Below are 140267 nucleotides of genomic sequence, written 5' to 3'. Positions count from 1 at the left end.
CCTTGCCTTCCACCTTCTTGGAGATCTTGTTTCGGTGCTGTGAATGCCAAGCTAGCTGGCCGGGAAGCTTGGAGAGTAGACGCCTGTGCCACTGTCTCTGACTTCACGTGAATTATGATCCAGATTTTAGTCGTCAGGCTTGTATGGCCAGCATTTTTAACCACTAAGCCATCTCCTCAACCCCCAAAGACCACATCTTTTTTTAAGTATATTTTATTTATTTATTTATTTAAGAGAAGGAAAGAGGGAGAGAGAGAATAGGCCCACCAGGGTTTCCAGCCATTGCAAACGAACTCCAGACGCGTGCACCACCTTGTGCATGTGGCTAATGTGGGTCCTGAGGAATCAAACTGAGGTCCTTTGGCTTTGCAGGGAAGTGCTTTAACCACTAAGCCATCTCTTCAGCCCAAGACTACATCTTTACGGAGGAAAAAAAAAGTTAATCCACTTTTCCCTCTAACCCACACATACACATACACATTTTTTAGCATCTTGCTTTACATGGGCACTGGGGAACTGAACCCCAGACCATCAGGCTTTGCAAACAACCTTCATTCTTCAAACTTCAACCACTAAGTAATCTCCCCAGCCCTCATATATCCTTTTGTTAAAAAAATTTTTTGGTTCTTTGAGACAGGGTCTCACACAGTAGCTGTGATGGTTTAGACCAAGGTAGCCCAGGCTGACCTTGACTCTCAGAAATCTTCCTGCCTCAGTTTCCCAAGGGCTGTGATTACAGGTATAAGCCATCATACCCCAGAAATGTAATGTGCTACATAGCAAATTCAAGAGCAGCCTGGGCTACATGAGACCCTGTTCCAGCCCCCAAAAAATAAAAACTATTTTTTGAGGCAAGCCCAATAGATTGGCCATGTATGTGTGTGTGTGTGTGTGTGTATGTGGTTTAGAGAGAGCAAGAAAGAGAGAGAGAAAAAAAAAAAAACGGCACACAAGGTCTCCAGCCACTGCAATTGAACTCCAGATGCGTATATCACCTTTTACGTAAGTGTAACTTTGCATACTTGTATCACTCTGTGTGTCTGATTTACATGAGACCTGAAGAGTCGAACATGAGTCCTTAGGCTTTGCAGGCAAGTTCCTTAACTGCTAAGCCATCCCTCCATCCCCCCCCAAAAAAAATCCCTTTTTATATGTTAGAATACCATTTGTACAACCTGAGCCTCCAGGTCTAGGACACCCTGGGAGGTGGGAACAGGAGTGCTGGACAAGGCCCACGAATGAAAGGAAGGGGACAGGGGACAGGTGAAGAGGGCGTGGCAGGGCCAGGAGTTTAATGGGTGTCATACAGCTTAAATTCATCCAAATGTTAGCCCCATAAATGTTAAAAAAAAAAAAAAAAACATTTTCACCTTTTTATTGGAGACTTGTTCACATCCATTAAAGGGCACAGTCGGTAAATGTTCAGCTGGATGGATTTTCACAAACTAAACACATCTGTGTATTTAGCACCCAGCATAGGAAACAGAACCCAATTCAAACTCCTTAGATGTCCTTCTCCTGCCACCTCCTTACCTCGGGGACCATTTGTCCTGCTCTCTAAAGTATGAATGGGTGGCCCGGCGTGGCAGCTAACGCCTTTAATCCCAGCACTTGGGAGGCAGAGGTAGGAGGATCACTGTTGAGTTCGAGGCCATCCTGAGACTCCATAGTGAATTCCAGGTCAGCTGGGCTAGAGTGAGACCCGACCTCGAAAACACAAAAATAAATAAATAAGGCACCAGGGGACGTACGCAGTCAGTGTTCTAAGTGCAGCTTCTTGGGCTCCGCATTACGCTTGGGAAATTGGCCCGTGTTCTGTGCAGTCACACTTTGCTCATTCTCGTCTCTATGCAGCATTTGGTTCTGGAAACGTGTCACAATTTTATCTGTCCTTTCTACTTTCATGACTGCACTTACGGTATTTTGGAAGTGTCTTTTGGTGACCATATGTACACATTTCTTTTTTCTTTTGGGGGGAGTTTCAAGGTAGGGTCTCGCTCTAGCCCAGGCTTCCTCCTACCTCTGCCTCCCGAGTGCTGGGATTAAAGATATGCGCCACCGTGCCCAGCTTATGTGTAGACATTTCTGTTGACGATACATAATACATGCGTACCCCTGGGAGCGGGACTGCTGGCTGGTGGGGGGCTGTGCGCATGACCAGCTGTAGAACAGAGGCCAGCTGCCCAAAACAGTTGTTCCGATTTCCACTGCCACCAGCTGCGTGTGAGGAGTCTGGTTGTTTTACATCGTATCGGCACTTAGTATTATCTATCCTTTTCATTTTAGCTATTGTAGTAGGTGTGTTGTGGTACCTTGTTCTGGTCTTATGCTTTATATTTTAGTTATTTATTCATGTATCTGAGAGAGAGAGAGGGAAAGCCAGATAGAGAATGGGCACACCAGGACCCCTAGCCACTGCAAGTGAACTCCAGACTCATGTACCGCCTCGTGCATCTGGCTTATGTGGGTGCTGGGGAGTCGAATCTGGATGCTTTTGCTTTGCTGGCAAGTGCCTTAACCTCTAAGCCATCTCTCCAGCCCTCATTCTGGTTTCAATTGGCATTTGCCTAATGATGAATGAAGTGGGGTAGTTTTTTTCACATGCTACCGATGACTTGAGGATCCTGTTTTATAAATTGCCTGCCTAATCAAGCCTTTTGCCCATTTCCCCATTGAACGATCTACCTCTTTCTTATTGATTTGTAAAACTTTTTTTTTTTTTTGTTTTGTTTTGTTTTCCAAGGTAGGGTCTTACTCTAGCCCAGACTGACCTGGAATTCACCCTGTAGTCTCAGGTGAACTTGTTCTACCTGCCTCGGCCTCCCAAGTAGCTGAGATTATAGGCATGCGCTGTCACGTTGTATTGAGTAGTGTTAGATTTGAATGTACTCAGATTTTTTTTTTTTTTTGAGGTAGGGTCCCACTCTAGCTCAGGCTGACCTGGAATTCACTGTGTAGTCTCAGGGTGGCCTCGAACTCCTTCCACCTCTGCCTCCCAAGTGCTGGGATTAAAGGCATGTGCCACCACATCCGGCTGTAAAACCTCTGTGTTTTTTGGATATGAGTCCCTTACAGATATTTTCTTCCACTTGCCTTTCTTCCTCTTAATGGTATGATCAGTATGGTACAATGTATCAATTTCCAAAAACAGTTTAAATTGGCACCCAGAATCACACACACATAGCATATATATATATATATATATATATGTCATAAGAGGATATAGATACATACATACATATGTATATATCCTCCTAGGGTTAGGCGCAAAGGAGAAGGAAAGAAACTGGGGTGTGGCTCAGGGGTGAAGCATGTATTCAGGTGCCCTGAGGCCCTAGGTTCCATTCCGTCCGAGGACAAATGTGACAGAGGTGAATGAAACTGTTATTTCGTGGATACCTTCCAAGCTCTGTGAGCTCTGCCTGGGAGGAACAATCTTTTAAAAATTTATTTATTTTTGTTTACTTATGAGAAAGTGAGAGAGAGAGAGAGGCTGAGAATGGGTACGCCAGGGCCTCCTGCCACTACAACTGAACTACAGATGCCTGGGTCACTTTATGCATCTAGGTGGGCACTGAGGAATCAAACCTCGGCCAGTAGGCTTTACAAGCAAGTACCTTTAACCACTGAGCCTTCTCTCCAGCCCCATGGGAGGAACTCTCTAGAACTCTGCCCACCTGAACACTTGGACCCGCACACATTGCTCCCAAATCTGAGGGGCAAGTCAACACTGAGTAGCGAGCACCCCATTTGGAATGGAATCTCACCACTGAGGGCGTCACGCATCAAGACCGCACCAGAGCTTGGGCAGGGTGAAACCACGTGCACATGTGCGCCCGTGAGGGTGCTGGCGCAGTGACGCTCGGTAACCTGAGCACTCGTGACTTTCACAAGGGCCAGGCCAGGACCAGAGAAAGAGTTTAGCCAAGGCTACAGTGGCAGCCGGGGCCACTCACTCCAGGAGAAGAAAGCGGCTCTCGGTAAGTGGCAGGAACAACTAGACAGGCTGCAGCATGATGGCACGACGCAATTCAAGCCAGTGAGAGCTTAGGAAGGCCATGTGTGGCACGGGGCCAAGCTGAACTCTGCCTCATTTTCTCCCTCCTTTAGAGGCGCTCTGGTAAAGGATGCCTAAGGAGAGGAAGAGGAGGGTGGCCCCACAGCTGTCATCTCCTGTGCATGGTGGGGTCCCGAAGGCCCCCGGATGGAGTAGAAGGCAGATAAGAGAGGTTTCGCTCCCAAAGCCTCACCTGCCCTGGCGTTTCACTTGCAGCTCTGGGACCTGTTCAGTGTCCCACAAACCCAGCCCTGCGGGGACACAGACTCAGCCTCCCACTCCTGGGAACTCAGGGCTCTGGGTCACTGGTCCACGCCAGGAGAGTGACTTGACATCTGTCAGGGGTTGTGGGCAGAAACAGCCTGGCTAAAGGGGACATTTCAGGGGTTCCTAGGCACAGCCATTACCAGAACAGTCCCTCAAATACCTCCTGGTCCCCTACTGCACCCACTCCTGCCAGACCAGGTGCGATCACAGACTACACACACACGCATATACACGCACGCACTCACGCATGCACACTCATGCCCTTGGTATGACCCCAGACTCAGCCCCAGCTTCCGTCACCCACCCGGCAGGTGCAGCGACGTCGCATGCCGCCCCCACCCAGTCCCCCATGTCTTGCGCCCCTGCGCGCTCAGGGTCGGGTCGGTGCCAGCCCCGGCTGATGTCCCCCGGCTGTTTGCGCAGCTAAGTGGCATCTGTGTACCCAGCGCGGTGCGCGGCCGGCGCTTATCTCCGCAAACACTGTGGGATCCGGCAGGTCGGCCCGCCAGCCCCAGGCCTCCATTAGGCTCCCGGAACCGGAACCGCTGCTTATCGGGCCATCGCTGATAAGGACCTCAGGAGCTGCCACTCCCAGCTCCCTGCCCCTTCCAGTCACCACCCGCCCCCGATCCGAGAAGTGACAGGGTCGCTGTCAGAAGCCCCAAGCCTAGGGAAGTCAGGTCCTTCCTGCACCTTCCAGCTGCTGCCCATGGTCCACCCCTCCCTGCCTGTCCTCGTGGCCCCAGTGACCAGGGCCAGCTGACCCTTCAGCGCCTGTCTGCCTTCCGCACACCCGGATTCCAGCCACCGGGTAGAAGCTGGAGGCTCCCCGGGAATTCTTAAACTCAGTCACCAGGGCAGCTGCTACTCCTGTCGAACTTGACTGAGGCCTAGTGGTGTGCAGACCAACCCCACTGTTTGCCTGGCCAGGTGAGGTCTGGGACCCACTTGGAAAGAAGGAACGCCCTAGGAGTCAAAGCTGGCCAGTTAGCAGGTGGCAGTTTGAACCTGCCTCTCTCCGTAGGCAAGCACCAGCCGTGAAGGCGCTTGCCTACAAAGCCTAGGGACCAGAGTTCGATTCCCCGGTACCCACGTAAAGCCAGGTGCACAAGGGGACACATGCGTCTGGAGTTTGTTTGCAGTGGCTACAGGATCTGATGCACCCATTCTCTCTCTTTCTCACTCCATCTCTGCCTCTTTCTCTCTCTCAAATAAATAAAATAAAATAAGCCAGTGGGTTGGTGTGCCTGCTCATCACAAATGGGGGAACTGAGGCACAGATCTCCGGCTGCCAGTGCCGCCACGGGCCCTTCCATGCACTCCATCTTGGTGTCAGACACACAACTGCCCCCACCAGGTTACAGAAATTGATTATTTCTAAGTCTAGACCAGAGCCTGGCGGCTCATTAAATCTCAGTTTTGCTCTTAATTAAATTGTGTCTGATAGTAAGAGGTGGTAGAAACTGCCATGACTTTGTTTCCCTTTCAAACATGTAGAAAACTTCTATGACTCCTAAAAAAAAAAAGTGAAGGAAGGCCTTTCTAAATATAATCACAATTAAATATATACATATATATATATATATATATATTTTTTTTTTTTTGAGGTAGGGTCTCTTTCTAGCCAGGCTGACCTGGAATTCACTACGTAGACTTAGGGTGGCCTTGAACTCATGGCGATCCTCCTACCTCTGCCTCCCGAGTGCTGGGATTAATGGCCTGCCCCACCACGCCCAGTTTAAAAATAATTTTTAAAAATCTGAGCCCGGTATGGTGGCACACGCCTTTAATCCCAGCACTCAGGAGGCAGAGGTAGGAGGATCGCCATGAGTTCAAGGCCACCCTGAGACTACATAGTGAATTCCAGGTCAACCTGAGCTAGAGTGGGACCCTACCTCAAAAAAAAAAAAAAAATCTGAGTACATTCAAATCTAACACTACTCAACACAACGTGACAGCGCATGCCTATAATCTCAGCTACTCGGGAGGCCGAGGCAGGTAGAACAAGTTCAGGTTCCACCTGGACAGCTTAGTGACAGTGACCCTGCCCTGGCCACAGCAAGCTGCTCACAAATGCTGCTCAGGAGACCATAACAGGACTGTGCATGAGGCTGGTCGGGAGTTACATGCCCTTCCACTTGCCCTGTAACCCAGGGTTTCCATTTCTATGGAGGCTAAGCCGTGGGTGTTTCCAGAGATATGCACAAGAAGCAGGGCAAGGGCTAGAGAGGTGGCTTAGCGGTTAAGGCACTTGTCTGTGAAGCCTAAGGACCCAGGTTTGACTCCCCAGGACCCACACAAGCCAGCTACACAAGGTGACACACGCATCTGGAGTTTCTTTGCAGCGGCTAGAGGAGGTCCTGGCCTGCCCATTCTCTCTCCATCTGCCTCTTCCTTTCTCTCTCTCACTCTCGCTTTCTCTGTCCCTCTCGCTCACTCTCTTTCAAATAAATAAAATTTAAAAAAAAAAGAAAAGGAAAAGAAGAAGAAAGGGCTGGAGGGATGGCTTAGTGGTGTAAGGCATTTGCCTACAAAGCTAAAGGACCCAGGTTCGATTCCCCCAAGACCCACGTTAGCCAGATGCACAAGGGGGCACACATGTCTGGAGTTCGTTTGGAGTGGCTGGAGACCCTGGTGTGCCCATTCTCTCTCTCTCTCCCCCACTTTCTCTGTCAAATAAATAAATAAATAATAAAGAAATAAACATTTAAAAAAAAATAAAAAAAAAGGGCTGGAGAGATGGCTTAGCGGTTAAGCGCTTGCCTGTGAAGCCTAAGGACCCCGGTTCGAGGCTCGCTTCCCCAGGTCCCTCGTTACCCAGATGCACAAGGGGGCGCACGCATCTAGAGTTCGTTTGCAGTGGCTGGAAGCCCTGGCACGCCCATTCTCTCTCTCTCCCTCTACCTGTCTTTCTCTCTGTGTCTGTAGCTCTCAAATAAATAAATTAATTAATTAATTAAAAAAAATAATAATAATAATAAAAAGAAGAAGAAAGAAAGAAAGGTGAGTCAACCTCAACCTGCCTGATCTCCTCCAGCAGGTGAGGGTCTGGCCAGATCAGAGCTGAAGCTCAGGTCCCCAACAAAGCGGCGGGCGGCCAGCACGTTCCTCAGCCTGTGACTGGGCCCCTCCTCTGCAGGTCAGCACAGTCATGGGTGATGGTGGACCCAGAGCCAAATCTATATTGTCAATATTGCCAGATAGGGTAGCGCTCTCCCTCCTGCCCTCATTTATTTTTTTTTATTTTTTAAAATTTTTTTGTCTTATGTTTGTTTATTTTCAAGTGACAGACAGAGAAAGAGGCAGAGAGAGAGAGAAATGGGCACACCAAGGCCTCCAGCCACTGCAAATGAACTCCAGACGCGTGCGCCCCCTTGTGCATCTGGCTAACGTGGGTCCTGGGGAATCGAGCCTTGAACCAGGGTCCTTACGCTTCACAGGCAAGCGCTTAACCGCTAAGCCATCTCTCCAGTCCATGCCCTCATTTATTAATTGCACCAGAACCTCCTGAGAAAAGTGTGTCTTAATTACTCCTCGTGGCTGTAATGAACGTCTCTGAGGCCCTGAGGGCCACACTTCACTGGGAGCAGCACCTCAGCTCTCCTGCTCTGCCTTTCCCAGCCTGGTATTAGGGGGCAGGGGTGGGCCCTGGCCCACTTTCTAACCCAGCCCAGGCTTCAGCTGCAAAGGGCATCTTCATGGGGAGGTTCGAAGGTCTGCAGCAGGCACAGAATGGCTTGCTCAGATTGGGAGTTCCAGGCCCTCAGTCCTTATTGAACAACTGGCCTGGGCCGATGCAGCAGGGAAGCACAGTGGCAGCTGCTGCGGCTCCTCCAGCCACACTTGCTGGACCCAGCCCGTGTGGCCCTCCTTGTCCCAGACCCTGCCACAAGACAGAGGGCCTTCCCAGAGCCCGTCACCTACCAGGGAAGGCAGTAGTCACACACAAGCAAACAGTTCAATTCTTTTTGTATTTGTTTGTTTGTTTGTTTGTTTTTTGAGGTAGGGTCTCCCTCTAGTCCAGGCTGACCTGGAATTCACTATGGAGTCTCAGGGTGGCCTCGAACTCACAGCAATCCTCCTACCTCTGTTTCCCAAGTGCTGGGATTAAAGGTGTGTGCCACCATGCCCGGCTATTTTTTCTATTTTTATTATAAAATATATTATCTGGATCCAGGTGTGGTGGCACACGCCTTTAATACCATCACTCTGAAGGCTGAGGTAGGAGGATTGTCATGAGTTGGAGGCTAACCTGGGGTTACAGTGACAGGTTAGCCTGAGCTTAAAAAAAAGTGTTACCTCAACAAATGGGGAAAAAAAACAAAATTCAACACCCCATTTGTCATAAATTCTTAGTGTGATTTTATTTTATTTTATTTTATTTTATTTTATTTTATTTTATTTTATTTATTGTTTTTTGAGGTAGAGTCTCACTCTAGCCCAGACTGATATGGAATTTACTATGTAGTCTGAGGCTGGCCTCAAACTCACAGTGATCCTCCTACCTCTGCCTCCTGAGTGCTGGGATTAAAGGCATGCGCCACCACTCCTGGTTCCTGGTGTTTTGTTTTGTTTTTTTTTGTTTTTGTTTTTGTTTTTTCGAGGTAGGGTCTCACTCTAGCCCAGGCTGACCAGGAATTCACTATAGAGTCTCAGGGTGGCCTCGAACTCACAGCAATCCTCCTACCTCTGCCTCCTGAGTGCTAGGATTAAAGGCGTGCGCCACCACGCCCAGCTTCCTGGTGTGTTGTTAGAAAGAATTCTTAACTTGAAAAGCTGCGGTGAAGGTTAGTTTTGGTTGTCACCTTCACCGGCTGAGGGACACCTCGAGCGTAGCCCCCAGAGTGTCAATGACGTTGTCTCCAAAGGCTGGCCGCGGAGCTGAGTGGGAAGACTGTCCTGGGTGTGGCGGCCGCTCCCGTGGCTGGGAGACAGGGCGTGGGAAGCAGAGGAAATGGGAAAGCCCCTCCCTGTCAGCCACAGGCTTTGCCTTCGGAAGTTTGCTTCCACCTTGCCCTTAGGCATCAGATTCTAGACGCTGTGGCCTTGGCACTCGGAGATTCATCCAGGTGGCTCTCTGGGTACCTCAGGCCTCTGTCTGGGATGGAGATGGCATTGCCAGTCTCCGGTTTCTTGCTCTGAGCCTCATTTCCAGGCTCCCTGGCTCTCCAGCACCCAGTGCACATCATGCAGCAGCTTCTGATCGTGCGAGCCAACCTCACATGTCCATATGCACACACACACATGCACCCTATGAGCTCTGTTCTCCGGAGTGCCCTAGCACAGACATGGCGACAGAGATCGCAGTCCATCGTGGCAGGTAGGGCAGGACAGAGCAGTCCACATCATGGTGGCCAGGAAAACTTCTTTTTTTCTTTTGGGGGGGAGAAACTACCATACTGTTTCCTCAGCAGGTATACCATATTACACTCTCAGAAGCAAAACACAAGGATTGAATTTTTCTATCTCCTTGCCAAAAGTTATTTTCTAGCATATATATATATATATATATATATATATATATATATATATATATATATACATATATATAAGTTAGGGGATGGAGGGATGGCTTAGCAGTTAAGGCATTTGCCTGCAAAGCCAAAGGATCCCGGTTTGATTCCCCAGGACCCAAGTAAGCCAGATGCACAAGGGGGAGCATGCGTCTGGAGTTCCCTTGCAATGGCTGAAGGGGCCCTGGCACACCCATTCTGTGTGTGTATGTGTGTGTCTGTCTGTCTCTTACCCTCTCTCAAATAAATAAATAGAATATATATATTTAGACGTGGTGGCACACACCTTTAGTATCAGCACTTGGGAGGCAGAGGTAGATCATCTTGAATTTGAGGTCACTCTAAGACTACAAAGTGAATTCCAGGTCAGCCTGGAATAGAGTGAGACCTTATCTCAAATATGTATATACACAAGGAGAGAGAGAGAAAGAATGGTTGTGCAAGGGTCTCTAGCTACTACCAATGAACTCCAGATGCATGTACCACTTTGTGTATCTGGCTTTGGGTTGGTACTGAGGAATCAAACCCAGTTCATTAGGCATTTCAGGCAAGCACCTAAACCATTGAGCCATTTCTCTACCACCACCCCCCCCACCCTTTTTCTAAGAAAGAATTTCACATAGCCCAGACTGTTCTCAAACTCACTATGTCTCCAAGATCGGCCTTGAACTCCTGGTCCTTCTGAGCTTCTGAGTACTGGGCTTACAGGCATGTAGTACTGCACCCAGCTTGGATTAATAGTAGCTATGGTGATTTGAATGTAAAATGCAGCTCTCCCCCCCCCATGTGTTTGTGATGAAGCGTCATATTTGATACCAGCAGGTGGAGCCTTTAGGAGGTGGAGACTTGCAGGAGGAGATATGTCACTGAAGGCAGACCTTGGGATGCCGATGATGATGATGATTTTGGGTTTTTGAAGTAGGATGTTGCTGTAGCCCAGGCTGACCTGGAATTCACTATATAATGTAAAGGTGGCCTTGAACTCATGGTGGTCCTCCTACCCTCTGCTGGGATTAAAAGCATATACCACTCCCAGCTCGACTTTGGGATTTTATAATCTGCCCCACTTAGACAGTGCACGGTGGCTCATGCTTGCTGCTTTCTCCCAGCTGATGTGACAAGATGTGATGCAGGCTGTCTGCTTTGCCATGCTTTCCTGCCACGAGGTAGCGTCCCCTCCAGCCTGTAAGCTGGAATAACCCCTGTCCTTCCATAAACTGCTTCTGGTCAGGTGTTCATCCCAACGAGAAGACAACCGCTGCAGTAGTCATACATGCAGGATGGCTTTGATTCTCACTGCTAGAGTTGATTTTTGTTGTTGTTGTTTTTGTTTCTTGAGGTGGGGTCTCACTCTAGCCCAGGCTGACCTCTTTGTAGTCTCACTATGTAGTCTCGATCTAGCCTCAAACTCACAGCAACCCTCCTACCTCAGCCTCTCAGGCGCTGGGATTAAAGGTGTGCACCACCATGATCAACTAAATTTGATTTTTTTAAAAAAATTTTGTGGGCTGGAGAGATGGCTTAGCGGTTAAGCGCTTGCCTGTGAAGCCTAAGGACCCCGGTTCGAGGCTCGGTTCCCCAGGTCCCACGTTAGCCAGATGCACAAGGGGGCGCACGTGTCTGGAGTTCATTTGCAAAGGCTGGAAGTCCTGGCATGCCCATTCTCTCTCTCTCCCTCTATCTGTCTTTCTCTCTGTGTCTGTCTCTCTGAAATAAATAAATAAATAAATTTAAAAAAAACTTGTGGTCTGGAGAGATGGCTTAGTGGTTAAGCACTTGCCTGTGAAGCCTAAGGATCCCGGTTCAAGGCTCGATTCCCCAGGACCCATGTTAGCCAGATGCACAAGGGGGCACACACATCTGGAGTTCATTTGCAGTGGCTGGAAACCCTGGCGCACCCATTCTCTCTCTCCCCCTCTTTCTCTCTCTGTCACTCTCAAATAAATAAATAAAAATAAACAAAAATTAAAAAAAAAGAAAAGTAGCTTCTATGGCACATGCCTTTAATCCCAGCACTGTGAAGGCTAAAATCAGAGAATTGCCGTGAGTTTGAGGCCAGCCTGGGCTACAGAGTGAGTTCCAAGTCAGTCTAGGCTGGAGTGAGACTCTGCCTTAAAAAAAGGGGGGGGGGAATTGAAGGGAGGGAGGGAGGCAGACAGGCAAGCAACTTCCAAAGACTAAAGAGAGGCCTGGGAGATGGCTCATTGGTTAAAGGTGCTTGCTTGCAAAACCTACTGGCCTGGGTTCAATTCCCAACCACCTACATAAATGCAGACAAGCATTTGATTATGGCAGGAAGAGACTGGTGCAACTATACACACACACACACACACACACACACACACACACACACACGTGCAAATAAATAAGATGGTTGCACATGAATTCGAGGCCAATAGAGACTGCAGAATGAATGCCAAGTCAGCCTGGGCTAGAGCAAAACTCTACCTCAAAATAAATAAATAAATAAGACTGGCAAGCATTAGGAGTATCTATGCATTTTAACTTAGAAATTCAGCTTCTGCAGGTGGGATGAGAAGGCTGTGGTTCAAAGCTGTTTCTGTGCAAGTCCGACAAGGGGAGTTTGGATTCTCAACACCCACATAAAGCTAGAAGTAAAGTGGCCCGCACGCCTACAGCAATGGGAGGTGAAGTCAGGAGAACTTCAAAGTTCAAGGGCCAGAAAGTCTGCCCTTCCCAGCAGCAAAAATAACAAGAGTTTCTATCTCCAAAAAGGTGGCCGGAGGGCTGGAGAGATGGCTCAGTGGTTAAGGAACTTGTCTGCAAAGTCTAAAGAGCCAGGTTCAATTCCCCATAAAGCCAATGTACAAGGGGGTGCATACAACTGGAGTTATTTGCAGTGGCTAGAGGCCATGGCATGCCCATTCTCTCTCTCTACCTGCCTCTCTCTTTCTTTCTCTTAAATAAATAAACAAAATCGTTTTTAAAATGTGGCAGGTTCTTAATGTTCATACCCATATGTTAATGCTACTCTCATTTTTGGTTAGAGAACCTTCTCTTTTCAGATGGCAGTGACCTTGGGATGACTCAGAAGGCATCATGGTGCTGGAAAGAAGTGACAGAGGAGTGCTCAGCACTGCAATATCTCTATCACACCTCCCAAGGCTCGGGGTCCATTGCAGAAGAGGTGGCGGAAAGAATGTAAGAGCCAAGGGAAGGGTAGGACTCCGTACAACGTGCTCCCTCCAGACACAAAATGGCCTGAATATCCATGACCTCACACTACCTGACACTACCTACACAAGACCATCATAATAGGAAGAAAAGACCATGACATCAAAATAAAAGAGAAACTGATTGAGAGGGGGAGGGGATATGATGGAGAGTGGAGTTTCAAAGGGGAAAGTGGGGGAAGGGAGGGCATTACCATGGTTTATTGTCTACAATTATGGAAGTTGTCAATAAAAAAATGAATTAGGGCTGGAGAGATGGTTTAGCTGTTAAATGCTTGCCTGTGAAGCCTAAAGACTCTGGTTCAAGGCTCGATTCCCCAGGACCCACGTTAGCCAGATGCACAAGGGGGCGCATGCGTCTGGAGTTTGTTTGCAGTGGCTGGAAGTCCTGGCGTGCCCATTCTCTCTCTCTCTCTCTCTTTGCCTCTTTCTCTCTCTGTCTGTCGCTCTCAAATAAATAAATTTTAAAAATAAACAAAAAAAATTTTTTAATGAATTAATAAAAAAATTTTAAGTTTTAAGCATAAATGTAAATGGGAAATTAAGGTAAAAGATGAAATTTCTTTAAAAAAAAAAGGTGGCAGAAAGGCTGACAAGATGGCTTAGTGGTTAAAGGTGCTTGCTTACAAAATTTGATGACTCAGATTCAGCTCCAAGAGTTCGAGGCCATCCTGAGACAACATAGTGAACTCCAGGTCAGCCTGAGCCTGAGACCCTACCTCAAAAAACAAAAAAAAAAAAAAAAAAAAAGTAAAAGAAAAAGAAATAAAGTGGTTTCAGGCTGGAGAGATTGCATAGTGGTTAAGGTAGTTGCCTTCAAAGCCTAAGAACCAAGATTCTATTCCTCAGGACCCACGTAAGCCAGATGCACAGGGGGCACATGCATGTGGAGTTCGTTTGCAGGGGCTGGAGGTCCTGGAGTGCCTGTTCTCTCTGTGTCTTCCTACCTCTCTCCCTCCCTCTCTCAAATAAATAAATAAAGCATTAAAAAAGAATGAAAGAAAGTGAGTCAGGTATGGTGACACACACCTTTAATTCCAGCACTTGGAAGGCAGAGGTAGGAGGATTGCTGTAAACTCAAGGCCAGCCTGGAACTACATGGTGAATTCCAGGTCAGCCTGGGCTATAGTGAGACTCTGCCTTGAAGAAACAAAAAAGATCAAGCTGGGCAGGGTGACACACACCTTTAATCCCATCACTTGGGAGGCAGCGGTAGGAGGATCACCGTAAGCTCAAGGCCATCCTGACACTACATAGTGAATTCCAGGTCAGCCTAGACTAAAGTGAGACCCTGCCTTGAAAAAAAGAAGAGAAGAGAAAGTGGATTCATGCTATTGGTGTTTGATAACAAAATCAGAAGCCTGCCAGCTCAGGTTCAATTCCCTAGTACCCAAATAAAGTCAGATGTACAAAGTGGCGCTTCCCTCTAGAGTTCCTTTGCAGTGGCAAGAGGGCATTGTACACCCATATTCTCATTCTCTCTCTCTCTCTCTCTCTCTCTCTCTCTCTCTCTCTCTCTCTCTCTCTCCTTGCAAATAAATAAATATAAAAAAGTACTATGAAGCTGGGCGTGGTGGTGTATGCCTTTAATTTCAGCACTCAGAAGGCAGAGGTAGGAGGATCGCCATGAATTCAAGGCCACCCTGAGACTACATACTGAACTCCAGGTCAGTCTGGGTTAAAGAGAGACCTTACCTAAAAAAAAAAAAAAAAAAGACTATAGAAGACAGGAATGGTTTCCCACATGTGCAATCCTAGTACTTACTTTTGAGATGGAAGTCTGGGGATAAGAAAAAGACAGCTCAGGGCTGGAAAGATGGCTTAGCTTGCCTATGAAGTGCTTGCCTTTGAAGCCTAAGGACCCCGGCTCAAGGCTCAATTCCCCAGGACCCACGTGAGCCAGATGCACAAGGGGGCACATGCATCTGGAGTTTGTTTGCAGTGGCTGGAGGCCCTGGGGCACTCTTTCTCTCTCTTTCTCTCTCTCTCTCTCTCTCTCCCCCCCTTTCTCTCTCTGTCTGTCACTTTCAAATAAATTAATAAAAATAAATAAACACAAAAAATTAAAGAAAAAGACAGCTCAGCTACATAGTGAGTTTGAGACCAGCCTAGGCTAAATGAGAACCTGTCTCAAAGATGAAAGAAAAAAAAAGTGTAGAAGGGAAGCTGAGACAGGAGGGTTGCTGGGAATCCCAGGCCAGCCTGGGCTACATAGTGAGCTCCAACTGCAGAATGGGACACTGTCCCCCCCACAAAAAAAATGAAATAAAAACAGTGTAGAAGGCCACAGACCAAATGCAAAATGAAACTGTACTAACAGATTGTCTCTTTATTTGAGAACCAGAGAGAGAGAGGGAGGGAGAGGAAGAATGGGCATGCTAGGGCTTCTAGCTACTGCAAACGAACTCCAGACACATGTGCCATCTTGTGCATCTGGCTTTACATGGGTATGGGGAACGAAACCTGGGTCCTTAGCTTTGCCATAAAGCACATTAACTGCTAAACCATCTCTCCAGCCCAGGTTTTAATATTTTTAATATGTTTTATTTATTTGCAAGCATAAAGAGAGAGAGAAAACGGGCATGCCAGGGCTTCTAGCCACCCCAAGCGAATACCAGATGCATGCACCACCTTGTGCATCTGGCTTTACATGGGTTACTGGGGAATTGAACTCGGTTGTTAAGTTTTGCAGGCAAGTGCCTTAACCACTGAGGCATATCTCCAGCCCTGGATAAATTTTGGTGATCTTTTTTCAATCGTTTCAGTAATTTTCCTAAATTATTTTTAACAAGCAGCAGCTGAACACAGGTCGCCTCAGCCTCCCTCTTCTCCCCAACATACACACTGGCCTCAGTCTGTCCTTGGCCTTGGCCCCTCTCCCTGGTCCTCCCAGGGGCATCAGCAGGTGGTTTCTGGCAGAGGAGACCTGGCCTGGTCCCCAGCGAGAGTACCTCCGCCTCGCATGGGGCTGCGTCGCCCCCTCGTGGCAGTCATTTGTAACTACAACGTGAGGGCGCAAACAGAACCGGCAACCTCACCCAGCACCACAGGGGCCCCGCCCACATCGGACTCCAGGATGCTAAATATTCGTTCCAAGAATATTTTCTTTTTTTATTTGTTTGTTTGTTTATTTATTTGAGAGAGGAAAAGAGGCTGAGAGAATGGGCGCGCCAGGGCTTCCAGCCACTGCAAATGAACTCTAGATGCATGCGTGCATCTGGCTTACATGGGTCCTAGGGAATAGAACCTTTTGCTTTTTTTTTTTTAATTTTTATTTATTTATTTATTTATTTATTTATTTATTTATTTATTTATTTATTTGAGAGCGACAGACACAGAGAGAAAGACAGATAGAGGGAGAGAGAGAATGGACGCGCCAGGGCTTCCAGCCTCTGCAAACGAACTCCAGACGCGTGCGCCCCCTTGTGCATCTGGCTAACGTGGGACCTGGGGAACCGAGCCTCGAACCGGGGTCCTTAGGCTTCACAGGCAAGCACTTAACCGCTAAACCATTTCTCCAGCCCAGAACCTTTTGCTTTGCCATCTCTCCAGCCCCTTCCAAGGACATTTTCATGAATACTGTCATCCCAGAGTCCGCTCCCTGCTCCGGCACTTGACATGTATGTTATTGGACTGGACTTTCTGAAAAGTCCTTATTGACTAAAAAGCATACAAAGGACACAAAACATACATGAACTCTGCCCTCAGCACACCATGGCCCTCGTTCACATGCAGACGTACCTGTGACACCGCTTCACAAGATATTCATAGCCGGGCGTGGTGGCGCACGCCTTTAATCCCAGCCCTCGGGAGGCAGAGGTAGAAGGATCGCCATGAGTTCGAGGCCATCCTGAGAATACAGAGTGAATTCCAGGTCACCCTGGACTAGAGTGAAACCCCACCTCGAAAAACCAAAAAAAATGAAAAAAAAAATTTAAAAAGAAGAGAGATTAATTGGAAAGAAGAAGGAATTCAATGGAGGGAAGATTTGGGAGGGGGAATGAGGATGGTGGGAGGGAATTGTCATGGCTTATCATCTATACTTATGGAAGCTGTCGATTAAAAAAAATGGGCTGGAGGGCTTAGCCGTTAAGCGTTTGTCTGCAAAGCCAAAGGACCCAGGCTCCATTCCCCAGGACCCACGTTGGCCAGATGCACAAGGTGGTGCATGCATCTGGATTTCATTCACAGTGGGTGGAGGCCCTGGCGCACCCGTTCTCGCTCTTGCTCGATCATGCTCTCTCTCTCTCCCTTCTGCCCTTCCTCCCTTTCTCTCTGTCAAATAACTAATAAAATTATATGGGGCTGGAGAGATAGCTCAAAACTTAAGATGCTTGCCTGCAAAGCCTCACAACCCAGGTTCAATTCCCTAGTACCCACATAAAGCCAGATGTACAAAGTGGCACATGCATCTGGAGTGTTCTCTCTCTCTCTCCTTGCAAATAAATAAACAAAATTTCAAAAATATTCAAAAAAAAAAAAAAAACCTCTTTTGCCAGGAGTAGTGGTGCATGCCTTTAGTCCCAGCATTTGGGAGGCAGAGGCGGATGGCCATGAGGTTGAGGCCACCCTGAGGCTATAGTGTACCCTAGGTCAGCCCAGCAAGACCCTACCTCGAAATACAAAAAAAAAAAAAAAAAAAATCAGGGGCTGGAGAGATGGCTTAGTGATTAAGATGCTTGCCTGAAAACCTATCTCTCCAGCCCAATAAAATATTTCTTAATCAGACTATACAGTATTATTGTAAGAGCCATAGAATGGGTAGAAATGTCCTGAGACACAGCTCCCCGCAGAGACTGAGAGGCCCTAATTACTCCACAGTGAACACCAAGGACCCTACTGAGGAGGCCCTTCAGAGAAATGGAGGCCAGAGGTGAGGGATACAAGATGATAACGTATGTGTGTATGCATGCATGTATATAGATATTTAAGAAAGCGTGATGCTTGTGTGTGCTGGGGGTGTGGTTGTGTGACAGAGCACTTGCCACAGCATGCAGGAGGTCCTGAGCTCCATCCTGGATGTGGTAACCAAAGATTACTTTTTAAATTTATGTTTGTTAATAATTTGTTATTTATTTATTTATTTGACAGAGAAAGAGGCAGAGAGAGAAAGAGAGAATGGGTGCGCCAAGGCCTCCAGCCACTGCAAACAAACCCCAGACACATGCACCATCTTGTGCCTCTGGCTAACGTGGGTCCTGGAGAATTGAACCTGGGTCCTTTGGCTTTGCAGGCAAACACCTTAACTGCTAAGCCATCCCTCCAGCCCTAAATTTATTTTTTATAAAAGATTGTACTCTTAGTCCCCCTAATCCCCACCCCCGCCCCGCAATTCCGCTGAGGGTCTTCATTGGGGTTACTGGTGTTCATTGTGGAGACCTGGAGGCCTTAGTCAGTCTCTGTGCAGGGTGGGAATACAGTGCCTCAGGCTATTCCCACCCACCCTGCGGCTCTTACAATCTTTCTACCCCCTCTTCTGCAATGTTCCCTGGGCCTTGGTGGGCAAGGTAGGGACCTGGCTCAGCGTTGTGTTCTCGGTATCCTCTGGATCTGTTTTGATGTGGTTTGGGTGACCACAGTGTCGCCATCTCCCTGGAACTGGTTTTCAGGCTAGCAGTGAGAGCAGTATTTGTGCCACCACTTCCTCTGTAGTAACTTCTAGACCTGCGCAAATGAGGTGGAGGTGACCCATCTCATAGTAGGCACTTGGCTCTCTTTTCTTTTCTTTTCCTTTCCCACTCTTTCTTTCTTTCTTCCTTTCTCTCTCTCTCTCTTTCTTTAACAGAGAGAGAGGGAGAGAATTGGTGTGCCAGAGCCTCCAGCACTGTAATCAAACTCCAGATGCTTGTGCCACCTAGTGGGCATGTAGGACCTTGCGCTTGCCTCACCTTTGTGTATCTGGCTTAGTGGGATCTGGAGAGTTGAACATGGGCCCTTAGGCTTCTCAGGCAAGTGCTTTAACCACTAAACCATCTCTCCAGCCCTGGCTATGTATCCTTTTTTTTTTTTTTTTTTGTATTTATTTATTTGAGAGTGACAGACACAGAGAGAAAGACAGATAGAGGGAGAGAGAGAGAGAGACAGAGAGAGAATGGGCGCGCCAGGGCTTCCAGCCTCTGCAAACGAACTCCAGACGCGTGTGCCCCCTTGTGCATCTGGCTAACGTGGGACCTGGGGAACCGAGCCTCGAACCGGGGTCCTTAGGCTTCACAGGCAAGCGCTTAACCGCTAAGCCATCTCTCCAGCCCTGTATCCTTTTTTTTTTTTTTGGAGGTAGGGTCTCACTCCAGCCCAGGCTAACCTGGAATTCACTATGTATTCTTGGGGTGGCCTTGAACTCTCAGTGATCCTCCTACCTCTGTCTTCTAAGTGCTGGGATTAAAGGCATGTGCCACCATGCCAGGCTCTATTCTTGGCGTATTGGTGTATCCTGGTTTTCTCCAGTGTTCTCCTCCATCTGTCCCACACTCACAGGACCAGAACCAGCATCCACCCACCCCACAGGCACTGGGTCAGAATCACTGAAGAGTACTTTTTTATTTTTAATGCATTCTGCATTTCTAACTACCTTCTGTCAATGCAACAGACCATAAGCCAAGACTATAAACCAAGCATCATGGTGTATGCCTGTAATCCCAGATACTCTCAAGGCTAAAGAGGGAGGCTCCTTGGAACCCAGGAGTTGGAGACAAGTTTGAGCATCATAGGGAGATCCTACCTCTGAATAAATAAGCAGACTGGTTGATTGATTGACTGATTGATTGATTCAAAGATTGTTTCTCAGGGCTGGGAAGACAGCTCACCAGCTTCTCCAGCTATGGCCTCATTCCAGCCCCTTCCCTACTCCTTCACACCTGGCCCCCCGACGTCCCCTCCCCGCCGTGGTGGTTTGAATTAAGTGTCCCCCACAAACTCATGTGTTCCAAATGATTGGATCCCAGCTGATGGCAATTTCGGAATTGGAGCCTTGCTGGATGTGTTGCTGGCAGTAGATTCTTCTCTTTCTTCCTCCTCTTCCTTCCCCCCCTTCTTGTCTTCCTCCCCTTCCTCCCCCTCTTCTGGTCACTTCAAAGTCTCAAACTGACAGTCTCGGTCAAACAATCATCTTCCTTTTCACAACCTCCTTAGGGCAGCGGAGAAAAATACATGAGGGTAGGGCATCCTCTGCTGGACAGGAGTGGGTAGAACACCTGAACTGAAATTTCTTCAATCTCTTGCCTTGTACTAAGTGACTAGGTATTTGCAGTGTATTTAGTATTTTATAACCTAAATGGATTAAGCCACACTTCTAATCTCAGCACTTGGAAAGATGAGGCAGGAGGACACAAATTCAAAGCCAGTCTGAATTACATAGCAAGATATGAGATGAAAGAGAGAGAGCCAGGCATGGTTAACACATGCCTTTAATCCCAGCACTTGGGAAGCAGAGAAGTAGGAGGATTGCCACGAGTTCGAGGCCACCCTGACTACATAGTGAATTCCATGTTAGCCTGAGCTAGAATGAGAACCTACCTTGAAAAAAAAAAAATAGCAAAAGGAAAAAAAAAAGAAAGAAAGAAAGAGAAGGGGAGGGAGGAAGGGAGGAAAATTTGATGCAGGAGCTGGAGAGATAGCTTAGCAGTTAAGGCACTTATCTGCAGAGCCTAAGGATTCCATGTTCGATTCCCAATTAAGCCAGGTGCACAAGGTGGTTTATACAACTGGAGTTAGCCTACAATGGCTAGAGGCCCTGGCACACCCATTCTCTCTCCCTCAAATAAATATTTTTTTTTAAAAAAAAGATGAGAATGAATGAATATGGGTACACCAAGTCTTCTTGAAGCTGCAAATGAATGCATGCGCCACACCGTGCAGCTGGCTTTACGTGGGTACTGGGGAGTTGAACCCTGGACATCAGGCTTTGCAAGCAAGTGCCTTTAGCCACTAAACAAACTGCCCATCAGTACTACTTTTCTGCATCTTGTTCAGTTATTTTTGTAATTTTCATATGAGAAAGAGAGAGAGGGAGAGAATGGCGCAGCAGAGCCTCAAGCCGTGGTGCTTGTGCGCATGTGCGACCTTACAAGCTTGCACCTTTGTGCGTCTGTCTTAACGTGGGATCTGGAGGGTAGAACATGGGTCCTTAGGCTTTACGGGCAAGCTCCTTAACCACTGAGCCGTCTCTTCAGCTCTCAATTCTTTGTCCAAAGAACCAGGGCACGGTGTTACAGAAGACTCCTAGGATCCCCTGCGGTATGCGCTGTGGTGTGAACTGTCAGATATCGACCATGACCCTCCACCCTGCCCAGACGGCCGCTGCTTCTGTGCGCATCTGGGCTGAGTCACAGCCAAGAAGGGATGAAAAAGTCTTGGCCCTTCAAAACAGCTCCTATGGACATAAAGGGTAGAGAAAGGAAGGGAGGAGGATACTTAATAGGTTGATATTGTATATATGTAATTACAATGATTGTAATGGGGAGGTAATATGATGGAGAATGGAATTTCAAATGGGAAAGTGTGGGGGTGGGGAGGGAGGGAATCACCATGGGATATATTTTATAGTCATGGAAAATGTTAATAAAAATTTAAAAAAAAAAAGAAAATTAAAAAAAAAAAAAAAAAACAGCTCCTATGCGCAGGGGCCGGGACTCTGTGGAGTGGTGTTTGTGTGATCCTGAGGCTGGTCTCTGTTCCCAGAATCCCCAAATCCTGAGGCCTGGGAGGAGTGGGGAGCAGAAGACTGCTTGGTCCTTTTGGCCTACGGTGGGGCCTGCGCAGGAGCGCTGACCCCACACGTGCATTCATTCAGGGGCTGGCCTTCCCTCAGAGAGTCCGCGGGGACACAATGGCCCCAGGTCCATAGGCCTGCAGTTAATCATTCGCTAGGGGTACACCCCGGGTCCCATTGGCTGCCTGGAGACACAGCCCTCTGGGCTGAAGCCGAGCCAGTGCCTGTCTGGACACAGGACAGCCCAGTCCAGGCTGGTGGCAGCGGCCCCGCGTCCACAGAGCTCGGGTGTGGGGCGTGGGGCCCAGGAAGAAGAGGCGTTCTGAGCAGGGGGACCAGAGGGTGGGTGCTGCAGTGGGCTTGGGAGGAGACTGGAACTGGGAGGCTGAGGGAGGAGTTTGGGGAGGAAAACTCTCATGGCTCCAGGGCTGGGCCCACCTCCTCCGGAGGACTGTGGGGAATGGATGTGTTAAGGATGGGGGTGGGGGCTGCGGTAAAGAAGGGAAAGGAAGGCCCTCGGGAGCACCCGCAGGGGAGGGGTGCGGACCCTCTTAGCCTGGCTGCTTTCCTGCCAAGATTTCTGAGCAGAATGGAAATGCCAAAGAGGAGGTCACAAAGGCCATCACCCCTCCCCCTGCAGAACCTCTGGCCTGGGACAGGGTGGGGGAGTGGGCCTGAGGGGGCGTTTCCAGCAAGGGTCGGCATGGACACTCATTCAGCAGCCACTGGAAGTTTTGTTGATGTTTGTTTGTTTGTTTGTTTGTTTGTTTGTTTGTTTGTTTTTCCGAGGTAAGGTTTCACTTTAGCCCAGGCTGACCTGGAATTCACTGTGTAGTCTCAGGTGGCCTCGAACTCACATCGATCCTACCCCTGCCTCCCTCTGCTGGGATTAAAGGCGGGCGCCACCATGCCCCACTTGGAATTTTTTTCTTTTTTCATTTTGTGGATAGAACCCAAGGCCCTGGCACATGCAGAGCACGCGTTCTACCACAGCCACATCCCCAGTCCAGCATCCTGAATACTCAGGAGGCCACTGCTCCTCAGGTGGCCTGAGTGACAGCCTGAGGAGCACAAAACCACCTCAAGATGGGGGTGGTGGCTCAGTGGTAAAAGATGTTTGCATGCAAAGCCTGCCTACTGAGGGTGGACTCCCCAGTACCCAAGTAAAGCCAGGCACACAAAGTGGCACATGTGTCTGGATTTTGTATGTACTGGCAGAAGGCCCCGGTGCACACATTCTCTCTTTCAAATTAAAGAAAATATACATATGTACATACATTACACACACACACATACACATACACATATGTGTGGCTAAGGCACTTGCCTGCAAAGCTTAAACACCGAGGTTTGATTCATCATCACCTACCCACATAAACCAGACGGCACAGGCATCTGGAGTTTTGTTGCAGTGGCTAGAGGCCCTGGCTTACCCATTCTCTCTCTGTATATATCTGTGTGTGTGTGTATTATCTGCCTCTTTCCAATAAATAAATAAAAATTTTAAAAGATGGGAGCTGGGTATAGTGGCACATGCCTTTAATCCCAGAACTCAGAGGTAGAAGGATTACTCTGAGTTGGAGGCCAGCCTGGGCTACAGTGAGACCTTCAAACAAACAAAGATTGGGGGTGAGCAGGATGCAGTAAGTAGGGAAAGCCTATAATCCCAGCTTTGGAGAGACAGAAGCAGGAGAATCAAGAATTTGAGGCTAGCCTGAATTACATGAATTTTTCTCTCTCTAAAAAAAAAGAGGATCGCCACGAGGTTGAGGCCACCCTGAAACTAAATAGTGAATTTCAGGTCAACCTGAGCTAAGACCCTACCTTGAAAAAAAATATATATATATATAGCAATAATCACCAGAGAGCAGTGATAGGCACAGTTATCTCAGAACTGAGGAGGCTGAGGTAAGTTCAAGGACATCTTGGACTACATAACAAATAACAAACAAAAAAGTCCACAAAGGAAGAAAACAGAAAATATAGGAAGTCCCAATGCCTAGACCTAGCACTTGGCCATGACCACTGATAAATTGTGTGATCAATTCACCGTGACAGAAGGTCTTATTTCCTCCTTTAAAATAACTCCAGGGGCTGGAGAGATGGCTTAGCGGTTAAGCGCTTGCCTGTGAAGCCTAAGGACCCCGGTTCGAGGCTCGGTTCCCCAGGTCCCGCGTTAGCCAGATGCACAAGGGGGCGCACGTATCTGGAGTTCGTTTGCAGAGGCTGGAAGCCCTGGCGCGCCCATTCTCTCTCTCTCCCTCTATCTGTCTTTCTCTCTGTGTCTGTCGCTCTCAAATAAATAAAGAAAAAAATTTTAAAAAATAAAATAAAATAACTTCAGAAGAGAGCCAGGCATGGTAGCCTTTGATGCAGAGATAGGAGGATGGCTGTGAGTTTGAGGCCAGCCTAGGACTACACAGTCAGTTCCAGGTCAGCCTAGGCTTAAGTGATACCCTATCTCAAAAAATAAAAAAATATACAAGGGGGTGCCAGTATGGAGGCACACATCTTTAATCTCAGCACTCAGGAGGCAGAGGTAGGAGGATCAATGTGAGTTGGAGGTCACCCTGAGAATACAGAGTAAATTCCAGGTCAGCCTGGTTTGAGCAAGACCCTACATCAAAAAAAAAAAAAATAATAATAATAATAGTAACAACAACAACAACAACAACAATAATAGCAAATAGATAAAATGAACAAGGGGGCTGGAGAGATGACTTAGTTGTCAAGCAAGCTTAAGTGCTTGCCTACAAAACCCAAGGACCCATGCTCACCTCTCCAGATCCCACGTAAGCCAGATGCACAGTGATGCAAGTGTGCAAGGTCACAGATGTACACACGGGGGTACACATGTCTGGAGTTCGACAGCAGTAGCTGGAGGCCCTGGAGTGCCAATTCTCTCTCTCTCTCTCTCTCTCTCTCTTTCACATAAAAAAAGGCCCAGTCTGTTGGGCTTGCCTCAAAAAAAAAATTCAATAAATAAAGGATTTATGAGGATATATACTAAACATATCCAGGTGCAGGACATAGGTAACTGAGTGCAAGCTGGGAGGTTTGTTCATGTAGCACCTGAGCCTGGTGTTAAACAGTGACGCACACCCTATGAAAGAGAGCTGAGTGACCTTTGCCCTCACCTATTTCCGGTGCTTCAAGATCTTCATCCATGGAACAGTATAATAATGGCACCTGGCTGGAGTCACCACAGAGACGGAATGAGCGGGGACTTCTGAAGGGTTTTGTTGGTGTTCTGCATGTGAGGATCCCTTATGGTGCTAGAGTCTTGTGAACACCTGTCACAGGTAACTTGGCTGGCCACACTACTCCTCCAGAAGTTAATTGTATTGTTTATTGTGTCTTTATTCTGGTGGCTTTCTCCTGTTTCTGGCAAGTGACCTGATATGAAGAGATTTTAAGTTTAAACAGCCTAAAAAGAATGAATACTGGCCAGGCATGGTGGCACACACCTTTAATCCCAGCACTCAGGAGGCAGAGGTAGGAGGATCGCTGTGAATTCGAGGCTACCCTGAGACTATATAGTGAATTCCAGCTCAGCCTGGGCTAGAGTGAGACTCTACCTCGGGGGGGAAAAAAGAAAGAATGAATACTAATATGGAGTGCCTTGGGGATATGACAGTATTCCTCAGAATGCAACGGCCGGGGTTTCACAAACTCCAGTGAACCTCCCAATGAGCTCAAGCTTCCCTCCACCCCTTTTTAAACAAGTTCCCAGGTAGGTAGCCCAGCTTGCCCTCCAACTCACTATGAAGCAAAAATTATCTTGAATTTTTTATCCCTTACTTCTATTTCCAAGGCTGGAATTATAGGTGAAAATTGCCCATCATTGCTCCTCTCCACGGTTTTTTTTTTTTTAAGGCTTTTTAAACTTATTTGACAGAGAGAGAGAGAGAGGCAGAGTGTGTGTGTGTGTGTGTGTAAGAGAGCGACAGAGAATGGATGCACCAGGGCCTTCAGCGGCTGCAAACAAATTCCAGACACACATGCCACCTATGCATCCGGCTTTCGAGGGTCCTGGGGAATTCAACCTGGGTCCTTTGGTTTCGCAGACAAGCGCCTTAACCACTAAGCCATCTGCCCAGCCCTATTTCGTTTTTCTTTTTCTCATTTTCTCATTTATTTATTTAAAAGATTGGGGCAGATAGAGAATGGGCATGCCAGGGTCTTCTACCACTGCAAACGAACTCCAGATGCATGTGCCACCTGGTGTATCTGGTTTATGTGGGTCCTGGGGAATCAAACATGAGTCCTTTGGCTCTGCAAGCAAGCGCCTTAAGGCTAAGCATCTCTCCAGACTCCTCCGGCCCCTCTTTTTCTGGTTTTTCGAGGTAGGGTTTCACTCTAGCTCAGGCTGAACTGGAGTTCACTATATAGTCTCAGGGTGGCCTCAAACTCACAGAGATCCACCTACCTCTGCCTCCCGAGTGCTGGGATGAAAGACGTGGGCCTCCACGACCGGCTCCACTTATTTTTAATATTTATTTTTATTTATCTGAGACAGAGGAGAGAGAGAATGGGCGTGGCAGGGCCTCTAGCCACTACAAACGAACTCCAGATGCATGGACTACCTTGTGCACCTGGTTTACCTGGGACCTGGAAAATTGAACCTGGATCCTTAGGCTTGGCAGGCAAGCGCCTTAACCGCTAAGCCGTCCCTCCAGCTTCTTATTTGTTTTGTTTGTTTTTGAGGCAGGGTCTTGCTATGTAGCTTGGACTAACCTCTAGCTTTCTGCAATCTGTCTGCCTCAATCTCCCACGCGCTGGGATTACAAACACGCGTCACCACGCCCCGGCTTGGCATCAGGACTTTGCATCCCTGCGCTCCAGTGAGGCCCGCACCTGTGTCCAACCTCCCCAGAACCCTCCTTCCAACCCACCTGCACTAAAGGCCACCAGCTAGCTAGCTCCTCCCTCCTCACCAAGACCCTGAAGCGGTCACTACTGGTCACTGAGCCCTTCCAGTGACCCGACCCTGGCGGCAAATTAAAAAGAGCTCCTCCACTCTTATCTCGCCCTCGTGATCCCCCCCCAGGGGCGGGGAATGCCCGACGCCCCGCCCTCTGACCCGTGGACCGACCCTCCCCAAATGCATCCAGAAGCCACTCCACGAACCCTATCCCGCCCCGCCTCCCGGCCTGATCCAGCCCCGTCTAGCAGCAGGTTAAGAGCCCCCCGGGGCCGGGCGCTGCACGCAGACCGCCACCCGTTGGGGGGGCGAGCGGGTTTGGCTGTCGTCATGGCGACGGCGTGGGTGGCCGCGGCCCTGAGGACAGCTACAGCGGCCCGAAGGCTGCGCGGGCCCCGTGGCCCTGGGGGCTCTCGGCGGCTGAGTGGCAGCGTGCGGCGGCGGGCCGCGAGGGGGACGAGCCCGGGACGCCGGCTCAGCACCGCCAGGACGCGCACCCAGCCCCCGAGGGAGGAGGCCGAGGGCGCGGAGGATCGTGTCCGGTCGCCGGTCGCCGAGGAGCCGTCGTGGACGCCCCCCGAGACCCCCGCGGCCCCGGCCGGCCGATCGCTGGTGCAGCGAGACATCCAGGCCTTCCTGTACCAGTGCGGGGCGAGCCCAGGGGAGGCACGCCACTGGCTCACGCAGTTCCAGGCTCACCACCACTCTGTGGACAAGCCCTTTGCGGTCATCGAGGTAAGCGGAGCCCAGCGATGTCGCCGGGTCACAAGCAAAGGGGATGGGGGGCGGGGATCGGGGGGACAGATCGTCAGGGAAGGTCGAACCGGGAAGGGCAGCGTAGGAGCATTGAACTGGGCAAGGAACGTGGCAAGGTGCCTTGGCTCCCGAAACCTTGCGCCTGGGCACCAGTGACAAGGCCACCGGGAGCCCCAGTCCCCCAGGGGTGGGGATGTCTGAAGGCCTCACCATGGGCTTGGACGCAGTGTGGGGTTCAGACCGCGGAGCTGTGGCATCACCCCTCCCCCCAAGGTGTCTCAGAGTCCAAGGCCGCAAGGGAGGAGCTGAGGGAGGAACACTGGCGCGAGATAAGGGGATGGGGTGGCAAGACCCAACGGGCAAAGGGCAGAGCAGATGGGCACCGGTGGCCAAATGTGAGGCCTGACAGTCATTCTAGGGTCCTGAGGGCCAAGTAGGGGTCAAGCGGCTCCCGGGGCCACGGGAGGCCCCTGAATGCCCACTTCTGCACAGGTGGACGAAGAAGTGCTCAAATGCCCACAAGCTGTGTCCGCCCTGGCCTTCGCCCTGGCATTCCTGCAGCGCATGGACATGAAGCCGTTGGTGGTCCTGGGGCTGCCGGCCCCCACGGCACCCTCGGGCTGTCTTTCCTTCTGGGAGGCCAAGGCGCAGCTTGCCCAGAGCTGCAAGGTGTTGGTGGACGAGTTGCGGCACAATGCAGCCATGGCCGTGCCTTTTTTTGGCGGCGGGTCGGTGCTGAGCGCTGCCGAGCCGGCCCCCCATGCCAGGTTAGTGCTGGCCCTGCCCGCCCGCCCCGGAGTCCTTAGAGTGGACCGCTCTGCTTTCCCCTGCCCTGGTCCCGGAGGGATGAAGGGGACCCTGTCGAGCACCACATCTGGTCCCACAGCTACGGGGGCATTGTCTCGGTGGAGACGGACCTACTGCAGTGGTGCCTGGAGTCCAGCAGCATCCCCATCCTGTGCCCCATTGGGGAGACGGCTGCGCGCCGCTCGGTGCTCCTCGATTCCCTGGAGGTGACCGCGTCGCTGGCCAAGGCGCTGCAGCCCACCAAGATCATCTTCCTCAACAACTCGGGCGGCCTGCGCGATACGAGTCAGAAGGTGCACCCCTCCCCCGCCACCTCATGGCCCTTGGGCAGGGCTGAGACCCTCTGTCTTGCGCCCCCGACAGGCCTAAGGTCACTCTTAAGCCAGCGGGGTAGGAAATTTCTGACGCAGGGGGCAGAGTTTAGGCCCCCTAGTGCCCAGAGCTGAGACCCCGGGAGGAACTGAGGGCAAATGGGTCAACGAGAGGTCAGTGTGGCGGGGCAGGGGTGCCGTCGGGGTGCTGTGGGTCACAGGCGCACTTCCTTGCCGCGGACGCAGATCTTGAGTAACGTGAACCTGCCCGCCGACCTGGACCTGGTGACCAACGCCGAGTGGCTGAGAACCAAAGAGCGGCAGCAGATCCGGCTCATCGTGGACGTGCTCAGCCGCCTGCCCCACTACTCTTCGGCAGTCATCACGGCCGCCAGCACGCTGCTCACCGAGCTCTTCAGCAACAAGGGTGAGGACTGCGGGCGGGCGGGAGCTCCGGCCGGGCCCGGCGGCGGGGAAACTGTCGGAGGCCACGCTGGAGTGAGACTCCAGCAGAACTAGGGATACGGGCGGAGCCTTAGCAGGTGGGAGGGACCACCGGTGGGCGGGCCCTGGGGCCGGGACCAAGGGAGATGGACAGGACTGGGAGAGGTGGGCGGAACAGCACCGGACAAAATTTAGGGAGAAGCAAGCGTCAGGCAAACGGGATTTGCTAAAGACGATGGGTACCCTGCACAGGGACAGACCTCGGGCAAATCAATGCAAACTACACAGGTCATTCCACTGTTTAGGGCTCCGCAAAGGGAAATTATCCTTCCAGCCCTGACCTCCAGGCTCACACGGTGGGCTGCGGATAACCTAAGCCCTCCCTCCACCAATCTCGCCCCAGGATCGGGAACCCTGTTCAAGAACGCCGAGCGAATGCTGCGAGTGCGCAACCTGGACAGCCTGGAACAAGGCCGCCTAGTGAACCTGGTCAACGCCAGCTTCGGCAAGAAGCTTCGAGACGACTACCTGGACTCGCTGCGCCCACGGCTGCACTCCATTTACTTCTCCGAGGGGTAAGCTTATGGGCCCCAAAGGGTAGGGTCCAAGCCTCGCAGCTTGGGGTCAAGGAGAGATCCCAGCCTGCCTCCCTCTCCTGCTGTGTTAGGTACAACGCCGCTGCCATCCTGACAGTGGAGCCCGTCTTGGGGGGTACCCCGTACCTGGACAAGTTCGTGGTGAGCTCCAGTCGCCAGGGCCAAGGCTCTGGCCAGATGCTGTGGGAGTGCCTTCGACGGGACCTGCAAACGCTTTTCTGGCGCTCTCGAGTCACCAACCCCATCAATCCCTGGTAAGCCCCCCTGGGGAGGGGTTCTAGCCAGCCATGCCCTGGGGGACTCACCAACCCAGGAGGGCTTTACCTTTTTTCACTAGCTCACTGGCATTCCTCTAGTCCACACATCTGCTCTTTCCTTGAAACAAGTTACTTAATCCTAACCCTGCCTAAAGCAGGCTGCCTCTCCCAGGGCCATGACCTTCCAGTTCTAAGTGTGACCCAGTTGCCAAGCCCCTCTGTAAGTCCAAAGGAACACTCACTGCCCTGTGACCCCACACCCGCCCCTGTGCTACACAACTCAGGTAGAGAGGTGCAGAGGACAGGGGACATTCCTGCTCTCACCTTCCTGGCTAGCTTCTCTGAGCCTTAGCTGCTCTTTGGGGACATAACAATTCAGCCTTCATGACAAACTCGGGCTACCACTCTGAGAATGTGGTAACAGACCATGGGTCCCAGTGGGATGTGTAACATGTAACAGACAAATGACAGATTTAAAAATTTTTTTTTGTTTATTTGATTTTGTTTTGTGAGGTAGGGTCTTGCTCTAGTCCAGGCTGATCTGGAATTCACTATGTAGTCTCAGGCTGGCCTCAAACTCACAGCAATTCTCCTAACTCTGCCTCCCGAGTGTTGGCATTAAAGGCTTGGGCCACCACATGCGCAGCTACTCTCTCTTTTTTTTTAAATATATCTTTTAGTTATCTGAGAGGAGAGAGAGACAGACAGAGAATGGGTGTGCCAGGGCTTTCAGCCACCACAAATGAACTCTAGACACATGTGCAATCTTGTGCATCTGGCTTATGTGGGTCCTGGGGAGTCGAACCTATGTCCTTTGGCTTTGCAGGCAAGCTCCTTAACCACTAAGCAATCTCTCCAGCCCACGCACAGATATTCTTGAAAACAGACCTAGTGAGCAGTGAGCACTGGCCTTGTCCTAAAAGAAGCCCTATTTGCCCCCCCACCACGCCCACCCCAGGTATTTCAAGCACTGTGATGGCAGTTTCTCCAACAAGCAATGGATCTTCTTCTGGTTTGGCCTGGCTGACATTCGGGACTCTTATGAACTGGTCAATCATGCCAAGGGGCTGCCAGACTCCTTCTGCAAGCCAGCTTCTGATCCAGGCAGCTGACCCCTGTCATGGACCCTGCAGTCTGGGACAGCCAAGGTGGACCAAAAGCCACGCCTGCTGGGGTTGACCCCATGCAGTCTAGTATCCACAAGGAGGGAGGAAGCCTCAGGTCTGTCAAGGGAGCACCGAAGTGGGACAAACACAGTAGAAGGGACAGCAGCCTAAGACCCTGACCTGCTCCAAAGCCACACCAAGGCTTTCCTCAGGGCTAAGCCTCAGGGTGGGGCAGTTTCTGTGGCTTCTGTATTGTTTTGAGGTTCCTTTGCCTTGAACCCCACCCCACCTGATCTCCTACCACTCATTTTAATTGCTTTGGATACTTCAAGAATTCAGGAGGCATTGATTAAAATCAAAATACTTGCCTGAGTCAGCTCACACCTGAAAGGAAATTAGCACTGGCCCTCTGAGAACTTGAGGGCAGGAGGCCAAAGGACTCCTGGAGGGAGCAGGGGGGCTGATTCTAAGGGTGAGGACTGCCACTGTCTCCTCACCTGGAGGTTAGCAGCCCCCAAGGGGGGCAGCTCTATCCTTAGGTTAGGAAACATCACTGCCCAGAAGGCCACTGTCCCTTTGGACCCAGAGCCCCCTCCCCAGGTGGGTTTAGAGCCCAGCCAACAGCAGTAGCCTATTTAACTACAAGACCACAAAGAAATGATAAGGTGACTTCTACTCAAAAGCCTGGAAGCTCATGGGCCACCTAGGCTGGCAAATGCAGTAGTGAACAAGAGACAAGGTGGGAGGCAAGGACCAGCACCCACAGTTCTCTGACTTCAACGTGTACACGTGTGTGTGTGCGCACACACACCCCACATTAGTTCTCTCCCCCTAGTTGCCCTCAACAAAAACCTCATCAAAATAACTGCTCCAGCTGGGCGTGGTGGCGCACACCTTTAATCCCAGCACTAGGAAGACAGAGGCAGGAGGATCCCTGTGGGTTTGAGGCCACCCTGAGACTACATAGTGAATTCCAGGCCAGCTTGGGTTAGAGTGAGACCCTACTTCAAAAAAACACAAAAAAAGGACTCAGTCAGGGCCTGGCACATGCCAGACAAGTGCTCTACCAGTACTGAGCAACACACACACTGGGTTCAGATTTTTTTCAGAACCAGTGAACTATGGGAACTCTCAGAGGCATCAGGGTGGGGCCTAACCAGCTATGATCTGTTAAGAAACCCAAGATCAACCCCAACCAATGGCAAAGTGCCCCATGAAGAAGACTGAAGCCAAGGCGAATGTCTATATAAAATGTTTATTTTTGGAGGGCTGTGTGGTCTGGTGTTTGCGAGGGCACTCCACCCACCAGGCCAACAACCATGGAGCTGGGAACAGAGGCAGCAGCAGACGGGCTGCCTGCTGTGCCCTGTGTATTTCAGTAGACCAGGGCCTACTCTGCACTCACAGTGGATGACAGAGAGAGCTTTTCTTGGCCTCAGCATATCCCAGGAATCTACGTGACTTCTACAATACCAGCCACTATGCTCCTCCAGGGCTCCAGCCACATGTGTGAACACACATGCACCCCCAGTCTGAAAAGCACTGCAGAGCTTAACTGCATCTGCTAGGTTCAAATTTGCACATTTGCTCTGGATCTTCCTCAGACCCACTCCCAGGGTCTGCACTTCAGCTCTGCCTCACTCCCTTCTCGTAGACACTTCTCTTCCTGGATGCACAGGGGGAAGGGGGTCAGCTGGCCTGGGCTCTCCCCTAAAAAAAAACACCCTGTGAGGTGTTAACATCAGGCCTCTCAACTTCTCAAGGGCTCAGCCAGGAATTTGGGAAAGAAACCTTAACTAAATTTTTAAAAAAGCAGTCCAACAGATCAAGAAGGATAAACAAACAGCAACTGGACCAATAATGAGGAAGGTAGGGTCGCCCTCAGTGGCTCCCTGTGCCCATTCAGCCCCTCATGGTGAAACTCAGCCATCAGTGGCTAAGATGACAGCAGCCCCGAAGATTCCCACGCTCTCACCAAGGAGCTTCATCTGGTTCCAGAATTCAACACGCCGTGTGTTGTGCCAGTAGGTAACATTGCCATCAATGAGCAACATGACCGGGGGCAGCAGCACAGCCAGGATCTGGGCAGCCAGGGTCACGTAGTAACCTGACAGGAAGGCCAGGGCCAGGACACCGTACAGTACGAAGAACAGCTGGATCATCAGCTCCCCCCCTGGGAGGTGGTTCAGATACGCCAGCCGGTCCTCTTTGCTGTGCTGTAGCGAGTAGGCCTGGAGACACATCAACCTCTAAGAATACCCAGCAAGCTGAGAGCCCCCTTGACATGGCGCTACAAGTCAGCACCTGCAAGGTGGGCTTCTGAGCTTTGAAAATGGGGACAGACTCTCTAGAATACAGCCTGTCTCTCCATTCCTCCTGGGGCTTTTGAAGGAAGTGTGTCTCCACAGTCAGACTGGGGTACCCACTTCTGAATATACATACTATGAGAGTCCACAAAGAACTCTGCACATGGGATGTGACGCCTGGTCACTAAGATGAGGCCGAGTACTGGGGGCCTGTCTGTGTCCTCATGAACAGTGGCCTCTCCAAGCACAGAAGAGGATGATCACTAACTCCCCTAGGCAGCTCCCACAATTTCTAGAGGGCAGAGCCCCAGCTAGAGCTGAACCACACCACACCTCTCCTTTGTCCCCTCTCCTAGTCCCCTGGGAGAACTGAAGTCATGAGTAAACAACCCAACTTGTTGTCCACCTCTTAAGAATTAGGATGGAATCCAATTTCTTTTTTTTTTTCAAGGTAGAGTTTCACTGTAGTCCAGGCTGACCTGGAGTTCACTATGGAGTCTCAGGGTGGCCTCAAACTCATGGCGCTCCTCTACCTCTGCCTCCCGAGTGCTGGGATTAAAGGCGTGCGCCACCACGCCTGGCTTATCCAATTTCTTTTCTACCTGCTGGCAATGATGTGGGAAGAAGGGACCCTTAGCCAGGTCTCCGGTGCTTGGGGAGCCCCTGAGGCCTAGAAGCTATCCAGGGTGACTCCTGGGAGACAGACCGTTAAGAACCGCACACAGGCTTTGTTCTGCCCACTTTCCAGGGTTCTTTCAGATCTGGATTCACATTTCACTCTCAGACAGGCACCTCCTACCAACAGAGCCCCAACCTACCACACAGATGAGGTAGATGCCCAGGAACACCTGGCCGGTGGACTGTAGAGACCGACTACGGGGTTTCCGGCGGTACAGCTCCCCAGCCCCGCTGGCCAGCACCAGAAAGCCACCGATGATAGCAACTGTGCGCGAGTACATACGGACCTAAGGCCAGGGAAGGGGACCTCAGTCAGGAATTACCGCCACCATGTTTCCCCTGACTTCCCAGAACGTTTAACTGGCCACCTCTACACATCCCATTCCATCTGATGAAATCCGCTTACCTATTCCAAGTGTGGTGGGCAGGTACAGCAGAGATAGATAATTCTTTTTACAGAAGTAGAAACTGAGGCCCAGAGGGATTAAGAAAATTGTCCATGGTCCTACAGAAAGTAAGTGGCAGAACCCAGACACTATACATTGCCCCCTCTTACACCCCTAGATTGGAGACTCAGTCCAGGGTTGGTAACTCTACATACTAAGAAGCCTATCCCACTAAAAAAAAGTACCACTGGGGCTGGAGGGATGGCTTAGCGGTTAAGGTGCATGCCTGCAAAGCCAAATGACCCAGGTTCAATTCCCCAGGACCCACATTAGCCAGATGCACAAGGGGGCACATACATCTGGAGTTCGTTTGCAGTGGCTGGAGGTCCTACCTAGCATACCCATTCCCTCTCCCTGTCTTTTTTCTCTGTCAAATAAATAAATAAAAATATATTTTTTTAAAGTACCACTAATCCCCAGTGTCCTGTAGGTCTTCACACATCTTCCCCTGTTGGGCTAACAGTCCCTTTCCTTGAGGTTAGTGCCTCTGTCTAACCTCACCCCCAAGTCTGCATTGCCTGGGACGGGTTTTGACATTTGCAGGCCCAAATTTTGTGCTAGTATTAATTACATTTCAAAAAATCAGATGGGTAGACCAGATACGTTCTAAGGTCGGATCTTGGTTTTCACCTGATAAAGGGGAGAATGTGTGGTCACTGGCTTTTCTTTTTTTTTTTTTTTTTTTTTTTTTTGGTGTTCCATAAGAACCTTCATGCCCACGGGAACTGGATTGCTGCACCTTTCCCAGAGCTAAGTCCCTTCAAGGGTTGACGTGCTCACCTTCAGCCAGTCCCCATAGTGGACGTAGCCCCCGATGTAGGCAGCATAGGTACTAATGGCTAGCTGCAGGGCGGCCCCCAACGCAAACCAGCGCCGCTTCACTCCGAAGGACATGAAGCTAGCACACAGCACAGCTGCGCCCATGTCGAAGTACAGGTAGGGCACTGGAATGTCGGGCTTCCTGCAAGCCGGGAGTAGGGAGGAAAGGAGGGCAAAATGAAGGGGAAAGAAGAGCCTTGACGCCTCCTAAGTTCCCGCAAACTCCAATGCTCCCCAGAAACTGGAGACCCCGCCGCCTTAACAGAAGTGGCCATGTATCAGAACCGGAGCCCTTCCCGATGAGTCTGAGTACCAGTTCCTCTCAAGAGACCAAACTTATGGGCCCCAACCTCCCCACATCACCGCCCCCCGCTCCTGGGGACAGCCCGCACCGCTCCCCACCGCGATAGACCCCTACGCGAGCGCGCTCACCGGCGTGCCTCGGCTCTCTCAGCGTACAACATGAGCTGACTGAAGCAGCCCCAAAAGGGGCAGCGTGTGAGCAGCACCGAACCCAACTGCATGATCAGCTGCAGCATCCAGCGTCTCCAACCTATCTTCGAAGCCATCTTGGGAAAGGGCAGTCCGCTGCGGCCTCACTCCGGTCTGGGAGGTTAGCACCAGGAAGATAAACTTCCGGTCTCTTGCTTGGTCCCCTCCCCAAAAGCCTTCCTACGGAAACATAGCTTCTGCTCTCTGATTCCGGACCGCGGAATGTGTTCGAATAGCGTATTTGAACCTTTCCATCCACCCATGAAGAGTTTTAGAGCGCCTCTTTTTACTTTCGAGACTGAAAACTAAAGGAAAGAACATATGACCAGAACACCAGAAGTCTTGGGCACTAGCTTGATGAAACAAACTAGCCGGGATGCAACCTGACTCAGGCTGTAATTGGAAATACAATTCTGTGATTTGGGGTACGTCACCTAAACTGAGACTTTTCTGGGAAATGGAATAATAACATCTACTTAACGGTGTTGTTGGAAAATGTAAAAATTTAAATGATGGGCCTAGGGAGGTGACTCAGGGACTGAGCCAGGGTTCAATTCTACAGTGCTCACGTAAGCCAGATGCACAAAGTAATGCATGGGCCGGTAGTTCATTCGCAGTGGCAAGAGGCCCTGGCGCGTCCATACCCTATCCCTCTCTCTGCTTGCAAATAAACACTTTAAAAAAAATTTAAAGCCAGGAGTGGTGGCGCAGGCCTTTAATCCCAGCACTCAGGAGGCAGATGTAGGAGGATCACCATGAGTTCGAGGCCACCCTAAGACTACATAGTGAGTTCCAGGTCAGCCTGGGCTAGAGTGAGACCCTACCTCGAAAAATCAAAAACAAAAAATGTAAATGGTGAAGCCAGGCTTGGTGGCACACACCTTTAATCCCAGTACTCAGGAAGCAGATAGGAGGAATCACCATGAGTTCGAAGCCACCTGAGACTACAATAGTGAATTCCAGGTTAGTCTGGGGTAGAGTGAGACTCTACCTTGAAAAACTAAAATTTCCCTCTAGGAATAGATGGTAAGACCCTATTGCTGAAGACTCCACATACTTGGGTTGCAAGGTCACTGAGAAGCCCTGCTGGAGCTGAGCTGAAAACCTCCTCCATGTAGACCAGCTGACAGAAAGCTGGAAATAGCAATGCTGCATGCAGTTCAATGGGAGAGAGAGAAATCACCAGTGGAGATACTCAACAGTGGACACTGCAAGCCTTATATTTGGCCAGCCAGGCCAAGTGAGCCAATGGGTGCAATAGTGGCACTTCCTGTTATGGGGGAAACCAACTGCACTCTAATTTGACTGGAGGCCTGTTTCAGGGGAGGGACTACATCCCTGATAGTGAAAACCTACAACAGGGGTAATCTAGCCCTAGAGGTGTAACAAATGCGGCTCTCTGGTTAAATGTATATACTATACCCACCAAACTGCCCAGTAAGCACTTCTCTTAACATTCATACCCATATATTAATATTACCCTCACTTTTGGCTAGAGAATCTTCTCTTTTCAGATGACAGTGACCTTAGGATGACTCAGAAAGCAACATGGTGATGAACAAAAGTGACAGAGGAGTGCTCCGCACTGAAACATCTCAATCACACCTTCCAAGGCTCATGGTCCATTGAGGAAGAAGTGGCAGAAAGAATGTAAGAGCCAAAAGAAGGGTAGGACTCCTTACAACATGCTCCTCCAGACACAAAATGTCCTGGATATCCATGACCTCACAGTGCCTGACACTACCTACACAAGACCATCATAATAGGAGGAAAAGATCAAAATAAGAGAGAGACTGAAAGCCGGTTGTGGTGAAGCATGCCTTTAATCCCAGTACTTGGAGGTAGAGGTAGGAGGATCGCTGAGTTTGATGCCACCCTAAAACTACATAGTGAATTCCAGATCAGCCTGGGCTAAAGTAAAACCCTACCCCCCCACCAAAAAAAAAAGAAACGAGATTGATTGAGAGGGAAAGGGGATATGATGGAGAGTGAAGTTTCAAAGGAGAAAGTGGGGGAAGGGAAGGAATTACCATGGGATATTGTTTATAATTATGTAAATTGTCAATTAAAAAAACATGGGGCTGGAGAGATGGCTTACTGGTTGAGCGCTTGCCTGTGAAGCGTAAGGACCCCAGTTCGAGGCTGGACTCCCCAGGACCCACTTAGCCAGATGCACAAGGGAGTGCACACATCTGGAGTTCATTTGCAATGGCTGGAAGCCCTGGCACGCCCATTCTCTCTCTCTCTCTCTCTGCCTCTTTGTCTGTTGCTGTCAAATAAATAAAAATAAACAAAAAAATTAAAACAAAACATGCTGGGTGTGGTAGCATACGGCTTTAATCCCAGCACTCAGGAGGCAGAGGTAGGAGGATCACCGTGAGTTTGAGGCCACCCTTAACAGTTAAGGCACTTGCCTGCAAAGCCAAAGGACCCAGGTTCAATTCCCCAGGACCCACGTAAGCCAAATGCACAAGGTGGCCCATGCGTCTGGAGTTCGCTTGCATGGCTGGAGGGCCTAGTGCGCCCATTTTCTCACTATCTTCCCTTGCCTCTCTCTCAAACAAATAGAATAAAAGGTTTTTAAACTGGGTATGGTGGTGCACGCCTTTAATCCCAGCACTCAGGAGGCAGAAGTAGGAGGATCGTCATGCATTTGAGGCCACCCTGAGACTACATAGTGAATTCCAGGAGTCTGGGCCAGAGTGAGACCCTACTTATAATATGTATGTGTATGTATGTGTGTGTGTGTGTGGCAGTATTGTGCACTTGCCCAGCCAAGGGCAGTGTGGTGGACCGTGGGGCCCCCATCTGCTCAGCCTTTCTCCCAGGATCCGTGATGGAGTGTCTCCTGAAGTTGAGCCACAGTAATGACCACCTCCTCTTGCCCCTTTCCAGGGCTAACCCCTGGGTGCTACTGTGTTTCTACAATAGCCTCTCGGATATGGCTAACGGGACCTTGGAGGTGGGTCCTGAATTTCCTGGACTGGCTGGCCTGCCTGCCCCTCAGACAGCAGCTCAGTTGCCCTGGGCTCTGCTCTGCCTGGATCTTTTCCACAACCTGATCCCCACCCTGGACCTCTTGCAGCCTGAGGATCCTGGAGCAATGGGATATAAGCCACCATGAGCTGGGTACCAGTGGGCTCCAGCCACCTACAATGACTCAATGTCGGGGAACTGGTTGTAGGAGCGCTGCCTTGGCCATTGTGCCGGGCATGAAAGTCCTCTCTGGCTAGGAGCAACAGCCCATTGGAAGCCAAGAACTTCATGCCTCTTGTCAGCAACGAGCTGTGGGTCTTCAAGTTCCAGGTAGCAAGTCTACATGTGCTGCTGGTCAACAACCCCTGGACCCATGGCTGTAACCTACAGTGGACCTTCCAGAGGTGGTCACCTGTGACACTTGCCTGTAGCTGGCCTGGCATCTTGATATGCACCAGTATCTGCTTATATTTTTCTCTGCTGACATCAAAATACTGGAATAGTTGGAACATGAGAATCACTGTGTGGCTCTTTAGGACATGCTAAGCAGTGTGGAGACGACTCTCCTGCGCCGCACAGGCACCACTGCGATTCCAATCACCATTACTATGTCTGTAGTCATAGCCAAGCGCAGATGCGGTCTTGGAACCAGGGAGGAGCTGGGGAGTCCTCCGGAGAGGGAAAGGAGGGAGGGTATAGATTGGAGATCAAGAATTGCAGTAGGGAGACGGAGAGGAGCTGCAAAAGAGGAAAAGGAGCCAGGCTTAGTGGTCCATGCCTTTAATCTCAGCACTTGGGAGGCAGAATAGGAAGATTGCTATGAATTTGAGGCTAGCCTGGGACTAGAGTGAGACCCGCCTCAAAACAAAACAAAACAAAACTTAAAAAAAAAAAAAAAGCTGAGTGTGGTGGCCCATGCCTTTAATCCCAGGCGTGGAGGAGTCAGAGGTAAGGAAGATCACCAGTTTTACTACAAACTGGCGCGGGCACCTGGAGTCTTTGTTTTGACTCGACTCCTCAGCTCCCCTATCCTGACTCTGGCAGGCATGCCTCTAGGAGCACAGAAAGATCAGTTCTGGGTTATCCTTGCTTACATAGCAAGGATACAGGTTCAAGAGACCCTGCCTCAAAAAATATAATGAAAGGCTGGGGAGATGGCTTAGAGGCATTTGCCTGCAAAGCCAAAGGATCCCAGTTTGATTCTCCAGGACCCATGTAAGCCAGATGCACAAGGGGGTGCATGCATCTGTAGTTCATTTGCCATGGCTGGAGACCCTGGTGCACCCATTCTCTCCCTCTCTACCTCAAATAATAATAATAAACTGAGCACAGTGGCATGTGCCTTTAATCTCAGAACTCGGGAGGCAGAGGTAGGAGGATCACCGGTGAGTTTGAGACTAGTGAATTCCAGGTTAGCCTGGGCCAGAGCAAGACCCTACAGTGAAAAAACAAAATATATGTATATAAATATGGCAGGCTGGAGAGATAGCTTAGTGGGTAAGGCACTTGCCAGTAAAGCCAAAGAATCCAGGTTCAATACCCCAGTATCCACATGAAGCCAGATGCACAAGGTAGCGCATGCATCTGGAAGTTTATTTGCAGGGTGCTAAAGGTCCTCATGCACCCATTCTCTCTCTCACCTGCCTCTCTCAAACAATATATATATATATATTTAAATTAAGGGAGGCAGAGGTAGGAGGGTTGCTGTCAGTTCATGGCCAGTCTGAGACTAGTGAATTCCAGGTCAACCTGGACTACAGTGAGACCCTACATCAACCCTCCCAATTTTTTTTTCTTTTAATTATTATTATTCTTGTATTAACAACTTACATGGTTGTAAACAATATCCCATGGTAATGTCCTCCCTCCACTTTCCCCTTTGACACTCCATTCTCCATCATATCCCCACCCCATTTCAACCAGTCTCTTTTATTTTGATGTCATCATCTTTTCCTCCTATTATGTGCTGGACACTGTGAGGTCATGGATGTCCAGGCCACTTTGTGTCTGGGGGGAGCACGTTGTACCCCCAAAATTTAAATATATAAAGAACCATCCCAGTCTGAGATGTCAATAACCTGATTCCCAAGCCTAGCTGCTTCTCATTCCCATTTTCCTATTAGTATAAATAGCAGTCATAGGGCTGGAAAAATGGATCAGTGGGTAAGAGTGCTTGCTGCAAAAGCACATGTGTTGAATTTTGAGACTCCATCTCAAGGTAAATACATAGGTGAGCAATAGAGAACACCCAGCATTCCCTGGTCTCCACAAACATCTGCATACACGTACATATACCACATATCACATCTATTACATACATGCAAAAATCGCTGGGGGTGGTGGCGCATGCCTTTAACCTGGCACTTGGGAGGCAGAGGTAAGAGGATCTCTGAATTCCAGGCCTGACTGGGATGGAGTGAAATCCTACCTTGAAAAACAAAAACAAAAAATTCCCAAGGTAGCCCTTAAGTAGCAGAACTTTTTTTTTTTTGTAATTTTCTTTTTTCTTTTTTTGTTTATTTTTATTTATTTATTTGAGAGTGACAGACAGAGAGAGAAGGGGGCAGAGAGAAAGAATGGGCACACCCAGGGCCTCCAGCCACTGCAAACGAACTCCAGATGCGTGTGCCCCCTTGTGCATCTGGCTAACATGGGTTCTGGGAAGTCGAGCCTCGAACCAGGGTCTTTAGGCTGCACAGGCAAGCGCTTAACCGCTAAGCCATCTCTCCAGCCCTGTAATTTTCTTTTCAATGAGATGGAATGCAAGTTGGCCCACCAGGGCCTCCAGCCATTGCAATCAAACTCCAGACATGTGTGCCATCTTGTTTGCTTGTGTCACCTTGTGCACCTGACGTACGTGAGATCTGGAGAGTCAAACATGGGTCCTTAGGCTTCAAAAGCAAGCACCTTAACTGCTAAGCCATCTCTCTCTCCAGCCCAACAGAACCATTCTTTACTCCCACCCCATACCCAGAAGTGTCTCAGAAATTCTGATTCTGCCCCAAAGCAGCCATTCAGCTGTTCTTTGGCTGCCAACATCTGCAGAGATCCCATTCTGAAAGAGGCCAGAGTCTTAACCCTTGGTGTGCCCATTCTCTCTCTACCTGACTCTCTCTCTCAAATAATTGAAATAAAAAATTTTACAAAGGGCTGGAGGGATGGCTTAGCAGTTAAGGCATTTGCCTCCAAATGGACCCAGGTTTAATTCCCCAGAACCCATGTTAGCCAGATGCACAAGAGGGCACATGTGTCTGGAGTTCACTTGCAGTGGCTGGAGGCCCTGGCGCACCCATTCTTTCTCTGTCAAATAAATTTTAAAAAGAAAAGAAAAAAATATTTACAAAGAGCTTAATCAACAAGTAATGTCTGAGTAGTTACCTAAAATGTACTAACCACTAGGTGCTCCTTAATATTAAGCTATGCCTACCAAGTGTGGTGTGTGGTAGCACAGGCCTTTAATCCCAGCACTTGAGAGGAAGATGTAGGAGGATTACCACGAGTTCGAGCCACCCTGAAAATACAGAATAAATTCCAGGTAAGCCTAGGGCAGAGTGATATCTTACCTCAAAAAAAAAAAAAAAAAGTCAGGCATGGTGGCACATGCCTTTAATCCCAGCACTCAGATGGCAGAGGTAGGAAGATCTCTGTGAGTTCGACGCCACCCTGAGACTACATAATGAATTCCAGGTCAGCCTGGGCTAGAGCAAGACACTACCTCCAGCAGGGGGAGGTAGGCATATATACCCCAAAATCAAACTTTATACTTTGATATGGGCACACCAGAACAAACTCCATATGCATACACCTTTTGTCCATTTAGCTTTATGTGGGTGGGTACTGGGTAACAGGATTTGTGAGAAAATTCTTTTAACCCCTGAGCCATCTCTCTAGCCTGTATTTATTTTTAAATATTTTATTTATTCAAGAGAGAAAACAGGAATGCCAGGGCCTCTAGTCACTGTGAATGAACCCCAAACGCATGCACCACCTTGTGCATTAGACTTACATGGGGAAATAGAACCTGGGTCCTAAGGCTTCATGGGCAAGTACCTTAGCCACCAAGCCATCCCTCCAGCCCCTGTATTTATTCTTTTGAGACAGGGCCTCATGTTGAACAGGCTAGTTTCAAACTTCTGATCCGATTGCTTCCACCTCCTCCGTGCTTTCATCACAGACATGGACCACACCATTTCTGATGTATGCAGTGCTAGGGATGGAACCCAGGCTTAACACGTTGGTCAAGTACTCTACAAATGCAGCTGCATCGCCAGCCCTACTTTTATTTGCTTGTCTGTATATAATGTTGTGCGGCATATGCACCCATACACTCACCTGAAGCAGAGGGTACACACCTGTGGTAGCTGGGGCAGAATACTGGTTGACCATCTCTGCTCCATCACCCTTTCACCCATTCCTACTCGAGTCAGTCTCATTGATCAAACCAGGGCAATTCCTTGGTCTCAGCTACCCTTTGAGGACTGCCATTAGAGGTACGTGTGGTCACACCCGGCTGCTTACAAGGGATCTGCAGATTCAAATGCTGACAGTCTCAAGCCCGCTCAGGCTAATGCAGAAAGCTCACTTAACAGCTGAGTCATCTCTGCAGCTCCCTATTACCTTCATTTTTTTAATTTTTAAAATATTTTATTATGTATTTATTTGAAAGAGATACAAAAATAGGCAGAGGAGGAGAGAGAAATGAGCATGCCAGGGCCTCTAGCTACTGCAGACGAACTCCAGATGCCCCTTGTGCATCTGGCTTACGTGGGTCCTGGGGAATCAAACCCGAATCTTTCACATTGCAGACAAACACCTTAACCGCTAAGCCCTCTCTCCAGCCCTTTAAAAAAAAAAAAAAAGAGAGCTCTAGCTACAGGAAGCGAACTCCAGATGCATGTGTCACCATGTATATCTGGCCTACATGGGACCTGGAGAATAGAACCAGGGTCCTTAAACTTCACAGGTATGCACCTTAACCACTAAGCCATCTCTCCAGCCCAGCTTCTGCATTTTTAAATTCAAAATCTGAAGCCAGCCTGAGACTATACAGTGAGTTCCAGGTTACCTGGGCTACAGTGAGACCCTACCTGGCGCGGGGGGTGGGGGGAGGTGGTCAGATGATAGGGTACAAACTCCATGATGCTTAGTTTTTCTTTTTCGAGGTAGGATCTCCCTCTAGTCCAAGCTGACCTGGAATTCATATGTAGTCTTAGAATGCCCTTGAATTCACAGCAATCCCCATACCTCTGCCTCCCAAATGCTGGAATTAAAGGCATATGCCACCTCACCTGGTGGACATTTTCTTTCTTTTTTAAACTTTTATTTATTTGAAAGCTTAGAGAGAGAAAGTAAGTGAGCATGCCAGGGCTTCCAGCCTCCCCTGCAAATGAACTCCAGATGCACGTGCTACTCTGTTCACCAGGCTTACACTGTCAGTACTAGGGAATCAAACTGGGGTCCTCAGGCTTTACAGGCAAGTACCTTAACCACTAAATCATCTCTCCAGCCCCATGGTCATTAAAAAAAAAAAAAAAAAAGACACTTTTATTTGAGAGAAACAGAGTCAGACAAAGGGAGAGAGGAGAGTGGGCATGCCAGGGCATCCATCCACTGCAAATGAACTCCAAACATGCACCATCTTGTGCATCTGGCGTATGTGAGTCCTGGGAAATTGAGCCTAGGTCCTTTGGCTTTGCAGGCAAACATCTTAACTGCTAAGCCATCTCTCTAGCCCAAAATCTTCATTTTTTGATAGGATTTCACTAAGTACATCATGCTGGTCTGGAGCTCAAGATCCTCCTATCTCCATCTGAAAAGTGCTGGGATTACAAGACTAAAATATATTTGATGACAGTTTCCATTTGGGGTACAATATATTATAACTCCCTGACGCAAACAGCCTCAGCTTAACGGCCCTCTCCCAGCTACACAGAAATGATCATTCTCTCTACCTGGTTAAATCAAATATCTACCTGCTGCTGATCTGCACTGAAGTCACTGAACATCTTAATGAAGCCTGGTTACATCGTAAATGAATGAGCACCTTCCTCCTAAGATACTCAATAACCTTACCCTGTGTCTGCTGCCTGTTACTGAGTCACCAGATAGGAGCTCCCTCACCCTAATGGCTTGGCCTTGCCCATCTACTCTCACCACTGTGATGTTCCTTATCTATGTATTCAATCAAATATGGATTGAGAACAGATGGAGAGAAAAATCATGTCTGTGTTAACGCTCTTTACATAACATTTACATTGTATTAAGTTATTACTGGTGACTATCCCTTGCCTAAAATGCTGGATATCAGATTTTCAGATTTCAGAAGTATCTGCATCAGATAATACACATCAGGTATCTTGGGGGAGGGACCCAAATCTGAACATAATTTATGTTTCATGCATCTCACACACATGCTCTAATTTTATGCAATATTTATAGTGCAAGTTGGGTCCTTTTTTTTGAGGTATGGTCTCACTCCAGCTCAAGCTGACCTGGAGCTCACACTCTGCAACCCCAGGCTGGCCTCAAACTAAGGCAATCCTCCGGCCTCAGACTCCAGAGTGGTAGGGCTAAAGGCGGCGTCACCTCTTCAGGTATGTCTATGTTTTGACTGAAACCTATCACATGAGGTTAAGTGTGCAGTTTTCCACTGTGGTGTCACACTGGTTCAGTTTCAAATTTTGGAGCACTTAGGATTTCAAATTTCCAGAGGAGGGATGATGTTCAACCTGTGTATGTACTCTACAGATGACAAAATATATGTGAAAATGTGCATTTTACATGCCATTTCATGTAAAAGATTTCAGCATCCATTTTGATACACTGGGGAGCCTGGGCCCAGTACCCTACTGAGACCAAAGGATCATACTGCAGCCTCCTTCCACATGAAAGAGGCAAATCCACACACTGTGGGCATAGATCCTATCCCCTCATCTTCTCTTACGTCACAACAAAGTTAATGTCTAAACAAGTATGATGGCACATGCCTTTAGTCCCAGCACCCCCAGGACCCCCTTTAAGTCCCAGAAACCCCTGCCTCTCCTATTGCTTCCCATCATTTTCACTTCCTCAGTGCCTCACCATGTTGCTCTTTAGATCCTAAAGGCACTAAAACCACTTTTTGGCCACCATCATTTTCCTGCTTTGACCACCACAGCAGCCTCTGAGCACAGAATGGCCTTTCAGTTCTACTGCAGCCGTCTAAAATCAGAGCAGATCCTTCTCCTATGGAAAACGCTCTGCTTCCCTTCTTTGAAGTCCCACTCTCTGCCGCCCCTACTCCTTCACCACCTTGCACCCCAGGATACCTGTCTTCTCAGCTCTTTTTAATTTTATGAGAGCAGATGTGTGCATGAGAAAGAGGGAGAACTGGCACACTAGGGCCTCTAGCCACTGCAATTGAACTCCAGACGTGTGCACCACCTTAGGTGCATGGCTTACTGGCTTCTGGGAGTCAAACCTGGGTCTTTAGGCTTTGCAAACAAGAGCCTTAACCATTGCTAAGCCATCTCTCCAGCCCTCTTTTTTTTCCTTATTTTATTTGAGAAACAGGAAGAGAGAGAGAGAGAATCGGCACACCAGGACCTTCTGCCACTGCAAATAAACTCCAGACATATGTGCCATCTTGTGCATCTGGCTTACGTGGGTCTTAAGGAATCAAACCTGGGTCCTTTGGCTTTACAGGCAAACTAACCACTAAGCCATCTCTCCTACCCTTTTTTTGTTTTGTTTTTTGAGGTAGGGTCTCACTCTAGCCCAGGCGGACCTGGAATTCACTATGTAGTCTCAGGGTGGCCTTGAACTCATGGCGATCCTCCTACCTCTGCCTCCCGGGTGCTGGGATTAAAGGTGTGCACCACTGTGCCCAGCTCCTCTGTTTTTGAAATCAAGTTTCAACCAAGGGCAGTTAGATTTGCAGGTTGACTTCTCAGCTATTTTAGTAAACAGCCTAGAGTGAATACTCTTCTGTACAGATTTACCTTTTTTCCCATGTCACTTTACAACTCAGAATCCTGGGCCCTTCTCATAAACCATGTGCAGTGTGTTTCTGGATGACTTCCCGGAGAATGAGAAGAGGATAAAGAAAGGAAACATAGAAATTGAAGAGAAGATCACCCAAACAGACATACCCTTCTCTAAACCTTGGACCCATTTTCTCTGGGGTCTCTAAATTACACACAAACCCGAGACATAAGTGATGGTTAAAAAAATTTGGGTTTTATTGTTTTTTGCTAAACAATACTAAAAAAAAAATTCCATTTTGAAGGCAGGGCTTGAATTATTTAGTTTTGATCCATTTATTTAATTAAAAAAAAAAAAAGGGAAAAGAGATCATGGCCAAAAAAAGTTAACCCCCACCCCACCCCCAAAGCTCTAGCCAGTCACATGAGCATCACCATGTCCCACTCAGTGCCTGATATTCAGGTGTTGGCACACTGCCCCATGAGACCACCCTGAGGGCACAGGAGCAACACGTGCCAGTTTCAGCGCTCAGCAGGATAGTCAAACCAGACAAACTGGTGGGCTAAAGTCCAGAAATTCTTCCCAGGTTTTCTGCCCATTGGCTGAGCACATACAAACGCATCAGCTTGTAAGATCATAGGGGGTAAGAGGGGGCCGAAGAGCAGGAGGATGGCAGGAGAAGAGAAACTAAAAATCATTCGAGCTTTTTCCTGGGCTAGAGGCTCTGGATATAGACTTAAAGAAAGGCCGGAGTAGATGGACTCCAGGTTTCTTAGAAGAGAAAATCAGCCCCGGAGGACGAAGAGCTGAGATGTGCCATGCAAGCGAGTTCTTCCTGCAGAGGCACGAGGGAGGGTGGCTGACTCCCAGGTGGACTGGTGAGAGGTTCTTCTAGTACCTTGAAGACAAAGGCAGAGGGAATCCTGAGGTTGAGGCCAAATGTGAGACAGGCACACACAGTTTAAAACTAGAAAGCCATCAGGAACCCTCGAAGCCAAATCCTGTCTGCACACATTGGCTCTGCAAAATGCTGCAGGAGATCCTTGTTGTGAACTAAGTCAAATTAGTATTTGGCTATGGGTGATAGAAAGGGCTACTCTTTTTTTTATTTTTATTTTTTCAGAGCAAAGAGGTGGGAAGAATGGCCATGATCTAGTAAAAAGAGACCTGCAAGAAGCAGAAAATACTTAGAGAACATTTTAATATATATTTCCATATATATATTTAAAGTTAAGAAAAATAAAACTAATTCAAGCCATGCCCTGTGCAAAAAAAAAAAAAAAAAAAAGTTACAAAGAAAAAAGAAAAATTTAAAGTGAGACCTCTGCTGCTCTGGTCTCAACTTAAGAATCACAGTCAACTTGTTACTTTTATTTTGGAAGAAAAGATGTAAAAGTTTCTTCAATCATAGAAGGCAAGTGTACCCACTTATAAAAACAGAATGGCAGGAAGAGAGTAGGAAAGGAAAGTCAAAGGTAAAGGGCAGCATGGGAAAGGAATTTTCAAAATAAAATTAACAAGATGACTGCTCCAGAAGGGGGCTGTGAAAGGACATGGTGGACCGAAGTCTGTTAGTCAAGTAATGATTCAACTTTTAAATTATTCTCTTGTTCTTTTTGTTGGGTGTTTTCTTTGTTCAAGTCTAAGTTTTGAAAACGCTGACCCTTTAACAAGAGCCAACAGGAAATATAGGATCCCTTCCCTCCCCCGGCCTGCCTCCGCTGAAGCCACCACCACCTCTGTGGCTGGATGCTGGAAGAGCCCTCCGTGGGTGGACTCAGGATGACAGGGCAGCCTCCTTCTGTGGTTGTTGGGCTTGTGGACGCTGCAGTATCTTTTGGCTTTCCACATCTCTAAAATGTTTTTCAACCTGCAAGAAACCAGGCATCCAAGTCAGAAAGGAGGGCAATGTCTCCCAGAAACCCAAGCCAGGCTTCACCTGCCCCAGCCTGGATGTTTGGCACATGGCTTGTGCAGACAGCTTCTGCCTTATTGTCTACTGAGCTTCCCAACCGCAAGATGGCAGAAGCCTCTGGTTTCAACCACATTTTTGGCAGTTTAGCTAGGACAGCTTAGATATTTAATCTATAAACTCAAATGCAAACTGAAGGATTACCCCCAAATTCCTCCTGCTCTCACTCCTGTTTTGTATGTGCATGCTGTGCGTGCTATATGCCATCTGCTGGGGGTTTTTTTGTTTTAGGTAAGGTCTTCCTCTAGCCCAGGCTGACCTGGAATTCACTACGTAGTCTCAAGATGGCCTTGAACTCACAATGATCCATGTACACCTCTGCCTCCTGAGTGCTGGGATTAAGGTGCCACCATGCCCGGTTTCTCAATCACTCCTCACATGTATTTATTTATTAATTTATGAGAAACAGAGGTAGATAGAGAGAATGGGTATGCCAGGGCCTCCAGCCATTGCAAACGAACTCCAGATGTATGTACCACCTTGTGCATCTGGCTTATGTGGGTATTAGGGAACTGAACATGGGTCCATTGGCTTTGCAGGCAGTCACCTTAACCACTAAGCCATTTCTCCAGCCCTCCACCTTAATTTTTATTATTTATTTATTTTTATTTTTTGGTTTTTCGAGGTAGGGTTTCACTCTTGTCCAGGCTCACCTGGAATTCAGTACGTAGTCTCATGTGCAAGGATTAAAGGCATGCTCCACCACATCTGGCTTTTTTTTTCTTCACCTTATTTTATGAGACAGGGTCTCTCACTAAACCTAGAGTCCACCATTTGGCTAGAATGGCTAGCCAGCAAGCCACATGGACACCCTGTCTCCACCTCCCCAGCTCTGGAACTATAGATATGCTGCCGTGACCAATTTCACATGGGTACTAGTCATTCTCAGGTCCTCTTGCTTATATATACAGCAAACACTTTACCAACTGAGCCACCTCTCCAGACCCTTCTTCCTCCCTAACGTTAAGTGCATGAAAAAACTAGTATAAAGGAGAATCAGTCCTATTGCACTTAGTAAATTCACAATGATAATCTGTCAATGTTCAAATATAAGAGTATGAGGGCAACTGATCTGTAACATCTAGTCCTTCCCAGAAGGGCACCTACAGCGAAGAAGCCAGCCTGAGCTGAGAGGAATACTCTGGTTCCATAGCTAGGAATGGTCTAACTAATTTGATAAAGATATGTAGCAAGGACACAAGGTTCACCATTCACTATATTCCACATATCAGCCAATGGCTCCATCCCTACATCTTCCAAGCCACAACTACAGAGTCCTGCCAACAGTACAGGGAGGGGAAGCAGGGCTGCCAGGAGGCATCGTGGATGCACAACTACAATGTCCTGTCCCAACAGAGGAGAAGAAGGGTGGGGAATCCTCTCCCTAGAGTTTCAAGGCTCCTTTACTTACTATTTTGCGTACATGGCTCAGTGCACTCCCCTCTTTGCCTTTACAGTTCTCCACTTGATATGGGGGTGTAATAACAACTTCTTCCATGACTACGATGTTTTTTTCTTGCCATTTACAGTCTTTAATGCTGGAAGGAGAAGAAAGCAGGTGAATGTTATCTCTTGGGAACCTCTCACACCTGCCTGGCGAAGAACTAACTCCAGGAGGCTGACCCCAAGTTCCCAGCTCACCACTCAGCCAGCAGCTAGATGGCAGCAGCCAGAGAGAGGAGCCAAGAAACATTCCTGGGCACGGCTGGCCAGGAAAGCAATGAAACTGATGCTCACTTATCCCGAGGAGCCCAGAACTGTTACTCTGAAGCGTCAGGGACCTGGAGAACCATAAAACATTTGGTGGCAGCCTCACAAGTCCAAACCAAGTTTAGTTACAAACAACAATTAGACTCAGGCTACTATATTCAACTTAATAGCCTCAGGCAGAGACTGACAACTGTTTTCTAGCCAGGGTCAAACAGTACATAATTTTAGGCTTTGGAGGACATGGAATCTGTTACTACTAAATTCTGCCACTGTGGTGCAAAAAAAAGCCACAGAGAATATATTTACAAATGAGTAGATTTGGCCCAAGGAGAAATATCACCTCTACAATGACAGGACGCCCCTTCTTTCAGTGATCTGTATTCTGCCTCCAATATCCACCACGAGAGCTGAGTTCCAACTGGCCCCTCTCAATTATCAGACATCTAGACAACTGCCAGACCGGGAAAGCCCATCTGAGTTCAAACTTGGAAACCCCCAGGGCAGCTGATGCTAAGAGAGTTCCTTCATGTACCTATAAATGCTCAGATACACCAGGGCCTCCAACAATTCTAGTGCCGGCTGCCATCTGTTTGCTAGACCTAGGGTGGTTAAACAAGGTAACAGAAGGCAGTGGGGGGGAGGGGGACAGGAGAAGGGAGTGTCAAATGTTCCAGATTTTCAGCAGTTAGGGAAGCTAGTGGAGTCAAATGATTTCTGCTGTGACAAAAATGCCTAACTGCTTTTTACAAGGAAGTAGGAAGGTAGCCTTCTACTTGGACATTGTACAACTGAGAAAAGTGATATAACTTTCTGTTAATAAAACTACCATGTTCAGAGAATACCAAAAAACAAGAAGCTAAGCAATAAATTATGGACGACTAAGACTAGAAAGGAACCCTTACAGACAATCCAATGCAAAACAAAGTTTTACAGACAAGAAACTGAAGCCCAGAGACAACCCAGTCCTATCACACTGTTCTCCTGTGCACAGGAGCACCAAGCACCACACCTCAGGATACCAGTGTGCTTCCAAATCCAGCTTTCCTGGGACACATTTAGGAAGAAACTACTCTAAGTCTACAATCAGACATACACCCAGGTAACATCACCCCTCAGAAAAAGAACCCCTATGCTCCCCGACTCACGTCTTGTGAATGGTCTGGAAGAGCTGCTGGCCCTCCAGGGAGACACCAGCGCTGATTGCATAGGCCTGGCTCAGCTTCTCCTCCTTCTCCGTTCGTGCTTTGCTGGCAAGCTAGGGCAAGGGAAAGGAAAGAAACTCAGAAAAGCACTCAATTCCATTCTTTCCAACAGTCAGTGCCTAAACTAAAGAAACAGGCCAGAAAAGACTGGTCTGGATAGTTTATCACTGGACTCCCAAATGAAAACAAAACAAACAAACAAACAAAAAAAAACCCTACAACCCAGTACTGGATAGGCACTGCTATTCTTGGAAAGCACCTTTCCCTTCCTTTCTACCTGAGGGTTCCCATGTACAACATGTACTATGCTCGGGTTAGAGATTCAGCCTGAAGATGGCACGAAGACAGATCATATACATGTAAACAGTAGCATGAGACTTCAGTGATAAAGGAAGAGGGAGAAAATAAAGCAGAGTAACATTACACAGTAGGCCTGGGGACTAGCTGAAGGCAAGTGATGGCCAAAGATAAAAGGCTCTAACTCATACATTCCTAAAGAGAAAATATGTACTTGTCCTCTACTGTACTAAAGCATTAAGTTTAGAAATTAATGTGCACCACACCTTTACAGACCAAAAGTAGAGGCAATCAAGGCTTTGCGTGTCCAATATTATCTGTGCTCACACAATGAGCCAGGACTCAAGCAAACCTAACCATGGATGCTACCTACCTTCATCTGAGCTGAGGGCAATCCTGCCCAGCTCTTCAGAAAAAGGAATGGTCTGAATTCTACCTCATGTCTGTTCCTTCACCGCCCTCTGGTGGAACAATCACAAAATGATCAAAAGATATTCTAATAAAATCTAATAGTCTAATAAAACCTAGGAAATCCTTTCCAATAAAATAGACTAGGAAGCATCAGTCTGTACTGTCCCCCACATACACCTGGGTTACAAAGAAAAATTTGAGTGTGAGACAAAACAAATGTGTTAAATAAGGCAGTTAAGACAAACAGAAAGGCACATAATGCATCTAAAAAGCAAACTAATCTTACAATGCTGTCATCCAGACACAGTAGCCTTGATATTCATGACCTCACAGTGGCTGATGCTGCCTAAACAAGATCTGCATAACAGGAAGAAAAAAATGATGATATCAAAATAGAAGAGAGACAGAGTTGGAAAAAAGGAATTCAGTGGAAAGGGGCTGGGAAGGGGTAAAAGGGAGGGTGTGAGAGGGTTATGATCATGGTATATTGTCTCTATGTATGGAAGTTGTCAATAAATAGTTTTAAAAAAGCAAACTAGTGATTCTACAGCCGAGTGTGTGAATCTGCAGCACACTATACACACATGCGCACACATACACACATAAACACACAATCTTTGCCAAAACATCAGCTTCTTAAATACAAAGGATTATATCTTGCTTTAAGTTGCCCTCCAAAACATAAGCCAAACAGTGCCATAGAGGAATAAAGTGAACAAAGCGTCTAATTCTTTAATGGAAAAATGAAGCACTTTATTATGGCCTGGGTTTGACTACAAGAAAGGGAAATTTGGGGCTGGAGAAATGGTTCAGTGGTTAAGGTGCTTGCCTGTGAAGCCTAAGGACCCAGGTTCATTTCCCCAGAACTCATATAGGCCAGATGCACACGGAGGTACACGCAGCTACAGTTGTTTGCAGTAGCTAGAGGCCCTGGCACACCCATTCTCTCCCTCTTCCTAATGTATTTTATAAAATGGAAATCGGGCTGGAGGAATGGCTTAGTGGTTAAAATGCTTGCCTGAAAAGCCAAAGGACCCAAGTTTGATTTCCCAGAACCCATGTAAGCCAGATGCACAAGGTGGCACATGCGTCTGGAGTTTGTCTGCAGTGGCTAGAGGCCTGGCACACCCATTCTATCTGTCTTTCAAATAAATGAAATTTTTAAAATAATTTTTAAAAAAGGAAATCAAACCAGGTGTGGTGGCACACGCCTTTAATCCCATCACTTGGGAGGCAAAGGCAGGAGGATCGCTGTGAGTTCAAGGCCACCCTGAAACAACAATGAATTCCAGGTTAAGTCTGGGCTAGAGCCAGATCCTACAGGGGGGGGGGGGGAGTGTGAAGAGGGGTGTGTGTGTGTGTGTGTGTGTGCATACACGCGTGTGTGCAGAAGGTTAATCCTCGCACATACTGTCATTTCAGTCTCCCCAAATAGAGGAAAGCAAGGCAAACCGCTCCTGTGATTTGAAGCCAGAGCTCACCTGTCTTCAGGAAATGGACAGACACAGAAACAAGAGTGGCATATAAATAATCTTTCAGATCTGGCTACCACTCTGGCACCATAAGGCCACAACTTCACAGAGAAATCAGTGTATCCTGAACAACGGCCATTCCAACTGTAGTGCGAAAGCCTCACAGCTTGAAAACAGTTGCTATGGAAAGAGAACTACTGATGTGTATTTTAAGCAACAAGCAACACTTTTTCAGGAACCAAGAAAACCTTGGTAACCAAGAGGGGTTTCCTTGAGTCTTGCTTTCTAAATAATGCCTTAGAAAATCCAAAGTCTCCAAGAAGGAAAAACTGGAGAGTGGCAGAGATCCTTGCCAGAAGCACGTGGCCAGGCAAGTGTTCATCTCATGAACCACAGGAGTGTCTCTTTGAAGTATCAATCCCTTATAAAATGTTTCTCCTTGTAAAACTAAACTCAAGATTGTTCCTCTCCAGCATGTGGTAATTACTGAACTCAAAGAGTAAAATGTCCTTGTCACCTACATGATAGTTAAAAAGTGTATCACCCTATTCAGTAAGACATCAGAGTTGGCTCAGGAAACCAGGAATCTCTGCAGAATGTGTTAAGAATGGAAATGACAAGCCGGGCATGGTGGCACACACCTTTAATCCCAGCACTTAGGAGGGAGAAATAGAAGGATGGTGTGAGTCAAGGCCACCCTGAGACTACAGAGTGAATTCCAGGTCAGCCTGAGCTACAGTGAGACCCTACCTCAAAAAAAGAAAAAAAAAAAAAAAAGAATGGAAATGACAAATTAAGCTGGGGTGGGGAAGGACCAGAAGAGTTTGATTTTTTGTTTTTCGAGGTAGAGTCTCACTCTGGCCCAGGCTGACCTGCAGTTATGTAGTCTCAGGGTGGTCTCAAACTCAGTGATCCTCCTACCTCTGCCTCCCAAGTGCTGGGATTAAAGGTGTGTGCCATTTTGTCCAGCAAAGTTTTGTTTTTGCCAAAGACTAGTCAGCCTGAGTAACAGTGACAGTGGCTACACAAGATTTCAAAATATATACCCCTTGCTCAACCCCCACCCCAAACAGTAGCTGTCCAATCTCTTCTGAAGGTTCTGAAAGCAAAGGAAAATTAAGTAGGTGATTATGCACCTGATTTCTAGTGTGAACAAATCCCAAAATGCTAAACTATGTAAGGGGGCATGTGGCAAAGTCAGCAGAAATGAGTGCCAGTTAGCTGGATTAACTGCTGCACCCTCCACTACTACCTGTGCGGTGCCCTAAGCAAGAGCGCTATCACCAACCTGCACTGCACATTGGCTGTATTACTAAGCCATAATGTCCTCTCAACGACTTTACCTGAACCTGCAACTCCAAATGACACCTTCAGCTGCCAGTCAGACCTTGTACTTCCATGGCAATCTGAAAAAAATGCTTCAACCAACTAACCTTTAGCTACAAGAATCAGCTTTCACCAGGAAGTTGTACAAACAGTAAACTTCTCTCCGAGGACACCTGGGCTGCGAATGCAGCTCAGTTGGCAGAGCTCTTGCCCAGCATTCAAAGCCCTGGTTTCATCACCAGCACTGTGTAAATAGGCACATAAGCCAAGAATGGTGGCACACACCTGTAAATCCAGCAGGTAGGAGGCTGAGGAGGACCATAAATTCAAGATCATCCTCAGCTACATACAGAGTCTGAGGCCAGCCTGGGTTACAGAAGACTGTTTCAAAGCCAGGCATAGTGACACACACCTTTACTCCCAGCACTCAGGAGGTGGAGGTAGGAGGATCACCATAAATTCAATACCAGTCTGAGACTACAGAGTGAATTCCAGGTCAGCCTAAGCTACAGTGACCTTACCTTTCAGGAACAAAACAAAATAGACCCAGCCAATCAGGTATGGAGATATTGTCACCATAAAAACAATCTACAGCCAGGTGTGGTAGCACATACCTTTAATCCCAAGGCTCAGGAGGCAGAGATAGGAGAATCACCGTGAGTTCCAGCCACCCTGACACTACATAGTGAATTCCAGGTCAGCCTGAGCTAGTGTAACACCCTGGCTCAAAAAACCAAATCAAAACAAACAAACAAACAAATCATATGTTTCCTCTCCTCAAAAGTAGAAGCCTAGGTAAAAGGACATTATCTTGCTTGCTCTTTATCAGACATGAAAACTCACACAGAACATGGATAAGCCATCTTTTGTAGAAATAATCATGATTCTACCTTCAACTTAACTATTAATAAAATCAAATATTCCCACATCTTTGTAACTGTATACTTATAAATGCTCCACTTATTCCAAGTTAGCAAATTGATGGTTACTGTCAGAAGGCAGAGAGAGCTCATAGCTATACCTAATAGCAAAGGTGTCAGGTATGTCTTTTAGGCTTGAGTCAAAGATTGCAATTTTTTAAATGCAATGACTATCACCCATACTGCACTTCAATTTTTTTGTTTTGTTTTGTTTTTGTTTTAAGAGGTAGGGTCTCACTCTAGCCCAGGCTGACCTGGAATTCACTATGGAGTGTCAGGGTAGCTTCGAACTCACAGTGATCCTCCTACCTCTGCCTCCCGAGTGCTGGGATTAAAGGCGTGTGCCACCACACCCGGCTAGCACTTCATTTTTAATGCTAACATACCACCAGTCAAAACTGAAGCACTGGGACTGGAGAGATGGCTTAGTGGTTAAGGTGCTTGCCTGCAAAGCCAAAGAACCCAGGTTCCATTCCCTAGTCTCCTAATATACAAGGTGGCATAAACACCGTGGCAGGCCTATTCTCTCTTTCTGCCTCTGTGTCTCTCAAATAAATAATAAAAATATTAAATAAATAAATAAATTAAGCTGGGTGTGGTGGTATGCACCCCTTTAATCCCAGCACTCGGGAGGCAGAGGTAGGAGGATCCCCGTGAGTTCAAGACCAGTCTTAAATTATATAGTGAATTCCAGGTCAGCCTGGGCTACAGTGAGACCCTACCTCAAAACAACAAAAAGATGGGCTGAAGAGATGGCTTAGTGGTTAAGGCGTTTGCCTCCAAAGTCAAAGGACCTCAATTCATTTCCCTAGGACCCAGATGCACAAGGTGGTGCCCGTGTCTGGAGTTCCTTTGCAGTGGCAGGAGGCCCTGGCATCCCCGTTCTCTTCCTCTTCCCTGCTCTCTCTCTCTCTCTCAAATAAAAATAAGGGCTGGAGAGATGGCTTGGTGGTTAAGCGCTTGCCTGTGAAGCCTAAGGACCCCGGTTCGAGGCTCAGTTCCCCAGGTCCCACGTTAGCCAGATGCACAAGGGGGCGCACGCGTCTGGAGTTCGTTTGCAGAGGCTGGAAGCCCTGGCGCGCCCATTCTCTCTCTCTCCCTCTATCTGTCTTTCTCTCTGTGTCTGTCGCTCTCAAATAAATAAAAATTTAAAAATAAAATAAAAATAAAAAAATAAAAGGATGCTTACCAGGTGGCCAGTCCTCTCTTTAAAAAAATAAATAAAAATAAAAATTAAATAAAAAAAAGCTAAAGCACTGCCCGATATAGTGATGCACACCTTTAAACCCAGCACTCACAGGCACAGGTAGGAGGCTGTGAGTTCAAGGCCAGCCTAAGACCACACACTGAATTCCAGGTCAGCTTAGGCTAGAGTAAGACTCTACCTCAAAAAACAAAACAAACAAGAAGCCAGGCATGACGCACGCCTTTAATCCCATCGCTAGGGAGGCAGAGGTAGGAATATTGCTATGAGCTCGAGGCCACCCTAATACTACATAGTGAATTCCAGGTCAGCCTGAGCTACAGTAAGACCCTACCTCAAAAAAAAAAGGGGGGGAGGGTTGTAGGGATGGCTTAGCAGTTAAGGCATTTGCCTGCAAAGCCAAAGGACCTAGGTTCAATTCCCCAGGGCCGATGTTAGCCAGCTACACAAGTAGGCCCTGGCCCGCCCATTCTCTCTCCCTCTGTTCTCTGTCAAATAAATAAAATAATTAAATTTACAACAAAAAAAAAAAAAAGCACAAATTTTAAGTGCACACTAGGTTTAGGTAAGTCAAAAACATAAACCTATAAATATGTGTAACTAATGTGCATGTGGCTTAACTGAAATGGCTACATATAAGGGGCTGGGAAGATGGCTTAGTGGTTAAAGGCACATTTGCTTGCAAAGCCTGCCAGCCTGGGGTTCAATTCCCCAGCACCCACATAAAACCAAGTGCACAAAGTCAAAGGGCTGCGTGTATCAACCTGCACTTTCCTGCCTCTTTTCATTTTGTATTATCTCCAATGAGAACAAAGTCATTCCTCGTCTACAAACCAGGGCCATTTTATAAATAGCACCTTGATATGGGCAAAGGAGAAAAGCAAACAAACTTTACACTAAAGCATGTAAGTATTAAATGGTTCCTAGTCATGCCTGCTTGCTGGGTAACACAAGTGAGTGATTAAATGAACACCAAGAGCACCTATCTCCTTGTGCATTCAGTGCCATGAAGGAGAAAGGAAATCACAACAACAAAACCCAAGCAATATGCCATTTATCTTGGGACTTACTCACCAGCTGGGTCATCTATTAGCACACAGCCAGTCCAGGAAAACACAGGTGCCATAGAAAATCCAGAGGGATTCCTACTCCACACATTTAACAAATTAAGACAGCTGACATGACAAGAGAAGTAGAGTCCAGGGAGGATCCTACTGCTCTGAGTTACTGACGCCACTGTATGGCTCTCAGTTTGCTGTCCCTGTATATTTGGGTCTTCCAATACAGCTGTCCTCACAGAGATCAGTAAGCATTGCAGCTGCTGCCTAAAGCCAATGCTGCCTACAAGCCTGGTGGGGCCTAGGTCAGCAGACAAGTGTGACTACGACAACTGTTATCCCAATGAACCATGCTCCTCCCTTTCAGATCCAGTACTTAGAAAGCCCTTATTCTTGTGATTTGAGACAGGGTCTCACTGTATAGGTCAGGCTGGTTTGGAATTTAGGTTCCTCCTACCTCAGCCCCCCGAGTGCTTGGATTACAGGCCTATGCCACCACATCTGGATAGAAAAATCCTCATTCTTGGCTAGTAACAAACAATAAAAAAATTTTTTTTGCAGTGATTGGAGGCCATCTCTGCCACTTTCTCGAAAAAATAAATAAATAAAATATTATGAAAAAAAATAGTCAAGGCTGGCCTGTACTACCTGATCACTTTCTCAAAAACCACTAGAGAGCCAGGTATGGTGGTGCATGCCTCTAATGCCAGCACTCGGGAGGCAGAGGTAGGAGGATCGCTGTGAGTTCCAGGCTACCCTGGGACTACATAGTGTATTTCAGGTCAGCCTGTGCTAGAGGGAGACCCTACCATGAAAAACCAAAAATAAATAAATAAATAATCAAAGTTGGTCGGGCATGGTGGCACAAGCCTTTAATCTCAGCACTCAGGAGGCAGAGGTACTTGGATTAATGTGAGTTGAGGCACTTATCAGCAAAGTCAGAGGACCCAGGTTCAATTCCTCAGGATCCATGAAAAACTGATGCACAAGGTGGTGCTTGCGTCTGAAGTTCATTTGCAGTGGCTACAGTCCCTGGCATGTCCATCCTCTCTACCTGCCTCTATTTATCACTTCCTGTTCCAAGACTAGATCTATTAAATACCTAGCTATGATGAAAAACACTCTACAATTCTAGGATGCTATAAGACACTTGTAAAACCCATCATATTCTACAATACAGAACGTGATCAAGCTACAGTCAATATAAATTATAAGCAAAATTTAATCTTCAACTGCATACACACACACACACACACATACATATATAAAGTGAAATTTGAACTCAAGAATTTATCTAAGAACATATACTGAATGAGCCATTTCACAATATGGCTACTGTGTGAGGTTGTCAAAACAGCACTGTGAAAATATTAAATACCACTTTAACATTATTAGCACAGAGAAGGTAGATTGTGGGTTATTTCAGAAAAGTTATATATCCAGCCTTCCTACAGCTAATGTTCTCATAATCCTTTCCCCCCTTTTTTTTCCTTACAAATGTTATGATGTTTAAGGTATACAATGTGCTAAGAAGTATATAGGAAAACAATCATTATAGTGGTTAAATTCCCATATCCAAACCAAAAACACACCTGTCCCAGCACTCAAGAGGCTGAGACAGGACAATGAGTTCCAGGCCAGCCTGGGATATAATGAGATCTCAAAAAACTGAAAATCAGGAGCTGGAGAGAGAGCATAGCAGTTAAGGCACTTGCCTGCAAAGCCTAAGGACCAAGGTTCAGTTCCCAGTACCCACATGAGACAAACGCACATGGCGGCACATACATCTGGTGTTTGTTTGCAGTGGCTCTAGGAGGCCCTGGTGTGCCTATTCTTTCTCTCCCTTCCCTCTCCACTCCACCTTTCAAATAAGTAAATAAAAATTCAAAAAAAAAGTAAAACTAAAAGTATAACCAAAAAACAAATATCCATCTAGCACATATCCACCCAGTTGCTAAGGTCCTAAGTCCAAAGAGAGTATTTTCAAAAAACAAACAAAAAACCTGAATCCCAGCACTCAGGAGATGGAGACAGAAGGACCAAGACTTCAAAGCCACCCTTGCTACATACCAATGTGGCTAGTGTGGACTACTTGAGACTCTGCATCAAGAAAAAAGAAAAAGAAAAGAAAAAACACCCAGCAACAATGACAGGCATGATGACCCATGCCTTTAATCCCATCACTAGGGAGGCAGCATTATGAGATGGAAGCCAGCCTGGACTAGAGTGAGACCGTAACTCAAAAGGAAAAAAAAAAAGACTAGACAGATGGCTTAGTGAATAAGGCAATTGCCTGCAGAGTCAAAGGACCAAGGTTCAACTCCCCAGGACCCACGTAAACTATATGCACAAGGTGGCACATTGGAGTTCACTTTAGTGGCTAGAGGCCCTGTCATGCCCAATTGCTCTCTTTCTCTCTATAGTCTCTCTCAATTTTTTATTTTTATTTTTTTATTGCTTTTCAAGGTGGCACACACCTTTAATCCCAGCACTCGGAAGCAGAGATAGGAGGATCCCTGTGAGTTCGAAGCTACCCTGAGCCTACATAGTGAATTCCAGGTCAGCCTGGGCCAGAGTGAAACCCTACTTTGAATCCCCCCCAAAAAGGAAAAAAAATAAATATCTAAAATAATCAGTTCAAAAATGTGTTTAACTTTATCATCCAAACTAAGAGGCTACATTTATAGATAAATAAAGCTTTTTTGTAAGTATACTGTTTTCAAGTTTTTTTTTTCTTAAGTAGAAACTTGTCTTTCCCTCTGTTACACAGCACTCTGATTTTTCTATGGCTTTTTTTCGTGTTGTTTTTAGGGGTTTGGACTTTGAAACACAGGAGTCTCTCGCCATGTCACACTGGCCTCGGTTTTGAAATCTTCCTGCTTTAGCCTCCTGAATAGCTGAATACAGGCGTACACCACCACTGAACTAAGAGCTGATCTTCCTCAGTGATAGAGCCATATGCTGCTGCTTCCCGTACCATGACAGAGAGAAAAGAAGGAAAAGTGAAGAGACAGATTCTGGCTCAAACTCCATAATATGTACAAGGCATGTGAACCCAAGCAAAGTAATGTCTCCTAACATATGATCTGCTCTTCCTCTATGTTAAAACCCATTCTGGAGGGTCAATGTTGTTAATCAGTAAAATACATACCTACACCCACCAATGTCATTACAGCATTAATTCCCACCCACGCCCACAAAAGTATGTAAGGTAATGTATGTATTCACTTGGTTTTTAGCTACCCCAGAATGTACACACATATCAAAACATAACTGACAGCATCAGTGGAAGCTTCTTATAATAACTTCTTGGCCATGGCAACGGTCGTGTGGTTCTGGGTTGGTCTGTGAAAAACCAACTGAGCAGCTGCTTTGTGCTATGGCTTTGAGAACTACTTCTAAAGACAAAACCTAATGAAAAGTGCCCTTGGACTCAGTGATTAAACGTGCTTGCTTTTATAGGTTTTTTTTTTTTTTTTCCTTTGTTTTTTTGAGGTAGGGTCTCACTCTGGCCTAGGCTGACCTGGAATTCACTATGGAGTCTCAGGGTGGCCTTGAACTCATGGTGATCCTCCTACCTCTGCCTCCCAAGTGCTGGGATTAAAGGCACGCAGCTACGTGCTTGCTTTTAAAGTCTGACAGCCTGGGTTCAATGTCCTAGTACCCACATAAAGGCAAACGCACAAAGTGATGAATCCATCTGGAGTTTGTTTGCAGTGGCCCACTCTCATCCTGTTTCCCTCCATCTTTGCGTACAAATACATTAAAAAAAGTTTCTTCTCTATTCAGACTACTATGCTCCAGTTTAGCTCAGTGTCAGAAGAGCACATTTTTAAACTAGAGAAAGACAAACTGAGCATTGACATTTATTCTTCCTGGTCACTTCTGAGAAGCCTTCTCCCTAAAATGCTTACTACTCCATGTCAAGGGTTGGTAAACAATAGCTACAGGCCAAATTCAGTTATGTTTTAGTAGAGCAAAATCAGCCATTTGCTTACATATTGTCTACAAAGTCAAAGTTGAGTAGTTTTATCAGATACAAGAATGGTCCACAAAGCCTAGATTATTTGGCCCTTTACAAAGTTTCCAGCTCCTTATCCTATGCTATGCTCCTAACTGTTACCATGGAGCTGAACAAGTTACTGTAGCTCAGGGGTAGAAACCATGCTTAGCATGTACAAGGGCCTGGATTCAATCCCCAGTATAACCCTACAAATGTTGCTATCTCCCAACACTCTGAACAAATATGAAGCCAAGGGCAGTATCTTGATTATCTTGCCATTCCCTACTACCTGGGAGGGAGAGAAAAAGGGAAGGTGAACATAAGAATCTCAACAGCTATTAAAAGTTCATAGAATGGGGCTAGAGAAATGGCTTAGTGGTTAAGGCACTTGCGTGCGAACCCTAAGGACCCAGGCTCAATTCCCCACTACCCACATAAGCCGGTAGCACATGTGTCTGGAGTTTGTTTGCAGTGGCTAGAGGCCTGACATGCCCATTTTCTATCTGTATCTTCCTCTCTCTTTCTCAAATATAAACATTTTTTTTTTAAAAAAAGGCCAGATTTGGTAGTACACGCCTTTAACCCCAACACTCAGGAGGCAGAGATAGGAGGATCCCTGTGAGTTCAATGCCACCCTGAGACTATATAGTGAATTCCATGTCAGCCATGGCTAGAGTGAGACCCTACCTCAAAAAAAAAAAAAAAATTGATAGAATCAATCATAAAGCTAACAATTCCCAGTGATGAAGTGACTTATGGTGACCCAACTCACTAGCAGACCAGCTGTAAAACAAATTCAGTTCTTGCAGGGCATGGTGGCACAACTATATCCTAGCACCCAGGAGAAATAGAAAGCAGGAGAATCACAAGTTGGAGGACATCCCACTCCTGTCCCCCAATATCCCTCCCCACAAAAAAGAATGTATTTCTTCAAACTACCCACATTCTTTTTTTGGGGGGGGGCGGGCTTTGAGGTAGGGTCTCACTCTAGCCCAGGCTGACCTGGAATTCATTACGTAGTCTCTCAGGGCGGTCTGGAACTCACAGCAATCCTACCTCTACTCCCAAAGGCTAGATTAAAGGCATGTCCTACAGCTTAATTAAAAAAAAATATTTATTGAGAGAGGGAGGGAGGGAGGAAGGGAGAATGGGCACAATAGGGCCTCTAGCAACTGAAAATGAACTCCAAATGCATGTGCCACATCATGCCCTTATGTGGGTTCTGGGGAATTGAGCCTGGGTCCTTAGGCTAAGCCATCTCTCCAGCTTTGCTTTTGAGCTTTTATTTGAACAATTCTATCTTAGAAAATTCAGAATCATGTGAACAGGGTACAATGCTATTACACACCAAAAAAAAAGATAAAATGGGGCGTGGCTCAGCAGTATAGCATTTACCTAGCATTCTTCTAAGCTCTGGGTTCAAACTCCAGCACCACACCCCCACCCCACATACAACACAAAGATATTGAAGGATTCCCCTTCCACAATTCTTAAGCTTCCTCTTTCATTCCACTGCTGGAGATAGACATAAGACAATCAACAACAAAATAGAATCATTTCAAAAAACTGCTACTTTATATTTTCTCTACTATTTCATATTTTCTCTAGTTGTGTCTCTTCTATTTCCTGCTGAGTTGGAAAAAAAATCTAACTTACATCAAAGGGTCTAATTAGGCAGCACACTTCCTATGTCAATAAGATGAGCGAACACTCAGCATCTCTTCTGAAGTCTTCAGTACAAACTGCAAGCCTCTGCAGCTCTGCACTGTACCAGCTTTACAGGTACCTCAGAAACTTCAGCTCCTTTTCACCATGCTTAAACTACCCTTGGCCACAGAGAAACACCAAGTACATACTCTTAGAAGAGAAAAACTTTTTCTGGTAGTACTCACAATCAAAACCAGGGCCTCACGTAAGCTAGGCAAATGCTCCAACTGTTACTATATCCCCAGCCCAAGAGGAACTTTTCATGTTAAACAATGTAAACAGCCAGGTGTGGTGGTACCCACTTTTAATCCCAGCACTGGGGAAGGCAGACTTAGGAAGGAGTTCAATACAAGCCTGAGAAATACATAGCCAATTCCAGGTCAGCCTGGGCTATGGCAAGACCCTAGGGTGGGGGAAGAAGCCCCCACCTAAATTAGCTGTTTCCAGTTACAGTCAATCCGGCAACCTGAGATACCACAAAGCATCCTGCAAGGTTAGTTCCAAGGGAAAACAGATACAGCGTACTTATAAACAGCTCTACAAATGAATGATTGAATGAAATCCAAAGATAACCCTCCAACCTAATTTTAGTTTTTAGTTTCTGACTCCTCTTCCCAGCAAACCTTTTCCAAGACTTGGCAAGCAAGCAGTACAGTAAGTAAAGACTTCTGGTACTCCCCAAGCTATTACTTCCCACTGTTTTCTTATGAAAGTGGGTGAACTACTTGTTTATAACAATAGAGTGGAGGCACATGTTTGTAATCCCAACATTTGGAAGCTGGAGGCATAAGGACCAGGAGTTCAAGGTCATCTTCAGCTATACAGTAAGCTCCACATTAGCCTGGGCTACATGAGACTGTCTCAATAAGTAAATAAACAAGCAGATGAAGAAATCTGACAGGCACAAAAAGCAAAGGTAGTTCACAAACTACATAAGAGCTCCTGCTTTTTGGGTTAAGCACAAAAAAGAAATGTGAGGGATGAAGAGATATGGTTAAGGCACTTGCCTGCAAAGCCTAACAACTTTGGTTTGATTCCCCAGTACCCATGTAAAGCTAAATGCTTCTAGAGTTTGTTTGCAGTGGCTGGAGGCCCTGGCATGCCCATCCTGTCTCTCTTTTCTCTATCTCTCTGCTTGCAAATAATAAAAATATTTAGCCAGGTGTGGTAGCACACACCTTTAATCCCAGCATTCAGGAGGCAGAGGCAGGAGGAGCACCCTGAGTTCAGGTCACCCTGAGACTACACAGTAAATCTTATTCAGCCTGGGCTAGAATAAGATCCTTCCTCAAAAAACAAAAGATTGCCAGGTGTGGTGGTGCACGCCTTTCATCTCAGCACTTGGGAGGCAGAGGTACGAGGCCACCAAAACTACATAGTGAATTCCAGATCAGCCTGGGACCGAATGAGACCCTACCTCAAAAAAAAAAAAAAAAAAAAAAAAAAAGCCAGGCGTGGTGGTGCACACCTCTAATCCCAGCACTCGGGAGGCAGAGGTAGGAGGTAGAGGACCATGAGTTTGAGGCCACCCTGAGACTCCATAGTGAATCCCAGGTCAGCCTGGGCTAGAGTGAGACCCTACCTCGAAAAACCAAAAAGAGGGCTGGAGAGATGGCTTAGTGGTTAAGGCGCTTGCCTGCAAAGCCTAAGAACGCATGTCCAAATCTCCAGATCCCATGTAGGTAGACACAGTGAAGCAAGCATGCAATGTTGCACACTCTCTCTTTGCCTCTCTTTCTCCCTCAAAACTAAAAGGCCTGGAGAGATGGCTTGGTGATTAAGGCATTTGCATGCACAGCCAAAGAACCCGGCTTCAATTTCCCAGGACCCATGTAAGCCAGATGCACAAGGGGGCCCATGCATCTGGAGTTCATTTGCAGTAGCTGGAAGCCCTGATGTGCCCATTCTTTCTTTCTCTTTACCAGCCTCTCCCTCTCTCTCTAAATAGAAATAAAACCTTTTTTTAAAAAAATAAATTTAGCCGGGCGTGGTGGCTCACGCCTTTAATCCCAGCACTCGGGAGGCAGAGGTAGGAGGATTGCCATGAGTTCAAAGGCCACCCTGAGATGACAGAGTTAATTCCAGGTCAGCCTGGACCAGAGTGAGACCCTACCTCGAAAAAACAAAAAAAAAAAACACAAAAAAAATTAAAAAAGAACCAGAGGGCTGGAGGGATGGCTTAGTGGTTAAGGCATTTGTCTGCTAAGCCAAAGGACCCAGGTTAGATTCCCCAGGATCCACGTTAGCCAGATGCACTAGGTGGCACATGCATCTGGAGTTCATTTGCAGTGGCTGGAAGCCCTGATGTGCCCATTCTCTCTCTCTGTCAAATACATAAATAAAAATATTTTTTAAAAAAAGATAATGGAAGATAATGTTTCACAGATATGTTTAAAAAAATAAGGGGGGGGGCCTGGAAAGATGGTTTCAATGGCTAAGGCGCTTGCCTATAAAGCCTAAGGACCAGGATTCAATTTCTCAGTACCCATGTAAAACCCGATGCGCATCTGGTGTTGATGTGCAGTGGCTATAGTGTGCCCATTCTATCTGCCTTTTTCTCTCTCACTCTCAAGTAAATAAATAATTTTTAAAAAAATGAGACTACAAGCTGGAGAGTGGCTTAGGGGTTGAGGCTTGCCTGCAAACCCAAAGGACCCAGATTCACTTCTCCAAGACCCACATAAGTCAGATGCACATGGCACATGCATCTGGAGTTCATTTGCAGTGGATGGATACCCTGGTGTACCCATATTCTCTCACTCTAATAAATAAATAAATTAAAAATGAGACTTCAGGGCTGGAGAGATGGCTTAGCGGTTAAGCGCTTGCCTGTGAAGCCTAAGGACCCCGGTTCGAGGCTCGGTTCCCCAGGTCCCACGTTAGCCAGATGCACAAGGGGGCGCACGCGTCTAGAGTTCGTTTGCAGAGGCTGGAAGCCCTGGCGTGCCCATTCTCTCTCTCCCTCTATCTGTCTTTCTATCTGTGTCTGTCACTCTCAAATAAATAAATAAATAAAATTTAAAAAAAAAGAAGTTATTTAAAAAAAGAAAAAAAAATGAGACTTCATAGTGAATTCCAGGTCAGCCTGGGCTAGAGTGGGACCCTACCTCAAAAAGAAGAAAATTAGCTGGGTATAGTAGCATACGGCTTTAATGTCAGAACTCAGTAGGCTGAGGTAGCAGGACTGTTGTGAGTTCAAGGCCAGTCTGGGACTACAGAGGGAGTTCCAGGTCAGCCTGGACTAGTATCAGATCCTGCCTCAAGTAAACCAAATGGAAATGCTTCTTTCTTTTAACCAAATGTTTGTTTCACTTTATTTATTTATTTATTTTTGGTTTTTCTAGGTAGGGTCTCACTCTGGCCCAGGCTGACCTAGAATTCACTGTGGAGTCTCAGGGCAGCCTCAAACTCACGCCAATCCTCCTACCTCTGCCTCCCAAGTGCTGGGATTAAAGGCGTGAGCCACCACACCTGGCTTCATCACTCCACTCTATTTTTTAATTTTTGAGGTAGGGTCTTGTTCTAGCCCAGAGTGACCTGGGATTAGTATCAGGTAGGTCTCAAACTCACAGCAACCCTCCTACCTCAGCCTCCGGTACTGGGATTAAAGGCTTTTGCTACCATACCCAACCAACTAAGAAATGTTTCTTAATAATTCATATTTAACAGTACTACACGCACTTCTAAATGGTGGTGCTTGGTCAAAAGGCTAGAAATCTAGTATCCTTTTATTTTTTTAGAATCTTTTAACTTTGAGAAAAATCAAGCCAAATGTGATGATCCATGCCTTTAAGCTCAGTACTAAGGAGGCAGAGGTAAGAGGATTGCTGTGAGTTCGAGGACACCTTGAGAATATATAATTCCAGATCAGCCTAGGCTACTACAGTGAGAACCTACCTCAAAAAAAAAAAAAAAAAAAAAAAAAATAGGCTGAAGAGATGGCTTAGTGGTTAAGGCACTTGCTGACAAAGCCAAAGGACCCAGGTTCGATTCCTCAGGACCCCTGTAAGCAAGATACACAAGATAGTGCATGTATCTGAAGTTCCTCTGCAGAGTCTGGAGGACCTGGTGTGCCCAATCTCTCTATATATCTGCCTCTTCCTCTCTCTCAAATAAATAAACAGTTTATTTATTTCAATGGGGAGTAGAAAGAGAGAGAATGGGCCAGGACCTCTAGCCACTGCAAATGAACTCCAGACACACGTGCCACCTTGTGAATCTGGCTTACATGGGTACTAGGGAATAAAACTTGGGTCCTTAGGCTTCACACAGGCAAGCTCCTTAACCGCTAAGCCATCTCTTTAGCCCTAAGTAAATAATTTTCTTTTAAATTAACTTTAAGGAAATCATCCTCTTCCTTTACTACTTACCAAAGGCTGGGGTAGAACAAGATAATTTTTATAACCACCAAAGTATACCTGTTCCCTTTAGCACCCTAGGAAGAAATCATTTTATTCAAATCAAAATTTCATGAGTTAGGGGTTGGGGATTTTGCTCAGTGGTAGAGTGCTTGCCTATAAAGTACAAGGCACTGGGTTCAGTCTTCAGCACCAAAAAGAAAAAAAAAATCATGAGCTATCACAGAAGGCCACCCAAGACCATCTACAGCTCCTATATTGTAGTAGGAGGTATCTGACTAAGTCAGAGTTTTTACCATCTATCAGCATCTAAGAATGGGACACCCTGAATCTAACAGCCTTCATGATGAAACCCAAGACCCTTCTAAATTTGTCCTCAGCCATCACTAGAATACATGTGGCATGTTCCTGGAATCTAACATGGGACCTTCAAACATAATGCAACTACAGACTCTACCCCGTACTGTTGCAGCTGCTTAAATGTTTCCTTGCTTTGCTGAACAGAAGCAAACACACTACATTCCCAAGAGAGGCAAGAGAATATTATTAAAAGATTCCTCCATAGGAAAAAAAAAAAGTCCACCATACGAATTCCACGCATAAAGAAAAAGTAGCTTCTACTAAAGTCAAAAGCACAGCTACACATCTAATTATTGAATAAGCAGAATCTATTTTGTGCAAGGCTTCTATGTACAATAGTAAGCCTAGGTAGGGCTACGTAAATAGCTTAGTGGTCAAGTGCTTGCATGTATGAAGCCCTGGGTTCAAATCCCAGTACTGTATTAAGAAAGAAAAGAGGGCTGGAGAGAGGGTTTAGTGGTTTAGCGCTTGCCTGTGAAGCCTAAGGACCCCGGTTCGAGGCTCAGTTCCCCAGGACCCACGTTAGCCAGATGTGCAAGGGGGCACACACGTCTGGAGTTCGTTTGCAGGGGCTGGAAGCCCTGGCGTGCCCATGCTCTCTGTCACTCTCAAATAAATAAATAAAAATTAAATTAAAAAAAAAAAGAAAAGAAGGGCTGAAGAGATGGTTTAGCAGTAAAGGTGTTTGCCTGCAAAGACTAGGACTCAGGTTCAATTCCCCAGGACCCACATAAGACAGATGCACAAGGTGGCACATGCACCTGGAGTTCCTTTGCAGCAGCAGGAGGCCCTGGCATGCCAATTTTCTCTCTCAAATAAGTAAATTTAATTTTTTTTTAAATCGAGCTGGGCGTGGTGGCGCACGCATTTAATGCCAGCACTCACGAGGCAAAGGTAGAAGGATCATCACGAGTTCGAAGCCACCCTGAGACTACATAACAACATAGTGAATTCAGCCTGGGCCAGAGTAAGACCATACCTCAAAAAAAATATATATATATATATACATATACATACACACACACACACACACACACACACACACGACATAGTGAATTCCAGGTCAGCCGGGGCTAGAGTGAGACCCTACCTTGAACTCCCCCCCACCCCATCCGAAAAAAGAGAATAACTAAGGTAGAAGCTGGAGACATGGCTTAATGGTTAAGGTGTTTGCCTGCAAAGCCTAAGGACCCAGGTTCAATTTTCCAGAAAACACGTAAGCCAGATGCACAGGATAGCACATTTGTCGGGAGTTCATTTGCAGTGGCTGAAGGCCCTGGCGTGTCCATTCTCATCCCCCAACTCTCTCTTAAATAAAGAAATAATAATCTTAAAAAAAACTGCTGGGTGTGGTGACACACACCTTTAATCCCAGCACTCAGGAGGCAGAGGTAGGAGGATCGCTGCAAGTTCGAGGCCACCCTGAGACTCCATAGTGAATTCCAGGTCAGCCTGGACTAGAGTGAGACCCTACCTGGGGGGGGGGGGGGGGGGGGACTAAGGCGAATGATTGAGGATGATTTCCAATGTCAATCATTGGCCTCCAAACACATCACACACATGCATACCATACATACACATACACAAAAAGAAAAAGCATTTCAAAGTGACTCAGGGTTTCAAGTGATCAGTTTGATCATGAAAGATTAAAATGTCCTTAACATCTACTGACGTATCAGACAGAGACAAAAATTAAATTCTAAAGCAGCAGTTTTCACATGTTTCAGTTGATGAACCCAAAATACTCCAGATCTTCACCGATGATGGAAATCACACAACTTCAGGTTAAAAAGCAATACCCTTATCCAATCTTGTAACCACCCAAAAGTCATAGAGACTCCAGGATTTAAGCAATAAAAAATAAAAATAAAAAAAAAAAATTACCAGGGCTGGAGAGATGGCTTAGTGGTTAAGGCACTTGCCTGCAAAGCCTAGGGACCCAGGTTCAATTCCCCAGGACCCACATAAAGCCAGATGCACATGGTGGCACATGTGTCTGGGGTATGTTTGCCTGACTGGAGGTTCTGGCATGCACATTCTCTCATCTGCCTCTTTCTCTCTCTCCCTCTCAAATAAATAAGTAAAAATAAAATATTTTTTAAAAATTCCAGACCCACACTTTCAGTCCCAGCACTAGGGAGGCTGAGATAGTAGAATCACCTTGAGTTCACACATGGGGCTACAGAGTAGGTTTCAGATCACCTTGGGCTAGAGTAAGACCCTGTCTCCAAAAAGAAAAAGAATATAGCCAGGTGTGGTAGTGCATGCTTTAATCTCAGTACTCAGGAGGCAGATGTAGGAGGATTGCTGTGAGTTCAAGGCCACCCTGAGATTTTAGAATTCCATGTCTGCCTGGGCTAGAGGCCCTACCTTGAAAAATGAAATAAGTAAATAAGGAGTTTTCTTCATAAAGGCAAAAGTCAAGCTCTTAACTATCTGGGTATAAGCCACATCATTTGTGTTTATGAGTGTGGTAGGATCAAATCTAGGGACTGACACATACTAGGCAAACCCTTTCCCACTAAACCACACCTCTAATACAAGATTTTTACTGTTGCTGTTTTTGTTTTTCAAGGCAGGGTCTCACTCTACTTCAAGCTGACCTGGAATTTACTATATAGTCTCAAGGTGGCCTGGAACTCAGTGACCCTCCTACCTCTGCCTCCTGAGTGCTGGGATTAAAGGTGTGAACCACCATGCCCACCAACTTTAAAAAGAAAATTCTTAAATGCTTTTCGAGGTAGAGTCTCACTCTAGCCCAGGCTGACCTGGAATTCACTCTGTAGTTTCAGGAAAGCCTGGAACTCATGGTAGTCCTACCTCTGCTTCAATCCCAGAGTGCTGGTATTAAAGGCATGTACCACCACCCCAGGCTCTGATTTTTGTTTTTGTTTTTCGAGATAGGGTCCAGGCTGACCTGGAAATCACTCTGCATTCCCAGGGTGGCCTCAAACTCACGGTGATCCTCTTTTAAGTTTTTATTTTTATTTATTTACTAGAGACAGAGAAAGGTGGGGAGAGAACAGGCGCACCAGGAACTCTAACCACTGCAAATGAACTCCAAATGTCCGTGCCACCTTGTGCATCTGTCTTACATGGGACCTGGAGAATGAAACTTGGGTCCTTCGGCTTCACAGGCAAGTGCCCTAATTGCTAAGCCATTTTTACAGCCCTCCTTTGATTATCTTTCTTTTGGTTTTTGTTTTTCAAAGTAGGGTCTCACTCTGGCCCAGAATGAACTGGAACTCACTCTGTAGTCTCAGGCTGGCCTCAAACTCACAGCTATCTTCCTACCTCAGCCTCTGAAGTACTAGGATTAAAGATGTGCACCACCAGATCTCACTTTTATGTTTTGAGGCAGGGTCTTGCTATGCAGCCTGGCTGGCTTAAAACTTGGAGCAATCCTCTTGCTTTTGCTGAATGCTGGGATTACAAGGATCACCAAGCCGGGCATATGCCTTTAATCCCAGCACTCAGGAGGCAGAGGTAAGAGGATTGCCATGAGTTCGAGGCCACCCTGAGACTCCATAGTGAAATGCAGGTCAGCCTGGGCTAGAGTGAGACCCTACCTGGAAAAAACAAAAACAAAAACAAAAACAAACAAACAAAAAAAAAAAATCACCACACCCAGCTTTTAAAAATGACATTTTCTGCCTGGTAGCATGCACCTTTATTCTCAGATCACTGTAAGCTCAAAGCTATCCTAAGACTACATAGTGAATATCAGGTCAGTCTGGGCTACACAGTAAGACCCTACCCAGAAAAAACAAACCAAATTACATTTTTCAACAGGTATGGTGGTACACACCTTTAATCCCAGCACCCGGGAGGCAGAGGTAGCAGGATCACTGTTGAGTTTGAGGCCACCCTGAGACTACATAGTGAATTCCTAGTCAGCTGGACTGGAGTGAAACCCTACCTCAAAAAATAAAAAATTAAAAATTAAAAAATTACATTTTTCTTTCTCTGTCTTTTTTGTTTGGTTTTTTTCTTTTTTGAGGCAGGGTCTCACTCTAGCCCAGGTTGACCTAGAAGTCACTATGTAGTCCCAGGCTGGGTGTCAACTCAATGCGATCCATCTACCTCAGTGTCCTAAGCACGTGTGCCACTTGGTTCTAGGTTTTCTGTTGTTTTTGGAGACACTGCCTCTTGTATACCAAGCTAGTTTCAAACTCACAATCAAAGATACTTAAAATTCACTTAAAATTAAAGAAAAAAGTTAAACAAATATGTTTTGTTTCTCTTTTGTTTTTTTCAAGGTAGGGTCTCACTCTGGCCCAAGCTGACCTGGAATTCACTATGTAGTCTCAGGATGGCCGAGAACTCATGGTGATTAAAGTGCTAGGATTAAAAGGCATGTGCCACCTTGCCCCACACAAGAATGGTTTTTAAAAAGATATGTAGATTGGGTTACAGCTAGATCCTACTTTGAGAAAAAAAAATCATTGTGTGACAGACTTGGTGGTGCTCGCCTTTAATCCTAGCACTTGGGAGGCCCAAATTGGAGGATCAACCCTTCCTGAGTTTGCAGCCACCCTGAGACTACATAGTAAATTCCAGATGAGCCTGCAGTAGAGCAAGACCTTACATTTAAAAAAAAGTATCAAGCAAGCCTAGTGGCACTGCCGGAGAGATGGTTTCGCAGTTACGATATTGTCTACAAGGCCAAAGGACCCAGGTTCAATCCTCAGGACCCACATAAGCACAAGGTGGTGCATGCATATGGAGTTTGTTTGCAGGGGCTGGAGACCCTAGCGTACCCATTCTCTCTCTTTTTCTCTCGCTCTCAAATAAATAAAAAAGCCAAGCAGCAGCACCTGTATCTCAGCACTTGGGAGATGGAGGCTGGAGAATTCAGAATTCAAGTTCATTATCAGCTATACAGCAAGTTCTAGGCCAGCCTCGGCTATATGAGACCCTGTTTTTTTAAAAAAAAAAAAAAAAAACTGGTCATGGTGGCAGCACACTCCTTTGATCCCAGCACTAGAGAGGATGAAACAGGAGTATTGGTTTGAGTTTGAAGCCAGCCTGGGACTACACAGTGAATTCCAGGTCAGCCTGGCCTAGAGAGCAAGCCTACCTTTAAAAATATAAACACCCAGAACAAGCAATCTAAATCAATAAAAACATAACAATATACCAAGAATCAACGAGACACATCTTTCTCAACATTTTGGACAGCCAGTCCTGCAGACCCTCGAGTCCTTACCTTACTAATATTGAGTGAAGCTAGGGGAGGAGGGGTTTCTGTTCGGTCATTAATTATTTCCACTTCTGAAACATATTGTAAGTTTATGAGCAAGATGTCTGCATGGTTGGGCTTTCCACTGGAAGAGGGACATTCTGGTGAAAAAATAAAGTTAAGGAAAATAGGGCAAGCAATGAATGGCACATCCCAAAAGGGAACTAAAAGACCATACACGCAAGGCTGTGTAAAAGGCATACACACCACAAGCAGAAGGCGGTCTAAGATTCATAGCTCTGTTCAGGAGCTCTCTGTCACTTTCCTCCTGGCCAAACGCATAACCAAAAGATATCAAGCTTTTCAACCAAATTTACAACTCAAAACAGAACATCACAGGGAAGAAAACTACCCAGGGTGACCTATCTAGCTCGTGTCCGTCCGTCCGTCCGTCCATCCATCCATCCATCCACCCACCATTTACTAAGATTCTGCTGTGTACCAATTAAAAGTACATTAAGTCCTCTTCCTAAAACTCTTCCAACTAAATCACTAGAGCGGTTTTAGACCAGGAATGACTTATTATTAAAATAATAGAAGGAAAAGCAACTGTTCTTGCTATAGTTAGATAAAAAAAGATGGCTTTCGCTGGGTGTGGTGGCGTACACCTTTAATCCCAGTACTTGGGAGGCAGAGGTGGGAGATGGCCATGAGTTCAAGACCACCCTGAGACTACATGGTGAATTCCAAGTCAGCTGAGCTAGAGTGAGATCCTACCATAAAAAACAAAACAAACAAAAAAAGCATCTTCCTGGGCTAGAAACCTACAAATTCTGTGTAAATAAGTTAAAATGTTTGCTACTGAAAGGCAACAGACTCTGCGGGAAACTTCATTCTGAAAGACATTATAAAGGACTTCTTTGCCTCAAAATAAATAAATAATGCAAGTAAATCCACCTGTGGCTCCATGACACATTTATTCCAACCAAGAAGTACTTTGGTTCCAATGGGAGTTTGCTGGACTAATTCAGAAATCATTTGCACTCCAAAGGAGCAGGCCAAGAGGTGGCCATGCAGTTTTACACTGGTACTTTCAAAAATGAAGACACGGATATAGAAAACTGAGGACTTTCGCGTGCTGAACTGAGCAAGAGAAAACGAGGACTTAACTTTCACCTGTAACTCACACATTCATACTCTTGCCAGCTGAAAAATCAGGCTTCCAATCCCAAAGCCCCTCCCACCGAAGAGCAATATTCAAAATGATTGAGAAACCTCAAAATCAGAGCATACACAAATACACACACGCGCGCACATGACACCATGCATATATGGGCACCAGCAAAACAATCATCAGTTCAGACACAAACTCGAGTCCAGCAGTTGCTCCCCCCCCACACACACACACACCCCAAACAGGCAAGGCCCGTTTGGTCACCATCCCACCTTCCCTTTCTTGGGCCAAATATCCCACCGAGCAGACAACCTCCTCCTAAATAAATCTCACATACCCTTTCCCTACCAACAGTTTCCATACCCTACACACCCCCTCCCCAGAGGGTTTCACCACTCCCCACTCCATCCGGGATCCAATCTACCAGCCCCCCTCCCACCACCACCACCACCCCCGCTCTAATCACTGTGTCCCCTTCTCGCAGCGTTCCACTCGAAAAGCCACTCGCGTGTCTGGACGCCCGCCGCCCCGCCTCCACCCACCAACCCTCGGTCGGGGCCCAGCTCCCGTAAGGGGTTGGGGAACAGGGACCCCGAAGTGGACCGAAGGGCCAGCGGGAGGGGGGAGGGGAGCTCAGGGCCGCGCGCATGCGCCCGGGGCGCCACGGTAGCCGGTCGCCCCTAGGCCGGGAGAGGGCCCTAGCCGCCGCCGCCGCCGTCCCCCGCCCCCCCCCCACACCACCGCACCTACACGCCGGCCTGACCTCGGGCTTCACGCACGGAAGGATACTTAAAGCCAGCATTTTGGACTGGTAGTCGAAGGCTACCACCTCGCCCTGTAGCCGCTGCTCCTGGCACGTCCGGCACGACACCTGGCTCCCGACGCTGAAGTACTCGCCCGGAGGAGCCGCCATCTTGGGAGAGCAGCCGCGGCCGGCGGCGGCGGCGGCGGCGGCAGCAGCGGGCGAAAGCCGGGCCCCCAGTAAGCGCCGCGCTGCGACGCACGGGGCGTGCTGACGTCACGCGCCGGGGGCGTGGCCTTGGCCCGGAGATGGGTGGGGCGGGAGCCTAAGGTGGAAGGGGCAAGAGGAAATAAAAAGGGGAGTCTGAATACAGTAAAGTGTGAGCGCAGCTGCTTCCGCTTTGTTAAACGCATGTGGGGCCCATTTAGAAATTAAGGATATGCTGGGCGTGGTGGCGCCTTTAATCCCAGCACTTGGGAGGCAGAGGAAGGAGGATCGCTGGGAGTTCGAGGCCACCCTGAGACTACATAGTGAGTTCCAGGTCAGCCTGAGCTACAGGGAGACCCTACCTCGAAAAGCCAAAAACAAACAACAACAACAAAAAACAACCCACCAAAAACATAAAGCTATAAAACAAAAAAATCGAGGCAGAGATAGAAGGATCACTGACAGTTCGAGACCACCCTGAGACTACAGAGTGAATTCCAGGTTGGCCTGGGCTAGATAAGGATAAAAACCTATAAGGAACGAGATAAGGAAAGAGAAGGGAACTGTAGTTTCCCTTCTGTGCACACCTTGCACAAAAGAGTTTAATGCATGGACTCTAAAATAGCATATATTGTCAACGTTTGGATACGAGAAATCAAAGTACTATAAGGAACTTAAGATGATTATAGTTAATTGCAAATTGCTTGTGTAAAGAACACTGGCTATAGAATTAGAATGCGATAAACTAGCCAGGTGTGGTGACTTACGCCTTTAGTCCCCAGCACTTGGGAGGCAGAGGAGGATCGCCAGAGTTCAAGGCCACCTGAGACTACTTAGTGAATTCTAGGTCAACCTGACTAAATCAAGACCCTACCTCGGGAAAAAAAAAAAAAAAAGACTAGAATCTGAAGTGTACAAGTGTCATTTACATTAATGTGACCTAGAGAAAAGTAGCACACCTGATCATGTGTTGTCCTTGGGATCAAGATATAACTCATTGATCATCCAACAATTTAAGGTAGGGAACTAAGAATTAATGACCTCATTTAACAGGTGAAGAAACTTAAGTCTTAGATTAAATTTGTCAAGGATCACACAACTGGCATGACTCTGGTCAGCCTAATTCCAAATGAAAGTGCTATTTACTATCATCCTATATTAAATAACACCTGCTATTGGGCATGGTGGGGCACATTTTTCATCCCAGCACTTGGGGGGCAGAGGTAAGAGGATCACCATGAGTTCAAGGCCATCCTGAGACTACATAGTGAATTCCAGGTCAGCCTGAGCTACAGCAAGACCCTAACTTGAAAAGAAACAAACAAAGAAATATGGGAACCTCCTGTAGGGGAAACAGGTTGACCTTTCTTTAGTCCAGAGAGAGGCAAAGAGCCAGCTTTGGCACTACTGAGCCTGAACAAAGTTCAAAAGGGTTCCCTAGCCTTGTAGCAGGAAAAGGCTTCCTGGTGTTAGAAGTATTGATGCAATCACTGTAAAAGTAATCAAAATTCTGCTCCCATATACTTAAACCATTTTTTTCCAGAACAGTTTCATGCCTCTAACTCTTGTTTTGTTCCCAATAACAAGTCATACTTAACTTCACATTGTTTTTTTTTCAAGGTTGTGTCTCACTCCATCCCAGGCTGACTTTGAACTCACTTTGTAGTCTCAGGTTGGCCTCAAATGAACTCACAGTGATCCTCCTACTTCAGCCTCAGGAGTGCTGGGATTAAAGGTGTATACTATTATGCCCAGTTTGTAACTCCATGTTTATGAGGGAGATTGAACCCAGGGTCTTGGCACCACAGCTATGGCCACAGCTTGACCTGACTTTATACAAGACATTCTAATTACAGTATTCTCCCCTTTTCCACTAATGCATGCCTGAAACTCTGAATAGTATTAATCCCATTATACAGACTATGCTTTTTTCTATACATACATAACTATGAAAAAGCTTAATTTATAAATTAGACCCTATAAGAGGTTAACAACTATTAATAAAAGTAGAACAAGGTCTGGAGAGATGGCTTAGCAGCTAAGGCATTTGCCTGCAAAGCTAAAGGACCACAGTTCAAGTACCCAAAACCCACATAAACCAGATGCACAAGGTGGTGCATGCGTCTGGAGTTTGCTGTAGCTGGAGGCCCTGGTACTCCCATTTTCTCTCAAATAAATAAATAAATAATTTTTTTAAAGAACAATGGAGTAGGGTGTTGTGGTGCACACCTTTAATCCCAGCACTTGGGAAGCAGAGGTAGGGGGGATGGGTGTGAGTTCGAGGCCACCCTGAGACTACATAGTAAATTCCAGGTCAGCCTGCACCACAGTGAGACCCTATCTGGGGGGGGGTGGGGCCTGCACCACAGTGAGTCCCTATCTGGGGAGGGGGGGCGGGGCATGGGACAGAAAAAGAAAGAGATAGGGAGAGAATGGGCATGTCAGGGCCTCCAGCCACTGCAAACAAACTCTAGATGCATAGCACCCCCTTGTGCATCTGGCTTACATGGGTCCTGGTGATTTGAACCAGGATCCTTTGGCTTTGCAGGCAAATGCCTTAACCATTAAGCCATCTCTCCAGCCTTATCACCTTTTCTCTAAATGGCTCCTCTGGCACTTTCAGCCATTATTAAATAAAATAAGAATTACTTGAACCTGGTATGGTGGTACTCGCCTTTAATCCCAGCACTTAGTCCCAGCACTCTGAAGGCAGAGGTAGGATTGCTGTGAGTAGGAGGTCACCCTGACTGCATAGTGAATTCCAGGTCAGTCTGGGCCTGAATGAGACCTTACAATGAAAAACCAAAACGCAATAATATTGCTGGGTATGGCCACCCATGTCTATAACCACAACCTTGTCAGTCTCAGGGGGAGGCAAACAGTGACAGACCAAAGAAACCCAGGGTCTCACTGACCAAAAAGAGCAGCTTCTAGCTGAGAAAGAGGTCTATCTCAAGAAAGCTCTCCTCTGAGGCCAGATGTGGTAGAGCACGCCTTTAATCCCAGCACTCAGGAGGCAGAGGTAGGTGGATTGCTGTGAGTTCAAGGCCGTCCTAAGACTACATAGTGAATTCCAGGTCAATCAGCCTGGGCTACAGTGAGACCCTACCACAAACAAAAAAGAGAGAAAAGAGAGAGAGAGAGGAAGAGGAAACAAAGGATTCAGTGGAGGGGGAATTTAGGAAGGGGAAAGGGGAACTTGGAGAGGGTATTATGATCATGATATATTGTCTATACTTATGAAAGCTAGCAATAAAAAGTTTTAAAAAGCCAGGTGTGGTGGCACACGCCTTTAATCTCAGCACCTGGGAGGCAGAGGTAGGAGGATTACTGTTTAAAGTTCTAGGCCGCCATGAGACTACATACTGAATTCCGGTAAGCCTGGGCTAGAGTGAAATCCTACCACAGGAAAAACAAATAAACAAACAAAAAACCGCAAGGGCTGGAAATATGCCTTAGTGGTTAAGGCACTTGCCTGCAAAGCCAAAGGATCCAGGACCCACGTAAGCCAGATTCACAAAGTGGCATATGCATCTGGATTATTTTTTTTTTCAGAGGTAGGGTCTCACTCTAGCCCAGGCTGACCTGGAATTCACTATGGAGTCTAAGGGTGGCCTCGAACTCACGGTGATACTCCTACCTCTGCCTCCCAAGTGCTGGGATTAAAGGCGTGCACCACCACGCCCAGCTGTTTTGTTTTGTTTTCGAGGAAGAGTGCTGGGATTAAAAGCATGAGCCAACACACCTGGCTGAATTTCTTAAAAAAAAGAGAGCTGGAGCTTAGCAGTTAAGGTGCTTGTCTGCAGAGGCAAAGGACACAGGTTCAATTCCCCCAGTACCCACATAAAGCCAGATGCACAAGGTGGTGCATGTGTCTGGGTTTGTTTGTAGTGGCTGAAGATCTTGGCATGCCCATTCTCTCTCTCTCTCTCTCCCTCTCAAAAAATAAATGAATAAACTATTTAAAAAAATAAAAGTTAAGGGCTGGAGAGATGGCTTAGCGTTTAAGCGCTTGCCTGTGAAGCCAAAGGACCCCCGTTCGAGGCTTGGTTCCCCAGGTCCCACGTTAGCCAGATGCACAAGGGGGCGCACGCGTCTGGAGTTCGTTTGCAGAGGCTGGAAGCCCTGGCGCGCCCATTCTCTCTCTCTCCCTCTATCTGTCTTTCTCTCTGTGTCTGTCGCTCTCAAATAAATAAATAAAAAATTAAAAAAAAAAAAAAAAGAGAGAGGTTGGGGGCTAGGGATATGGTTTAGGGATTAAAGGTGCTTGATTGCAAAACCTAAGGGACTGGGTTCAATTCCCCCAGTACCCACGTATAGACATGCAAAACAGTGGAACATGTATCTGGAGTTCATTTACAATGTCAAGAGGCTCTGATATATTCATTTTCTCTCCCTCTCTTTCTCCTTACAAACTAACAATATATACAAATTTATTTATTTTTTTATTATTATTTTTTAATATTTATTTATCTGAGAGAGAAGAGATAGAGAATGAGCATCTAGCCACTACAAAGCTCCAGGGCCTGTAGCCACTGCAAAGGAACTCCAGACACCTGCACCACCTTGTGCACCTGGCTTATGTGGGTACTGGGGAATCACAAACCTAGGTCCTTTGTCTTCGCCAGCAAGCCTTAACCACTAAGCCATTTCTCCAGTCTTTTTTTTTTTGAGGTAGGGTGTCGCTGTAGCCCAGGCTAACCTGTTCTTCCAACAGCTTTTTTAAAAAAAAAAAAAGTTCATTACTGGGTGTGGTGGTGCACGCCTTTAATCACAGCACTCGGGAGGCAGAGGTACAAGGTGACTCAAGGTTACCCTGAGACTACAAAGTGTATTCTTGGTCAGCCTGGTTAGTGTTAGACCCTCCTCGAAAAAGTAAACTAAAATAAATACAAAGGCTAAGCCGGACGTAGTAGCGCACGCCTTTAATTCCAGCACTCGAGAGGCAGAGATAGGAGGATCGGTGTGAGTTCGAGGCCCCCCTGAGACTACATAGTGAATTCCAGTCAGCCTGAGCTAGAGACCCTACCACAAAAAACCAAAAACAACAAAAATTAGCAAATTCTCACATATAGCATATTCACATGTGAGAAATTTTTTGTTTTTGTTTTTCAAGGTAGGGTTTCGCTCTTGCCCAGGCTGACCTGGAATTCACTATGTAGTCTCAGGGTGGCCTTGAACTCACAGCAAACCTCCTACCCCTGCCTCCCCAGAGCTGGGATTAAAGGCGTGCGTCACCACGCCTGGCTGAGATTTTTTTTTTTTTTTTTTTAGGGAAGACCTCTCAAAATTACGAGGCCTGTCTTTCAGCCTGTAGATCAATAAAGGATTGAGCAGGGGTGGTAAGCGTAACAAATCAGGCGAGTATGCAAATACAGGTTTCCCCTTGAACTCCCTGCAGGGGATGGCCATAGCTTTCCCTCCAAAAGATCTAGATTTGGGGGTTAAGTAGCGACGCTGGAGAAGTCGCATCTAGAAAGTACCCTGGCCCTGGTGATTACACCTTTCCCTGCGTCGCAGCAGGCCAGGAACACGGGACGAACCTGCCGGCCCGCGGGTTCATCGGCCCCCTTGACCCGGAACAGCAGCGGGTTTCTCCGCTACGCCGGCAGCCCACGTGCAGGCAACAGCAGCCACGTGGGGCCCTAAGGAAACGCCTTCGAAAAGGTTTGTCCCCTTCGCTGCCCAGTAGAAAGGAAGGCCAGAGCGGAGCGCCGGAGGAAACAATTCCCACCACCCGCCCACCCCGCGCTTGCCCGGACTTCGGGGGCGGGCGGTGGGCGGAGCCTTTCTTCGACCCCTGGCGGGAAGGGCGGGGTCTGGGTCTGAAGGAGGATGGGTTTAGGAAGGCGTCGGGTAGCGGGGACTCCTCGGCTTCTTCTCTAGAGCCAAGCTTGGCGGGCTCTCTCGGTCCCTGGGCGGCCATGGAGTCCACACTGGGCGCGGGCATCGCGATGGCCGCAGCGTTGCAGAACCAGCTGCCCTGGCTAGAGAACGTGTGGCTCTGGGTCACCTTTCTTGGCGATCCCAAGAGCCTCTTTGTGTTCTACTTCCCCGCGGCCTACTATATCTCTCGCCGTGTGGGCATCTCGGTGCTCTGGATCAGCTTCATCACTGAGTGGCTCAACCTCGTCTTCAAGTGGTGAGACAGCGAAGCCTTTGGGCATCCTGCTCCCCCACCCCCGAGGGCCCTGATCTCCCGCAGTAGGGGTCCAGTGTCGATCCCACCCCTATCCTGAAGCTCCTGATTTTCCCCTTAGAGCATCTTTGCATTCAGACCTTAGACTAAACATCCTCAGACTGACCGGATCAGAGAAATCGCCTAAGGGGCGTCTGTCTCACCTGTCAATACACCCATCTCCACCTCAGACCTATTGATTTAGAAAGTCCAGATTTCCTCGTAGGAGACTCAACGGCATTTTAACAAGGATGGTGATTTAAGTGGCAGAAAGCCATACTTCTCAACTCATCTTTTTTTTTTTTTTTTTTTTGAGGTAGGGTCTCCTTGTAGCCCACACTGACCGGAAATTCATTCTGTGGTCTCAGGGTGGCCTCAAACTCATGAGGATCCTCTTACAGTAAAGGTGTGCGCCACCACTTCTCAGCTCAGGTCTTCATTCATTACTCCTTTGCTTGCCATAATTGTTAAGATGCAAGCTTGGGGCTAAGCATAACACTATCTGCCTTGAAAATTAAGGTGTGGTTCTTGATCCATGCTCAAAAAAAGCAAAGGCAAGTGCTTAAAAGCTTGCTGGTAATGCAGACTCAGGCTCCAGGCCAGAACTCTGGGCTCAGAGTCTGCGTTTTCAAAAGGACCCCCATCCCCAGTGCCTAGTGTGGTGGCCCTCGCCTTTAATCCCAACACAAGGGAGGCAGAAAGAAGTAGGAGGAGCTATATGAGTCAAGGCCAGCCTGAGACTACAGAGAGAATTCCAGGTCAGTGTGGGCTACAGTGAGAGCCTACCTTTAAAAAAAATTGTGTGTGTGTGTATATATGTATATGTATATATGTATACATATATATATATGTTCTCCAGTTATTGGATAATTTATGCTCCCAGTGAAATTTTAAAAGCTCCGCCTTGCAAAGTATACTTTCTCTTCCTCCCCCTTCAGTCATTTTCACACTGAAATTTAAGAGGCCAGGAACCCTACATAAGTAGTGGGTGGAGGCCCTGTTTTGTGTTGTTTTTTATTTTTTTCCCCTGCCTTTTGGATTTGGAAGGGAGTCCTTAGAGGTATAGCTTTAGCTCCCTCCACCTCAGCCTCTGTTGTCAGGGACCCCAACCTGGGAGAAGAAAGGGAAATGTATCAGAGACACTGACTTGGGCTGGAGTGGCTTGCTGAAAAACAAACTAAGAGTGAGTGCCCTTCCCTTTTACTGTTCTATACAAGAGTCTCATCCTTACTGTAAACCTAAAAGCAATTGTCTAGTCATTTCCTTCTTGCCTAATAACTCTGCTCTGTGCTCTCTACTGCCTTGGAGTCTCTGAGCCTCCTTGCCAGAGGTCAGACACTCCCTTAGTGGAGTTCCTAATGCTCAATATCCTTCCAAGTGACAAAGTCCTCATTTCCCTTTTATTTTATTTATTTATTTTTTGGTTTTTCGAGGTAGGGTCTCACTCTGGCCCAGGCTGACCTGGAATTAACTATGTAGCCTCAGGGTGGCCTCGAACTCACGGTGATCCTCCTACCTCTGCCTCCCTAGTGCTGGGATTAAAGGCGTGCGCCACAACGCCCAGCTTGAATCCCCCTTTTTTTTTTTTTTTTTTTTTGAGGTAGGGTCTCACTCTGTAGTCCCAGGCTGGCCTTGAACTCACGATGATCCTCCTCTCTCTGCCTCCTTGAGTGCTGGGATTAAAACCAGGGCCTCTTGCCACTTTGTGTATCTGGTTTTACATGGGTACTGGGGAATCGAATCCTGGTTGTCAGACTTTGCAAGCAAATGCCTTTAACCACTGAGCCACCTCCCTAGCTCCATGTCACTTAAAAAAAAAATAGTGTGCTTTTTTCATGTTCCAAAGTAGAAAATAATGGCAAAGTAATGGCCAGAATCAGATTCCCTTTCTGAATCTACCGCTCAGGACCTCTAGAGTCCCCCCAGGAGTCCTTCCACTGTCCTTCTGCTTTCTCCATCCCCTCCAGTAGTGTGTGTGTGTCATAAGGTCTTGCATCTGCTCTCTTCCAGGTTTCTGTTTGGAGACAGGCCCTTCTGGTGGGTGCATGAGTCTGGGTACTACAGCCAGGCTCCAGTTAAGGTTCACCAGTTCCCTTCTTCTTGTGAAACCGGTCCAGGTGGGAAAAGCCCCAACCTCTTCTCGTTCCCCATTTGGTTAGGGTCAGAACATTTCAGAGCACTTGTCAGCTAGGGTGGCCCAAACAGAGGCCCAACCTCTCGGGTTACTGGTCCTGAAAACAAAGGAACCCAGAAGCCCAGGTTGAGTTGCAGGACAGCACCCAGACCATGTGCCACCTGCTTGCCTCATACAGAGACAGGGCAAGGCAGAAGCCTAAAAGCAGTGGCCTTGAGAATGAGTAGAAAAGGCCCAAGGCCAAAAGGAATGATTGCCCAGGGCTGGGGAAAGCTGTCTTTTCAGCCAGGGGAAGGCAGCTGTGTCTGTGTGGAGGGGTCACCAGAGGTATGTGTGAGTTATACTTCCATTCTCTCTCACCATGAACTTATGGATTCCCTGGCAGGGAGCCCTTCTGGTCACTGCATGATCACAGGAGCAGCCCTGTGGCCCATTATGACGGCCCTCTCTGCCCAGGTGGCCACTCGGACCCGCAGGTAAGCCCTTGGCACTGCCTACCAATAGAAGCAGGAGCGATGGTGTTCTGGAACCCACAGCATGACAGTCTGGTAGCCTTGGGGTGTTGGCTGAAACTCTGAAGTACTTCAGGTTTAAGGAAGCAAAGCTGTGCTGAACATCCCTTGAGCCATTTCTCTCTTTTTTCTAGCCGCTGGGTAAGGGTGATTCCTAGCCTGGCTTACTGCACCTTCCTATTGGCAGTCGGCTTATCCCGGGTCTTCCTCTTAGCACATTTCCCTCACCAGGTGTTGGGCGGCCTAGTAACTGGTGAGCAACTGGGGCAACATGGTGGGCCAAAAGGGTGCCTTTGGCAGTGGGAGAACCAGTCTCGGAACTTCCCAGCTTTCCCAGTTTCAGTAGAACTCACCCTCAAGCCCTCCTTTTGTTTTGGTTTATTTTCTTGCCAAGCTGCACTGACAGGGTGGTAGGTCATTTCCCCAAACCTCTTGAAGCTGCTATTGTCTCACTCCCCTAGGTGCAGTCTTGGGTTGGCTGATGACCCCTCGGGTGCCCATGGAGCGGGAGCTCAGCTTCTATGGGTTGACTGCCTTGGTCCTAATGCTGGGTGCCAGCCTCATCTACTGGACTCTGTTTACGCTGGGCTTGGATCTTTCCTGGTAAGCCCTGCTTTGGCACCTGGGCAGCTGAGGCCTGTCCTGTGCTACATGCATGGAGCTGGTGGATCTCTGGTTGGTTGTGGCTAAAGAGCGTACATTATTTGTTCCTAAATAGAGATGATCCTGGGGCCACAGTCCATGAGACTGGACCCCCAAGGGCAAGAGGGTAAGAGCCAGCTGCCCTCTGGGTTTCAGTCTGTCCTGGCAAGGTCTTTCCTTTTCCATAGGTCCATCAACCTGGCCTCCAAGTGGTGTGAGCGGCCAGAGTGGGTGCACATGGATAGCCGGCCCTTTGCCTCGCTGAGCCGTGACTCAGGAGCAGCCCTAGGTCTGGGCATTGCTCTGCACTCTCCTTGCTATGCCCAGTTCCGACGGGCACATCTGGGAAATGGTCAGAAGATAGTCTGCTTTGTGCTCGCCATGGGACTGCTGGGCTCCCTGGACTGGGTGGGCCACCCCCCTCAGATCAGCCTCTTCTACATCTTCAACTTCCTCAAGTACACCCTCTGGCCATGCCTGGTCCTGGCTCTTGTGCCCTGGGTGGTGCATACATTCAGTGCCCAGGAAGTGCCACCCATCCGCTCTTCCTGAGCTCTCTGCCTTCTGTTACTTTCCCTCCCTCAAAGGCAACACTCCATGACCACACTTCAGGAGGCAGCCCTGGCCCCTCCCAGTAGGCCCTGTTCACACTGAATTTTATCTCTCTCATACCCTCGTACCCTCGTTTTAGCTCCCTTTAAAGAAGGACCTGCTCCCAGGGAGGGTAAGCCTCCGGCCTTTTCCCCAGGTCCCAAAGAGAAAAACAGCAGCAAGATCCAGGGGTTCCTGTTACACGGTTAAGAGTGACTCAGGAGGGCTCCAATAAAGCTCTTGAGAGTTCTGGATTCTTTTTTTTTAGGCAATGCACACATCTGCACTGACCTGGCCTATACATGTGCCAAGAGGCCCCATTGGGACAATAGGAACAGGCTGCAGATTCAGCAAAGACCTCTGAAACCTTGCCCCACCCTCCATCGCCTCCAAGGCCACAGGAAGACTCTCTTGAAATGTGATTACATTCTGTAGAAGCCCTGCTTTCCCCAACAGGGCAGTGATCTCCCACCCAGGCTTCTGATTTCTCAAATTGGCTTACACACCTAGGCTGAAGAAAAGGCAGGTTTTTTTTTTTTTTCCTTTTCTTTTTGCTAGGAAGGAAGATGAGAACCTCTATTCCATTTAGGAACCCAGAGAGCAGAGACATAGCCCCAGAAGGCACTGACACAAACAAGTTTATTTACACAAGGACACACAGTGTAACGGGATACAAAATACTTAACTAAAATCCCTATCTAGAGAAACAAAGCAGGAGTGGGTTTACATGAGAACCAGAGCCACAGGGAGAGAAAGGGTAAGGGACTCAGAGCTCAGGTTCAGCGCAGAGGCCTGGCATACTGCTCCTAGCCCCGTCCCCATCCCCAGGAGGATCTAGAACACAACACACAATTAATTATACAATGAACCAACAGTGGTGGGACTCCTGCCCCCTCCCCTAGTTCCCTCAACCCTGCTCAGGCCCCCAGCAGAATAATAAATATGTAAACAGATTAGTGGGCCCTGGGGATGTGGGGAGAGAAAGTGTGTGGTATTGGGGAGGAAGAGTTGGCCCCCTAGGAGCCACTTCCCATCTTTGGTTTCCTACAGGCTGAACCACATTTCCTAGAAGCCTAAACAGCCAAGGACACCCCCAGGCCCCTCCTGGTCTTGGGTGGTCTCTTAGGCTAGCGACCAGCAAAGGGAGCTCAGGAGAAAGGGAAGCTCTGCCCAAGGGCCAGCTTCTGGGCCCTGTCTGTTCTAGAACCATTTATCTCACTGTCCCCAAGCTTCAAAGCAAAGAGCCCCAGGAGGGAGGTGAGTTCTGGTCCTGCTTGCAGCATGCTCATGGCTGGGGGAAATCCGGTCCTGAACGTCAAGGATTCTCAACAGCGTGGCGCTCCCCTGCATGTCAAGAGAATGAGGCGGAAATCCCACCTTCTTCTTCAGCTCCTCCTAGCCCCTCAGAACCCAGGAGCCCAACACTACTCCCACCCCCCTGTCACCTGGGCTGCTGGGAGTGTGAGGCAAGACCAGACCCACATCCTGGGCAGAAGCCTGTTGCAGGTGCTGAAGTCAGAGAGAGGGAGCTGCAGACTCGTGGGGAGGAGAGAGGCAGGGCAAGTGCAGCACTCTGCTCTGTGTCTTAGATCGTAGAGGACCCTCCTGAGGCTGGGGGGTGGGGGCGTGTGCAATTAAGGCATTCCCTGCAAGTCAGGTGAAGCCAAGGCACCAACTTAACTGTTCCTGCCTGACTCGGGTGCCCCAGCATTAAAGGGAACGATCTGGGGCACTGTCCAAGGTGGAAAAGGACAGAATACAGGGACGTGGGTATGGGATACAGTATGAAGGAGGGGTAGACAGGGCTCCCTGACCCCCTTCACAAGGAGCAGACTTCTAGGGCCATACGGCAGGGGGCCTGAGGCGACTTAAGAGGAGCAGGAGGGGCAAGGCTGAGAGACCCACACGGCACACGCTGTTGAATGTGTGACTTTTTGTTTTTAATAGAAAAAATAAACAAAATCACAATGATGAAGCCCAGAGGGATGGGGGCCAGGGTGTCACAGGGCAGGCTCCTGCTCCATGGGCTCCTCTGCCGGTCTGTGGGCACAAGCACAGGGAGGAAACTAAGTAGGGAACATCACCTTCAGCCAGGGCAGGCAGGAGGGAGATGAGCTTACCTGGGGGTGTGCTCTAGGGCAGAAGCAGCCTGGGCCTGCTCAGCCCCCACTGACAACAAGGCCATGGCGCTCACAGTCTCGGCCTCCTCGGTCTCACCTGCCTGGGCCTCCCGCAAAGAGCGGCCCAGACCAGTGGCAAACCTCTGCACACAGCTCCAGTGTTTGCCTGCACAAGAGGGACAGGCAGGGGTCAGGGAAGGTGATCAGCCCCAAGTTACCCCACCAAGACCTGATGCCCCCACAAGCCCCGGCCCCTTAGCAGGCTGAGGTCTGAGCCCCTCCACCTGTCCCCACACACCCTGGATCTCGATGACTTTCTCTAATGTTGCCACTGCATTGACATTGGGCTTTTGCTGTAAGACTGCCTCATCCAAGGGCTGTAGCTGGCAAGAGAAAGAAGAAGGGGCTTAGGACAGGACAGGACAGGGGGGTGATGCCTAACTACCTCTGTTCAACTAGACACACCTGTGGTGAGCAAGCAGCGTCTTTCAGGAGGAACCCCTACTCCGGAAGCCCTCCCTGGCCAACCACACTCAGGAACCAGTCAAGCCTTCCCCAGGGGCCCTTGGTGCTGCCTGACTTGTGGAGGTGGACGCCCCTGCTGACCCACAGCCCCACTTGCTGTCTCACCTCTCTCCCCCCATCCTCACCTCCACGCTGAGTAGAGCTGAGACACAGGCCTCAGAGGCATCACAGATGGCGGTCAAGTCATGGCCTCCCTCCAGGGCCAGCACCACCCGGCCCCCCGCCAGTGTCATCAGCTGCCTGGTCAAGTGGCCAAAACCTTTGCACAGGGGTGAAATGGTAAATTGTATCAATTCAAGAGAGAGAAAGAAAAGTAAACAAGTGGGACAAACAGCACAGAGTACAGTGGCAGACTGAAGCATAAACACATCCATAATAAAGCAGAATGCCAGGGACTAAAGGCTATGAAGACAAAATAAAATGGAGTTCCAAGCATAAGCTGCCACAGAAGGAACATCTCTGGAAGGGGAGGGACCAGCAAGTCCTGTCCCCGTGGATCTGGTGGCAGACACATTATCTGCTTCCCCAATTCCATCTGCTGGCCCCCAAGGTAAGGACTGCTGAGAAAGAGGGCTGGAACTAGTGAGCTGACTCCAAGTCTGTGACTTCACCCTGTTCTCCTCCCCACGACACAGTCTGCTTCCGGCCCCACATGCCTCACTCACTGCTCCAGACCCTCCCTCAAAACCCCCAGCAGGCTCACATCTGGCGGTGACAGAATAGCCACCCAGTGGAGACAGATGTCCTTCAACAGCATCAAACCCAGCAGAGACTAGGACCACGTCGGGGGAGAACTCGTGGGCAATGGGCATCACCACTGTCCTGCAAAGGGATGGCCCAAGCTGACACCAGCAGGGGGCCAGGCTGAGCCTCGCCACACTCTGCTGTCCACTCGGGTGCGGCACCCCACGATGAGCGCCTGCTGCCCCTCCTCAACTCATGCCCCACCCGTCCCTTGGCCCTTCTCAGTTCCCACCTGAAGGCTGTCAGGTACTCCACATCGCCAATAGGGGGGTCCACACCTCCTGTCCATGCCACATTTACATTGTACCCTATGCCTGGCCCTCCACCAACCTGGTACAGGGTGGGAAAGGGGTTACTCTCACTGCCTGGTTATCCCAGACATTGCCCCACCCTCACCCTCACCTCCAAGGCCTCACTCCACTGACCTCTGCTCTGCCCGATGGGCAGTCAGACCTGTGAAGTCCTCCCACTAGGAGCCCTCAGACGCCCCAGGGACCAGCACCACGCATGGGCTTCTGTGGCTTCCTGCCGGGCCCCAGCCTGCTACCTCCCGGAAGAGCCCGCACGGAGGCCCAGGAGCTGTACCTCTTCAGGAGCCCCAGAGCCCGGAAAGAAGTTGCCATTGTCATAACGATGCAGGGAGATGTAGAGCACAGAGGGGTCATTGTAGAATGCTTGCTGGGTGCCATTGCCATGATGAATGTCCTGGCCAGGAGAGGTGGGAGGCGGCTTTGGATAAACAACCTGAACTCTGATCTAAAGGTCAAAATGTCACCTGTCCCTCACCCCTCCACACACACACAGTGAACTCTAGGGACGAGCCCTCCACTGGCTCTAGAGCATCCACTCCATCCAACCTCCCCTCCACTTTTCTAACTTGGATCTGTGCATCTGAGATGTGACACTTAATCCAGGCTCTACAGAGCCAAGGGTGGAGAATTCCCTGCAGAGCCCACTCCGTGCTAAGGCATTTCACACAGGCAACTAAATTCTGAAGAAGGATCCAATTACATAGTTTTGTTTGTTCGTTTGTTTGTTTCTTTGAAACAGTCTCACTATGTAACTGGCCTTGATGTCTTGTTCTTCTTGCCTTGACCCCCAGAGAGTTAGGATTAACATGTTGTACCGTGGTGCCTAGCTACATTAGATTTTTAAACTGAAATTGGGTTCTGAAGATTTCACTTCTGAGAGATGGCCAAGCCCAGTGCGTGGTGCACGCCCTTCTCTCCACCACTAGGGCAGCAACTGAGGAGTGTCCACAGCAGCAGCAGCTCAGCATCCTGGCTCAGTCACCCAACAGTGCCTTGACTTACAGAAACGGTGCCTGCTTCTCACTGTTGGGGTTGCTACGAGGAGGCACTAGTCAGACTCCTGGCACACAGCAGCCCCCAAAGGGGAGGGCAGGGAGGAAAATGGCTGCTTCTTTTTCTTTTCTTTTTTTTTTTTTTGGTTTTGGTTTTCTGAGGTAGGGTTTCACTCTAGCCCAGGCTGACCTGGAATTCACTATGTAGTCTCAGGGTGGCCTTGAACTCACGGCAATCCTCCTACCTCTGCCTCCTGGGTGCTGGATTAAAGGCGTGCACTAATTACCACGCCCGGCTGACAGTGGTTTCTTATAGAGTAGTGGTGGCTCACCAGTCCCTACTGCTCAAGTCATCCCTTGGATTCCCGAGTCTGCTAGGGGAAGACACGGTCGGGAAGGGTTAAAGTCCTCTGGTGTACCCTGGGGAGGGGAGCCTACTGGGAAGAAAGGACCCCACTGATACTTCAGCAAGAGGAGCATAAGGCTAACTGGTCATGAGTATGTGAGATAAAGGAGTGAGCCCTTGTGCTACCCAGAGGCTCACTAGGGTTCCTGGAGGTGGGTACACTTCCTAAAGACCACCTGTGGCCCACCCTGCCAGGCCCCACAACCCACTGCCTACCCAGTCCACGATGAGGACCTTGCCCACGTTCAACTTCTGCTGCAGGAGTTTGGCTGTGATGGCTACAGAATTGAAGAAGCAGAACCCCCTGGGGGGAGAGCAGTGGTCAGCATTGGGAAGTGAACTTCCAGCAAAGCACAGGAAAGGCTGAAGACATGCCTAGGGGCAGGGACAGGGTGACACTCACATGGCCGTGGACTCCTCAGCATGATGTCCTGGGGGCCGGATGATGGCAAATCCATTCTGAAGAGGTGCAGGAAGAGGGACAGTCAGGTGGCCAGGGACGGAGTGAGTCAGGAAAGAGAAAAGCAGTCGGGAAAGGATGGGAACACAGAGATGCATCTACATTCAATGTTCTGCGAAGCATGCCAAACACGGGCTTCCCAGGCAGCCAGATACTGTCTCTGCCTTCCCGATACCCACGAGAGCACCAGGCATTGCTGCCTATTTGCCAGCCCCACATGCCCCTCTATCTGTGGCTGTCCCAGGAGCTTCCCTCCCCCTTGGCACCTAAGAGTTATGGTGGCAGAGAGGAAAGCCGAACTGAGGGGAAGCTAAGCCCAATGCCACATCTTCCCTCCTGAGGACAGAGAATCCAGCCAAGGAGTGTAGAGGCCAAACGCTCTCTCACCTTGAGCTCTCCGGCAGCCACCTTGAAGGCCAGCTCCACCAAGCAGCCCACAGCCATGCGCACAGCACTGGAGGAGTGCATCTCGTTCCACACGGTGTCGCTGTCCACCTGTGGGGGCACAAGAGTGGGCTTCAGTGTGCCCCCAGCAGTGGGAGGGGAGGAGTGGGGAAGGACACTGGACTGAGGGCCAGCAGCCATGGTGGGCAGGAAGGGGAGGGCTGGAGCTGGGAGGACCACTACCCATTCCAACTGGCACATGTCCAACTCACCCCAATGCCCCCGCAAGGCAGCATGGCATACATCTTCTGGCTGATGGGGCCTGCAGGGGAGAGGGACAGAGCCACTCTGGAAGGTGCCTCAACTGGAAGGGCTGCAGGGGAAGGGGGCTGTGCAGCTGGGGGCTGTCTGTTACAGGGGGATAAACTACCTCTGGAGGCAGATGGCGGGGACTCAATAGGCTGGGGAGAAGAACGAAGAACCCACCACCATTACATCCACCATCCTGCACTGAATGGCACCCTGAAGTGTGTTCAGGCTGCATCAGTGCTCCTGGCTGGTGCCCTCTGGGGGTGAAGTACGTAGCGCCTAAGCCACCTCTGCCCGGACCCACCAGGACTACTACCCCCGCCCCGCCCTAGCGGTTTCCCATCTAACTCCATCCCACCAGGAGACAGACACGGCAAAGCGCGTGCCTTGGAGCTCACCAAGCAGCTTCTTGCTGTCCAGCTTCTGCCGGTTGAGGGGGCTGGTCCCGTACAGCAGGGTGTGGCATTCCGAGTGTACCGTCTGGATCTCGTCCAGTGTGGCTTTGCGACCCCGGATCCGCTGTGAAGGGAGGAGAGGACAGAGAAAGGGGTGCCAGTGAAGGCTCAGCTCTTCTGAAGCCTATCACTCACAGAGCCAACCTTCAAATGAGCCAAAGGATTTGGAGTAACTGTCCTCGCCTCCAGGGGCCCTACTCTAGGACTCCCCAAGTCAGCTGAAGTCCATGAGGGCACCTGACCTCGGATGGACCCGAGGAAGTGTGGGGACTGACCGAGGCTGGGGCGTAAGAAAGGCTGCACTAGGAGAGGAGGCAAAGGTTCTGCATCCACGGACGACAGGACTAGAGAGAGGCGGGGGCTCCCTCACCTCACACTTGCTGAGCAGGCCAGTCTCCTGCAGCCGGGACCAGATGCTCTGGATGCGGCCAGCGTGCTCTGGGTGCACATGCGTGTTGCCACACATGCACTGGTGCTTCAGCATGAATGTGTCGTAGACCACACCTGGGTCACAGATCCTCTTGTCAGCCAAAATTACTCTGGGCCTGCCCTAACCCATCCCTACCACTAACACCTGCCCTTGGCCATCTTGGCCAACCCCTGCCGCTCCCCCCACAAACACCTGCCCTTGCCTCTCATGAAATTCCTCACTCAGACCCAACCTGGATGCTACTGGTGCCCATCTCTGCCCACTATGTCTCCTACACTGCCTCCATGACACAGCCTCTTCCCTCTATCCTGTCTGAATCTCTATCTTGGTCCCCCACTAGTAAGCTGGGACCATCCTCAGGGAAGTCTGTGCCCAGGGTTCCCACGTCAATGCCTCAGAGCCCAGGATGCAGTAATTTCATGGGGATGAGCCCTCTGGAAGAAGGAAAGAAAACTAAGGGGGCAGGACCTGAGAGAGACAGTGGGCTGTTTTCACTCAGGATTTGTGGTACAAAATTAGGTGCCTGGGTGCTTTTGGGGTTGGGAGGGACCGAGAAAACAATGCTGCCCCATGAATAGGGGTGGACTGTACACCCTCCTGACAGACACAGAAGGCTGCTGTCACTCCCATAAATAGCTGTGGGGCACAGGAAGAGATTAAGTCCCCCTTTCCCTGCTTGCAATGCTATACTCAGTCCCCTGGTGCATGGGGAAAGGATGGAACAGGTGGAGGTGGGGTTCACCTGTGGTGAAGAGGTGCTTGGTGGGCTGGTCTGGGGGACTCTTCATGCCCCCAGGAGCAGCAGGTGAGGATTGGGTGCGGCCCAGGGCCTGGTGAGGCACAGTGGCCAGGCTGAGGGGTGCCTGGTACACCTGCAGAGGCTGTAGCTGCTGGGCATCTGTGAACAGCTGGGAAGGAGTAAGAAGGGGCCTGGGTGAGGCTCAACCTGGATGGGAAGGCAGGGCCTTTGGAAGCTGCAGGAGCCCCCAATCCAGCCTTCTCTTCTATATCCTCCCTCCTCACCAACCTCCTCCCGCTTGCTCCCTCTATAGGGACAGAAGACACTCCAGCCGCGACATCTATCTCCTCGAAGATGGGGAGGGATGGAGGACGTGATGAGTCATTTGGAAGAGTAGCAGTGAGGTAAGAGGCTGACAGCAGCGGGGGTGGGATGGGGTGGGGGCGGGATGAGTCAGGCCCTGAGGGCTTGGGCTGTGTCCGCAATGAATGGAGCGAGCTAGGCGCAAGGCAGACTGTAGTAACAGTGGGGGCGTGTGTGTACACACACGCACATGCACGCAGAGACCAACGCACAACCAGCCGATGCAGGCACAAACGCAGATACACACGACTGCACACTCACAAGCTGAGAAGCGGGGGCAGTCACAGACAGGGGGACTAGAAGACAAGCGCAGCTCTGGGGCTGCACAGCAGTCCCCCCTTTTCCACTCCCTCTTGGCCTCCCCCCTTGCTCTTCAGAAAGCTGCTCCCATACAGCCTGGTAACTGCACCACTAGGGAGAGGGGCGGGCAAAGGTACAGGAAGGGAACCGGGAAGGACGAGGAGTGAGGGCCACAGGCTACAATCAGGTTGGTTGGGTACCTTTTTGTAACCCACACTGGACTCCTCCAAGTCAGGACCCTCCTCAGGGCCACTCTCGCCCTCCTCATCCTTGACCTGGATGCAGTCTTCCTCTTCCTCATCTTCATCCTCCTCCTCTTCTAGGTCTTCCTGGGTGCTCTCACTCTCCGTGGAGCCTTCCCTGGGCATGGTCAGGGCGCCTTCCCCTAGCAAGGCCTCCTGCTGTTCTGTCAGCTCCTCCTCTGTCTCCTCTGGGTGGGTGGTGGGCTGCCTCGGCAGCTCCCCTGTTTTGGTGAGAATCTGGGAGCAGAAGGTTGGAGGCTTGTCAGCTGGGAGGAACCTACCTGGCGTCCCTCTTGCAGGCAAACAAACAGTCCGCACAGAGCTGGTGTGTGAATTAGAAAGTGAGGAAGCGACTCCTCAGAGCACACCAGCAGCCCTAGGCTCAGCCCCCACCCCTTCCTGGCAGCCCAGATCTCTGGGATCACCTTGCCCAGCTGCTGCTGCTGCTTCTGCTTCTCCAGGAACTGCTGGTGTTGCTGTTGCATAACCAGCTGCTGCAGGGCCTGAGGACTCTGCGGCAGCGGGGAGGACTGCGTTCGGCTCAGGGGCCGATGCCTCGGGAGCTTGCCCACTGTTCGCATGCTGGTGGTCACACGTTCACCTGTCACCAATGGGGACTGCCCATGGAGGGGCACTATGGGCACGGGGGAAGGGAATAAGCATTGTTATCAGACACCAGGCACAACCCTCTTCCTGCATCATCACCATTTATTTTATTTTTATTGACAACTTCCATGATTGCAAACAATATGCCAAGGTAATTCCCCCCCCCACTTTCCCTTTTGAAATTCCACTCCATTATATCCCCGCCCCTTCTCAATCAGTCTCTCTGTTAGTTTGAAGTACCACCACTTATAATACTCAGGAAAAATCTTAGAGGGGATCTGAGGCACCCTGTCCTTAAGCCTGGGCCCCGTTCTCCCTCCTCCCTACACCTGAACAGTTAGGTCTGGACACTGCCTCCAGCAAGCGCACATGGTGGCTTTCCAAGGTAGCGTATCATTCTAGCACAGGCTGACCTGGAGTTCACTACACAGTCTCAGGTGGCCTTGAACTCACAGCCACCCTCCTACCTCTGCCTCTTGAGTGCTGGGATTAAAGGCGTGCGCCACCATGCCCAGCCAGCGTGCCTTTCTTCATATTACCATTCTTTCCCTTCTGTTTGCCCAACTGAGTGCACACATGGTCCTGGGCCCACCACATGTAGGAACAGTGACTAGTTCTCTCCAGCTGCAACAAAACCTCCCTGTCAGAAGACTCTGTAGATCCCACCAGGTTAAGCAGCCCTGGGCCAGAGTCACAAGTCTTTCCAACAGAACCCTTACAGATAGACGCCACCAGGTACATAAGGGCTGGTTACAGCTACCCAATGCCACTGCTACTGGTCATACGTGCCTAATGAGCACTAGAAACAGTCTTTCTAAATTGTCACATGCTACCACTGCAACAGACAAGAGATTCTGAACACTTAGCATGAGACAGAAAGTAAGCTGGGTACGGTGGTGCATGCTTTTAATCCCAGCACTCAGGAGGCTGAGGTAGGAGGACTGCTGTTAGTTCGAGGCCAGCCTGAGACTACACAGTAAATTCCAGGTAAGCCTGGGCTAGAGCAAGACCCTACCTCGGAAAACAAAACAAAACAAAACACAGTGAAATTCCTCATTGATAGCTCTATGACATGCTGAAGTGACAATATTCTGGATAAGGGTTAAGTAAATGTTATCAAATTAATTCCACCTGTTTAATGTGGCTACCAGAAATCCTTAAATCCAGTGTGTGGTTGGTTTATAGCTGGTCATAGTGACTCACATCTGTGAAACTAGAACTCTGGAGGATGAGGAAGAAGGACTGCCACAAGTTTGAAGCCAGCCTGAGATACATAATGAGTTTCAGGCCATCCTGAGTTACAATGTGAAATCTTTTTTTGTTTTTGTTTTTGTTTTTCAAGGTAGGGTCTTACTCTAGTCCAGGCTGACCTGGAATTCACTATGTAGTCTCAGGGTGGCCTCGAACTCACAGTGATCCTCCTACCTCTGCCTCCCAAGTGCTGGGATTAAAGGCGTGCGCCACCAAGCTTGGCTAGTGTAAAATCTTATCTCAAAAAAATAAAATAGCTGGGCGTGGTAACACACATTTTGAATCCCAGTCTCTGTCTTCTCAAAACCCTAAGGGAGATGAGATGGTCCTGCCAGAGCTGGTAGGAGGCAGGGGTAGGAGGATCACTGTGAGTTCCAAGCCAGCCTGGGCTAGAGCGAGACCCTACCTTAAAAAAAGAATAAATAAATAAAACCCCTCAAACTACACAGTGCATGATTCACAACATTGCTGCTGGGCTGCTCTGCTCTGGAGTGTGAACACTCAGTGATGACAGAGGTTCTGCTAAAGAACCTGGCATACCACAGACCATAGCTGTTGACATTTCCAGATTGTGGGAGAAGTCTGGGATGCTGCTGAAGGCAGGAGAATTTCCCTGACTGATATCCTGAATTGACTTGAGCCCCAGAGAGAGCCAACATGCCCCCCCACCCAGACACACCACCCATGTGCTCACCAGCAATGAGGGTGCTCTGTTGCCGGGCCTGCTCCAGTAGCAGCACATGCTGCAGCAGGGAGGCATGCCCGTGGGGGCTTGTGTCGCCCTCCAGTGCCACACCCAGCAGGCAGCCGGGGATGGAGGATGTGCTCATGAACTTGCCCGTCAGCGTGCCACCCTGCCGCAGGGACTGAAGGGCCTGCCTCTCGGCCTCCTGCTGTGTTGACAGCTTCGGGGAGGCCTGGTGAAGTGGAGGGATATGTGAGGTAAGACAGGGGGTTCTTAGTCCCGTTTCCTCCTCCCCCTCCGTTCTGCCAACAGGGACCCGCATTCCTCATGTGCCCTCTACCCACCCACCAGCTCTGGCAGGACCAGTTCATCTCCCTGAGGGTTTGGGAAGACAGAGACCCCCAGCTGAGGTGTGTGTCCTGTACTTACAGTGAGGTGCGAGTTGGTGACAGTGACCGTGGCCTGTAGCCCTAGGGAGATGTTGGGCAGAGAGGGAGACGTGTAGAGGCTGAACTGGTTGGGGGAGCTGTCCAGAGGGAGGGCCCGGTGCTGGGGGAGCATCTGGGAAGGAGTTGGAAGAGACAGGCATGAGCTGGGCAAAGGGGAGATGGCAGAGGAAGGCAAGCCTAAGCTGAGGCCAAGGGCTAGGAATGAAGGCCCCTCCCCCACCCTTAGCCCCAATTTGAGGTATCTGAGAGATCAGCCAATCTCCCTTCAAGGCAACACAGGCAAAGACCCTCCAGGCGGGCAAAGAGGTCTCAGCTGGGTACTGACAGCCAGACAAGAAGCTAGACTTTGGGGGCTCTGTGCCCCATAACCCCCAGCCTCAGCCCCAGCCCTGTACCTCGGTGGGGATGTTGGGGACTGAGCCAGTAAAGCCGTTCTCAGCAATGGTGCTGTGGGAGCTGTTGGGAGAGCTGGGGCCGGAGCCAGGTGCACTGTTACACACGGACGACACTATAGGAGAAGTGGCTGTCATCTAGGCGTGCTCTGCACCACCCATACTCCCAGACCCTTAGAACAGGACACGAGAGGAGGCCTTACCCCCAGGCCCAGCGCCTGTGATTTCAACTGCTCTCTTCTTAAAGGTGCTAATAACAGTGCCATCCTTTCGGCGCAGAAGGGGACTGCTTCTCCGCTCTGCCACCTTCTGTTTTAGCCTTGACCGTACTTTTAAGTTTGGTTCAGAGGCTAGAAAGAAGGTGGCTGGGCTCAGATTCATATACACAATTGCAGTCCAGGCCACCACACTCCGGGTGACTTGCAGCAGCAGCACTGCCCCTTGTACATTCCCACCTCTACCCCACGAGCCATATTCCCAGAGGCCAGGCTGGGGACTCACGTACCTGTTTTGCGGAGGGGGAAGTCATCACGGCTGTCATACGGCCCAAGCAAAGGCAGTTTATAGGAGGGAGGCGTCCCAGGAGGGCCGCTTTGGGGAGGGGAACTCTGGTCCAAAGAAGCATGGTGGGCTCCCCTGAGGATGGAGTGGAAGCAGACCTAAATTACCACCCAGCCACCATTATCTGTCACCTCACAAGCTACAGTTCTTTTTGGATTTTGCTTAAAAAAAAAAAAAAAAAATCAGGGTCTTATGCATGCTAGGCTGACCTCAAACTTGCTATGGAGTTGAGGATGGCTTTCAACTCCATATCCTCCTGCCTTCACTTCCTGAGTGTGCTGGGACTATAGGTGTGAGCCACCACCTATTGTGGCAAGCTACAGTTATGAAAAAGCCACTCACTGCACATTACAGAGAGACAGGAGAGATGGCTTAGCAGTTAAGTTGCTTGCCTGAGAAGCCAAAGGACCTAGGTTTGATTCCCCGGAACCCATGTAAGCCAGATGCACAAGGTGGTGCAAGCATCTGAAGTTTGTTTGCAGTGACTACAAGCTCTGGCGTGCCCATTCTCTCTCTCTCAAATAAATATTAAAAAAAAAAAAAAATCAACAGGACACAGATTTTGGCGAAGGGTGTAAGAAGAACCAGGATGGATCCCCTCTCCTAGAACACAGTGCAGAGCCTGAACCGAGGTACAAGGCAGGAGCCCCTAATCATCCTGCAAGCTTAGGCAGTCCCTCTGGCCCCCTCATCTCCCAAGACCGTTACCAGCATTTAGGGTGCTGTGGGAGGGAATGGTTGAGGCCGCCTGGCGTGGGCTCCTTTGACTTTGACAAGAGGAATTCCTGAAGCCTCAGCTTTACCTCAGTGCTGGCGATGGCGCCTGCAGGACAAGGGCACAGCTGACCTGGGTGCTTGGGGCCAGGACCCGCAGCTGGACGGGGCCCAGGGCCGCCCACTGTTCTTACTCTCTTTGCTCTTCTCCTTGTTGCGCAGGATCAGCAGCTGCTGCTCTAGCCGCTGCTTCTCCAGCTCCTCCTGCCGCTGCTGCTCCCGCTGCCGCTGCTGCTCCAACTCCTGCTGCCTCTTAGCTGCCAGCATCTCCTGCTGTTGCTGCAAGGGGGCAGGGAGGTGGGGGCAGCTGTGAGCCAGGCCCAGGTGGGCTGTCGCTCTGGCCCCGGCGTCCCTCAGGCCCACCTTGAGGTGCTTCTGCAGCTGGACCTCATGCTGCCGGGTCAGGTGGTCATGCTGCTTCTGGAACTCCGCAAACAGGAGCTGCTTCTGCAGTTGCTGCTGCTGCTTGAGCACCAGGAGCTCCTGCCGCAGCTGCTGCTCTCGTAGCGCAGGGTCCACGGGGGCTGCCAGAGCCCCACGCAGCTCCACGGGGCTGGGGCTGCCTCCACCCCCACCGCCCATGGAGCTGGGCATGGCTCCCGGCAGCACTGGTTTCACCTCCACTGTGGGCACAAGACATGTGAAGGGTCAGTAGGCACAGTCCCAGACCCACCAGGCCCTGGAATCTAGGTCTGTCGCCAAGGGGACAACCAAGCAGGTTCACTACACCCAAGAGAATAAAAACAGGTGACTCTAATCCCTCTTCCCAGCAATACTGCCTTCCACCTTCTTTTCTAAATTTTTTTTGGTGGGGGGGGGGTTTAAGTTAGGGTCTCACTCTAGCCCAAGCTGACCTGGAATTCACTATGTAGTCTCAGGGTGGCCTCAAACTCATGATGATCCTCCTACCTCTGCCTCCCAAGTGCTGGGATTAAAGGCGTACGCCACCATGCCCGGCTTAAAATTTTATTATTATTATTTATTTGAGAGCGACAGAGAGGGAGGCAGAGAGAAAAAGAGAGAGAATGGGTGCGCCAGGGCCTCCAGCCCCTGCAAACGAACTCCGACGTGTGTGCCCCCCTGTGCATCTGGCTAATGTGGGTCCTGGGGAATCAAGGCTCAAACTGGGGTCCTCAGGCTTCACAGGCAAGCACTTAACCGCTAAGCCATCTCCCCAGCCCATCCTTCCACCTTTTTTTTTTTTTTAATTTTTTAAAATTATTTATTTGAGAGTGACAGAGAGAGAAAGAGGCAGATAGAGAGCAAGAGAGAGAATGGGCACGCCAGGGCTACCAGCCACTGCAAATGAACTCCAGATGCATGCGCCCTTTGTGCATCTGGCTAACGTGGGTCCTGGGGAATCAAGCCTCGAACCGGGGTCTATGCCATCTCTCCAGCCCCCTTCCACCTTCTTTAAATGACACTGTGGCCGTGAATTTCTGCAAGAAACTATGCATTACAGCTGCAGGAATAGCTCAGAATGGTTTGCCCAGCATGCATGAGGCCTTGTGTTCAAGCCATAGCACTGCAAAGAAAATGAACTTACCCCCGCTCAAGTATGAAGTATATCAGCTGACAGACTGTCAGTATTCCACGCCATACCTAATACTGCTGGTTAACACCAGTGGGCATTTAAAAAATATTTTTGGCTGGGCGTGGTGGTGTGCACCTTTAATCCCAGCACTCGGAAGGCAGAGGTAGGAAGCTCACTGTCAGTTCAAGGCCACCCTGAAACTACATAGTGAATTCCAGGTCAGCCTGGGCTAGCATGAGACCCTACCTCAAAAGAATAAAAATATTTATTTGAGAGAGAGATGGACAGACAGAAAAGCAGTATGGGCATGCCAGGGCCTCTTGCTGCTGCAAGCAAACTCTAGATGCATGTGCCCCTTTGTGAATAGGGCTTTATATGGGTACTGGGGAGTTGAACCTGGACCAATTAGGCATTGCAGGCAAGTGCATTTAACTGCTGAGCCATCACTCTAGCCCTTTAAAATCTCTCTCACACACACATTTTGTTTGTTTGCTTTGGTTTTTCAAGGTAAGGCCTTACTCTAGCCCAGGCTGACTTGGAATTCATTTTGTAGTCTCAGGCTGACCTCAAACTCAAGGTGATCCTACCTCTCCCTGCCTTCCAAGTGCTGGGATTAAAGGTGTGTGTCAACACCTTTAAAAATATTTTTATTTATTTATTTGAGACAAAGCAAGGATAAAGAGTGAGTCCACTGGGAATTTTACATGGATGGCTTATTTAAGCTGCACAATCTGGGCTGTAGAGATGGTGCAGCGGTTAAAGGTGTTCACCTGTAAACCTGACAGCCTGGGTTCGATTCCTCGGTACATATGTAAAGCCAGATGCACAAAGTGGCACATGTGTCTGGAGTTTATCTGCATTAACTAAAAGACTGATGTGCCCATATTCTTGTCCCCGCGCTCTCTCTCTGCTTGTAAATCAAATATTTAAAATGCACGATGACCTATGACCTACAGATGCTTTTACTCCAAGGAAGCTAAGGCTAAGCCAGGTGTTGGTGGCACAGCCTTTAATCCCAGCACTTGGGAAGCAGAGGTAGGAGGATCGCCATGAGTTCGAGGCCACCCTGAGACTCCATAGTGAAATCCAGGTCAGCCTGAACTAGAGTGAAACCCTACTTCGGGGAGAAGAAAAAAAAAAAAGGAAACTAAAGCTGAGAGAAGTTTGAGTAACTGGACCATCTACAGCCAAGCTTGGAGAACCAGGATATGAATCTAAATCCTGAGCTATTACCTACTGTTTTGTGCCCTCTCCCCATCTCTTACCACTATTCTCCCATCAAAGCCTGTGCTAGAAGAGAAACCGAGGCACAGAGGTTGGGGCTGGCCGCAGCTCTTCAAGCCTGTATGGACATTCTGGACAGCCTGTCCCTGCCCATCTGTCCATCACATCCATTCTAGATGGGGCAAGAGGGTGCTAGACAGGCATGGGGCGCATGGTGGGAACAGGGGGCTTTAGGGAAAGAGGGTGCTGGGTTGCACCAAGCCAGGGACAAGAGGGGGCTGGGAGTGAGCCTGGCTTCCTCTGCTGGATTATCTCCTTTCAACAGTTTTATTGTAATTACCCTGAAAATGCCGCTATATATAGAGTGAGCCAAACAGCAGCTGTGCTGGGGGAGGGGGATGGGAGAATGGGCGGGCAGGGAGGAGGTGGGAGGAGGCGACAGGAAAGGAAAGGGAATCAGACAGGAAGAGTGATGGCAGGGGGAGGGCTGGAGAAGTGGCTGGGACCACAGTCTCCAGCCCAGGGAAGACAGGCTGGGAAGGGCAAAGTGGTAGCGGGGTCTACTAGATGTTTCTACAGCCCACATGCACAATGGGCTGAGGTTCCCAGAGCGTGCAAAAGATGCCAGTGGGCTTATGGGAAGACTGGGTCTCGACCTCGTGATCCCTGCACACTATCTGGTCACTGAATGTCACTCACCACCACTGCTCTATGGTTGCCGGAGCAACTGGGCAAACACTACACCAGTAGGGAGCCCCAAGCCCAGCCCACACCCCACAATGCCTCATGCTGCCAACAGGAAGGGGAAGGCAGGATACCACTGCCTGGGAAGGAGGAAGCAAAAGGCAGGGCCAGCCTGTCTTGTTTCTCTTCCAATTCTTTCACCACAGAAAGCCCCCACTTTCCTTTCCTTACTACAGCACAGGGAGCCAGACAAGACTGGGAAGACTCTCCTATGGCACCGCTGCCCACTGCAGCCTAGGCAGAGAGAAGACAGGACTCTGATGCCCTGCTGGCTGCTCCTTGGGCCTCTCCATGCCCACTGCCGCCTTTCATCAAGACGGGAAGAGGGTCTGTGACGAGGGCTAAGAGAGGTCCCCACGGGCCTGAATTTCTTCAGGGAACTCAGCCCTGAGGGGGGTCATCAGAAAAAAAGCCCCTAAAGGCCATTACCATGCCGACCTCGTGCCTACATATGCCTCAGGGACCCACCTTTAAGAGTCGGGTGGCATGGGGCGGTAAAGCCTAAGCAGGGTGGGCGGCTCTGCACCACCCCCTCCCCAACAAAGCTGGGCACATTCCTCGGGTTTCCTTGTCAGCCACACTGACGACTCTGCGGCCACCAAGCCAAAGCCACATCTGCAGGAGTGGCCAGATGTGGCCAAGGGGGTGGAGAGAGAGAGAGAGAGACACACACACACACACACACACACACACACACACGTACGTTCACTCTCCGTCCTGCCCAGCACCAGGGGGAACTGCACTTGAAGATTTTCTGGAGGAAGCTGGCCTAGGCCAGGGTGACAGCACAAAAGCTGGTGGCCAGGTCGGGTCACCGCAGCCCCTTCAGTGTTACCTGCTCCTAGGTAAAGCTGACTTGGCCCCCAACCCCCCCGGTCACTTCACCAGAGGGTAGATGGGCTTCACCCTGCTGCTCCCGGCAGCGCCGGGGCTGAGAGATCCAGACCTCTACCCAACTCACCCAGGGAAGGGCAAGGGCCCATGGCTCCCAGGAGGCAACACTGCCCAGGCTGGAACCACAGCCAGCTAGCGCCCCTTTCAGGAGCCCTACGGAGAGTACAGGGCTCCTAGGAGGGGATTCTTGCACCAGCACCAGAACCAGCACCGCTGGCATGCCTGGCCTGGCGCTGCAGGGGCCCCGCAGATCCATTGGTATTCAGGAGGCAAGGCAGCCAGAGCGCTCTGCCTGCAGCCGCGCTCCCATGCAGCAGGAAGCACAGGCAGCATGAGGAGAATGTTAATTTGAGGCGGCATGCAGTACGCCAGCGTCTGCCAGGTAGCAACCTGGCTCCATCCAAGATGGGAACCAGGGAAGGGAGGAGAATGAGTTCCCAGAATGCAATGCAGTCTGCCTGGCACCGATCCTAGGGCCTGGCTGGTCTGGCACCCCTTTGAGGAACTGTGTCCTCTGACAGCATGGCATGAACAGAACAGGTGGCAGCAGATGCCATCACACCAAGCACCTAGAAGACTAAGTGGGTGTGCCATGACAGGGAGAGGCTCTAGGCCACTTCCTGGTAGACTAAGGGAGGCTGGAGAGCCTTGGAAAAGAAAAAAAGGCATGGGAGCTGGGTGTGGTGGCGCACACCTTTAATCCTAGCACTAGGAAGGCAGAGGTAGGAGTTTGTTGGACAGAGTTCCATATCAGTGTAGCCTAGAGTGAGATCCTACCTCAAAAATCCAGAAAATAAAAAAGAAAAATAAGGGCGGGCGTGGTGGCGCACACCTTGAATCCCAGCACTCAGGAGGCAGAGGTAGGAGGATTGCTGTGAGTTCAAGGCCACCCTGAGACTACAGAGTAAATTCCAGGTCAGCCTGCACTAGAGTGAGATCCTACTTTGGAAAACCAAAATAACAACAACAACAATAAAATAAAAAATAATCAGGGGCTGGAGAGGATGCTTCAAAGTCTAAGGAGCCAGGTTCGATTTCCCCAGTACCCACGTAAGCCAGATACACAAGGTGGCACACATGTTTGGAGTTCCTTTGCAGTGGCAGGAGGCCCTGGTATGCCCATGCATTCTCATTCTCTCCCAGTTTGCGAATAAGTAAAAAGATTTATAAAAGTAAAATAAACAAGCAGCCAGGCCTTTAATCCCAGCACTTGGGAGGCAGAAGTAGGAGGATTGCCATGAATTTGAGGCCACCGTGAGATTATATACTGAATTCCAGGTCATCCTGTACTAGAGTGAGACCCTACCTCAAAAAAAAAAAACAAAAAACAAACAAACCAAAAACATGTTTTTAAAGCCTGGTGTGATGGTGCATGCCTTTAATCCCACAATCAGGAGGCAGAAGTAGGAAGACATGAGTTCAAGGCCACCCTGAGACTACACAGTGAATTCCAGGTCAGCCTGGGCTACAGTGGGACCCTACCTTGAAAAACAAACAAACAAACAAACAAAAAAATTTAAAGGGCTGTAGAAATAGGTCAGCAGTTAAGGCACTTGCCTACAAAGTCTAATGACCCAGGTTCGATTCCCCAGTACCCACATAAAGCCAAATGCACAAAGTGTGTATGCAACTGGAGTTTGTTTGCAGCAATTAGAGGCCCTGGAATGCCCATTCTCTCTGTCTCCCTTTATCTCTCTCTGTTTGCAAATACATAAATTAATTTTTAAAAACACATTTTTTAAAATAGCTGTCAGGTGTGGTGGCACATGCTTTTAATACCAGCACTTGGGAGGCCAAGGTAGAAAGATCACCTTGAGTTTGAGGGCAGCCTGAGGCTACATAGTGAATTTCAGGTCAGCTAGGCTAGAGACCCTATCTCAAACAAAACAAAACAAAACAAAAAAAGGGCTGGAGGGATGGCTTAGCAGTTAAGGTGCTTGTCTGCAAAACCAAAGGACCCAGGTTCAATTCCCCAGGACCTATGGGAGCCAGATGCACTAAGGTGGTAGTGCATGCATCTGGAGTTTGTTTGTAGTGGCTGGAGGCCCTGGCGTGCCCATTCTACCTTTCTCTGTGTGTCTCAAATAAATAAATAAATATTTTTTAAATAAGTCAGGCATGTTGGTGCACATCTTTAATCCCAGCAGTAGGGAGCCACAGGTAGGAGGATCTCAGTGAGTTTAAGGTCACCCTGAGACTAGACAGCGAATTCCAGGTCAGCCTGGACTACAGTAAGACCCTACCTTGGAAAAAAAGTAATAAGGCTGGAGCTAGCTCAGCAGTTAAAGGTGCTTGCTTGCAAAGCTGCTGGGCCCAGGTTTGATTCCCAAACACCCAAGTAAAGCCAGACACAAAAAGTGGTACAAGCATCTGGCATTCGTTTCTAGTGGCAAGAGACTATTGCACACCAGTCCACACGCACATGTAAATAAATATTTAAAACAAGGGGTTGGTGAGATGGCTTAGTGATTAAGGAACTTGCCAGCAAAGCCTAAGGACCCAGGTTTGATTCCTCAGTACCCACATAAGCCAGATGCATAATGTGGCACATGTGTCTAGCGTTGGTTTGCAGTGGCTAGAGGGCCTGCTGCACCTATTCTCTCTCTCACTCTCAAGTAAGTAAGTAAATAAATAAATACTATATATTTTCATTTAAAACAAGGGCTAGAGAGACGGCTTAGCTATTAAGGTGCTTGCCTGTGAAGCCTAAGGACCCAGGTTCGACACCCCAGAACCCATGTAAGCCAGAGATGTACACGGTGACACATGCATCTGGAGTTTGTTTGCAGTGGCTAGAAGTCCTGGTGTGCTCATTTTCTCTCTGTCTCTCTCTCTAATAAACAAATAAATAGATAAATAAGTAAATAAAATATTTTTTTTAGAAAATTAAAACGAGGGCTAGAGAGATTGGCTCAGCAGGTAAGGTGTTTGCCTGCAAAGCCTAACAAGATCTGGGTTCGATTCCCCAGTTATCCACACAAAGCCAGATGTACAAAGTGGTATGTGTCTGGAATTGGTAGTGGCTATAGGCCCAGGTGCACCCATTCATTCCCTGTCTGTCTGTCTGTCTCTATCTCCCCCCTCTCTGCTTAAAAATAAAATTAAAAAAAAAATTTTGTTTTTATTTTTCAAGGTAGGGTTTCCTTGTAGTCCAGGCTGACTTGGAATTAACTATGTAATCTCAGGGTAGCCTTGAACTCATGGCGATCCTTCTACCTCTGCCTCCCAAGTGCTGGGATTAAAGGTGTGGGCCACCATACTTGGCTTTTCAAAAATAAAAAAAAATATTTAAAACTAATGACAAAAATAATAATCATAACTGGGCATAAGCTCACATTTTGAATCCTAGAACTGGTAGTCTGAGGAACATGAGCACCATTAGTTTGAGGCCAGGTTTAGCTACAAAGTGAGTTCCAGGCCAACCTGGGCTACAGGGTAAGTGTTTATTTCAACAACCCTTGTTAAAAATAAATAAATAAATAAATAAATAAATAAAAATAAAATAAAATGGAGCCCATTGTGGTGGCACACACCTTTAGTCTCAGCACTCAGGAGGCAGAGGTAGGAGGACCACATTAAGTTGGAGTGCACCCTGAGACTATATAGTGAATTCCTAGTCAGCCTTGGCTAAAGTGAGACCCTATATTAACCACCCCCCCAAAAAAAACTAAAATGGAAACAGTGGGTCCAGGAAAAAGGATGCTATCTCCAAGCAGACAAAGAACTTTGGATCACAAGGAGACAAAATTTTGGTGACATCTTTGGGAGCTAGGATTCAAAGTGAAAAATTCTGGCTACTCCAGAAAAAACACAGGGCCAAACCTCACTGCTGCTCTGAACATGTCCGAAGCCATGCCCCATTCCACGCTCTCTCCTGAAGACATCACCAACACAAGCCCCAGCCAGCAAGGAAAGTTACCTTCCACTCCCAGAGCCCCGGGGTAGTCCAGTGTGTGGGCTCACCGGGCAGACCCAAGTGTAGCACATAGCTCTCAAAGACCTGTTCCTAAAGCCCCTGAGGGATAAGGAAGGAGGGGGACCCAGGACAGAGGAACACTGAGCTGCATGACCCGCAAGACAGAAGGCTTTGGCAGACAGTCTCTGAGACCCTGCCTTGTCTGTAGGGGACAGAGTGAGAGAGCCCTTCAAGACCACCTGTTTTGCACCCTCGGTGACAATCAAGGAAACCAAGCTTTGTAGAGAGGCTACTGTGCAGAAGACCCCATATGGTTAGCAGAGTGAAACAGGGATCTCAACCCAGGTAGCCCAGCTTCCAACACAGGCAGGATGCCTCTGAGGACACGTATCTACTTTGGGTGTCTTTCTGGAGAACACAGGTGGCCACCCACTCTGCGGAGTGGCATGTTCCAGGCGCCTCATACCTCCCTTGGCAGACTGGGCAGTCAGCAGCTTTCCTAACTGTCTAATTACCTTGTCTGTCCCTTGGAGAATGGAGAAAAGGCTCTTGTCCCTGTCCTGGCCTTGAGGGAGTTTGGAAAAAGGAAGGGAACACACTTCACACTCCTTTGCCTATGACGCTGATGACCCCTCCCCACCAAGGACATTTCCCATGGTCTATTTCTGGGCTTTTACGTGACTGGTGAGGCCAACTGAGGCTCAACAGGTTCTGCCACAATCCAGACAGCATTTCCACATGTGCGGGCTCAGTATGACTCTCACCTAGCAATTTGCACAACTCATCCGGCAATGCAAACGAATACAATCACGTAATGGTTAAGAGCAAAGGGTTCTGGAGCAAGAAGATGGCACAGGTTCAAGGCACAGCTACCAACTAGGCAAGAAGCTGGGCATCACCCCACCCTCCATGCAGGCATCTGCAAAATGGAAGAAGAGCACCTACCTCCCAGGTCGCTAGGCCTGAGAGAATGCACACTTAGGAGCTTGGCACAGGGCCAGGGAAGATCTCAAGAGGCACTAGTCAAGGCTGTTATTAACGGCTCTTGACGGTTTTCTGTGTCCTAACTCGCAATCTAGAGACGCCTTGAACTACTCAGACTGTTTCTATGGATTGAGTGTGTTCCTCAGTGAACAGCAGTTACCTAGCACACAGGAGGCCCTGGGTCTGATCCTCAGTACCAAGAAAAGAAAAAACTGGGAGGCAGAGCTAGGAGGATCGCCATGAGTTCACGGCCATCCTGAGACTACACAGTGAATTCCAGGTCAGCCTGGGCTAGGATGAGATCCTCCCTCGAAAAACCAAAATAAACAAATAAATAAAAATTTTAAAAAAGTTTCTGAAGTACATGCCTGTCATCTTAGCACTTGGGAGACTAGGGCAGGTGGATCACCAGTACGAGGACGCCTAAGCTGAACTGCCTTGTCTCAAAAACAGAGCCAGGTGTGGTGGCACATGCCTTTAATCCCAGTTTGAGGATAGAGGCACCCTGAGACTACATAGTGAATTCCAGGTCAGCCTGGGCTAGAGTGAGACCCTACCATGAGAAAAATTTTAAAAATCAAAATTAAAAACAGGGCTGGAGAGATTGCTCAGTGGTTACAGGCACCTGTTTGCAAAGCCTGCCAGCCTGGGTTAAATTCCTAAGTCACCCACATAAAGCCAGATAGGCATCTGTTTACAGGGGCAAGAGAACCTGATGCATATCTGTGTGTATGTGCGTACACACACACATACACACACAAATAAAATAAAAATAAAAGTACACAAAATACTTAGAATTACTTCACAGACCACCTGAAATCTAAGGGTACTGGGCTTAGACTCCTGCCTCAGTGAAGTCTTGGTTCTCACTTCGGTTTGTCTGAGGATCACTCCACGGTCCTGTCTCATCACAGCTCTTCCTCCAGATGCCACATAACAACAGCCAGAGTGGCCAGCAGTGTGGCACTTCCAGGTCACCATCTCACCTGCCTTGCTATCTTCAAGAAGTGCTACTCTGTCCTCTGGAGCTTAGGCCACAGTAGTGAGGTCCCCCCTGTTCCTCAAAAGCATTACCTGGCATAAATGAGTATGAGTTTGGGTCCTTGCTCTTGGGTCCCCGCTCTTGGGTCCCCCAGCTCTAAGCAGCCTAAAAGTAAGTCTTTCCTAGTCTGACATAAGTGTACCCTGCTCCAGGTGACATTCTTCCCCAGAACTATTCTACGTCCTCCTGGGGTCAGGCACTGGTGGACCCTCAGCCCCTTCCTCCAGCAAGGTAGAAGTAATGTGGACTGACCTCAGAGACCCTTAGAATGTCAGTGAGAGAAAGGCCTGGAGCTCAGCAACCCAGCGCTCCCAGCTGCAGGAAGAGGAAAGTGAGGCCAGAGAGGGAACACGCTTGTCCAAGGTCACCTGAAAAGGAGGCAGAGGAGCCAGTGCTTAATCCTGGCTCTCCTGGCTCTCTCTACCCCCACAACAAAACAGAAGGCTGTTCCGAGGCTTAATGAGAGACGTACCAAGGAGCCCCACACTGCATTCAAAGACCCAGAAATCGAGAAGAGGATACCTGGGTGGCTCCCCAGAACACCACAGTCTGGGAGTGCAGGGCGGGACTTGGAGAGGACAGATGGAAGGAAGCAGGCTGCAATTCCCAAGAACTTAGGGGGATGCCGAGCCCAGGTAGAAGGTACAAGCAATCAACAACAGAACCAACGGCTGCTCTTGGGGGCCTATATAGGAGTAGGTGCCCCTCTTTGAGCTGACCCAGGAGATATTTGGGCACAAAGCTGCAGGCAATTAAAAGACATACGGACCATGCAAAGTCTGCAGCTATGGCTGGACAGTTTGTCCCCCACCTGGAGAGGGGAATGGCAGGGGCCCCAGGCAGCTCGGCCTCCGCTCTCCACGCACGGTCCAGCCCTGAGTGTCCAGTAAGGCTCTTTGCCCACCTGGCAGCTTGCCATAATCCCCCACCCTGCTTGGGTTTAGACACCTGCTCCTGGCATCTCAAAACATCCTCTCTCCAGACTGCCAGGCTGCTGGGAATTGGATTCGCCTGTCTGGGGTAACAGCCACCCGCCCTTCTCCCAGCAGGGCCTTTACTGAAAGCTAGAGACAGCCCTGACTATACGTGTGCTCTGGGCCTACCGTCATCAGCAACGCCAGAGAAAGAAGTTTAAATGATTAAAATGAGCTGTCCTACCGATTACGGACCTGCATGTGGACACGGACCCGTGGAGATTCTGCCATGGCTCAAAGTTGGAAAACCACCATCTCGCAAAGCCCCTAGGCTGCTTGCACTCATTCCTCTTGCCAATCTGACAGCTGTTACAGCTGTGTGTGGACACACTTAATCTGATTTCCTGTCTGGCAGCTGTGCAGCAGGAAAGGGACAGCTGAGGGTCTCCAAAACAAGAGGGGATGAGGTAGGAGGGCATGGGGGCAGGGGAGGTTGTCTGTATGGTCAGCGGGTGTTTAACTCTGTTCCTGATCCCTCTTGTCCCCTTGTGCCAAAATCCTGTGGGGACAAAGATAATCAGCCAAGTGGTCCCAAGTATTTTTAGAAAACAAAGGCTGCTCTCAGAACCACCAAGCCAGGACGACCCTTGTTCTTCAGGAGCACAGACCTGGAGACACAGACAGGCCCAGCACCTAAGGTGGCGCAGGTTCTACACTGCACAGGGCGGTCCACCTGAGGGCACTAGTTGGAGCTGACATCTAGCCCATGCTCCAGTTGCTAAGCCATATACACTAGCATGAGGACACACCCATACTCACACAAAGGCCAGTTTTAAAGAAATGTCTGCAAAAACAGCTTGTGCGATTACTAACACTGAATTCAGGGCTTAGCGGTTAAGGCGTTTGCCTGCAAAGCCAAAGGATCCTGGTTCGACTCTCCAGGACCCACGTAAGCCAGATGCAGAAGGGGGCACATGCATCTAGAGTTCATTTGCAGTGGCTGGAGGCCCTGGCATACTCATTCTCTCCCTCTCACTTTCTCTGCCTCTTTCTTTCTCTCAAATAAATAAATAAATAAAATTAATTCAAATCCCAACTCATACTTATTCTGTGATCTTGAGCAAGTTCTTTTATTTAATTTGGTTTTTCTCCCCTCAATTATTTTTGTTATTGTTTGTTTTTCGAGGTAGGGTGTCACTCTAGCCCAGGCTGACCTGGAACTCACTCTGTAGTCCCAGGCTGGCCTCGAAGGTACAGTGATTCCCCCTACCTCTGCCTCCTAAGTGTTAGGATTAAAGGCATGCCCCACTAAGCCCAGCTTTAAATTTTTTGTTTTGGCAAAAGTTCTTTAACTTCTCTGATCCTTCTCAATTGTAAAATGTGGTTATGAATAGCCTTTCTAAAAAGACTTACAATAAATAAAGTCTCCAATACCTTTGCACACTACAATATCAGTTCCCTTCCCGCTCAAGTCTTGCCCTTGCTACCTTCCCAGCATTCTTATACCTACACACTCCGAACACACAGCCATGCTTGGAATGGCCCAAAGAGCCTAAATGAGAGTATCAGGGAAAGCCCCAGCCATGCACCTGAGTCCCAAGGGACTTCCCAACATCCAGAGCACTTCTTCCTGGCACTAGATGGGTCCATACCTGCCTTTCTCATGCCTTCTCTTAGTGTCCAGGTCTCAGCTCAACCAGTACTGGACAAGGGGGTAATGAGGGCTCGCATGGGGAAGGCAGAGCCTTTCCCAGCTCTAGGACTCTGAGAATCCCACGGTGCAGGTCAAGCTCTCACGCTAGGACTATACTTGGATAGCGGCAGTGTCCACTATGCCCTGGTACTGGCAGGATAGCTGGGCAGAGGCCCCATCCACCAAAGACTGCCAGTCAGTAGTAGTGAAAAGTAAAATCTGTCCCATGTCCCCTACTTAAGCAGAAACAGCAAAGAGCTCCTGTCCCTCATAGGCTAAAACCCTGGCTCACCCGAGGTGCCCACTGTAGCTGTCTCTATTCACCCACAAAGCCAAGCCTCAGAATAGAACCAAGGCAGCCTGCCAGCAGGCCAGGCCTCCGCCTCCTCATGCAACACTCATTCATCCAGGTGCCACACACTGTGCTAGGTAACGAGTGACGGTGGCCAATGAGGCAGGCGAGGAGCAAAGGCAGCCCCCAGATAGGGTTCCCAAGACTCGCTGCTACAGGGGCAGGGAGACAACACCCTGCAGGGTTCCATCCTCCAGCTCCTTGGGCTAGGGAGACTGACACCCCCCAGAAGGAACCTTTGACACCTGCCTTTTCAGGCACCGGCTTCTGCATCCTGCTCAAGAAATGGGTTGGGGGGTGCACAAAGAGGAAAGGGGCAGGAGGGAAACACCAGGCTTCCTGGGCCTTCATGACTGTGTTTATCTGGGGTGGATTTTTTTTAACCCAAAGGTTAAAGTGTTTCTATTTGAAACATCTATTTACATTCCAGAGTCCAAAAAAAAAAAAAAAAAAAAGGCATCCAAGCTCCAGGCCTATATCTGTCCCCAGCCGCGTCACAGACACAGCATCAGAGCTGCTCAGGGGGAACATTCTTAGCCCTCTCCTCGAGCTGCTGGGGTGACTCACGCCTCCCTCCTGCCAGCTCGGACTGCACCAAGGCTCAGAAGGCCAGGTGGGGGGATGGTGATCTAGACAGAGGGGCCAGCTGGGGTCCATCCAGGGGCCAGCGAGCCTGGAGAAGCATGGTACCCGTCTTGCAAGGTTTCTGGGGTCTAATTTGAAAGGGGGAGAGAAAAGAGGAGGAAACTTCAGGCCAACTGTTGGCTCCTGCTGACAGACAAGTGCCGTGGGGAAGGTGCAGGACAGGTGAAGGGATATGCAGACAGAACTGCTCCAGGCAGACGCGCTGCCAGCCACTCCCGGGCCTCCTAAGAGCCCACCTTAAAGAGCCCACCTTGATACCTGGGTGTAGGTTGGGGCTATAGTTCAATGAGCCCAAGACAAGAACTAGCCCTCTCATTCCTCCCCATCCCAGGGTCCTGATGGGCACACTACAGGGCTGGTCTCCAGAGCTACTCCCTACGTGGAGGCACTGAACGGGCATCCCTACCCGGACAGATGGCAAATTATGTTCCAAGGATTTTCTGAACCTTCCCAGAACATTCTTCTGACACATCCCAGTCTACTGGAACTTTATCCCTGGACAGCTGAGACCCAAATCACAGGTATCCAGAGAGGCACAGAGCTCCCACCTTCTAATTGGAACCTTCAGATCCATACACATGTATCCACCAACACACACACCACTCTTACAAGTGCCATGCCAGCCACTGCCAGGAGGGGCCAAACAGGCATGAATCCAATAGGCCCCTCCCTAGAGGAAGCATCTTGTAGTGCCGGCCTGGTGGGAGGCTGTGCCAGAACGGCCTGATGCTCCCAACAGGTTCCTGGGAGTAAGGAAAGGAGTGGCCAGCGTTGGAGGAGCCCCACCCCCAGCCAAGAGCCAAGAAAGTTCCTGTGGAGAAGGTGGCAGGCAAGGTTGGGGATCTTGAAGCCCAGGTTAGAGGGTCCTCAAGCCCATGTAAGCCAAAGCAACCCCTCCCCATCCTGAGGAAGTGGGAACAAGACAAGGCCTAGGGAGGGAGAGATGGAGAAACTAGGAACGGAGGCAGCCAGACCCTCAATATCCCAGCTGCCAGTCTCTGCCTATCCTTGCCCCAACTCCACTGAGCCCATCCACAGGAGCGGGGGCACCTTCCATTCCTATGGCCACCCCAGCTCTGGCTTCTTCCTATGCCTAAACCTGGGGAGCAGACAGCCTGGAGGCAGGTCACTGACCTATTTCCTTCCTTCTGACCATGGTGCCAACTAGGCCAGGCTCCTCTAGTAAGACCCAGTCTCCAGTAGCAGAGGCCGACCCTGCTAGAGGCAAAGCCAGCGGAGGGATGGTACTGAGTGTGGCTGGAAGAACAGCTCGGGGCAAGGAGGGCAGATGTGCGGGCAGGGAGGCCATCCTGGAAGCATGGCTCCCCAAACCCATGGGATGTTCAATAAAGCCCTCAACAAAAGCCAAAGCAGGACCTGGTCAGGGCAGGACTCACAGCACGATGCTCAGCTGCGGCAAGGATGGCATGAGCAAAGGGCAGGCGGGGACACGGAGATACTTACCTGCCACAGGGATGCTGTGCAGAGGAGTCCGTGGCAGGATTTCCAAGGCTGGTTCCCGGCCTGACATGCCATCTGCTGAGAAACAGGACTCGGTCTCATAGATGGTCTGCAGCATCTCCACGAGCCCCTGCGCCTTGGGCACCAGCAGCATGCCCAGAAAGGGGCCGCCCGAGGCGGGAGCAGGCAAGGAGAAGGTGGCCAGCAGGGCGGGTGGGCAGCTGGGGGTGGGGGATTCCCTCAGGCCACTGCCGCTGGGACCCACAGGGCAGGGAAGTGCCTCATCCGGCTGCTCTGGGGCCAGAGACCCGGAGGCTGCAGGCCTGCCCTCCTATACAGGAGTGTGGACCGCAGCCACAGGTCCCGGGAGCTGGGCTAGGCTGGTCGCTCAGAGGATAGGAAGGGGAGCTCGGCGGGCAGGCGGGCTCTCTGGGTTCCCTCCCAGTGCGGCTGGGTGACAGCTCTGGGCCTGGCTCCCTGCTCCTCCTTCCCGAATGAGCCGCCGGCAGCTGGCAGGAGACTGAAATAGCTGTTGGGGGAGGGCCCTGTCTATAAATAGGTGGAGCATGCTCAGGGAGCCGCAGGCTGGCTGCCAGGAGCCCAGGCCTGGCGGAGGCCCCATGGGGGGGGGGGGGAGGCGCGCTTTCCACCCCAGGAGGAAGCGCCAAGCAAGGGGGAGGGGACAGGGGAGGGCCTGCACTCAGGGCCAAGGCCACAGACCTGGGTGGCCAGAAGCTGGGCTGGGGAAGGGCACAGGCAGAGGACCCATGCATCTGGAAGCAGCTTTGGCTACTGCTGTGGGCAAGCAATGGAACAAACATGAGGAAGCCAGGTTCAAGCTTCTATCTTCTCTCTGGCCAGCACAGTAGGTAAAGGGACCAGAAAGACTGAGGAGGGCTGAAAAGATGGCTCAGCAGTTAAAGGAGCTTGCTTATGAAGTCTGACAGCCTGGGTTCAATTCCACAGTAACCACATAAAGCCAGATGCACAAATTGGCACATGTGTTTGGGGATCATTTCCAGTGGCAGAAAGCCCTGCAATGCCCATTCTCTCGCTCTCATAAATTATATATGTATCTATACATATATACATACATATATATACGTAAATTTTTTTTGTGAAGGAGAGGTGACAAATAGCCATAGCCACCTGGCCTAACGTCACACCTTCCCTGGAGTCCTATCAGCCCTGTATGTGAGTATGATTAACTTCTGTCCTCCTGCAAAGCTGGGAGGTGTCTTCCTACCTCCTTACTAGCAGAGAGACCCTAAATAGAAGTTAAGTGGCAGGCTCCTTCTCAACTATTCTAGAGTGCCACCTTGGGTAGCTCAGCTTCTTTTCAGGGGGCAGGAAGACTTCCTGGGCTGGCCTTACCAAGCTCAGGCAGAGGGCTAAGCACACATGCCCACTCCCAACACAGGCTGCTCTTGGTGGGTACTGGTACAGCGCTAAGAGCATCACATAGTGTCACTGCCTTTATTCTGCATGACGACGTTGGGAAAGAGGAGCAGATAGGGAAACTGAGGCACGGCAAGATCGAAGTCACTGGCCCTAGGTCACAGTCATAGAGCTGTGAAGTCTGAGGCTCAAGCCTGACCTCTAACCACTACCCCACTGCTTCATAGGCAAGGGAATGCACAAGGCTACCTCAGGGTTTCTAGTAACAGGCAAAATGACCCCCAGTGCCCAAGTAGGAAGATGACGTTGGAGGCCCTCCACGAAGTCATGAGGCTGTCAGCATCCTGACCCGGTGGAGCAGCCCTAGCTCCTTGGGCCAGGGGGCCAATGTGCCATGGGAACTAGTGACACCTGTAATCTCAATGGCCTGCCCCTTTTCCTCAGGTTGTGCCTCCCACTAGTATAGATATCCTACTTAGCCCCCTGACCTCACTGGAGCCTTTTAATAGCCTAGTTATTCCTGGGTCTGGGCCCCCTCCCCCTTCCTGATGTCACAGTTGCTATTTTGGAGCCCCCTCCTGGCCCCTCCTTGCCCCCCACTCCAGGCATGGAGCCAGGGACACCTGTCCTCTTTCTGGGCTGGATGACCTCACCCTCCTGTCAGTAGCCTGGGAGAAGCTGGCCAACCAAGGACACGGTGGCTATGGCTCCTGAAGCCCATCTTCCCAGCCTGCTTTCACCAGGATTTCAGATGGGGAAGACATGGCTGGAAAGGTGGCAGAAGCAGGCTTTGCAGACAATGACGGAAGGGGGAAGGGCATCCAATGGTAGTGAGCAGGGGTCTAAAGCTACAGCTTCTCAGCCAGAGCACAGTCTAGGAAAAGGCAGTGGAACAGCGCATCCAGGAGCCTGTGCTGGAGGAAGTCAGCCTGTCGACCACCCATCCCCCCCCCCCCCCGCCCTAGCTGCATTCTGGCCAATGGTGGCCACTCGCAAGAGGAATGAAAGGTGAGGCCAAGGGCCTCATCAGTAAGGTGATGGGCAGCAGACACAAGGGAGCCCCAAAAGCCAGGTGCTGCCCCTCCCAGCCAGGGCTCCACCCACCCACGCTGAGAGCAACCAGAAGGGCTGGCTAACCCTGTCCTGGTTCTCTCTGTCTAGACACAGAGAAGCAACAGGGGAGCCCTGGGCTTGAGAGATTGCCTAGTGGTTAAGGCACTTGCCTGCAAAACCTAAGGACCTAGGTTCAATTCTCCAGGTCCCATGTAAGCCAGAGGTACAAGGTGGCATATGCGTCTAGAGTTTGTTTGCAGTGACTAGAGGCTCTGGCATGCCTATTCTCTCTCTTTCTAATAAATAAAAAATAAAAAACCACAACAGGGGAGGCCTGCTCAGAACAAGAGGAAGTTATCAGTGTCGTGACAATTTGAGAGCAGGGCATCCAGACCCCATGAATCCCATGCTGCTTCCTTGAGCCCTTCCAGGCTTCCATCTCATGGGCCCAAGCCTCAGATCAGCCAGATGAAGTTGGAAAGAGGACTTCCTCCCTTTCTGAAACAAGGTCTCACTTCGTGTAGCCCAGGCTGGCCTAAAGCTCAGTGATCCTCCTGCCTCAGCCTTACCACCGCTGGGATGACAGGCAGGAGCCACCATGCTTGACAAAGAGGACGCGCTTCTTAGGGAAGAAAGAAGAGGCAGGGGATAGGCACCTGGAGGCCAGACGCTCAGGAAAGCTCCAAGCACCATCCCATGGCTGCCATGATTAGGAAAAGTATCAAACCCTGCCAGGCAATATTCAACACAACTCCCAAGTATCCTCGAAGGAAATCTGAGTGAAGATGCAGGGGACAGGGATCCTTCTGAGATGCAGGTGGAGTGACAAGGTCTTCCTAATATCTAACGTCAATCCTTCCTGCTATAGTCTTCCTCCTTATGTTTACTTCCCTATCCCTACCCATCCAGCGCTTCCATGTCCTGCCCCACACACTACAAAATACTCATGAAGGATGGGTCCATGAGCCACATCCAGAGCTGGCCCCAGTGAGTTCAAGGCCAGCCTGGACTACAGTCAGGGCTACAGAGCTAGCACCATTCTCCCCAGCAGTCCCCTCCTCGGAGACTCCACTCTGACCTCCAAACCCTGTGAAGCAAGAGCAGGAGCTGAATCCCATGCTGGCTCCTTGAGCTCTTCCAGGCTTCCATCTCATGAGCCCAAAAGCTGACATGGGCCCTGACTGAAAGGAAGGGAGGAAATCCTGTTTTGTGCGCAGTAAAGCCCAGGGCTGGCCTAGGAAAAGTCTGGATTATAAAATGCCAGCGGCCCTGGGGGCCCTAGAAACACTAGGCCGGCCTGCCAGCTAGTTCTTTCCTGCTCTTTGAGCCCAGTCGTGCTAGAGCCCATCAGCATGGCCCAAGAGCTGCCACAAGCCAAGTCCAGGCTAGGTGAGGGCTGAGCCCTCTCATTCGAAACCAAGTGCATCCTCCACTTCCCCTCTGGGTTGACCTTGTCTCCTCTCACCATTCCATCCTAAGCCTTCGATCCCTCTGGAATAATGAAGAGGGGCACAGGAAGGGGGAAGCAGATTCCAATCTGCTGGGGCGCTTCAGTAGACAAGGGAGGCCAAGGGTCCTCTTTCTAGACCCTTGCCCATGCCAACACTGACCCACTTTCTCCTCTTCAAGTTGGCTACCTGCCTCCCAGGGGCTCAGCAGAGCCCGAGGCAGGGAGACAGGACGCCAAGATTCTTGGCTCCACCCTACACCCATGCCCCAGTTTCTCTGGTCACCCCAAAGGGAGGGGGCAGCTGCCCTCCCTCCTGGGAAAGGGAAGGAGAGAAAGTATAGAGGGTGCTGGGAGGTACTAGGCAGACAGGTGTTGTCATGAAGCTTGTCTTCCTCCCACGCTGGGGATAAGGAACCTGGCTGCCTCCTCTGGGGCCCCACCAGCACCCAGGCAGGCTCACATGGCAGTCCACATTCTTGCCCTCTCTGAGCAATGGCACAGAGGATAGAGTACAACCAGGGAAGTCAAGGTCCTAGGTCCCACAGTGGTTCGTCCAACCTCAGAGGAAAACATGCAGATGAAACTCGTTATAGCAAAAGAAAGAACGCCTCACTCTTGGAGTCCCCTTTAGACTGAAGAGAAAGACAGAGGGAAGCAGACTGGTCTCTTCATAAACTCCTGGGATATCCGAAGCAGATGAGGAGGAAAAGATCATGACATCAAAATAAAAGAGAGACTGACTGAGAAGGGGAGGGAATATGATGGAGAGTAGAGTTTCAAAGGGGAAAGTGGGGGGGGGGAATTAGCATGGGATGTTGTTTATAATTATGGAAGTTGTCAATTAAAAAAAATTTAAAAAAAAAAAAACCTCACTGACTAACCAGGAAAAAAAAAAAAAAAGTAGATGAAGTCAAGTGCTGGCATGCAGCTCTGCCCTAGGGTATGTGAATTCGAACCTGCAGCCTGAGGTGATGGGCAGAAGCAGATCAATTAGTCTCCCACCTGCCATCCCTTCACCAGGAACTCCCTTGCAGGAGGGGTAGTCAGCAATAGACCATTTCCTATCATCCTGCTGCCCTCACAGGCCAAGCTTACTGGTGAACTAGACAAGAACTTGCCAAACTGAAAAGCTCTTGGGCCAAGAGGCAGCAAGAGGACAGAGGAGGCTCCCTACAGAACTCAACCTTGCAGCTAGGTGCCCTAGGGAGAAAAGAGCAAATGGGCTGGACGGCAGGGAGAGGTGGGAAGTGACCATCTTTCCCTCCTCCGTTGTCTGCCCCATGGCTCCATACCTTTCCTTCTTGGGACTCTCCGCAAGGTGTCCACAGGGACATGGACACCCGTGTGCTCTGGCTACAGTTTGTGGTTTCATTTTACTTCCGTGGAGTCCCAAGGCATGTGGTTCCCAGGCTCCTGCCAGGCGCTGGGCGCTGGCAGCCTGAGTCCAGATGCCAACCAGGCTCAGAGAACAGCAAAAACTGAGCCCCTCAAGGACGAAAAGCTGTGTACAGACTGGCTGTCCTCCCCCAGCACAGTACAACTGTGCCACCAGAGGAACCAATCCTACAACCGTAAGAAAACCATGGGAAGGGCCACAAGCAGGATGGCCCCTCTAATCGGTCTTAATAACCCTAAAATGTGGTTCTAGATCCCAGAGCCCTTCTCTCCCTCCCTCCCGCCCATATACCATGAAGACAGCATCTCCCCCTGCTGGGGGCAGCTGGAAAGCCAGCTGGGAGGCAGGCTAATGCCACAGGCCCACTGAGTACGTCCACCTTACCAGGGCTCAGCAGCAGCTCCCAAGCTGGTAGACACTTCCAGCTACCAGCACACTCCTGCCAGCTCTGGAGAGGTGGCTGTGAGGGTAACCTGGACCACTAGTACTTGGAAAGACAACCCAGTAACTTCATCTACCCAGGGTGAATTATGATAACCTTTCACGGCAAGAGAATGAAACCCCAGCACTGGGAAACTACCGCCACATGTCTCTGAGCAGCTCCTGTGCTCCTGGCCCAGAGCTGCCCTCCAGGTCCCATGTGCGGTGGGAGCCGGAGACAGTTCATGGAAAGCTCCAGGTTGCAGCTCAGAGAAGGGGAGCAGCTGGCACCCCTGCCAGACGGGCCTGTGAAGAACAGTCTCACAGCTGAGTTGAGCTGAGACAGGTGAGGGACCACCAGGCCTCTCCTGCCACTTTATGAGCACACCTAACAGAATGAGGCAGAAAGCCAGAGCTCGAGAGCCCACCTAGTACAGCCTCTACAAGGCAGATGGAGGCAAAGGCAGGAGGCCATCGTCAGGGACCATGAAGCCAGCAGGAGGATGGGCAGGGAATGAAGCTGGAGAGGGGAGCCCTGGATTCCTCCTGCTCCTGCTTTTGGACCATCCTGTAGGTGAGTTTTCATCCCATGTCCTCAATATCTCTTTCTCTAAAAGAAAGGAAAATATCCACCCATCCACACCTAGAGAAAAAGAAGTAGGCACAGAATGGGCCGGGGAGGGTTAAAGCTCAGCAGCTTCTCAGACTGCAGAAGGAGACAGCAGAGGAGAGAAGGCAGTTATTACTCTGACCACACTGACCTGTGACCCTTCCTGGGAAACTCCTGAGGGTCCAGCTCAGGCCATTTGGACACATCCTCATGGGCACATGTCCAGACCCACCCGGACAGAAAGCTGCCTGGAATCTCATCCACAGAACATTTCTGTCAGCAATGGACTCAGGGTCCTAGCAGAGGGCAATGGGAAATCTCAGAGTGAAAGGCCTCAAGGAGCCAACCATACGGAGGGACCGAGAACAAGGCGGAGGGCTGAGACTCCTCTACACACTCATGACCCCACGCCCAAACCCATACCACACACCCAAGCACAGAGGCGAAGGCCTGGAGCAAACCTCCACGAAGGGGAAAAAAAACAAAAAGCAGAATACAGACACTTCAGCAAGGAAAGAAGCCACCACCAGGAGAAGTAGCATGGACATCCAGCTACATCAAGGAAATACTTCCAACACTGCCCCAGGCCACCCAGAGAGGTTCTGGAGTACACACCCCTTCAGGAACATAAGGCTCTCAAGTGGAGGGCTGGCATGGCACAGAGGAGGAAACAGACACCCCCAGGGCCATGGATTTCCAGGTCTGCTTCACGGTTGGCCTCCGTCCTCTTCTTGCAAGGCTTCTGCACCCTCACTCTTGACCCCCTTGTTCCCTGACAGCTTACAACTGGCAGTCAGCTAGCTTGGGCAGGAAACCCACATAGCCCATTGCATTCAAAGCTGCCCCAGGAGGCTCTTCTCCAACCTCCCAGCTCTTACCCGACTCGTTGGGAGAGTTCATGCCGGCTCTGGGCCCGCAGGAAGCTGGCGCTGGGGACTGGGACAGGAGGGGGTGGAGCTGCGGTGATGTCAAGAGAAACAGACGATAACAGACAGACGGACGGGACAGGAGCCCGGGGCCGCCTTGCCTCTAATGCCCATCCAAGGCCATCCTTCGGGGCGAGGCAGTCAGGCACTCAGAACGGCATCCCTGGGGAAAGATGGAGTAGGGTTAGAGGCCCCCAACTCAGGAATCTGAGAGCCAAAGAAGACCTTGGAGTGGTCTGCTTAAACCTGGAAAGAGAGAAAGGGCTACTTGCCCAGGGCACAGAGGACACAAGCAGAACTGGACCAACCCCTGGTTTATTCTTTTCCTAACTGGTGAGGCTTCTGGTGCCCAAGGGATAGGAAATGGCTGTAGTGGCCTTTGTAGACATCAGGGTCCACTGCCAGATGGGGAGCCCTGACAGATTTCTGGAGGGTTCCTGATGTGGGACTGTCACCAACAAAGAAGTGCAGGAAGCTTCTAGGCACTATCCAAGGCAGTGAGAAGAGGCCAAGCTGACCTAGAACCCCTGGTGGAAGCTAGGAAGAGGTGCTAAGCATGGTGACATCTGCCTATAAACCCAGCACTTCAGAAGTGGAGGCAGGAGAATCAGGAGTTCAAGGTTATCCCCTTAGCTACATAATGAGTTGTTTGAGGCCAGACTGGGCTACATGAGATCCTGTATCAAAGAAAAAAAAAAAAGTTGGACATGGTGGCGCACACCTTTAAGCCCAGCACTAGGGAGGCAGAGGTAGGAGGATCACTGTGAGTTCAAGGCCACCCTGAGACTACATAATGAATTCCAGGTCAGCCTGGGCTAGAATAAGACTTTATGTAAAACAAACAAACAAAGGTCAGGGAGAAACTGGCACCTAGCTCCAGAATCCTAGGCCAGCTGAACACCCAGTGGGACAGAAATCTTCTCCCTCCATTCTAAGCCTTTGCCACCCATGCCTAGAAATGCAAACGTGCTTGTTTTGATCTCCCAGACTCCACAATGGGTCACAGTATGAGACTGTATTTTAGGAGTTAGAAAATTCAGAGACATCCTGACTAGAAATGCAGCTCAGTGGGAAAGTGGCTGCCTGGCATATGCAAGGCCCAGGGTTCAATTCCCAGCACTACTGGGAAAAAAATATGTATCAGATACATCCATCCCAGGTCCAGCACCACCAGCCTATATGGACCAAGGGCCCAAGTACAGGGCTTTATGCATCATATAGGTTGTGTCCTGGGCAAACAGGTATGAAATCCAGCCCATGCTCTGCCTGCCCAGCCAAGGTGTAACACGTGCTGAATCTACCAGAACAAGGGATGCCTTTTTCCAGTTTTTACAAACGCACCAAAAGGTCCAAGGGTAGCCAAAGCCAATACAGTAATGGAGGAAGTGGTAGAGGACCATGGATTGGGCAAGCTGTCCCCCACACCTCCAGTTCTCCCTTGTCCCAGCCTCACAGTTAAGTCCTCAAGCCTCAGACACTAGGCAGGCAGCACCTGGGCCTATCCCTAAATGGCCCAGGTCCACTCAGACATGACCTCATTCATCTGCTTCCAAGTAAAGGCAGGCCTTCCAATACCCAAGGAGGGCAAGTGGCAAGAAGCAAACCAACACAGGCTGAGCACAGGAGCTGCGGGATGTTTCAACCCTAACTCTGCTCCCCAGCCTCAAGCAGGCAAGTAGATCTGCTTCCCAGAGAACCTCACCTCCTGGTGGGGTAAGCCTCCATGTTCTTCGTAAGTCTCTGTACTCTCACCAAGGAGTCTCAGGGGTAGGGTCCATTGGAGCCAAGAAGGCCACTATTCAGTATGGTGGGGCCACAGGAAAACACACACACACACACACACACACACACACACACACACACACACATGCACGACCCGGCTGTCACCTCATCCATGGGGCTCAAACTCTGTGGTTGCAGAAAGGTATATTGAGACTAGGGTCAGGGTTGAAGGGACTGGAACACTCCAACAGGCGCAGATGTGGGGTAAAGACAAAAGAGACGACACAGGGCTGGGGCTAAGTTCAGGAATGCAGCAGGTGGGGCTGTTAGTGTGCTGGTAGGCCCGCGTGGGCAGGCAGCTCAGCCCGTGCCCACACCAAGGCTGGCGCCCAGTTCTGCTCACACCCTTTTCCCGTGGGCTGGGGAAAACAGGTTCAGAAATTCCCACGGTTGCAGCAGCCTGAGTAGCCCAGCCCATCTACTTACTGAAAGGTGCCTCCACTGCAGGGCACTCAGGAGGACAGATCCCAAGGGGACAAAAACTCAGTGAGCTCCCTTTTACCTCACTCACCTAGCCTCTCTGGATCTTAAGGCTGTCGAGCCTCACCCACTGGGGAGAAGACTGGTGACTCCGTGAGCTCACAGTGGGCTCAGGATCCACTTAGGCTCTATTTCTCCCCACCCCGTGGGACTCAGGGGTGCCCAGGGCCCATGTCCACCTGCAAACCCCTGAGCTTTGGTTCACAGGTCTCCCAAGTGAACAAGAGCCACCAGCAGGGTTTCCTGGGAAACAAAGCAGCCGCTTTCACAGCCTGGTCAGGACAGGCACAGCTTCTTGTCTAGGGCACAAAAGAGAGCGAAGACAGTCTGAAAAGTTGCTGGCTATTGTTACATGAAGGTCTCTGTGGGCAGCGGGGGACCAGGCTCCTGGACTACCTACCACTTGGAAGCCAACCCCGGGAGCAACCACAGCCCCTCAGGGCCCTGCTTCCCTAACCCCAGTGGCCAGCTCCTTCCTTCCTTCTAGATGACTCTAGAATCCAAACCCTCCTTCCACCTCCAGACAGGGCACTGGGACGAGTGCAGGAAACCAGCAGCATCTCATCCTACAAGTCCTGCTAAACTCAAGGAGGCGGGGCAGAAACCCTGGGGAAACACCCTCACCCCATTCTGCAAGCAATAAAAATCCTGGCAGAGGGTAAGAGGAGAGCAGACAAGAGAGAGACTGGAGCCATGCAATGTCCCAAAAGCCACAAGTTCACTCTGCTGGCCTACAGGAATTCATCCTTCAAATAGCTCCCTCTGAATTCGCAGGCATCAGATGTGTGTTGGAGGGCCTCTCCAAAACCTAGACTACGTACCACCATGCCACCCACCCACTCCCAGCACACCCTGACCCTGAGAGAGGCAGGCTAAGGACCTGAGCTCCCAAGCCCAGGCTGCTCCCCAGATCACAGATAATAGGACTGAGCAGTCTGAGCCAAGTCTTGTGTATCTGCCATAGGCTTCACTTGCCCCAGCAACTGCCTGACAGAGCCGGAAGTCCACACGGCCACCCCAAAGCATCAGTGGCGTCTCTTCACAACCTGTCCTGACAGTGGCCATAGCAGACCACCGCGCCCAGCCTCAAAGAGCATCTACTACCTTGTGCCTCCCCAAAACAGAGCCAACAGAAGTCCAGGAGTACTGGAGCCATGTGGACCCCAAACTAGGGAAGGGGGGAAGGCAACAGGGGAGGAAAAAAAAGGCACCAGGCTGACAAATTCATTTTTGCAATCGGCCCATTTCTGTTTGTCTGCTCAGACGCAGCTCCAGGCATCTGCACAAGCCAGATGGAGGAGGCTGCTATTTCTAGAAAAAAAAGGGGGGGGAGGGGAGGGGAGAGGAGGCGGAGGCAGAGGGCAGAAGAAGGGGGTCTGTTTGCCCTAAAACCTCAGACAGAATGATAACCCCCTCCCCAACACTACCAGACAGGGTTCCCATTCAAGAAAAAGGCTGGGGCTGGGGTGGGTGTGAGGTGGGGTGGGAGAAAAGAAAGGCAGAGAAAGTTGAGTTAGCCAAAGTCAGCTACAATAGGCCCCCTCACGGGCTGCATCAGGTTTTCATTCATGAGCAACAGTGCTACCAAAAAAAAATGCCAAGAACCGCCCCCCCATCTCTGTCTCTCTCATCCCCCCCCACCCCCCACGGGAGTGCAGTCCTCTAAGCAGGCTGCCTGAGCCTGAAGCCGAGTTTCAGACATCCCTCCTCAAAGGGATGTGAGTAGGAAGAATTAATTATTAAAGAGCAGCTGCGACTTCAACACCGACTGCTCTACCTCTAGCTCCTCAGGGTTGATGCCCCTCCCTGGCCATGCAAAAACACAGATGCCCCCCCCCACTTCATAGTCCTAAACCCCATCTCTAAGCACACTGCTAAGAACCCACCTCTAGGAATAGAAAAGCAGACCACAGAGTCTGCAGTTACTTGAGGTGGGTGGGGCATGTAACACTGTTCCCCCCCACACTCCAGATTGCATGGTCCTGCCAAAGTAGGGGATACACGGGGAAGTGGAATGGCCAGCCTAGAGCAAACATTTCCTCCACCTTTACCCAGGGCTAACCTGTATCCGTGAATGCTGCAGTGCACACATACACTCCAGGGAGAAAGTGGAGATGCTGGGGACCTACTCCTCAGGATCACACAGATCCAAGTCGAAGTAGAAAGAGGCGAAGAGAAGGCTTAAGAAAAGAGGAAGGAGGCACTATGATCTCCCCAAGCTGTGTTTTTAGGGAGGGAAAGAAAGGAGAGAAGGCTGGAATGAACAAGCAGGCAGACCCTAACATGGCTTATTCATATCCTAACCTAGCCCAGAGTCTCTATAGGCAACGCAAGCTCAAGGGTCTCAGGGACGGGGACCCGAGGAGCCAGGGACCAACCTGCCTCAGAAACTAAGAGGAGACCCAGTGGCAGGAATGCCCAAGGGGTCCTTCTGGCCAAGACTCTTAGATCACTCATCCCTTGCCTCCTTTTGTTCCCAGGATCTGGTTCCATCTTCCCCTCCCACTGGACTCTGAACCCAACTGCCACCACCATCACACACACCCCCACCCCAAACTACAAAGCTCATTCCAGGTCCCAGAAGAATGCTTGTCGCTGTCAGAGTGGTCCCTTTCACACATACCCCCAAAGCAACTGCAGCTGCTACCCTTCCTCCTTAGACACCTCATCTCAGAAGGCCAAAGGCAGGGATAACAAGAGGTCACCTCCTCCCCTCCATGAAGCACCCCCAACCATTCCTCTCTCACCCCCTCCCAAGCTCCCAGATTAATTACTTATCACCCAACCAGTTCTCATCTTCCCCCAGGGCCCCAGGGATGGGTGGGGTAGAGAAACAGACTCCCCCAAATTAGCAAGGCACTAGATGAGCCCATGGCCCCCTGAGAAACAGGCCTAGGATGAAAAACTGGGGTGTTGGGGGGGGTTATCCATGCCAGAGAGAGCCAAGTCATATCCTAGCTCACTCCCCAGCTCCAGGGTGTCAGACAGGAAAGGGTGGTAAACTAACGCAGTACCGCCTCACAAGCGAGGGGGTGAAAATAATGGAAAGAGAGAAGGTGGCCCCCCTCCAGCAGTCCCCCTTCTTCTTGTACGAAAGTCAAGGACGCAAAAATGAAGGATGCGATCTTAACCACAGGGTTTGTGGGGGGGGAAGAGGAGGAGGAAGCAATGTGGGTGGGCAGCGCCCCTCACCTCAGAGTAACCAGAAAGGGGTGTCCAGAGATGAGGTCTGTCCAGTATCCCGGTGCAGAGCTAAAAAAAATCGCTCCGCAAACCCAATATGCGCCGCGGGAGAGGGGACAAATCAAGACATTCCCTCCCCCCGCCCGCCCGGTCTCCGGGCCATCTGGGGGCGCAGGGCGCGGGAAGACGGGCCCCTCCCTTACCTGCAGGGAAGGCGCCCTGCACGGCAGGGGTGGGGAGGGGACGCGCGCGCCGCCAGCCCCGTGGCCCGGCTCCCGGGGACCGGCGACGCTCCCGGGGAAAGGGGACATCACCCAGCCGGCCGGCCAGGGCGCCGGGAGGGAAGGAGGAGGGAGCGCGGCGCGCGCGGGGACTCCCGCGGGCCAGCGACGGCGGGAGAGGAGGCAGTGGTGGCGGTGGTTGGGGGGGTGGCCGCCTGGCGTCCCCGGGGTCCGCGGGCGAGAAGGGGGGAAGGCGGGATCCCGGCGGGTTACGGCGGACGCGCTCACCCGCTGCGGTTCGAGCTCCGGCTCCGCGGGCGGCGGCGGCAGCAGCGGCGGCGGCAGCAGCGGCAGCGCCTCCTCGACGGCTCCTCCATCTTTGCGGCGGCTCCTCGGGCTCCGCTCGCCGCCGCCACCAACAACAACATTCGGAGACGTCACTCCCGTCACGTGACCCGACCCCGAGCTAAAAATAGACCCAGACCCCCCCCCCCACCACCACCTCCCCAGTTCCCTCCACCACCAGCTCCAGCCACCGGCCCCTCCCCTCCCGCGCGGCCCTCCCCGACGCCGGGCGGGGCCAGCGGCGCCTCCGTGACAGCTTCTTAAAGGGCCAGTGCCCAGCCCGAGGTTTGCCGTAGCTGGGGAGGAAATGGAAGGGAAAGCGATCCGAGCCTCGCGCCCAGGGGTGACAGGAGCGTAACCAGGACCCCGGCAGGTAGCTGGAGCTCCCGGCCTTTTGGGAGCTATTGCGTGCGCTTCTTTTCAACAATCTCTAGATGGTGCAATCTTTGCCTTCCCGAGGTGAGGGGAAGGAGAACTGATGCTGGAATCCTAGGGGCTTCGAAGGCCCTTGGAAGACCCTGTAAGGGGCCGGGAGAGGCTGCGAATGCAATGCGGACCAGCTTGCTGCGCCCGACCGCATTCCCCGGAGAGAAAGAACGCCTGGAGAAGGCCAGGGTTGTAGGAGTCCATGGACTCCAAAAGGGCAGACCAAGGGCCTGAAGGAGTGACTTGCTGGTCCCTCATTTGGGTGCTGTTCTCACCACGGCGTCTTTGGGACACACATGAGTGGGTGTTATTAACCTTGAATAGTTTGTCAATGACCCAACAATCCCACTAGGGGGAAAAAAAAGTTCTCTCAGGAAATATTGTTGTGCTCCAAAATTGAACGTAGGAAATTGTTTAACAAGAATGTCGCAAACAACATAAGTAACCATCAATAGGGGTTTTGCAAATAGCCTATGGGACATCCATTCAGTAGGATATCATCCGGACATTAAAAATTATATAAGTCTAGAGCCGGTTGTGGTGGCGCACGCCTTTAATCTCAGCACTTGGGAGGCAGAGGTAGGAGGATCATTGTCAGTTCAAGGCCAGTCGGAGACTAATTCCAGGTCAGCCTAGGCTAGAGCAAGACCCTACTTTGAAAAACTAGAAATAAATAAAAATTATATAGGTCTAGGACTGAATGTGCTGCTCAGAAATGCTTAGCATGTGTGAGGCCCTCATTTTAAACCACAGCATCAAAAAAAAGGGATGCTGATCTGACAATATGTTTATGATATATTTATGTGTGTGTATATGTATTTTTTTAAAGCAAGTAGGGGTTAGTGGTGCACACCTGTAATCACAGCCCTTAGGAGGTAGAAACAGGAGGATCAGGAGTTCAAGGTCATTCTCATTTATAACCAGTTTGATACCCATCTGGGTTACATGAGACCAAGAAAGAAAGAAAGAAAGAGGAAAGAGGAAGAGGAAAAATAAGGTCAAAACCCAACAAGTATTACTCATTTGTTCCAATATTGTAAGCAACAACAAACTAAATTCATCTGTCTGGTTATATATGCATATAAAAACCCTATAAGAATACCACAATGTAGCACGCCTTTGATGCCAGCACTCAGGAGGCAGAAGTAGGAGGATTGCCATAAGTTTGAGGCCACCCTGAGACTGCATAGTGAATTCCAGGTCAGTCTGGGCTACAGTGAGACTCTACCTTGAAAAAAAAGGGGGGGGGGAGAATACCACAATGTTCAAATATGTTCTTTTTTTTATATTTTATTTATTTACTTGAGAGCGACAGACAGAGAGAGAAACAGGCAGAGAGAGAGAGAATGGGCGCTCCAGGGCCTCCAGCCACTGCAAACGAACTCCAGACGCATGCGCCCCTTGTGCATCTGGCTAACGTGGGTCCTGGGAAATCCAGCCTCAAACCGGGGTCCTTAGGCTTCACAGGCAAGCGCTTATCCACTAAGCCATTTCTCCAGCCCCAAATACGTTCTTTTTTTCTCTCATTTTTATTTGAGACAGAAACAGATAAAGAGAGAATAGGCACACCAGGGCTTCCAATCACTGCATATGAACTCCAGATGCATGTGTTACCTTGTGCATCTGGCTAATGTCTGACCTAGAGAATCAAACCTGGGTGCTTAGGCTTTGCAGGCAAGCACCTTAACAGTTAAGCCATCTCCAGCCCTGTTATGTTTGTTTGTTTGTTGTAGAGTTTCAGTCTAGTATATCATTATTATTATTTATTTTGAGAGAGAGAGAAAGGCAGAGAGAGAGAATAGGTGTGCTAGGGCTTTTAGCCAGTGCAATCAAACTCCTGGCACTGCAGCCCCATGTGCACATGTGTGACATTGCACACTCACATCACTGTGCGTCTAACTATGTGGGATCTGGAGAGTAGAGCATGAATCCTTAGGCTTCACAGACAAGCTCCTTAACCATTAAGCCATCTCTCCAGCACCAAAGTATGTCCTCTTTTTTTTTTTTTGATTTTTCGAGGTAGGGTTTCACTTTAGTCCAGGCTGACCTGGAATTTGCTATGTACTCTCGGAGTGGCCTCGAACTCACCATGATCCTCCTACCTCTGCCTCCCAAGTGCTGGGATTAAAGGCATGTGCCACCACTCCTCACTCCCAAAGTATGTTCTTAATTAAAAAAAAAAAATTGTTAGCCTCATGCACAAAGACTAGGCAAGTGCAAGGTTGTACACGCCCACTAGGTGGCTCAAGTGTCTAGAGTTCAAATTCAGTGGCTGAGGCCTTGGTGCGCCAGTTCTCTCTCTCTCTCCTCTCCCTGTCTCTCTTTCTAAAATTAAAATTGGAGTTAAAAAATAATAGGGCTGGGCTGGAGGGATGGCTTACTGGTTAAGGCATTTGCCTGCAAAGCCAAAGAACCCAGGTTTGATTCTCCAGGACCCACATAAGCTAGATGCACAAGGTGGCATATGCATCTGGAGTTCGTTTGCAGTGGCTGGAGGCCCTGGTGCGCACTCTCTCTCTCTATGTCAAATAAATAAAATAGGACTGGAGAGATGGCTTAGCGGTTAAGCCCTTGCCTGTGAAGTCTAAGGACCCTGGTTCAAGGCTCGATTCTCCAGGAGCCATGTAAGCCAGATGCACAAGGTAGCACATGTATCTGAAGTTAGTTTGCAGTAGCTAGAGGCCCTGGCACACCCATTCTCCCTCTCTGTATCTGCCTCTTTTTCTCTCTGACTGTTGCTCTCAAATAAATAAAAATAAACAAAATTTAAAAAATTAAAAATACCACAATGTTTACTTTCTTTTTTGTCTTTGTATATTTTTAATTTTGAAACAACCATGTTACCTTACCTATCAGAGAAAGAAAAAGATATATATAACTGTTCCCATAACAAATGACAAAGGTCTTTTATGAATCTGTCCACTCTGGTTATCTCCATCCCCATTTCTTGTTTGCTATGAACTTTTTTTTTCTTCCAAGTCTCACTTTAGCCTAAGCTAACCTGGCCCTTACTCTGTAGTTCCAGGCTGGGCTTGAACTAAAGTGGAGTGCTGAGATTAAAGGCATGTGCCACCAACCCAGCTACCCACTTCTTTTTAAAAAAAAAAAAAATTTTACTTATTTATTTGAGAGAGAGAATGGGTGTGCCAGGGCCTCTAGCCTGTGCAAATCAACTCCAGACGCATGTGCCCAGAAGCACGTGTCACCTTGTACATCCGGTTTACGTGGGTAATGGGGAATCAAGCCTGGGTCCTTAGTTTTCACAGGCAAGTGCCTTTGCTACTAAGCTATCTCTTCAGCCCCTATCCCCACCTCTCCTTGAAAGCCAAATCACCCCTTACCAGAAATACTGTAGCTGCCCCTCCAACTGATCCACTCCCAGTATCCATTTTAGCCTCCTCTAAAAGCCAGAGTGAACCCCCACCCCCACCAAAGTAGGGTCTCTCTCTGGCCCAGGCTGACCTGGAATTCACTATGTCATTTCAGGCTGGCCTCAAACTCACTGCGATCCTCCTATGTCTGCATCCTGAGTACTGGGATTAAGGGTGTGAGCCACCACAGCCAGCTCAGAGTGATCTTTTAGAATACAAATCTAGTCAAGAAAGGGATCAAGACTACATAGTGAATTGCAGGTCAGCCTGGGCTAGAGCAAAACCCTACTTTGAATAAACAAAAACAAACAAACAAAAAAGGATTGAAATAATTCCTATTATCTCTGGGTCCAGAAAAGTGGTTTTCTTTAAATATTTCATTCATTTACTTATTTCAGAGAGAGGGAAAGAGGCCAGATAGAGAATGGGCCTCCTGCCACACAGCACCACTTTGTGCATTTGGCTTTATATGGGTATTGGGGAATCGAACCCAGGCCATCAGACTTTGCAGGATAGCGCCTTTAACTGCTGAGCCATCTCTCTAGCCCAGAAAAATGGTTTTCAAATGTTAAGGTATAACAACTCACCAAAGGAACATGTTCAGAAATGCTAATTCCTGGAGCCCACCCCCAAAGCTTGTTCAGTGGGATGGAGGCCCAGAAATGTTTGGTTTTAATACATACCCAGGAGATTTTTGCTGCAGCTGGTCCTCTCCAGGAACTTGGAAAAACATGAGCCCAAATTTCTTAATGACCTTATCCCTACCTACCTACCCAACTTCCTCCAAGTCCTCTGTGTTTTGGCCCTGTGGCCTTGGTGTTCTTGAAGAATGTGCTCCTTGGGGCCTTTGCACAGGCTTTTTTCTTCTTTCTCTAAAATGCCCTTTCCAGACTGGAGAGATGGCTTAGCGGTTACTTGCCTACGCAGCCTAAGGACTCAGGTTTAATTCTCCAGGTCCTATGTAAGCCAGATGCACAAGGTGCACATGCATCTGGAGTTCATTTGCAGTATCTAGAGGCCCTGGCGTGCCCATTCTCTCTCTCTGTAATAAAAATAAATAAATAGAAAGCCCTTCTCCTTCTCATCTGTGAGAACTTGATTTAACTATCACTTCCTAAACGGCCTTCTTTCGTCCTTTCATTAAACTATACCCCCTTGCTTTCATTGACCCTGATTCTCACTCAGTAGTCTCAGGCTGTCCTCAAACTCATGGCAATCCTCCTACCTCTCCCTCCCAAGTGCTGGGATTAAAGGCGTGTACCACCACTTCTGACCCTTTTTTGTTTGTTAGATTTTTGGTGTTTCAAGGTAGTGTCTCTATCTAACCCAGGCTGACCCGGAATTCACTATGTAGTCTCAGGATGGCATCAAACTCAGTGATCCTCTTACCTCTGCCTCCCGAGTGCTGGGATTAAAGGCGTAACACCAGGTCCAGCTTTGGCCTTTTTAAAAATTTGCTCTCCTCCACCTTCTATGACAGAATGTCGATGGACCCAATATCGGGCAGGCCTTTTGCAGGTAATGACAGTCACTGTGAGGCCATGAATGCAATGGACATTTCATGTCCAGAAGACAGCATTCCAAAGCATTCCTTCCCATGCTCTGGTTCTTACATTGTTTCCATAGTATTCTCTGAGCCTCAAAGGACATGACAGAGATGCCTCACTCAGCACTCAGCACTTAACACTTTGATGAGTTTTAGTTTCCCAGTAGTCACCACCAAATGCAAAAAGAAGCTTCTCTGACCAAAGATGAGAGGAGCACTAGTCTATGGCACAAACACAAAGATTTGATGGGCATAACGTATCTATTTGGTCAAGCAGCAGTAGTGGCTTCCCACCTAGGGCCTATGACCTTCCCAGCCATAAGCTTTTGACTAGGTTTTCAGAGCCAGGCATGAATTCCCTCTAGTGGAGCAGGCCTCAGATTCCATCAGAGAGCAGTTGCTTACCTGTAGCATTAACCCATGCCGTTGTTGTTTTAGTGCGCACATCCTGCCTGGCTGGCCAGCGTAGTTAGTTCACAGGGTCCACTGCTGGTTAAGACTGTTCACGACTTTTCTCCCCAGCAGTCTGCCAAGCACTTTCAACACTATGACACCTAACCAACAGGAAAGAGGCTTCCAGCTCAGTTCCAGCTTGACTTGTCACTCTCCTGCAATCAAAGCATGTAATGTCTTCAACAATGGGGTCTCTCCATCTAGTTCTGGTGGGCAACCAAAAGCAATCACAGTAGTCTGTATTGTTCTGGAGGCTTCATAAGTCTCACTGACCAGCAAATCACTGGGAGATACCCCACCTTTAGCAGTGGGAGGAGGTTTCTCTTTCTTTCTTTCTTTCTTTCTTTCTTTCTTTCTTTCTTTCTTTCTTCCTTCTCTCTCTCTCTCTCTCTCCCTCTCTTCCTTCCTTTCTTTCTTTGTTTTTTTTTTTCTTTTTCTTTTCTTTTTTCTTTTTTTGGAGGCAGGGTTTCACTCTAGTCCAGGCTGACCTGAAATTCACTATGTAGTCTCAGGGTGACCTCGAACTCACAGCAATCCTCCTACCACTGCCTCCTGAGTGCTGGGATTAAAGGTGTGCCCCACCACGCCCGGCAGCACTACAATAATCTATGGCTTCCAGAAGCAGCATTATCCACCCCCCACACACTCGCGCAGGATACTTCTGAAGCAAAGTTTTTTATTTTGTTTTTATTTACTTGAGTGAGTGAGAAAGAGGCAGATAGACAGAGAGAGAGAATGGGCGTGCCAGGACCTCCAGCTGCTGCAAACGAACTCAAACTCCAGACACATGCACCACCTTGTGCATCTGGTTTATGTGGGTCCTGGGGAACTGAACCTGGGTCCTTTGGCTTTGTAGGCAGGCGTCTTAACTGCTAAGCCATCTCTTCAGCCCTGAAGCAAACTTTTTGAGCACAGCAACCACACGTCTACTAGCACAGAGAAACAATTACCATACAGGGCCCTGATGAACCTTCAGATTTTCCCTTCTTAGGTAAGTAGGGGCTGAATAGTTCAGCATTCATTCTACATACATTCCTTGGGTGCCCAAGGTAGGTTCTGGGGATACAGAGATGCTTCTGTTCTAGCTCTAAGAAATGTAAAGTTTCTAACAGAGAGAATAGATTAGACATATAATTTTCAAGCAGAGAGAGAGAGAGAGAAAGAAAGGCAGCCAGAGAGTGAATGGGTACACCAGGGCCTCCAGCCACTGAAAACAAACTCCAAATGCATGTGCCACTTTGTGCATCTGGCTTTACATGGGCAGTGGGGAATCGAACCTGGGTCGTTAGGTTTGGTAGGCCATAGCCACTAAGCCATCTCTCTAGCCCCTAGAACTTTTTTTTGTTATAAACCCCTTGGATAGACAGGAAATCTTGCCAGGACCATTCACCTTGGAAATGGGAGTTTAAGAGCCATGTCCTCAGCCATGCATGGTGGCACATACCTTTAATCCCAGCACACGGAAGACAGAGGTAGAAGGATTACCTTGAGTTTGAGGCCACCCTGAGACCACATAGTGAATTTTAGGTCAGCCTGGGCTAGAGGTAGACCCTACCTCAGGAAAAAAAAAAAAAAAAAAAAGCCATCTCCTTAACCATTATTTCAATTTACTCATGTAGACATGTAGATAGGATCTAGGAGCTGACTGGGGAAACTGGATCCTGAGAACCAGTGATGAATTTGGCCTCTTGGTAGAAGGAAGTTAAGTCTTAGAGGAGAGCTAAGCGATTAGGTGACCACCTGATAGGTAGAGACACAAGTAGACTTCTGACAGAGGCTGCGATTGGACTGGGGAGCCGAGAGAAGCATGCTGGGGCCTCAAGGAGTTGCTGCTCTCGTCTGGAATCATAAAAATGTCCTGGCCATGAGTTGGGGCAGGAGATAGAGTCACCACCCTTCCTGCCTGATGGACACTGCTAAGCTGACAACCAGCACCTGCCTCCTTCACACAGGACAGTCTGTGCCCACGAGGGTTAGGAATGCCTGGAAAGAGGGCTGGGGGAATGGCTTAGCGGTTAAGGTGTTTGCCTGCAAAGCCTAAGGACCCTGGTTTGATTCCCCAGGACCCACGTAAGCCAAATGCACAAGGGGATAAATGCAATGCAGCTGTGGCTGGAGGCCCTGGCGCACCCATTCTCTTTTTCTCTCTGCCTCTTCCTCTCTCTCTCAAATAAATTATATATATGCATATGTATGTATATGTATACATATACATATACATATACATATACATATACATATACATGCATGCATGCATGCATGCATGCATGCATGCATACATATATATATATATATATATATGTATGTATTTTTTTTTAATTAAAAGGGGTGCCTGGAAGGAGGCAGGGTACACAGCTTGGATGTGCCTTCCCGTCCAAATGTCCACCCAGAATTTCTCTGGGGTAGAAATCTTCAGATCTGTGAGCAGATTTCCAGAGGGCAGAGTGACCTAGCCCACTGTTCTAGTCCTTAGTGGAACCATATATAAGGCCCTTCATGCCTCCGAATAAAGACTGGTTGGTAATGTCAGGTATGGAGGTGCATGCCTTTAATCCTAGTACTCAAGAGGAAAAGGTAGGAGGACTGCTGTGAGTTTGAACCCAGCCTGAGACTACTGAAACCCTACCTTAAAAAAAAAAAAAAAGACTGGATGGAATGGGCTACAGCATGAGATCCTGTTTTGGGGTGTGTGTGTGTGTTTCAAATATCTTTATTAGCCAGGCATGGTGGCGCATGCCTTTAATCCCAGCACTAGGGAGACAGAGGTAGGAGGCTGGCTATGAGTTCAAAGCCACTCTGAGACCACATAGTGAATTCCTGGTTAGCCTGGGCTAGAGTGAAACCCTACCTGGAAAAAAAAAAATCTTCATTGGGCCAGAGATATCGTTTAGCTGTGAAGGTGCTTGCCTGCAAAGCCAAAGGACTGAGGTTCATTTCCCCAGGACCTACCTAAGCCAGAAGCACAAGGTGACATATGTCTGGAGTTCATTTGTAGTGGCAAGAGGCCCTGGCACACCTGTTCTCTCTCTTTCTCTCTCTATCTCCCTCTTTCTCTCAAATAAGTAAAAATAAAATATTTTAAAAAGATTAAAATATTTTCAATTTATTTATTTATTTATTTATTTATAAGAAGGGAAAGATAGAGTAAGGCAGACAGAGAGAGAAAAACAAAGCCCAGTGTGGTGATGCTCTCCTTTCACTCCAGCACTCGGGAGGCAGAGGTAGGAGAATCAGTGTAAAGAACTCCAGATGCATACACCACATGTGCATCTGGCTTACATGGGTCCTGGAGAATGAAACTTGGGGTCTTAGGCTTTGCAGGCAAGTGCCTTAACCTCTAAGCCATCTCTCCAGCCCTAAAGAATTTTTTTTGTGTGTGGTTTTCCGAGGTAGGGTCTCACTCTAGCCCAGGCTGACCTGGAATTTACTATGTAGTCCCAGGGAGGCCTCAAACTCACAGCAATCCTCCTACTTCTGCCTCCCAAGTACTGGGATTAAAGGCGTATGCCACCATGCCTGGCTTCAGCTTTTGTTTTTGAGTTAGGGACATGTTGTAGCCAAGGCTGACCTGGAACTCACTCTGTAGTTTCAGGCTGGCCTCAAACTCACAGAGATCCTTCTACCTCTGCTTCCTGTGCACTGGAATTAGAGTGTACCTCCACACCCAGATTTATTTTATTTTAATATATTTAATTTAATTACTTTATTTGAGAGAGAGAGAAGAGAAAGGCAGATAGAGACAGAGATAGAATGGGCATACCAGGGTCTCCAGTCCCTGCAAACAAACTCTATATACATGTACCACCTTGTACATCTGGCTTTATGGGGAATTGAACCTGGATCACTTGGCTTTGCAGACAAGCACATTAATCACTAAGCCGACTTTCCAGCCCTATTTTATTTTATTTTTAAAGAGTATTTTATTTTATTTAAGAGAGAGACAGAAAGAAAGAGGCAAACAGAGAGACAGACAGACAGAAAGAGAGAGAGAGAGAGGGAGAGAGCACACCAGGGCCTTTGCAGCCACTGTGAATGAACTCCAGATGTATGCACCCCTTTGTGCACACATGCAACATTGCACACTTGTGTCACTTTGCATCTGGCTACGTGGAATCTGGAGATTCAAGCATGCATTTTTAGGCTTCACAGACAAGCGCCTTAACCACTAAGCAATCTCTCCAGTTCTACTTTATTGTATTTTATTTTTGTTTTTTTGAGGTAGGGTCTCACTCTAGCTTAGGCTGACCTGGAATTCACTATGTAGCCTCAGGGTGGCCTTGAACTCATGGTGATCTTCCTACCTCCGCCTCCCTGGTGCTGGGATTAAAGACGTGTGCCATCACACCCATCAAGAAAGGACTTTATTTTATTTTATTTTTATTTGAGAGAAAGAGGGGGAGAGAGAGAGAAAATGGGTGCACCAGGGCCTCCAGCCACTGCAAATGAACTCCAGACACATGCATCACCTTCTGCATCTGGCTTAGGTGGGTCCTGGGGAATCAAACCGAGATCCTTTGGGTTTGCAGGCAAATGCCTTAACCACTAAACCATCTCTCCAGCCTGATATTTTTTTTTTCAAAGTTTTATTAACAATTTCCATGATTATAAAAAATATCCCATGGTAATGATATTTTTATTTTTAATCTATGTACTGGGGGACAAATGTGCCACTGTGCACAGGTAGAGGTCAGAGGACAACTCTGAGGTATTTGTGCTCTACTTTCTTTGAAATAAGGTCTTTTGTCACAGCCTGATGTTAATTTGCAGTCTGGCAAGCAAACAGCTCCCATGGGCTGATCCTTCTGGGTCTACCATTGACATAGGCTAGTTGGGATCACAGATACATGTACCACCTTGCTTTTGGCTTTACAAGACTGGCTAGGGAACTGAACCCCAGCTGGTAGGCTTTGCAAACAAGCATCTTTAACTGCTGAGATATCTCCACAAACTTTGGGGGGTTTTGTTTAATATTTTCATTTATTTATGATAGAAAGAGAAAGAGAGAATGAATTGGCACGCCAAGGCTTCTTGCTGCTGTAAACGAACTCCAGACACATATGCTACTTAGTGGATTTGGCTTTATGTGGGTACTGGGGCATTGAACCCAGGTAAGCAGTCTTTGCAAGCAAGCACCTTTAACCTCTAAGCCATCTCCCTAGGCCACTTTGTTGTTGTTTTTCAGCAAAGGGTCTCTCTTCAGCCCAGGCTGACTTGGAATTCACTATGAAGTCTCAGGGTGGCCTCAAACTCACAGTCCTTCTACATCTGCCTCCCAAGTGCTGGGATTAAAGGCTTGTATCACCACACCCAGTTGTTTTTTTTGGGGGGGCAGGGTCTTACAATATAGTCTGTAGCTCAGGCTGGCATCAAACTCATTTCTTCTGCTTCAGCCTTCCTAGTACCATGTCTGATGGCAAGTCTTTTTTTCTTTTTTTTTTTTTTTGTTTAAGACTTTATTGTGACAAGTGAAAGAGCGAAGTCAGGAGAGGAGAGAGAGAATGAGAGTGTGTACATGAAGGAGAGAGCAAGAGGGCCCAAGAATATGAGAGGGTGACATAAAGAGGGGAGAGAGAAGGCGGTGGCGCATGCACCTGGAGCAGGAAAGACAAAAAAAGAGAATCACAAGTAATTTTTGTTTACATTTTTAAAAAATATTTATTTATTTATTTATTTTTGCAGAGGAAAAAAAGGGTGAGAAAGAGGCATATATAGTGAGAATAGGCACACCAGGACCTCTAGCAACTGCAAACAAACTCCAGAAGCATGTGCCACCTTGTGCATCTGGCTTATGTGGGTCCTGGGGAATTGAACCTGGGTCCTTTGGCTTAACAGGCAAGCGCCTTAACCGCTAAGCCATCCCTCCAGCCCAAGCCACAAATTTTAAAGAATATTTTTATTTATAAATGAAAATTAAAAAAAAAATTCATAGCCTGTTCTACAAGTCACAGTCCTCACTCTCCCCAGGCTTGGCCACTGCTGAGTGTAGTGACAGTGGCCTGTTTCCTGTGCCTAGAGCAGGAAGGCAGGAGGCTGGAGGTCTGGGGAGGGACGCAGGAGTCAAGGGCTAGGTAAGACTCTCAGGAGAAGCATGACTCAGGCCCATGTCTCTAGTCATGTCCATGTTCTTCCTATTTGGTTGACAGTTGTTTCAGCCACAACTCTAGATCAGAGTTAGGTAGAAGAGCTAGAAAAGTTCCCAGGTGGGGCTGGAGAGATGGCTCAGCGTAGAGGCACTTGATTGCAAAGCCTAATAACCCAAGTTCAGTGCCAAATGCGCAAGGTGGCACATGCATCTAGAGTTCATTAGCAGAGGCCAGAAGCCCTGG

At 49.1% G+C, this 140267-nt stretch overlaps 5 protein-coding genes across 18 annotated transcripts; 2 read left to right on the top strand and 3 right to left on the bottom strand.

Annotated features, from left to right (window-relative positions):
* The first annotated feature begins 26992 nt into the window (after positions 1–26992).
* On the top strand, positions 26993–31312 carry Nags (N-acetylglutamate synthase). Its single transcript, XM_004655285.2, has 7 exons — positions 26993–27397; positions 27911–28185; positions 28305–28518; positions 28783–28963; positions 29384–29555; positions 29648–29830; positions 30792–31312. Exons 1-7 carry the CDS (start codon positions 26993–26995, stop codon positions 30943–30945), a joined length of 1584 nt encoding a protein of 527 aa, XP_004655342.1. The 3' UTR covers positions 30946–31312.
* An 868-nt stretch (positions 31313–32180) lies between these two features.
* Tmem101 (transmembrane protein 101) lies at positions 32181–35784 on the bottom strand. Its single transcript, XM_004655286.2, has 4 exons — positions 35621–35784; positions 35150–35330; positions 34064–34210; positions 32181–33170 (listed from the first exon to the last, which is right to left on the bottom strand). Exons 1-4 carry the CDS (start codon positions 35755–35757, stop codon positions 32862–32864), a joined length of 774 nt encoding a protein of 257 aa, XP_004655343.1. The 5' UTR covers positions 35758–35784; the 3' UTR covers positions 32181–32861.
* Positions 35785–46903: 11119 nt separating this feature from the next.
* On the bottom strand, positions 46904–75929 carry Lsm12 (LSM12 homolog). Of its 2 annotated transcripts, XM_045158680.1 has the most exons (6): positions 75764–75929; positions 73828–73961; positions 51446–51555; positions 50002–50128; positions 48356–48488; positions 46904–47516 (listed from the first exon to the last, which is right to left on the bottom strand). In XM_045158680.1, exons 1-5 carry the CDS (start codon positions 75885–75887, stop codon positions 48396–48398), a joined length of 588 nt encoding a protein of 195 aa, XP_045014615.1. In that variant the 5' UTR covers positions 75888–75929; the 3' UTR covers positions 46904–47516; positions 48356–48395. The 2 variants fall into 2 exon arrangements, with proteins under 2 accessions (XP_045014615.1, XP_004655344.1); XM_004655287.2 differs by having other exon boundaries at positions 46904–48488.
* A 5725-nt stretch (positions 75930–81654) lies between these two features.
* Positions 81655–86229, top strand: G6pc3 (glucose-6-phosphatase catalytic subunit 3). 2 transcript variants are annotated; one of them, XM_004655288.2, is made up of 6 exons: positions 81710–82065; positions 84112–84218; positions 84621–84711; positions 84882–85000; positions 85209–85350; positions 85578–86229. In XM_004655288.2, the coding sequence occupies exons 1-6, from the start codon at positions 81848–81850 to the stop codon at positions 85939–85941; spliced, it is 1041 nt and encodes a 346-aa protein (XP_004655345.1). In that variant the 5' UTR covers positions 81710–81847; the 3' UTR covers positions 85942–86229. The 2 variants fall into 2 exon arrangements, with proteins under 2 accessions (XP_045014673.1, XP_004655345.1); XM_045158738.1 differs by lacking the exon at positions 84882–85000 and having other exon boundaries at positions 81655–82065; positions 85578–85742.
* Positions 86230–86600: 371 nt separating this feature from the next.
* Hdac5 (histone deacetylase 5) lies at positions 86601–128169 on the bottom strand. Of its 12 annotated transcripts, none has more exons than XM_045158054.1 (28): positions 128089–128169; positions 122087–122297; positions 114885–114956; positions 110069–110184; positions 99842–100101; positions 99613–99757; positions 99413–99527; positions 98649–98779; positions 98347–98493; positions 98147–98259; positions 97732–97863; positions 97312–97534; positions 95186–95394; positions 94719–94997; positions 93859–94024; positions 93057–93190; positions 92630–92750; positions 92195–92244; positions 91926–92033; positions 91482–91537; positions 91295–91382; positions 89955–90074; positions 89602–89699; positions 89329–89447; positions 88751–88884; positions 88399–88483; positions 88101–88266; positions 86601–88046 (listed from the first exon to the last, which is right to left on the bottom strand). In XM_045158054.1, the coding sequence occupies exons 5-28, from the start codon at positions 100070–100072 to the stop codon at positions 87800–87802; spliced, it is 3417 nt and encodes a 1138-aa protein (XP_045013989.1). In that variant the 5' UTR covers positions 100073–100101; positions 110069–110184; positions 114885–114956; positions 122087–122297; positions 128089–128169; the 3' UTR covers positions 86601–87799. The 12 variants fall into 12 exon arrangements, 11 of the variants coding, with proteins under 11 accessions (XP_045013989.1, XP_045013982.1, XP_045013986.1 ...); XR_006638889.1 differs by lacking the exon at positions 110069–110184 and having other exon boundaries at positions 86601–87324; positions 87426–88046; positions 114885–114959; XM_045158047.1 differs by lacking the exon at positions 110069–110184 and having other exon boundaries at positions 114885–114959.
* Between the last annotated feature and the right edge of the window lie 12098 nt (positions 128170–140267).

Source organism: Jaculus jaculus, chromosome 9, assembly GCF_020740685.1.
Source record: "Jaculus jaculus isolate mJacJac1 chromosome 9, mJacJac1.mat.Y.cur, whole genome shotgun sequence".
Classification (NCBI taxonomy): domain Eukaryota; kingdom Metazoa; phylum Chordata; class Mammalia; order Rodentia; family Dipodidae; genus Jaculus; species Jaculus jaculus.
This window is presented reverse-complemented; position numbering and strand designations above follow the sequence as displayed.

Bases quoted from the DNA above. Each gene is read 5' to 3' on its own strand.
- Nags (XM_004655285.2), top strand. From the start codon at position 26,993: ATGGCGACGGCGTGGGTGGCCGCGGCCCTGAGGACAGCTACAGCGGCC. The intron at 27,398-27,910 runs GTAAGCGGAGCC...ACTTCTGCACAG, and splicing joins AGCCCTTTGCGGTCATCGAG to GTGGACGAAGAAGTGCTCAA. The intron at 29,556-29,647 runs GTAAGCTTATGG...CTGCTGTGTTAG, and splicing joins TCCATTTACTTCTCCGAGGG to GTACAACGCCGCTGCCATCC.
- Tmem101 (XM_004655286.2), bottom strand. From the start codon at position 35,757: ATGGCTTCGAAGATAGGTTGGAGACGCTGGATGCTGCAGCTGATCATG. The intron at 35,331-35,620 runs GTGAGCGCGCTC...CCCGGCTTGCAG, and splicing joins GAGAGAGCCGAGGCACGCCG to GAAGCCCGACATTCCAGTGC. The intron at 33,171-34,063 runs GTAGGTTGGGGC...ATGTGTCTCCAG, and splicing joins GCATCTACCTCATCTGTGTG to GCCTACTCGCTACAGCACAG.
- Lsm12 (XM_004655287.2), bottom strand. From the start codon at position 75,887: ATGGCGGCTCCTCCGGGCGAGTACTTCAGCGTCGGGAGCCAGGTGTCG. The intron at 50,129-51,445 runs GTGAGTCGGGGA...TTCTCCTTCCAG, and splicing joins TTCCAGACCATTCACAAGAC to CATTAAAGACTGTAAATGGC. The intron at 48,489-50,001 runs GTAAGTAAAGGA...GGTTTCTTGCAG, and splicing joins TGAGCCATGTACGCAAAATA to GTTGAAAAACATTTTAGAGA.
- G6pc3 (XM_004655288.2), top strand. From the start codon at position 81,848: ATGGAGTCCACACTGGGCGCGGGCATCGCGATGGCCGCAGCGTTGCAG. The intron at 84,712-84,881 runs GTAAGCCCTTGG...TCTTTTTTCTAG, and splicing joins GTGGCCACTCGGACCCGCAG to CCGCTGGGTAAGGGTGATTC. The intron at 85,351-85,577 runs GTAAGCCCTGCT...CCTTTTCCATAG, and splicing joins CTGGGCTTGGATCTTTCCTG to GTCCATCAACCTGGCCTCCA.
- Hdac5 (XM_045158047.1), bottom strand. From the start codon at position 122,108: ATGAACTCTCCCAACGAGTCGG. The intron at 97,535-97,731 runs GTAAGTACAGGA...CCACTTCACCAG, and splicing joins TCACCAACTCGCACCTCACT to GCCTCCCCGAAGCTGTCAAC. The intron at 88,885-89,328 runs GTGAGCCTGCTG...CCCTGTGCAAAG, and splicing joins CTATTCTGTCACCGCCAGAT to GTTTTGGCCACTTGACCAGG.